General features: G+C 44.4%; 1 protein-coding gene and 1 pseudogene across 1 annotated transcript; both read right to left on the reverse strand.

The window, feature by feature from the left end:
• Nucleotides 1-301: 301 nt before the first annotated feature.
• Nucleotides 302-49419, reverse strand: NOX5 (NADPH oxidase 5). Its single transcript, XM_021940667.2, has 16 exons — nucleotides 47208-49419; nucleotides 36548-36671; nucleotides 34523-34673; nucleotides 31119-31413; nucleotides 29655-29889; nucleotides 27437-27590; nucleotides 27008-27186; nucleotides 25737-25919; nucleotides 23949-24081; nucleotides 20150-20292; nucleotides 16187-16231; nucleotides 15487-15611; nucleotides 15112-15193; nucleotides 13970-14069; nucleotides 5994-6160; nucleotides 302-4938 (listed from the first exon to the last, which is right to left on the reverse strand). The coding sequence occupies exons 1-16, from the start codon at nucleotides 47255-47257 to the stop codon at nucleotides 4807-4809; spliced, it is 2298 nt and encodes a 765-aa protein (XP_021796359.1). The 5' UTR covers nucleotides 47258-49419; the 3' UTR covers nucleotides 302-4806.
• On the reverse strand, nucleotides 36671-41670 carry LOC101024333 (annotated as a pseudogene).
• Nucleotides 49420-106879: the final 57460 nt, after the last annotated feature.

A 106879-nucleotide genomic window follows, 5' to 3' on the forward strand; every position in this document is an offset into this window, starting at 1 on the left:
GGCATCTGAACTCCCAGGCTGGGCTGGTGCTGGGCTTAGGCCCTGTGCACACAATTTCACGTGTATGCCCACGGCCTCCACAGTCCTTCTGGACTAGTTTTGGGCCTGGACAGGGCCTTTTATTTTAATACTTAGGCCATTCAGGGCCAGCAGCATATTGATAATGGGCACGATAGCAGCCTCCCTTTTTGAAGAGCCCAGGGAGTGACCCCTGACATGGAGGGCCAGTCCCTTGGCTTAGGCCCGAAATACTTTCACTTGAAAACAAATCAATATTCAGGATCTTAGACAACACTGCAGATAATCTGTGCATTTTGTTTTACTCTTAAAAGATAGATACAAGCCATACAAAAATACATACATTAAAAAGTAAAATATCACATGAGTAATACAGGAAGTGAAACCTTACTCAGGTAACACACAAATACAGGAAACAGATAACGGGAAAACATTCAAGTCCTTCTTTGCCTCTTCCACAGTTAACCACTGCGAACTGCTTGGCATTTGGGCATCATCGGCCATCAACAAGAAAACGCAGCAGGATGGCTGGCTGACTTTTCTCCTTTCACCAGATGTTAACAATGCTGTAGACACATCTGGGCCCAGACAGATAAGGACTGTCTGGGCCCAAGACAGATTAGGGCTGGCTTCTAACTGTCTTTCCGTGTATTTTTATCTATTTATCCCCACATGACATACATATATCATTTATTTTCTGTGCTATAAATGGGATCATATCAAAGACTTGGTACTTGTTTTATTTTCTTTTACATGACATTCTATTTTGGGTTTCTTTTTAAAATAAAACCATAACAGTAATAAAAACTTAAACTTTACAGAAGGGCAAAAAGGAAAACAAAAACACAAAATCCTTTCCTTCATTGTATCCCTCCATTCCCACTCCCCAGATCACAGATATATTTTCATGTATCCTTCTAGAAATGACCATTGTAAATGCATACACAAGTGCCTAAACACATACATACTTGATCTGTTCACTTTATAATAAGAAAGTGAGAACTCAGAGAGGTCAAATGATACACCCAAGGTCACACAGCAGCCTGGGGCAGAGGCAAGTGTAGAACTCAGTGCTCTGCCTCCCAGAGGGCAAAGGTTTGTCCACTGCATCTCCAACAAGTTGGCCCAGAGCCAGTCTCGGCTAATGTTCCTCATCCCTCCCTACCTTCCACCTTGTCTGCCAGTCTGGTGACTCTTCATGTTGCCCACGCCCCCTCCCCTCCCACGAATGCCCCTGGCTCAGTGTATTAATAGCCTGCACTTGTGCGGCTCATCCGGGAGCGGCCTGCCTGATTGGTCATTTCAGGAATGCCTGCTGTCTCCCTCAGCGCTGTCCTCACAGAACAATGCAGTGGCGCCTGGCAAAGTGGTTCAGTGGCCTTGTGTTTGTGCTTTTGTTCCCCAAATTACAAGTGACAATTAGGTGCAAAAGACCCTTTGTAAGGATAATTCCATTTAAGTAACCCCTTGCCCTGGGAGGAACCGACATCCCGTCTACACTCTGTGCTAGGCTTCGGGTCCACACGTCTGGCCTTGGGGAGTTTGCCGCTTGATGGGTGAGGATGGGCACACGTGCCGATAACTGGCCTTTGCTCCTTCTCTCTTGTCTTTGTGTGTGTCAGCCTTATCTGTCGTGGGCCCAGATGTGTCTGCAGCATTGCCAACATCTGGTGGAAGGAGAAAAGTCAGCCAGCCATCCGGATGCGTTTTCCTGTTGACGGCTGATGATGCACATGGGCACATCTGGGAAACATCCAGATGGCCAGACCACGCGTGCTATCCACTCACATGTGTGGTCCTGCTGCCTTCAGTGACATGTCCACTGGGGCAGACAGAGCCTGCACCTGTGAACTCTCCCCCAGCCAGGCCTGTTCAGCTCAACTGGACCTCACCGATGGACATTTTGTTGCAAGGAGAAAAGAGGAAAGCCCAGAACTGGACACTGGGTATGGGGAGGGTAGAGTTTTGGGGGGAAGGCGGCGGCGGTGAGAAGCTGACAGCTAGAGAAACTCTGACCTTGAGCATGAAGTCTCTTGACTTCACAGAGATGGAGCCTGGAGGTTTTGCCTCTAGTGGGGAGCTTTGGAACAGGGCGCTGTCTTCCCGGCCCCTTTCTTTTTGATTCACGGCCACTCAGGGACCAGTCTCACTTCCTGGGAAACAAACCCTCTTGAGATCCGTGATTCTGCAGCGCCCTCTCGTGGGCAACTGGAATCTGTCTGGAGAGAAAATCTCAGGACACGGGCATACAGTCATCACACATGTGGGCATTCACGGATTTTAAAATCGTATGTCCAAGTCCTTCCACCTGCTGCCACTCACTGTAATATTAAGTCCTAAATGAACAGCTGACTATTTGTATATACGGGTGGGAGCCTGGTGGGAAATCTCTTACAAGACAGCAAAGGACTGAGGACAGGGCTCAAATGTGTTAAGGTGGTGTAGACAGAGACTGGAAAGAATCCAGAATGGTGACATGCGAATGTGTGTGTGCACTGAGTGCATGTGTGAGACAGCCTGTGCTAAACAGATTCTGCCACGTTTCCAAATGATTTGGGCACACCCTCTTTACATCCTCCGGCCTAAGTCAGGACACTCTCTTTAGTTTCCTTCTGTGCTCCAGAGAGTGTATTGTCCAAGCCTTCCCAAGCCTGTGCAGAGGGGAAAGTACAGACACAACAGAGGGAAAGAGGTTCCAAGAGTGTGTGGCCTCAGGCTGGTAAAACTCCAGGTGTGAGTTTCCTCAGTGGGTTGTGTGCCTCCCCAGGCTTGCTGGAAATTAAACACGATCCGGTTGGAAGGCCCCAGCACCAGGTCTCCTGGTCTTGTTGACTCCCGGTCCCGGTAGATGGAGGCTTGGTGCAAGTGTGATCCCCACTTTCCGCCCACCCAAATCGAATTAGCCTCTCCTAGACTGCAGGGCTGGCAGCCAGGCCCCACTCCTCCTCTCACATTCTTCTTCCTGTTCCTCCTCATATCTTAAAGACCACATCCTCACTCCCATCCTGATCTGTCCCAGTCCCCAGGGTATGTTTTGCCTTCCCCTCCCTGGGGCTTGCCTCAGCTTCTTCCTCCACCATCCCTTCCTATTGCCCCTTTCAAAAGACAGCTTTCCCCTACCTTCATTCTTCCATCTGCCCAACTGGCTCATCCCCTGCACGTCACACCCAGCCTCCCCCCTGCCCCCAATCTGCTGCATCCCAGCCCTACCTTAGATAAGGGATGTCATCGTCCAGGTTATGATCTGGCTTCTTCACCTCCCCCTTCCCAACCATGGACTTCCAACCCATGGAAAAGAAAGGTGCCAGCTACTATCCCATTGGAAAGTGCCTGATTCCAACCCCATGATAGCAGCCTTGGGGAAGGGTGCTTTACACTGTCAAGAAGAGAACCTAGCAGGACTGACTGCAAGGTGGAGGATGCCCAGGAAATGTGGGGCTCACAGGACCTCATGGTGTGGCACAGATGGAAATGTCCAGATCAAACGGAGGAGGTGAGGCCCCCCCCCCATCCTCTGCCCAGGGCCGCTCCTCCCCATAGTATGTACTGAGAAAGCCTTTGCTGCCTCTGCTGTTCCCCCCTGTCCAGACAGGGACAGATGTAAACAGAGGCTGGAAAACAGAGATAGAGGGAACCAGGATGAAGAGAAGTGATGTAGACGCACGAAAGCCTGGAGCAGCAAGGAGCTGCACTGAGGTGGGGGAGGAATGTCTTGAGCACTTGGCATCTCATTTCACCTCACAGCAACTGTGACTGAGGGATGGCATCAGCCCATTTCACAGGCGAAAGAAACAGACATGGGGAAGCTTCCAGGGCCACACAGCTGGGGTGTGGCTGAGCTGAGCTTCCGGGCTTAGCCTGCTTCATCCCCAGGCACTTGACCTTTCCACGACACAGAGAGAGGCACAAAAAGAGGCTGTCTCCATCTTGCTTCTCAAGTGACTCAGCACACAGAGAGAAGGAAGAGGCCAGCATACAGAGACTGGAGAGGCTCTGAGGGACGCGCCAGGAGAGAGAGGGAGATGAGGAGACGAAGACACAAGGAGGGGCAGGGAAAGATGCTGCTTATTTCTCCCGATGCAAATGGATTTGGTGGAAAATACGTATTTCAGGTTTCATTCCCAGATCATCAGAATCAGAATTTCTGATAGTGGGACCAAGGAATGTGCATTTCAAGAAGGTTCCTCCAAGTGGCAAGGTGTGCTGAGATATCTGCACCTAACTTGAAAATGCACGCAAAAAGTCAGATAAGTTGACAGATGGAAAGAGGGAAGAGGAACTGATGTCCTATGTGATAAGCAGAGCAAAATATTAACTGAGGAGTCTAGAAAGTAGGTAACACTGTTCACTGTATGATTCTTCTCACTTTCTGTATGTTTGAACAATTTTATAAGATGCCGGAGAAACAAGCTTCCAAATGACTGTGATGATTGGGCAGGTTTGGGACCATGGATGTAGGGGAAGGCTCCGTCAGAAAATGTTTGGGGGAGTGGTTGCCCTCGAACCCCACCCCCAAGCTCCAGTCACCAGCCTCTGGTTTCCTCAGCTTCACAGCAACTCCAGAATCTACAGCAGACTGAACAAGGCACTGTCCCTTCCCCTGGGTTCTAGAGGAAGTTCATTTGTCCCTTGGGGTCTCCTGTTTACCGCGTTGAGCAGGATTGGGGGGTACCTAGGCTTTGTCTTATCTGGAGGGTTGTCTGAGGCTGGTCCCTGTGGGGGCGTTTATACTAATGCGATGAAGCAGACCCATGGTGTGGATTTGGGGCACAGCTTGGAGAGGTGAGGCTAGAAATTTTCTTGGAAAAATCTGAAGCTGAACTTCTCACAATGGCCCTTCAGCACCTTGGCCAGAGCTGGGGAGCCACAGAAGAAGACCTGCACCTTGCCTTTCTTCTCAGCAGCCACTTTCTGGAACACCTGGAGTCAGTGGGGTTGAGGAAGAGAAGAGGGAAGATAGGTGGAGTTGCTGACTCACCAGTGACACAACCGCCCAGAGGTAACAGCATAACAGGTCAGCAGCAACAAGCATCCCCATTTTACACAAGAAGCTGCATGGCACAGCTGCTGGATTTTACAGCAGAGTTCGACACTCAGCCATTCAACTAAGAGCCATTTGTTCAACTGGCAACATGACCCAGAACCCCAGGGAGGGGACCAGGGCCAGAAATAAGTAAGACCCAGGCCCTCCACTCAAGGATCTGCAACCATGGGAGACAGGCACTAAATCAGATATGCAGAGAGATGCATACAGTGCTCTGGGACTCCCGTGGGAGTCTGAACCTGGTGTTAGTCCCCAGGGCTGGCACCTGCTGTGATTTAAATATCTTTCCTGATGTCAGTCTTTCCCCCAGAGAGGACCCTTTTCTACCCCAAATTCTGCTTATGAATTGCCTTTTTCTGAAAGTCCTCTTTGATGCCCAAGCACTCACCACGGACATTCCCCTCCCACTCAGCTGTCGTGACCCAGACATGGGGTCATCTGCAGCACTTTTAAAAGCAGCACCTTCTGGGCCACTTCCTGCAAACTGTATACCCTGACAGGTGAGTGTTCAGGGAAGGAAAATAATAACAAAACCAATCTGAGAAATAAAATAAAAGGATTGCAAACTATTTCATGGCTCTGTGCCTCAGTTTCCCCATTTGTAACAGGAGATGATAAGATCTGGTGTTTTTCCAGGTCCTTGTCCACTCAGGCCTTCTGACACTGGTCCATAGGGAGTCAAGGCTGCAGGGGTCTTTGAGGTCACAGAGACTGATTTCCTCTCTGAACAGATGGGGAAGCTGAGGCTAATGATGGAACAAAGGCTAGTGATAAAGCCAGTGTAGGTGCCCTGTTTACCTTTTGCACCATGAGGTCCCTGCTGGACTCTGAACTCTTAACTTCACACTTTGCCCCTGACCTTGCCCCACCGCTGCCTCGGGCTCTCAGCTTCATCCATGTCTGCAAGCTGCAGGGCTCCAGTTGGCATTACCTTGCTCCAGTCAGGCCGCCCAGGCTGGGTGCGCGTCTGCAGCCCCGTGATGGAGTCTTTCTTCTCCTTGTTGGCCAAGAGGTCAAGGGCCATCTGCAGGCCAATGGCCTTCATGTCATTCTTGCCCAGTGCAGATGTCATGTACATATGCAGCTCCAGGAAGCGGTCTGTTGGGTAGCGGACAAGGACTGCACTCAGGGTCTAGCACCCATGATGGTCGCAGGGCAGTATGCCAACCACTACCTTACCCTGGGACTTGGAGGGAGACCCATAGGTCTTTTGCCCAGGGTCTGTCGTGTGACCAGTGCCATGGAGAGGAGAGGCAGCCCGTTGCTTGATCTGGCCCTACTATGTGCATGGCACACATTAGTTACTTTATATGCATGAAGGTGAGCCTCACAGCCACTCCAAGAGTTAGATCTTTTATATTTATTTATTTAGTATTTTTGTAGAGATAGGGTTTCACTGTGTTGCTCAGGCTGGTCTTGGATTCAAGCAATCCACCCGCCTCAGCCTCCCAAACTGCTGGGATTACAGGTGTGAGCCACTGTGCCTGGCCAAGATCTTTTGTATTTACAGAAGAAATGCATCCCAGGGTAGTGAGCATGGCAGTCCCTGGGCTCCAAAGCTCGTGCCCTTCTGTGCCTTACATGTCTGTCCTCATCCTGGCTGGGGACACAAGCCACACACATGAAAAGGTAATTTGGACTAAAGGGTCAAAGGCCGAGTGAATGGATCATAGCGTGAAGGCTACTGATATGCAGGGAAGGGCTAATGCAGACAGAGCTGCTTCCCAGAAGGGATGGGGACTGGGTTAGGCCTGGGACGAGGGGTGAGAGTAAAAGCAGAGGTGAAAGGAAGGCATGCTAAGTAGGACTAGTGTGAGCACAGAGTGAGAGGCTGGAACAAATGCGATGTTGGCGGGGCAGGGTGTGGTGCCCAGTTGGAGCCGCGTCCTCAGATGGGAGCAAAAGGAGGTGAGACTGGAAACAGATTGAGGCCAGAATGGGAAGGGTCTTGAATGCCCAGCTAGGAGAGAGGGGAAGGTTGAGAGTAACTGAGTAGGGCGTGACATAATGAAACAGTGCTTTAGGAAGCGGCATCGGAGAGCTGAGGAGACGGGGAAGGAGACTGGCACGGAAGAGCCCACAAGGCCAGAGAACCTGCAGTTCTGCGCCACAAAGTTACAGGTCTATTGGGATACCGATCCTTCAGCACTCAGGAGCTCCCAGGTGCGCACTTCCGTGTTCCATACTCAGACGTGACATAAGAATGTTATCATTTTTATGTGTGCCATGATGAGAAAAAGATTGGTGAGTGCTGCCTTAGGCTTGAGTGTCGCTTCAAGCCAGAGTTGGCAGGGCCTGATCTAGGATGTGGCAAGGAGCATTCCCGAGCTGATGATCACCTCATCCTTCTCCTCTTCCTCTCTTCCCCTACACCCACACTGAAGGAGCTTTGCCATTTCAACGTGCTTTTTTATTGTTTCCTAAGTCACCATCAGCCCATTTTTCACTTGGCCTAAGGTCTCAGCTGCTGTTACAATGCAAATGGCCCTAGGAGGGATAGCACATTTCATGTCACATGTCGCTTAACCCCTAGTCGTGCTGGATGGTGTGGGAGGGAGGGAGATGTATTATGAGATGCCCACCTGGGGGACCCCCTGCTTCTTACCCTGCCTCAGAGTCACCATACCCCAGAGAGGGGTAAGAGGAGGGAAGGGGAGACACCATGGTGGGAGGGAGAAGATAAAGGGGCTGTGGAGGATGACCTGGCATGGTTTTCACCCTCTCCATCCAGTCGTGTTTCAGACAACCATCTAATTTCTGGGACACTTTCCTAAGAAAATCACCCAAAGCAAGAAAAAAACTATGTGCACAAATATATTAATTTCTGCATTTTTATGATTATGAAGAATGAGGAATAAACAAAATGTCCAGTATTAGGAGCTTGATTAAATAATTTATGGTATAACCACTAACTATACCATTCATTAAATAGCCATTAAATACTACTACTGCTTTTATTAAACAGTTATTACTACTAGAACTTCTACTACAAATAAATTTATTAAGCAGTTACTATTACCACCACCACCACCACTAAATTTATCAAGCAGTTGATTAAGCTCCAGTCACTGTTCTATGTGTTCTGCAGATGACATCTCATCTAATTCCCATGACAATCCTATGAGGTGGGTACTAGTAGCATCCAGATTTTTCAGATAACTGCTTTCAAGGCAAACTGGTTAAATAATATGCCCAAGGTCCTATAGCTATTAAGGGTAGAGTAAAGATACAAACTTAGAATAATTGACGCTTAAGCTATAGAAATTAAAAATTATAAACCAAAAATTATTTAATGCAAACCTTGACGTATAATTAAAGTTGAAATCAGAAGCCACAAATTTCAGCTGCAGTTAATGAGAAACCCTGAAAGAAATTTGATGTGATAGAGTTGTTGACTCGAGTGGCTTTGAGAATGCAAAGCACTGGGTTAGCTGTTACCCTTTGTTTACACAGATTAGGAAGAAGCAAACAGCAAATATTTATGTGCCAGTAACTAGAAAATTTAAATTAAATTTAAACTTTTCCTTCAGCTTGTCATCATAAAATTGAGTTTCTAATGAATTAATATAAGTAAAAGCATTTAAGAAAAAGAAGTCAATGGTATATAAATATTTGCTGTAATCGTTATTTACAAGGAAGAGCAAGGAGCTTTACTGAACTATTCTAAGCTTGAAGCGTTATCTTCCAAAGACTGTTAACTTGAACTTTAAGGTTCTGAATGTTTGTTATAGTAAACTAGATCTGTTTGGATAGTTTCTTGTAGAAAACTGTGTTTGATTACTTGAACGTATAAACTGTGTTTATCATAGGAATTTGAATTCACTCATGACAACCTTGTGATAATTAAAGAGTCAAATATGATCTGGTTCTAATGAACTCAACAAGTCTAAAACACTACGCCAATTCTCTTAAAAAGTCAGAAACATATCTAAAGATAGTTCTCCTTCTATAAATTATAAGGAAAACAAAACAATGACTTTAACAGATTAACATTTAAATATAGTGTAAACCCTCAGTATTCCACAAAGATGTCCCATTAAGACTATGATATGATCCAGAGAAATATTTCACCATACTTAATAATGATGAGAGTAAATGCTTAGTAAAATATGTAGAATACAGCAAACATTTGGGCAGTGAGGAGGGAGAGGTTGGAGAGGTTGAGGGGAAGACATTCAAGCCTTCTTTTCTTTTTGAGACAGCGTCTTACTCTGTTGCCCAAGCTGGAGTGCAGTAGTGCTATCATTGCTCACTGCAGCCTCAAACTATTGGCCTCAAGTGATCCTCCCACCTCAGCCTCCCAAGTAGCTAGGGCTACAGGTGCATGCCACCATGCCTAGCTAGTTTTTTTAAAAATATTTTTTTTGTAGAGACAGCGTGTGCCTATGTTGCCCAGGCTAGTCTCAAACTTGATCTCAAGCAATCCTCCCTTGGCCTCCCATAGCACTGGGATTACAGGCATGAGCCACCAGGCCAAACATTCATTTTTGATAAAAGTATAAAAGAAGGGACCAAACAGTTAAAGACTTCATATATACTAAGGTATTTAATCTTTAAAAAAAAACTACGAATGGAAGGAAAAAAGGGTGTCTAATCTAATCTTTTTTTTTTTTTTTTGAGACGTAGTCTTGCTCCTCGCCCAGGCTGGAGTGCAGTGGCATGATCTCGGCTCACTGCAACCTCTGCCTCCTGGGTTCATGCTGTTCTCCTGCCTCAGCCTCCTGAGTAGCTGGGACTACAGGTGCTCACCACCACGCCCGGCTAATTTTTTGTATTTTTAGTAGAGACGGGGTTTACTGTGTTAGCCAGGATGGTCTCAATCTCCTGACCTCGTGATCCACCCACCTCAGCCTCCCAAAGTGCTGGGATTACAGGCGTGAGCCACCGTGCCCGGCCAGGGTGTCTAATCTTTATCTTAGATCATTCTCTAAACTTTTTGATTGTCACTAATCAGAAAAAAGGTTGAGCATTCACCCCCAATAAATATATCTGTTTATCCATGTTTGTCTCTACTTACAGCTTGTATACATCAAAAATATAGGTTGCAGGCCAGGTGCAGTGGTGCATGCCTGTAATCCCAGCACTTTGGGAGGCCAAAGCTGGTAGATCACTTGAGCTCAGGAGTTCAAGACCAGCCTGAGTAACCTGGAGATACCCCATTTACTAAAAAAAGGAGATTAGCTGGGCATGGTGGCGCACATTTGCAGTCTCAGCTACTTAGGAGGCTGAGGTGGGAGGATCACTTGAGCCCGGGAGGCAGAGGTTGCAGTAAGCGCCACTGTACTCCAGCCTGGGTGACGGAGCCAGACCCTGTCTCAAAAAAAAAAAAAGAAAAATTTACATTGCAGTAAAGTGAACCACATTTACCCTTCCACCTGAAACGACCAGAAAAATGTACAAAACACACGAAACAATGGTTTCCAGACATTGGTCAGCAGGTGGCACGGGACTGTCATTGCTGAGAGAAGAGAAACAGATGAAGTAAACCCTACAACAGCCCTGCTTATTGCCTGATGCAGTCTCCTGAGGCGAGGAGACAGAAACTGGCATTCACAGAAGCCAAGACAGCCAGAATATTAGGCACAAGACTGGAAAAGGGAACTGCAGAAAGGAAGAGAGGGAAAGAGGAAAGGAGAGAAGGAGAGATGCAGGGGAGGAGGCCACTCACTAGTTCTGGAAATCTGCATAGCTTCTCCTAAGTCCCTGACTGAGCAGTAATTTGAATGTGTGAAAGAAAATGACCAGAAAAACTAGGATGGACGACACCTCGAGCTAAGCAGCTGGGAATAGTTTGCGTTCCCACTAAAAGCGAGGAGGCTTTGCAATATATAGGGCATTAGGTAGAGTCCTACCCCACACTAAAGACTGCTCTAGACTCACCCCAATAAAAGTTAAAAGTGGGCCTCAAGAAGACCCACAGTCTTACATAATTTAACTGTGCACCAGAACGAAGTGCAGTACTATTTAAAGAAATAACACAAAATCCAGGCCAGTGGCTCACGCCTGTAATCCCAGCACTTTGGGAGGCCGAAGTGGGCGGATCACTTGAGGTCAGGAGTTTGAGACCAGCCTGGCCACCATGGTAAAACCCCGTCTCTACTAAAAATACAAAATTAGCCGGGTGTGGAGGCGGGCACTTGTAATCCCAGCTACTTGCGAGACTGAGGCAGAAGAATTGCTTGAATCTGGGAGGCGGAGGTTGCAGTGAGCTGAGATCGCACCTGGGCGACAGAGCGAGATCCAGTCTCAAAAAAATAAAAAATAAAATAAAATAATAAAGAAATAACACAAAGTCCATAATACAACAACATAAAATTCATAATGTCTGGCATCAAATAATAAACTATCGGGCATGCAAAGAAGCCAGAAAATACAATTTAACCTGGAGAAAATTAGTAATTAGATACAGACTCACAAGTGACAGAGATGATAGACATAATAGACAAAAATGTTGAAATAATTAATGAATGTGCTCAAGAACATCAAAGCAAAATAAAACAAAACAAATATGGTGGTTGGGCGTGGTGGCTCGTGCCTGTAATTCCAATACTGTGCGAGTCTGAGGCGGGAGGATTGCTTGAACCCAGGAGTTCAAGACAACCAGCCTGAGCAACATGGTGAAACCCCTTCTCTGCAAAATACAAGGACATGAGCCACGCATGGTCATGCATGCCTGCACTCTCAACTACTTGGAAGGCTGAGATGGGAGGATTGCTTGAGCCCAACCTGCAGTGAGGCACAATCACACCACTGCACTCCAGCCTGGGTGACAAGAGTGAGACTCTGTCTCAAACAAAACAAAACAAAACAAAACAACAAATATGTCTACAAGAGAAATGGAGGTTGTAAAGAGACCCAGATAGAATATCTAGAGAAGAAAAATACAGTAACAAATGAAAAATACATTGGGTAGAATCAATAGCTGTTTTAAGTCCTTTGGCTTTTTATGTACATTTCAGAATCAGCTGGTCAATCTCTATTTTTCAAAAATCCTGCTGGGATTTTTATTAGGATGGGAATAATAGATAATGTGCTACAGAAGAAAAGATCAGTGAACTTGAAGACATAGCAATAGAAACTATCCAAAAATGAAGCAGAGAGAGAGAAAGAGAAGAACAGAGACTCAGTGACCTGTGGGATAATATCAAACTGTGTAACTGAAGTGGCAAGAAGGGGAAGAGGAAGTAAACAAACAAAAAACAGATAAACATGTTTTTTCAAACAGCTGGAAAATTTTCAAATCTCATGAAATCTATAAGCCCATTAAGCCAAGAAGTTCAATGACCTCCAAGTATAAGAAACATAAAACCACACCAAGGCACATCATAATAAAATTACTGAAAACCAGTGACAAAGATAGAAATTTACAAGTGGTGAGATTTTTAAAAGATACATTATGTATGGGAGAACAAAGATAATGGCACCAATCATCTTGTCAGAAACGGTGCAGGCCAGAAGACAATGAGGAGGTATCTTCAAAGCAATGAAAGAAAATATAATCAACTGGTGATAATATCTTTCAAAAATCAAAGTGCGATAAGGTGTTTGCCGTCAAAAGCCAAAAGAGTTTCTCACCAGCAGACCTGCACTATAAAGAACCATTGTTCTTCAAGCAGAAGGAAAACTTTCCCAGATGGAAATCTCGACCCAGGCACAAAAAGTGTAAAGAACCCAGAAATGGTAAATATGTGTATAAAAATAAAAAATTTGTTTTTCTGATTTTTAAATTTCTTTTTAAAAGATAATTGGACAAATGGTGGTACACCCATAAAATGGAATACCACTTAGCAATGCAAAGGAATGAATGACTTACTGATACATGCAACAACACGGATAAATCGTGAGGGTATTATGCTAAGCGAAAGAAGTCAGATGGAACAGACTACATATTATATGATTCCATTTATATAAAATGCTGTAAAAGGCAAAATTGTCATGATAGAAAGCAGACCAGTGGTTGCCATGGGTTACAAGTCAGGGGAGGGTGTTGACTGCAAAACAGGAAGAGGAAATTTTCAGGAGTAATGGAAAGAAATGCTCCATATTTTGATTGCAGTGGTGGTTACACTACTGTATGCATTTGTCAAAATGCCATTGTATTCATTGTATGCTTAAATTGGTAAATTTTATTGTATGTAAATTATACTTCAAAAGCCAAACACAAATTAGTGTGAATAAAAATCGTTTGAGGGGCATGTTAAAATGTACATTCCTGAGCCCGACTCTGAGAGAATCCATTTGATTTGGAAGGTCTGGGGTGAGTCCTAGGAATTTAAATTTTCAACATGTGCCTATTCTGAATTAAAAGATATGTCATGAAAAAGATAAATTATAAAAATAAAGAAATATATTTTTATAAAATGTGAATAAGAAAACAAAAATTGGAAGGGAATCCTTTAAAATGCCTGGCGTCATCTGGATAGCTGGATGAGATTATGAGGGCTTTTTTTTCCCCCTTCTACTTTTTAACTTTACAAAATATTACATTTTAATAGAACCTCCCCCCATCCTGCTTCTCAAGACATGGAATAAACATCTTCTTAAAAAGACTGAATTAGCCTGGGCAATATAAGGAGATTTCCTCTCTACAAAAAAAAAAAAAAAATTAGCGGGAGTGGTGGCCTGCACCTGTGGTTCCAGCTACTCCGGAGGCTGAGGCGGGAGGATTGCTTGAACCTGGGAGGTAGAGGCTGCAGTAAGCCATAATCATGCTACTGCACTTCAACTTAGGCGACAGAGTGAGACCTTGTCTCAAAAAAAAAACAAAAACAAAAAACTCTGAGTTCGCTTAATGGTTAAATGGTTCATTTTAGGTTACGTGGGTTTCATATCAATACATTATTTTTTTAAAGATGCTGAATGCCCCTGTCCCACTCCCACTGCCCTCAGGCCCTGTCCCTCTCTTACCATGTTGAGTCTCCTGGGCCTGGTCCATCTCCAGTTTAGTCAGCAGGCTCACAAACCACTCAAAAGACCGCTGGTCTCTGTTGATCCAGATAAAGTCCACCTAGGGGGAGAGGCCCTTCAGCTCAGCGGCTGGGTCTGCCTCATTTGCAGGAGGCTCACATCTGTAATCCCTGGGACCCATATGACCACCCTGAAGTAAGCAGGGAACATTCACATACCCATTTAAGGGAGGGAAAAATCAGGACTCATAGAGGTGAGCAGCCATGCCCAGATCACAGAGCAGCATGGTACCAGAACCAGGTTTCTGACCCCAAGGCGGGGATTTTCTCTAATATCTTCTACTGTTTACAACAAACAGTGTGTTGAAATACTAGCTTAGGATAGCCAGAAAAACATAAATTACTTTTTAAGAAACTCTTCTAAGTGGTATATACAGGATGATGAATTTTCAAAAGGCAAACATGTTTTCATTATTATTTGATTATATTATTTTCATTATTATTATTATTTCTTTTTTTTTGAGACAGAGTCTCACTCTGTCACTCAGGCTGGAGTGCAGTGGTGTGGTCTCAGCTCACTGCCACCTCTGCCTCTGGGCTCAAGTGATCCTCCCACCACAGTCTCCCAAGTAGCTGGGACCACAGGTGCCCGCCACCACACCCAACTGATTTTTTGTATTTCTGGTAGAGACAGGGTTTCACCATGTTGCCCAGGCTGGTCTTGAGCTCTTGGGCTCAAGTGATCTGCCTGCCTTGGCCTCCCAAAGTGCTAGGATTACAGGCATGAGCCACCTTGCCCAGCCAGTATGTTTCCATTCTTAAAACCACCATAGGGGTCATGGATAGGTAGCATTATGGCTGCAACTGAATCCAGACTGCCTGGCTGTCAAGCTACGCAACCTTTAATGAACTGTTCAGAACATGTCTCAGAGGTGATGGGAACATTGAAGCAGGGGCGGGGCTCAGACATTCAGGAGGCACCAGGGGAACTCATTTAAGAGAATTCAGGGTATCGTGGGGAAAGAAAGATCCCATCAGGGATGACCTGTCTGCTCCCACCTTTGCACAGGAGGATGGGCTCCTATTTTAGGAGGTGTCCAGGGGAGAAGGTCTGGAGGCCTGTCTGCAGGAGGTGGTACTCACCTTTTGGAGCTTCATGTTGTCTTGGACACCGTCGATCCAGGAGTGCTGGCAGTTGGGGCAAGTATGCTTTCTTTTCTGGTGCCTGAGGGGAGGCAGGAGGAAGGCGTTACAAATTTGGGGTGAGAATTTCAAGAACCCAGAGTTTAGTTCAGGGGACACGGAGCAAGGATGGGGTGGCAGAGTCCACTCTATGAGGAAGGGGAGGGATGAGACACAAAAAGGAGATGGGGGCAGAGCAGGAGAGGCAAGAGAGAGAAGAGCAGAGAGAGAGACAGGTGAAAGGAGAGGAAGGAGAAGGAATAAAGGGAGGAGGAGCAGGGAGGGCGCCTTGGGGCTCTGACCCAGGATGCAGGCAGGAGCACACTGTTTGCCCACCTGTGCATGATACTCTGCAGGATGGAAGCAAAGGGGGTGATGCCGATGCCTGCCCCGATGAGCACGGCGTGCTCAGAGGCGAAGATCCTGCGGGTGGGGGTCCCGTAAGGCCCATCGATGTAGCACTGCGCACAAGAGGGAGTCAGAGAAGGGAGATGGGGGGGTGACGCTGGTCTCCCCTGCTACCAGGGGATGTCCCCAGCGCTTCAGGACCCCCTTTATACATAAAAAGACATCTCCTGGGCTGGAACCCAGGTCTAAGTGGCTCCCAATCCAGTGCTCTTTCCACATCCTGTGCTCTCAGCACCAGCCTGGGGAGAGCTCTAGGTGTTAGAATGCAGAGCTAGTGAAAACAAGGACTCGATCCGCATCCCAGGGGTGCATGCCTGCCACTGCCGGGTGTGTGCCGTGGGTGCCCAGGAGACAGGGACAGAGAGCACGTAGCCCTGTACACTGCACACCCATCCCTGCTCCTGGAGAAGAGACAGGCCGAGTGTGAGGTGTGAGGCCGAGCACCCTTGGATATAAAGAGCAGGGGGAGGGATGTGGTTACATGACCCGGATACCTGGATGTCAGCCCATGGGGATTTGAGGAGCTTGAGTACCCACAATCACAACAGCCCCTCCTTAAAGGCAAAGACTTCATTTCCTTTGGTTGGGGCAGGCGTTCTTGCTCATGTCCACCCCTGCAGCCTCTCACCTTGATGTTACAGAATTGGTGGTTCTCCAAAAGTATCCTGGAGCCCTGCAGGGAGTAGAGCAGAGAGTTATGGGTCTTGGTGTGGACAGTATTAGGCATTTCTTAGAAGCTTCTTTGCCTTTGAAGGATAACATCAGGGATGTGCTAGTAAACTGACTTCTGGAGATAACAGTCTTGATTGTTAGCTTCTGCCCATTTCTGTGGTGTAAATCCTGCCCACCATGGCTCCCACCATAACAACTGTGTTCAATAACCAGCTCACGAAATTCCTGAAAATTTAACAGTGGCTCCTATGGTCTAGCACAAGTCAGTTTCAGGGTGTGACTGGAAAGCACTCCCCTCCTAACCTGAAATATTCTTTTCCCTCTGCCTGAAATACCCTTTCCTCTTTCCCAGCTGTCAAATTCCTTCAGTGCACACTATATCTTTCATTGTCCAGCTCATCTGAAGTTGCTATTCCTCTTTGAAGCTCTTCCCACCTTCTCCAAGCAGAGAAGCCAGGGTCTCCCCTGGCTCACAGTTCCCTGGGCCCTAGGGCTTTGCTCTGGGGTTGCAGACAGTGTGCTCCTTGGGGGAAGAGAGCAGTCCTCCTCTGTCTTCCTCAGGACTTAGAGCATGGTAGACAGTCAGCCCTGTCCGAGTCAGTATCTTTCCTTCTGGAAGGTGAAGGAAGCAGACCCCAGAACAGGCCTAAAGGAGCCTGTGCTATTTCCTGCTCTGGTGCAGGAGGCAGAGTTAGGAGTGACCTTCACAATCATCCAGGCTGAGAGCATGGGAAGGACGTGCCCACATTCCCACGGAGCTCTGGTAAATCCTGGGTCTCCTGCTGCCTCTCCAGGATCGTGACATCATGCCATGTTGCTTCTTTGTCCAGAGATGACTGAAGGCTGCTCCCCTGGTGTGGGGCATGAACTCCTGGTGGTGGTTTGAGAGTTAGGCTATGAGACAGTTCCTCTCCTTTCAATTTTCTTTAGTCCTTCTCATGGCAACGCGAAAGCCTTCCATTCTGGCTAATGCATCTCTACCACCTCTCTAACACTTACTAACCTCTTCTCTTTTTTTCCTTCCTTTTTACAAAGTGAGAAAGGAAAGAAAGAAAAGGAAGAAAGTGTGAAAGAAAGAAAGAGAGAGGGAGAGAGGGAGGGGGTGAGAGAGACAGAGGGAAGGAAGGAAGGAAGGAAGGAAGGAAGGAAGGAAGGAAGGAAGGAAGAAGGAGAAGGAGAAAGAAAGAAAGAAAGAGAAGGAAGGAAGGAAGGAAGGAAGGAAGGAAGGAAGGAAGGAAGGAAGGAAGGAAGGAAGGAAGGAAGGAAGGAAAAGGGAAGAGTGTGGAGCACCACCTCTGGCTTGGAGCCTTAGCAGACAGGCCGTCTAGCAAGAATTTAATAACATTGATTCTCATTGTTTTTACTTTCAGAGCTATCCTGTGTTCATGACATGTAATACTAGTTTTCCATTAGAGATAATAATCTTAAGACTCCTTTTGAAATACAATTAAGTTTAAAGTAATGTTGGGACGTAAGAGAAACACTAAGTAGAAAGTATTACTGGGGCAGTTATTATGCAAAAGTTGGGAGGGTAGCAGGCAGATGATTGGCTTCAGAGACACCCAGGTGATGTGTCATCCTTTCTGAACATGGTTTGACCTTAAGGCATGTTCCAAGGACCCACCATCTATGGGAAGATAAGCCAGCTGGCCCTCCTGCCTCTAGTCCCACCTTCCTCAGCCTTACTAGGCCACTGTCTTCAGAATAGGCTTCCCACCATGTGTGAGTCTCCTCTTTTGTCTTCATGTACACCAGGTCTTCGTCCTGCGGCCAGGGATCTCCGTTGGGCCTGTAGGACGTCAGCTCCAGTGACGTCCTTGTCAGATACCACAACTCCCTGTGCTGGGGGCTGTACACTCTGCTTTGTTTCAAAGCAGAAATTTCTTTATTATTTAAATCACAAATCAATAACGTTAGCTTTAAAAATACAGATATAGAAACTATTAAACAATAGTGAAAAATGTATCAGAGCACCTAACTACTCAGCATTTTCTCCATGCACTTACAGATTTTTTTCTAACACAGACATACACAATACTTTCACATAAATGGAGCATACTTTTTAGTAGCCTGCTTTTTCCACTTACTACATCTTGACAGGTTTTCCAAGTAAATACATTTAAATTGACTGAATCATTTTCTTAGGAGGTTTAATATTCTATTGTAAAGGTGATCAGCAATTTATTTAGTTATTTTCCTATTGTTGGGCATTTTGATTAGCTTCATTTTCTCATTATTGTAAATAACCACCCTCTCTGAAATAGCACTTTTCCCATCCCTACCTCTTGACACTGACTTATTTATCTTTACAGCATTTATTATCACCTGACATATTATGCATATATTTTATTTGTTCATTGTCTGTCTCCCCACCAGAAGGTAAGCAGTGACTATGCCTTTGTTACTTACTGATAGATCTCCAGCATCTAGAACAGAACCTGGAAAAAAGCAGATGCTGCGCTCCACAAATATTTGCTAAATTAACAAGGAAATTACTATATTTTGTGTGCACCCGTCCAATTAGCATTTTTTTTTTTTTTAGATGGGGCCTTGCTCTGTTGCCCAGGCTGGAGTACAGTGGCATAATCTTGGCTCACTGCAACCTCTGCCTCCTGGGTTCAAGCGATTCTCCTGCCTCAGCCTCCTGAGTAGCTAGGACTACAGGCACGCACCACCCCGTCTGGCTGATTTTTGTGTTTTTAGTAGAGACGTGGTTTCACCATGTTGGCCAGGATGGTCTCAATCTCCTGACCTCATGATCCGCCAGCCTCGGCCTCCCAAAGTGCTGGGATTACAGACGTGAGCCACCACGCCCGGCCCCCAGTTAGCTTTTAAGAATATGTCCCTAAAATGGAGTTGCTGGGCATGTAGGTATACATATTTAAAATGCTAACACATATGGCCAGGCTGCCTGCCAGAAAAGATTGTGCCAATTTATGGTGGCAGAGGTGACTGAGGTCCCAAGGAAACAGCTTTTAGTGTGTCTAGCCCACTGATCCACAATGTGCCATGACTCGTCTGATTTTGAAAGTCAGCTTCCTCCTTCAGGAAGTTTCCCTGATTAACAGCCCAGAATGTTCTGCTTTTCCTACCTACCCCTGCATATCCCAGAGCTTTGCTCCTGGTGTGGTCCTGGAAAGGTCCTCTGGTCTGGCCAAGCAGGATCTCACCTGGATCTCAACCCTGGACTTTAAATTTCCCAATGGCAAGGCAGGATTGGGCCAGGCCTGCAGACGTCTCCTATGGCAGGGTTTTCATATGTTAACCTGTCTCCCAGCCATGAGGCACAGTCTACTTAGTTTGAATTCAGCCACCCTCAGCCTCAGTGTCTATTCTTATTTCTTTAGCAGTTGCTCTGCCTCTCTCTGTTCCTCCAAAACCTGATGGCACCAGCAGCTCATCAGCTTTATAGGTTTCATCAAGGATCTAAAGAGAATAACATTGCTGATGGTGATGAGGAGGAGGAGGGGGTCCACCTGGACCCTGCTGCCTATTTCACGCAGTACTTTATGTGCATTCATTCAGTTGGTTTTTTAAATAGTCGTAAGAGAAAGGTAAGTAATAGAGGAACTACTTCTATTTTATAGATGAACAAACCAAAGGACATGCCCAAGGCCACACAGTTAGAGAGTATTAGAGCAGAGACCTGGAGGTGGGTCTTTCTGATTTCAATTCCCACTCTCTTTCTGTTGCTCTCTTCCCCCATCTAATGAGGGACATCAGACTGGGAAGGATCTGGAGTGGTAACACTTCGAGAAGGTTCTTGAACCACGGAGTCAGCAGTTGCCTAACCCCCTTGTGCTGCCATTTGTGTACACAGCAGTTGCTCAATAATTGATACTCACTGAGAAGAAGGAGGCAACTTGGTCTCTGTGGGCTTGCCAGCAGGTTGGACCCCTTCTCTCCAGTAGCCACCTACCTTGGACAACCTTTGGCTCTTTCTCATTGTCACACTCCTCGACAGCCTCTTGGAACCACAGCCCAGGGGGTCTGATACCTTGAAGGACTCATATAGCCTGTTTGTCCACTGGCCTTGGGACCGGATGTGCAGCCAGATAGTGTCTGAGCAAGAGAAGAGTGGGAGGGGAAAGGAGGTCCATAGTGACCGGCACCAGGGAGCAGGCCTCACCCCACCGGAGGGATTGGTGCTGGGCCTCAGCCCTCCAAGTCCTTGTTTGAATGTCCTTCCTCAGGACCAAACTAGCAGCCACAGCCACAGGACTCGGAGAGTTGATCTCTTTGGGACAGACCTTGAGATCTTTCTTGATGAAGTCAACCTGAGCTTAATAAGGGTACAGACTCCTGTAACAAAGAAAGGATCAGAGCAGCTCACTGGGAATTTTCTAAAGGCAGGGACTCTGCCAACTCCATCAGGCCAAGGTCTCACCAAAACAGGCCCTCCTGCTAGTCAATGGCTCTGCACACAGTAGGTGCTCAGTCCATGGTGATACCAACTGCTTTCATGGTATCCATGCCTGGAATGTAATTACTAAGGGCCTCTGTTGAATGAATGACTTATGGAAATGTGGTGTGAGGTGATGTGAGTCTTCTGCTGAGTGGTACCAAATAGAATCCACAACATCAGAGTGAGGAGGATGCAAGAGATCTCCTGCTCTGAACCCTTGTCCTTTTCTTTCTTTCTTTTTTTTTTTTAAACCACGGATTCTTTTAGCAGTCCTGCAAAGGCAGTGGATAGTCTCCTTCTCAGAATAAGGGTCTAAATACATGAAACAGGGATGGCCAACCTTTTGGCTTCCCTGGGCCACACTGGAAGAAGAAGAATTGTCTTGGGCCGCACATAAAATACATTAACACTAACAATAGCTGATGAACTAAAAAGAAAAAAAAATCACAAAAAAAAATCTCATCATGTTTTAAGAAAGTTTATGAATTTGTGTTGGGCCACATTCAAAGCTGTCCTGGGCCACATGTGGCCCAAGGGCCATGGGTTGGACAAGCTTGACATAAAGTAATATACAGAGAAATTACATATGAATCCAGTTATAATTAGTTATCAAAATGTTTAAAAAAAAAATTTTGTGACAGGAATCCATGTGCTTCTTTGTTAATACATGAATTAATGAGCTCTAGCCTCTAGCAGGCCCCAGCCAACCCTGGGAATCAGAAGCAGTAGTGAGCATAAATACTCTTGAAGCATTGGCCGCAGCTGTAACATGATAGAAAGACATCCATGGTTTTCACCGTGAAAAAGTCAGAGGTACCATTAATGCTCCTGGGGTTTGTTACTCACATTTATCGTTGAAGAAAATGCTAAATTTCAGTTAGAGGTTAGTGAAAATAAAGATGTCCCATTCAAGTTGATGAAGGAATTCATGACCTGGTGTTACCATGTATTTTACAGAGGCTTAGAGAGGTGCTTCGCAGTTTTATGAGGAGCGGATTGAAAAGTCAGGACTGGAGCTCAAGTTCTAGGATCCTAGCTCCATCCACCTTTCGGAGGTTTCCTCCTTCATTCGGGCATCAGAACCCTTAGGCGCTTGCATGCCTTGGCTACATAAATATACCCTAAAGTGCCTCAAGCAATGACTCAGACCTAGGAAGTCTCCAACAATGGTGGTTGAATTCATTCAGCCACAGTTGCTAAACTGAGTCCCACTCCTGAATCCAGTAAACAAGCTCTATAAACAAAGTTGGTATATTTACCAGCCCCCTACATGAACCCTTTCAGCTCAGGGCAGGAGACTCTCCCAGGGTCCAAGGACAGGCAGATTCCAAACTGAGACCCAGAAGAAATCCTTTCAAGAAATGGTGAAGGTCGGGCTCATGCCTGTAATCCCAGCACTTTGGGAAAGGTGGGTGGATCACCTGAGGTCAGGAGTTCAAGACCCAGCCTGGCCACCATGGTGAAATCCCAACTCTACTAAAAATACAAAAATACAAAAAAATTAGCCGTGCATGGTGGCGCACGCCTGTAATCCCAGCTACTCAGGAGGCTGAGGCAGGAGAACCTGGGAGGCAGAGGCTGCAGTGAACCGAGATCATGCCACTGCACTCCAGCTTGGGTGACAGAGTAAGACTCTAGAAAAAAAAAAGAATTGGTGAAATATAACAAGTTTGGAAAGTTAGGGGAGAAAAAGAATGGGTGAAACACACGACACACCCATATAATATTAATAATAGTCAATAACCATATTAGTATCCATACACTGCAATACCATGCAGGCATAAAAAGGAAAAGCTCTGTCTTTACTGATATACAAAGATCTCCATGACATACTGCTGCTATGAAACACTGCCTCTAGTGTGAGCCCATGTATACAAAATCTCTCCATCTGGTTAGCCATGTAGATAGAGAGAGAGAGAGAGCTGGAAGCCTATTCACCAAATAATTGGCAATGGTTTCCCTTGGATAAAATTATATGAAGGATTCTCATTTTCTTCTGTACGTATTTTGATATTGTCTGAGTTCTCTGAGAGCACAGACGTTCTTCACAGAGTAGAAAAGAAAAGGAAAAAACTAGGGAGAAAATAGCCTCACCCTCTCCAACCTCTACCTTGTTCCATGGTACGTTGAGGGCACAATTCAGGTGATTCCAAGGTAGGGGGTATGCAGCCCCACATGTGGAAACCCTGGCCTTGGGTCTACATTGTGAGCTGAGGGATCTGGGCCGGGGGTCCTTCTGGGCTGGGTCTGGGAGGCATCCTGAGTGACACTAAAGCTTGTAACCAGGATGAGTCAGAGAACCCCCAACACGCAGGGCCGGGTAACCCTCATGAGGCCAAGCAAGGGTCTTACTGTAATAGGTCACTCAAGGCCTTCCCTGTTGGAAATGTCAGTGCAAGCCACCCTTGCCATACTTGGAGGCACCTCTCATGGTGGGAAGAAGGGCAGGGGTCCAGGTGGCAGCTCCAAAAACAGCCTGGGACTGGAAGGAAGGCACGTGCATGGGTGAGAGTCAGAGGACAGCTGAGCAAAAGCATCAGCTGAACTGTTCTGTGCATGCTAGGGACCCAAAAAGCAGTGGGAATAGTTCAGGGCTGGAGGAGAAGGGTGTGAGGGATTCTGCTGCCTTGGGGCTCTATAAGGCCCAAGTCCAGGTGGGAGTAGGGAAACCTGGTCTCCCATCACAGCCCTCTTAAAAACGCCTATATCCTCTCCTAAGCCAGGTACTCCTCTGCTTAAGAACCATTCATGGCTCCCAATTGGCTGCTCCATCCATCTGGATTCCAACTTTGCTTCTGAAATCCTCCTTAGTCCCATCCTAGCTCTAACTGGCTTTGCCAGCAACATCACCTGCCTTTCATGCTCTTTTTCTCTCTCTGTATGTCCCTCCCTTCTTTCCTTGCTACTCCACCTGCCCACCCACCCCCTCCCCATAGCTCTAGCTATAGGAGACTCTTCTGAGTCTCCAGGTTCTCATGATTTTACTTCTGCTTTTCCCTCTGCCTCCTCCCCATCTCCTTCCCTATCTGTTAAACTCCTGCTAGCCATTCAAAGTCCAGCTGAATGCCCCTGTGTCTGCAAAGGCTTCTCCCCATCAAGCCAGGCCCTCCCTATAAGACTTCAGTGCAACTGGTACAGCCCTTGCCATGCCAATCGGTGTCTGCATGCCGGCTCCCACTTCAAAGAGAGCTTTTTGAGGCTGACTTTGTTTCTGGCCTTGTTCAGTGCTGTGTTCCGAGTTCCCAGCCTGTACTTGGCCCACAACAGGAACTCAGTGACTAAGTGGAGAGTGACTGGGGGAGGTCGCCGTTACCTTTCTGCTCAGGAGCACTGCTGATGGTGAAGGGGTGCCACTCATAGCGAGCGATGGTGGGGATGTTCAGATACAAGTAGTCACCAGGTCTATAGTGAAAAAAAGGGGGCCGCTTGATGAGGAGATGAGTGACCTGGGAAAGAGGAAGGAGATCAGTATCATTCCTGCAGGCCCAAAGCCACCAGGGGCTCCAGGATAAGAGGGCAGAGGCTGGGCTGCCCTCCTCCTCCATAAAACAGGCATGCCCCGAGACACGACACTCTTCTGTGCTTCTGAGTGGCGGCCCACCTCAGCAGCCAACCTGCCGATCTGGAAGTGGGCAACAATCCTACAGGGGGCAGCCAGGCTGTGTCTGAAGCGGGGCCCCTGGTTTTACCCTGCTTCTCAGGGTGTAAGCACTGCTTTTTAGTGGACCCTCTGTGACGTGTCCCTGTGATGCCTCCCTGGCTGCTCCAGCCCTTTCTTGGAACTTCGGCCAGTGCTTGGCCAGCATTCCAACCACCCATGAGCATCTCTCCTTGGACAACAACATCCTTCCAGACAATTGCTTTGGAGCACTGTGCTATCTCTAGGCCTCACAGCAATTGTATGAGGCGGGTATTATTTTCTCTCTACTTTAGGGAGGAGAAGAGGAGGCTCAGAGAGGTTAAATAACTTCCCAAGGCCACCGGGTAAGAAACCGTGGGATCTGAATGCAGCTGAGGCTGTTGGATGCCAGAGCCTAGACACACAGCACAGCCTCATTCTTCAGCCTCCCAGGTCCTCCAATGCAGTGTGTCCAGAGCTGAGCCCACCTAGAACTGCCTTCCTTTTCTCCACAGATGATACCACTCAGACACCTGGGAGACGTCCTAGACTCCATTCTCTCTGTTGCCGCAAAACATAACCAGTTGCTTCTTGAGTCTTTCTGTGATGTGCACCTGTCTCCATCCCATGGCCACTGCCTCAGTGTCAAGGCCCTCATGAACTTTCATCTTTGTGTTTGTAAGAACCTCCCCCCAAGCCCCCTCCAAGTCACCTTCCACAGAGCAACTAAAGAAATCTAACTAGAGTATAAATGATCCCAGCTTAATACCACCATCTCCTCCCAGCATGCTCAGGGGTTCCCCATGGCCTGCGGAGTGGGTCTCCCAGCTCAGGAGGCCCTTCATGAGCAGGCCTTACTCACCTCTCTGGCTTCCTCCTGGCAACTTGGCTCCAGCTATGCCTAATTACCTGTGGTCCCCCAAGCACAGTATACCCTTTCACAATTCTTGTCTTTACCATGCGGTTCCTCCTGCCAGCAATACCCTTCTTTGTCTTCTCTATCCAACAAACTCCTATTCATCCCTCAAAACCCTGATATGGCATCTTCTCCCTTATTCTGAAGTTTTCTCTGACCTCCCAAAGACAAAGGGTTTAATACCTCCAGCAACACAGCCGTGCACTGTAATGAAAGGGCTGGCTCCCCTAGAAAGCAGGACAGTGCAAAACCTTCTGTTTCTCTGTAACCTAGCTCAGGGCCTGGCACCCTGTAGGCACCAATAAATGCTTACTGAGCTGGAGGAGAATGTTCTCCCCAAAACTGGATTTTAGAGGTGTATTGCCTGCCCTGACATTCACCTTCCTAAAGTCTCCCTCCTGGAGGGCTGGACTGGGTCTTCCATTTTGCTTGTCTCCTCCATAGCAATGGGGCTGCAGCTACACTATTCCCTATTTCCTTGGGGGTCTGACGGGGTACCCAACTGTTCCACCCCACAAACTGTCTCTTGGGATGAATGGGAAAAGTCTCCCCACGGCCCTTTGTACCTTGGAGGGGAGGAGGTTGACTTCCATGATGCACACGGCTGCCATGCGGGACACTGCCAGTCCGATGGCCTTCTCCAGGAAAAACAAGATTCCAGGAACCAGCAGCCACTTCCAGAAGTTGGGCCCGTGAAAGATGAGCAGAAGCCACACGAGGAGGTAGGACAGGTGAGTCCAATAGAACACCTGTGGGGGTAGAGGGACAGTAAACTTCCAGAACTCAAGGCTTGAGGGATGGAACAGAGCCAGGACTCAGGGTTATCCGCAAAGCCAGGACAGTGCCCAGAGCCTTGACTCTCTCCTGGGGATGGAGCTGGGTAAGAGGTTGCGGTTGGGAAGCTTCTTTTTCTGGGGGCTTGGCCAAAGGAGGCTGTAAGGGAAGCTTCCTGATACCAGAGGCAAACATCTGAAATATCTGCCTGGGGAGGTTCTGGGCAGACTGGAGTGCCCCCACAGGGATCATGAGCATCAGTATCCCTGCCCCCTGACCCATTCTCAGAAGGAAGAAAGGAAAGACAGCAGTGGCTTCCTGGGAGTGAAGAAATAGCAGAAGACAATTTTAGCACCCGCTAAAGCTTTGGGATCTTGGGCAATTTCGTTACTTTTCTGAGTGTCAAATTCCTCATTGGTCAAATGAGGATTCTGATTCCTACTTCAAAGGCTTGTTGCTGGCCCAGAGTAGGTAGGTGCTCAGTATATGCCTATTTCTGATGTGGGCAGGCCAGGAGACAGTCAAGCTCTCCAAACCAAGTCCTCTGTGACTTTCTGCATCTTGAGGACGCTGGAGAGACAGAAGGGAAGATGGAACTAACATTTTCAGAGCACCTATGTGCTAGGTATGTAGTTAGTGGTTTTACATGTATTATCGCCTATAATTCCTAAAATAACATAGAGAATTACACCTCCATTTTACAGATGAGAGAACCGAGGCTTGGAAAGGTTGAGTGACCAGTAAGCAGTGGAGTAGGGATTCAAAACTTGCTGAGCCTATTGTCCATCCCCTCCCTGTGCTGTTTTAAGCCCACTTAATCTAAATAGGCTAAAGGGATAAGCCAGCAAAAAGGCAGACTCTTCCACAGCAAAACATCTACACTTGGCAGACATAAACCACAGTCCAATGGCAGAATCCAGCGGCAGGTCCCAAATCACATGCAAGTAATAGGCAGACCAGCTTGGGACCTTCCTGGGCTCTGGAGTAAATCAGAAGGGACACGGAAAGAAATGAAAGTAGAACCCTGGCCTTGGGGGAAGCAAAAGGGCAGGGACTGCGGCACCTCAAAGTGGCCACTTCTGCGGATGCAGGAACTGGAGCAGATGAACATGAGGAGGAGGAGCAGCAGCAGAGCGACACCCGTTGGGGAGGCCGAACCGTGTACCCAGCCAATGCCAGGCCGCGTGGTGAGCAGCAGCTCCCAGAACTGGAAAGGGCTGGCCTCCGCCTGAGCCTGGAGCACTGAAAACAAGCTCGGAAAGGTTAAGTGACCGCAAGACCAGCTCTTCCCACTCCATCTTCCCTTTGGAATCCCCACCCTGCACCATCAGATACTAGCACAGGCAGAAACTTTTGACCAGAGCATTGGCTTATCCAAGGCACCCCTTCTCTGCCCTTTGGGCAGGTAGTACACATAGGGGCTGGGTCCTGCATCCTGGGCTTGAAGCTGCTCAAGCTTCTCCCTAACCCAACTCTGCCCCAGATCACTCACCAAAGTTCACAATGTGGGCCACAGTGTGCATGAGGGACAGCCCCACCACCACGTAGCCCATAAGCTGGTGGAACTGGATGTTCTGGTCCAGTGGTAGGACTTGAGCCAGCCACGTGGCCCGCAGCCAGGTGAGGCAGCGTCTGAGCATCAGCACCTGGCCAGGCAGAGTGGGAGAGAGTCCTGCCTCACTCTCTGTCTGTCTTGTCCTCTTTTCCCAGCCACCTCCCTGCATCCTCCTGAGCTAGCTGTGCTTTCTGAACAGGACACTCACCAAACTCCCCTGCCCCCATGCCTTGCTGCTTCCCTGGATTCACACCTGGGACCGCTAGAGGAGGGTCTCCAGAATTGCGGTGGGAAGAGAAAGTTACAGAATGTCTATTTGTATTAATTTTTATCTAAACACATGAGAAACATCTATACTTTCACTAATATTTAATACATGGGCCAGGCACAGTGGCTCACTCCACTAATCCCAGCACTTTGGAAGGCTGAGACAGTAGGATCACTGGAGCCTAGGAGTTTGAGACCAGCCTGGGCAACACAGTGAGACCCCTGTCTCTATAGAAAAAAAAATTGTTTAATTAGCTGGGTACAGTGGCACGCACCTGTAATCCTAGCTACTTAGGGGGCTGAGGCAGGAGGATTGCTTGAGCCCAGGCGTTTGAGGTTACAGCAACCTATGACCACTCTACTGCACTCCAGCCTGGGTGAGAGAGGGAGACCTTGTCTCAAATAAATAAAATATATCTGTTGACTTGGTGTCCTCATTCAGTCCATATGTCAGATGGGCACGTGCCGTGTTAGTTCTCAAGGTGCCTTGCAGGAGGACCAGACTTTCCCAAATGTGGAGTGGTTGACCAGGGTTCTCTCATTACTCATTTGCTTTCAGTATATTTATGTTTGCCAAGGATGTGGACTTGTAGGGCACAGTATTTGACTTTACCAAAACTAAGCTAACTACCCCTCACAGGAAGGACAAGTAGCTTTAAAAGTTTCCCAGCAGAGAAACCACAGATTAACAGTTGTGCTAGTAATGCAAGAGCAAATGACCAAGAAAATAAATCACACGTCTCCCACTCCTGGAATGAAGTCTTTGTCAGCTCGTTGAGCTGTTAACACAAAACCCACTCTAGGGATGGGTACCCCATTTTGCAAGATGTGATTATTACACATCGTATGTATCAAAACATCCCACGTATCAAAACATCCCATGTACCCCATAAATATCTACACCTACTATGTGCCCACAAAAATTAAAATCATCAATTAAAAATAATAAAAATAAATTTAAAATAAAACCTATAAAACCCACTTTAACGAAAAGCTGATATCCAGAAGCGTATCTGAGCTAGAGATGGGCATCCCTGCTCATCAGTGATGAATCTTCCCCTGTAGTTACGTTGTGCCATTAGTCTATTAGCTAATGATAATAGGGCATGCATATAAGCATATGTTTTGTTTTAATGGTAGGAGTTGTGTGATCAAAAACTCTTAGAGGTCAGGTGTGGTGGCTCATGCTTGTAATCTCAGCAGTTTGGGAGGCCGAGGAGGGCGGATCACCTGAGGTCAGGAGTTCGAGACCAGCCTGGCCAAAATGGTGAAACCCCATCTCTACTAAAAATATAAAAATAAGCCGGGCGCAGCGGCGGTCACCTGTAATCCCAGCTACTGGGGAGGCTGAGGCAGGAGAATCACTTGAACCTGGGAGGCAGAGGTTGCAGCGAGCTGAGATTGTGCCATTGCAGCTGGGAGACAAAAGCGAAGCTCCATCTCAAAACAAACAAACAAGCAAACAAACAAACAAACAAACAAACAAACAAAAACACCTCTTAGAGACCTCATCCAGGAGCCAGAGAACCACATTCCAACTCCATGGTCTGGTATTCAAGGCTTCTTACAGGATTTCTTCTTGAAGGCAGACCTGCACTGGGGTCTACCATAGGGGAGTTGTGAAGATCAAATGGAGCCTGCTCAGCACCGTGCCTGGTACATACTGCACAAAATTGCCACCTATGTTATTATTTACCAACTGTGTGACTGTGGACAAGGTACTGTCCCTCTCTGGGCGGCATCCTCCACCTCTGGGCGTTTGCCCAGCTGATTTCTAAGGTGTCACCATGCCCTGACATTTCAGGTGTCCTCTGTGGGTCGCTCTGTCTAGGAGGAGCCCACTTCAGCTCCTAACATTTTCAGAGCACTGTATGCTGGCAGAGCCTACCGCGATGAAGCTGCAGTCGAAGTTGAGGCACTGGCCGCAGCCCTTGGCCACCATGACGCTGGCGCCGAGGTGACGGTGCGCGCCGGCCGCCAGCGCGAAGAGCAGCACGTGGAGGCCTGCATAGGCGGCCAGGCAGAACAGCTGACTGCGGTGGTTGTGCCAGTAGGCGCGGGTCAGCTGGCGCGGCTGGTGCGGGCGTGGGCGGGGGGCAGGGGCCATCAGCCAGCTGGCAGCGCTGCGAGAGAGAGGCGGGCTCCGCTCAGAGGGGAGCGGTGGGGTGGGGACCACCCATATCTAAACTTAAAGACCCCCTCCAGCTGTGGCCGACCAAGTCTGGCAAGCAGGCCGGCTTTCTTCACACCAGGAATCAGAGAGGTCAAGTGGCTTGGTCACAGTCGCACAGCTCCGTGGAGTTGACAGGGGACTCCGGTCTGCCTAATGCCACAACCGTGGCTATTTTTATTACTTCTCTTTACTTTCCAATTTTAAAAGAGGCAATCGAAAAGGATGGAAGAATCTGAGATATGTTTTGGTAAGTAAGCCCCAAGAAAGTTAACACGCAGGTGCCCAGTGCGGGGGCTCACGTCTGTAATCCCAACACTTTGGGAACCCAAGGCGGGCGGATCACCTGAGGTCAGGAGTTCGAGACCAGCCTGGCCAACATGGCGAAACCCCGTCTCTACTAAAAACATAAAAACTAGCCAGGCGTGGTGGCTGGCGCCTGTAATCCCAGCTACTCGGGAGGCTGAGGCAGGAGAATCGCTTGAACCCGGGAGGCGGAGGTTGCAGTGAGCTGAGATCATGCCACTGCACTCCAGCCTGGGCAACAGAGTGAGACTCAGTCTCAGGGAAAAAAAAAAAAAAAAAAAAAGAAGTTAATACACAGGAAGAATGAACTACAAAACCGGCTCTATTCAGAGCCTGGATTCGGACAGACGGGTCTTGTTGTTACACTCTTATTTTCTCCACAGCACTTATTAATTTCGTGCTTCTCTAGTTTATGTGTTTGTTTATTGGTGTGAATGACCTGTCTCTCCACCTGGAACGGAGTCCCAGCAGGGTGCAGACCTCATTCACTGCGTTATTCAGAACAGTGCCGGGGGCATAGAAGTTGCTTAAACATTTGTTGCATAAATAACTACCTTTGTTAATTATTTGTGTGATCCTAGGCAACTTACTTCAGGCGAAGTAACTTCCTTTTTAAAATGAGTATTGCTATAAAATGCACTGGTATATGCATAAGTGGTCAGCACACAGTAGGTGCCTCATACCGTGAGTTGATTCTGCAGACACTACAGGAAGTGGAAGCAATGAAGATAGCTGCCCTGCAGGACACTCAAGAGTGGGTTAAACTAGGGAGTGCAGGGGCGGGGCGGGGCGGAACCGCGGTGAGTTCCTGCCACACTTCCGACCAGGAGTCTAACGCTGCTGCGGACAGTGCCAATCCCCGAGACTCGGCCGTACCTGATGGTCAGGTTCTCCATGACTCCGGGGAAGCGCTGCAGCTCGTCCCGGAGCTCCTCGAAGGTGATGGCCCCATTGCCGTCCGTGTCGGCCGATTCGAAGAGCGCCAGCGTCAGCTGGTCCAGCTTCTCGTCGGGCAGCGAGATGGCGCTCTCGCGCAGGCACGACTGCAGCACAGTACGCAGCTCATCCGGGTCAATGGAGCCACTGCCTGTCCCGAGTGGGGATGAAGCCGCGTGGGAGCCTGCCCCAGCACCCGACTCTGTACCTGCAGACGCCCCCTGCCATGCACACACTGCAAGAAGTGGTGGGCCTCTTCTGTTTACCCACCTCCAGCTTTCTGCCCATCAGCTCTCCTTGAGGGTACAGACCATGCAACTGAAGGACCAAATGCCACCTTCAGCTCAGAAACCTTCCATGGTTCCCGACTGCCTAGCTCAAGAGCAATGGACGCCTCCCCACGGGTGGAGAATCTTTGGCTTCAGTGGATGCCTGTCTCCAGAATCTGTAGCTTCCGAAGTACTACTCAACTTCCAAGACCATCTGCCCAGAAAATACACCTGCTTACTTAATCTATAAGGGGTTGTGTGCCCACAGCCTCAATTATCCAAAGGCACACTGTTATGTGGGTTAGTGCTGAGGGAGTGTGCCTTGTTCAGCTTGGAGCAAATGCTCTGTTTATCATGTTGTCTTGAGAGGGGCCACAGCTAGGCATTCTAGTCCAGCGGTGTGGCCTTATGTAAACATGGGCGGTTGAAAGTGATGGGATAAGCAAGCCAAATCTACCAACAGAGATGCCATTTTTATTTTATTCTTCCTGAGCAGCAGAGCCCGTGATTAATGATCTCTTGGCCTGCTTTGGATGTGGACACACCCAGTGTGGCATCCTGCTCCCTGCCCCTCCTTAACTGTGCAATAGTGGACTCTAAGTCCTCTGCGGTAGTGGACCTCACTTTGCTCATCTCTAAAATGAGAGCAATCATTTCTCCCTCTCAGAACTGGTTCAAGCAAACTAGATGATGGTAAAACACCTAATGCAGTATCTGGAAGACGGAAATTGCATATACATGGAAATTCTCATTAGTGTTGTGACTTCGACCCAAGCCAAAGTCCGTAATCACATTACGATGCAAAATCTATTAGAGTATATGATACCACTCTCCAGTCACACCTCCTGTTCTGCCTTCCTAGTGAAGAGCCACGATGGCAGCAGGTTTCTGGACTCATCCAGAGGACCAGTCTCCCCCTGGCCCCTTCATGGCCTCTTCTATCTGCTTGAATCTCTCTGTTGGCCAATTTCAAATCCAGGGTCCTCCTTCACAATAATTCTCAAGTACACATTCTCCTTCCTTCTCCCTCTAACCTTTCATTCTACTGACTCTAAGAATATCCCATCCCTGGGTGAAACAGAAGCCAGCTACCTGTTTCCTGCCCTCCTGCATCAGGGCAGCAAAGTGAACATTGCTGAAGAAAAGCTTTTCAGAAGGCAGGTCCATCCCTGTGAATCCCTTGCTCAGCACTCTTTGATGGCTCCCCGTTGTGCATAAGTTAACTAATTTAACCTTCCTCTCAACCCCATGAGTATGAAATATTATTATCATAATTCCTATTTGATAAATAAATTGAGGCACAGAGAAGTTAAGCCACTTGTCTAAGATCATATAATAAGTGATGGAACTGAGATTTGAACTTAGGTAGCTTGTACTTAGAGTCTTAAATACTACACGATGATGCATTATACATATGGTGGAGTATAATGCAGCCACTAAAAATGACACTATAAGTACAGTGAGTTACCACTTCACACCCATTAGGATGGCTATTATCAAAAAGCAGAATAGAAGGCCAAGCACAGTGGCTCATGCCTGTAATCTCAGCACTTTGGGAGGCCAAGGCGGGTGGATCACTTGAGGCCAGGAGATCGAGACCAGCCTGGCCAACATGGTGAAACCCTATTTCTACAAAAAATACAAAAATTAGTGGGCATGGTGGCAGGCACCTGTAGTCCCAGCTACTCAGGAGACTGAGGCTGGAGAATCACTTGAACCTGGGAGGTGGAAGCTGCAATGAGCTGAAATCATGCCATTGCTCTCCAGCCTGGGCGACAGAGCGAGACTCCATCTCAGAAAAAAAAAAAAAAAAAAAATGCAGAAAATAAGTGTTAGCAAGAATGTGGAGAACTTGGACCACCTGTACATTACTGGTAGGAATGTAAAATAATGCAGCCATTGTGGAAAACAGTAAGGCAGTTCCTTAAAAACTTAAAAATAGAATTACCATGTCATCAAGCAATTCCCCTTGAAGAATTGAAAGCAGGGACTCAAAGAGATATTTGTGCACCAATGTTCATAGCAGCATTAATCACGATAGTTAACAGGTAGAAACAGCCCAAATGTCCACTAATTAGTGAATGGATAAACAAAATATGGCATATACCTACAATGGAATCTTATTCAGCCTTAAAAAGGAATAAAATTATGTCACATGCTATGACATGGATGAAGCTTGAAGATACTATACTAAGTGACATAAGCCAGATACAAAATGACAAATATTGTATAATCCCACTTAGATGAGGTGCCTAGAGAAGTCAGATTCTTGGAGACAGAATGTATGAATAGAATGGTGGTTGCCAGGGACTAGAGGAGGAGGAATGGGGAATCAGTACTCAGTGGGCACAGAGTTTCAATGGAAGGATGAAAAGGTTATGGAGATGGAGGGTGGTGATGGTTGTACAGGAATGTGAATGTATTTAATGCCACTGACCTGTACACTTAAAAATGGTTAAGATGGTAAATTTTACATTATGTATATTTTACCACGATAAAAAATGATACTGTAAAGCAATATATTTTTACATTTCAAAATGTTCATTTTTGTAAGTGAAAAAAAGCAGTATGTATAGTATAATCCCATTTTGTTAAAAAAAAAAAGGTGTGTGGGGTGTGTATGTGCAACCAGTTAGAAGGCAATATAGCAAAATGTTAGGGGTGATTTTTGTGTTCTTTCTTATACCACTCTGTATTGTCTCCAATGTTCATAGTGAGCTTATACTGCGATGAAAAGGAAAAAACAACAGATTTTTTTTTTTTTCAAACATAGAAAAGAACAAAAGAAGGTTCTGGCCTCTGGTAAGTTGAATAGAAGGCATTTGTCTCCTGTGCCAGAGCCCCCCTTTTCTCCCCACTGCCCCAGAAAGGGAGGCAGGGATCAGACAGAGAGACTGGGGACTGGGGGAGAGAAGAGAGGGAATGAAGTGTCAGCCTCACCTGGAGAAACCAGTCCCAGGCTGGGCTCAGGAGGCCGGGATGGCACCTCCAGGCCTGCCAAGGTGAAATGGCCAGTTCTCACTGAGGCCCCCACTGCTCTCCCCACCGCAGCCCACACCCAGGAAGAGCCCTTACCATCGATGTCATACACCTGGAAGAGGAATTTGAGTTTGTCCATGGGGCTGCCGTGGATGAGCAGGGCCAGTGCCTCCTGCAGCTCCTGGAGGGTGATGGTGCCACTTCTATCGGAGTCAAATAGGGCAAAGAATCGCTCTGCAAAGAAGGACTGTGGGCGAGAAGGGTGGAAGACAGCACAACTGTGGCCGCAGGGCCTGGGCTTTGAATTCGTTCACTATCTCCCTGTGTCTGGGGTGGTGGTGGGGGGCTGCACCATGGGGTGGTGGTATTCAGGCAGGACTCAGATGCCTGAACACCCATCGTGATCCGCTCTAGTGGAAGACCTGTTCCGATCCCTGCAGTAAGGATGGGCTTGACTTGGGCTTCAGGCTCCCTTCAGGCACTGGGCTTTGTAATTTGTGTGGACTCTTTGCCCCCTACATACAATCACTCCCACCAGCCTTTAAATCTCAGCCTCTGGGTGGCCCCTTAACCAACATGGGAAAGGGTCAGACAGAGGGTCCTCCTGCGGGCTCCTTCCAGCCCTGTCTCACCTCACTTGGGGTGAGTGCAAGGGATGAATGAATCCGGGAAGGACTGACAGATTTCACTAGAAGATCTGAGTCCCTTCTTTTGCTTGTTCTTAAGGCTGCCTACATTTTATACTAAGGCTTGTTCTTTTTTTTTTTTTTTTTTTTTTTTTTTGAGACAGAGTCTCGCTCTGTCACCCAGGCTGGAGCGCAGTGGCGCGATCTTGGCTCACTGCAAGCTCCGCCTCCTGGGTTCACGCCATTCTCCTGCCTCAGCCTCCCAAGTAGCTGGGACTACAGGCGCCCGCCACCACGCCTGCCTAATTTTTTGTATTTTTTAGTAGAGACGGGGTTTCACCGTGTTAGCCAGGATGGTCTCGATCTCCTGACCTTGTGATCCACCCACCTCGGCCTCCCAAAGTGCTGGGATTACAGGCATGAGCTACCACGCCCAGCCAAAGCTTGTTCTGAATCACCAGTTCCCTTATTCATTCACTGAGTAGTCTTGTGCTGTGTAGCCTCTGCCTGCCAGGCCTGGTGTTAGACCCTGGGAGCACAGAAATTAAGAAGACAGGCTTGGATGGGTGTCCCAAAGATGCTGTGTCCTGGGATGCTCCCCTGAAGGCAGGGGGAGGACGCTGTGGAGCTCTAGTGTCTGACTTAATAAAACCATGAGGGACTCACAAGTATGAGGTATAGGCCGAAGGCTGCTGTGGACTGACAACCTTGCCTTGGCTTTCTTCTTCATCGCAGAATCCCTGGGTAGTACTTTTATCAGTCTCTACCATCCTGAATGCTCTTTGTCTTAAGATGTTTTACACCCTCCCATTTGGATGAGATTATCTCATTAGGCAGAATGGGATTTTTTCCTTTTTCATATTTGCTGTGGGAGGAGGCGTGGCGTTAGAGTTCTGAGTAGTATCCCCAGGACCAGCAGGGGAGGGTCCTTCTGATTCAAGCAGGGCATTCAGATGCTCATCGGCTAGTCCCTGTCAAGGAACAGGCCACTATTCAATGCTAGTCCCGAGGACAGCTGGGAGAGGCTGGCGTTTTAGGCTCAGTCCTCTCTTCTCTGCTGATGTCTCCTGTGTGTCAGGGCATGCAGGCTGTGTGGAGTGGGCAGGGTAGCTGTGGAGCCTGGAGGACTGGGAACAGTGTGCCACGGCAGACAGGGCTTTAATGGGTATAGACCATTGACAAGCTTATCTTGAGAGGAAGCTTAAGTCAGAGCATCCGCTCTGCCCATGAGCCTAGTGGAAATTGTGAGGTTAATCATAATGCTTAAGATTTGACAAGCTACTGACTTCCAACTTCATGTGTTGTTTCGAAGACCCAGGAGGCTATGACTTCTAAGAGGAATGGGAGGGTGCCAGAAACATCCCGCCAGCCCTGCTACAAGGTGGAGACCTCAGGAACCCCAGGGAGCTCCCTTTCCCTCCTTGTAAGGACTATGCCCTGAGAACCAGAGCACATAACAATAAATGCAGGGCTTCCACCTTGGTCCAACACTTGCCTCTTTCACATGCAGAGCTGATTTGAATTCTTGCAAGCTGATCTCCCCATCTTCTCCCGCAATGGTCTTAAACTGCTGAGTCACCCACCGGAGCCACCTGGCATCCTCCTCGGCACTCATGGTGCTGGGAGGCAAAGGAAACAGGTTTACGGGCTTGGGGTGGCCAAAGCTTTATGAGGTCTCATGGTGGTCCTAGGGCCTCCGCCTTGCTCTAACTAGGGCCTTAGGCCTCTCCGAGTTGAATTGGGTCAATCAGTTCTGGCTGTGGACTGGAGCTTCCCACAGCCGTTTCTCCTCCTCTCTAAGCCTCAGTCTCTTCCTCTTATCCTGAGTTGGCTGGCCCAGGCTTGCTTCTCTTTAGGTTCTGAAATGACAGGGCCTGAGTGAGGTGGACCCACACTGTGGGGATCAGGTCAGAGAGTGGCATGCTGCGACTGCATTAATTAACATCATGACAACAATGACTTTCCATCTTGCGTTTACACAGATCTTTATGGCTTTCCAAGTATTTCCCAACACCACTACTTCCTTTGGTCTCTCTGACAGCCTCGTGGGCTCAGACATTTTGCAGAGAAGAAATAGGCCCAGAGCAATTAAGTAACTTAGCTAAATGTATTCAGCAAGTTAGAGACAGAGATAGAATTCAAATCCAAGTCCAGTATTTTCTTCCATTCTGCCCCACCCAAAGCCTCCACCCTCTGCTTAAATGCTTGTAGTACAAGATGGACCAAGCCAGGATTCAGCCCTCAGGTCTTAACTCTTCAGGCCCAGGTTGTCTTCTATGATGTCACCAGGATATTGGCTGTCTAAAACCCTCACAGGTGGGCTGTCTGTACTGTGATCTGAACAGAGGTGAGTGATGAAATTAGGACTCTTCCGTGGCATCAGGACCCAGGAAACCAAAATTGAGGCAGTGAGTGAGGAGTTACAGATTCTTGTTACTGTAAATGTCCGCCTAGGAGAATGGCCTTGTCTATAGCTCAGAAGTGTAACATAACCCTAAATGAGTTAGCTACAGTAATCCTCATTCTTTGTGGATTTTGTATTTGCAAACCTGCCTACTTCCTAAAATTCATATGTAACCCCTGAATCAGTACTCACAGCCCATCTGTAGTCATCCGTGGACATGCACAGAGCAGTGGAAACTGAGTCACCCACTGGTTTACTCCCCACTGAGGCTGAGCAAGGCAACGATGCATGCTTTCTTGTTTCAGCTCTCAGACAGTAAGTGTCCTTTTCATGATCTATCTAGTACTACATTTTTCACACTTTTGTGTTTTTTGTTGGTGTTTTCACTGTTTAAAACAGCCCCCAACCATAATGTTGCGGTGCTGTCTAGTATTTCTAAGCGAGCAAAGACTGTACTGTGCAGTATGGAGGAAGTATGTGTCAGGCACAAGTGACAGTGCTATTGGCCATGAGTTCAATGCCAACGAATCAACAATACCTATTTTAAAGATGTCTTTAAATAGAAACACACATAGAACAAGGCGACTTATTTGACAAAAATATTGTGCCCTGAGGCTCACATGAACCTAACTCTATATTTCCTTCTAAGAACAGTGATTCCAAATTCACCAATTCAGTGTTTGAGGTGACTTTATAGAACATGAATGAGAATTGATTTTATTTTTAAAGATTAAATAAATGTTAAAAATAAATGTACCAGTTTTCACATAAGCAACTAGACAAAGAATAAAATACATATCACACAAATGTAAGTACATACTACTAAATATAAAGTCAGAAATTAATGTATTAGAAAATCAAAAAAAGTCAAAATAATACATTTATTTCAATTATGGAAATGGTTTTACAGATGTATGCATATAATACTTCTCCCTTATCTGTGGGGGATACTTTTTAAGCCCCTTAGTGGATGCCTGAAACTGCAGATAGTAGCAAACCCTATACAGACTATGTGCAGCCTATATAATACATACCTATGATAAAGTTTAATTTGTAAATTAGCTACAGTAAGAAATTAACAATAACTAATAAAATAGAACAATTATAACCATGTACAATATACTGTAATACAAGTTATGTAAATGCGGTCTCTCTCTCTGAAAATATGTGATTTTACTGTACTCATCCTTCTTCTTCTTGAGATCTGTGGATCTGATAACAGAGAGAGCGACTAAGTGACTGAGGGGTGGGCAGCGTGTATAGCGTGGATTCACTGAACCAAGGTGGGACAGAGCAGAAAGGCTCGAGATTTCATCAGGCTACTCAGAATGGCTGCAATTTAAAACCTATGAACTGTTGATTCTAGAATTTTTCATGGGATATTTTTGACCTTGGTTGACCATGGGTAACAAACCATAGAAAGTGAAACTGTGTATAACAGGAGGCTATACTGCCCCTCAATACTCATCAAATTATTCTTTTCCTTTTTCTTTATTTTTTAAAAATCATGGTCTTATTTTTTATGCGAGGACAAATCATAGTAAATTAAAGGGAATTTAAGAATATTTTAAAAGAAATAACAATTTTAGGTAGGCAAATCAGGAAGATAACCATCACACAAGCCAAGGCTATATGATTCTTCCACAAGCCCCAGGGTAAGACATTGATGCCATGGTTTGTCAAATATTCCTTGCCAGTACACATTGGGTAGCCACAGGTATTGTTTACTATTTCACTGAGTCCTGGGCAGAAGTTTTGTTCCAGAAATTCATTAGGCAGCAAAGCTGTAAAACCAGAATGTTGAAGTACTTAAACCATAACAGCCAAGATGCAGTGGTTGCGAGATTTACTAACAGACCTGAAAAAACCATCATAAACACAAAAGAGATGCTCATGAGAAGCATTGCTATGGAAACCACACTGACCTGCTGCTATGGCCAGTGCCAAATAAGTCACCATCATGAGGGTAAACATTATGATGAAGAAGGTGTCCACCTTTGTATTTAATCCTAACAAGATTAGGATTATTATACAGCATTATTTTTATAATGCAGGTATCATTATACAGGTAAATATAGTACTTGATAACATCTTGCTGGGTAGTAAATTAGATAACAGTTTTCCAAAGAAATAAGATGACACTCTGTAGTATCCACTAAGATATTTGTGTATAAAGAGCTTCTCTAGCACAAAGAGAGCTCTATGACCGATATGCTGCTGAAACACTGGCTGGTGGTCAAGGAGAGAACCCTGGCTCTATTCAGGATTTCAGTAGAATCATTTTTTAGCCCAAAGTAAACGGCACCTATAACCAGCCTGAGTATGGTTGTGACAATTACCTGAGCTATGGAGGCCGGGAATTTACCCAGCAAGTTTTTGAATAAATGTATGAAAACACATCTGAGAGAAGGAGGTGGCATAGGTGACCTTGAAAGCTGAGATCTTCTTCTTTTTCTTACCCTCTGAGAGTTGATCTAATTCAGCTTTTGTTTCTCTGTTGAAGGAGGAGTTGACATAAAACTCAGCTAATTTTTCTGTGAGTGGCTTATCTCTCTTAGCAGTCTCCATCGTCTCCGTGGCTTCACGGTCTTCTTCCTCTCTGTTTAATACCACAGCAGTGAATCTCTATTAATGACACCCAGGAAGAAGCCTGCAGGGTTATTATTGAACTCATAGTGGTAACCAGTTGACGCAAAGTACCCCAAGGCCTCCTAAGCAGGCCCATGGAACATTCCTCTTCCTGAGGCCAATAAGGTGAGGCTATCAAACAACTTGAAGATGGAATATCGAGGCTGATGAATGGGGAGAAGATGATTGTTCATCCCTGCTTAGACATCCTTTTCGGCAACAAAAAGGTCAGCATTTGCTGTGCTTGAGTCCAATCCAGTTGTGGGCTCATCCAAGAACAAGATGAGAGGATCAGTAATAGGCTCCATTCCTATACTAGTCCTTTTTCTTTTTCCTTCTGACACACTGCAGATAAATTGAATTCTAACCTTGAAATCTACTGCTTTATCCAGACCTAACTCTTGAATGACCATATTTATCTATTCATTTCTTTCACGATTCATCACAGTTGTTGGAAGCTGAAGAGCTTCCGAGAACTGTAAATGTTCTCTCACCGTTGGGGTGCTCATCATGACATCATCTTGTAACATGTAACCTGAATTACATTTGAATTTGGTAGGTTGAGGTGCTGTGTTCATCAGAATGTCTCCAGATAATACACGTGGGTCTTTCCTTGAAACTAAGACATCTAATAATGCCTCCACTTGTGGGTCCTAGAATGGCACTGAGGCCAGGTTTCACGATCCCATTGGTATTCAATTGTATTTGTTTCTCAACCGGTTTTTGACCATGTAGAAAGCTGCTCTTCACTTTTTCTCGAAAACAGATGTTATGAAAACACAGCTCTTTCAGTAAATGCTTTCAGGTCTTTGGAGGTCATCTTGGGTAAGCCACTGGTGTTTCTTTGTGACACTGGGATAAAAACTTTGACATTACTGGAAGACATCTGGAGAGTTTCTGCCTTTCTTTCCAGACACACACTCTCAGCGCAAATGGCTTTCACTATTTACTCACTCTGCTTAATAGCGCTTGGGTTTATTCGAAGTTTTCAGTCTCAGGATCCATGTGCTCAGAGGCAGAACATTGACCATCATTTATATAAATATTGAGATGAGTCAGCTGGACCTTCCAAACAAACCCTAAAGAAGCAGCTTCCACTTAATAATGCCACCAAGCATGTGCACTGAGCTTTCTAAATCATGAAGAGCTTTCTCGAATTCTCCCAGGCTCCTTTCCAGTCTGCCTCCTTTCATGTCAAAGTATCCATTTTAAATATGCAGATTATGGTACATCAATTATGCCTCAATATAGTGAAAAACAAGTTGGTTCTTTGAAAAAACTAAGAAGAAAAGCATGATTAAGGATAAAAAAGAACAAAACCTCCAAATATACATTAATATTGAGAAAGGCAATAGAACTACAGATAAGGAAAGGGCTACTGAACTATAAGAATACTGTGTGCAAATGTTTGGTGGATTTAGAGAAATGGATTAGCTCCCAAAGAAGGTAACAATCTGAACGGACCAATAATTATTTAAGAATTCAAAATGGCAGTTAGGCCAGGTGCGGTGGCTCACGCCTGTAATCCCAGCACTTTGGGAGGCCGGGGCAGGCAGATCACGAGGTCAAGAGATCGAGACCATCCTGGCCAACATGGTGAAACCCTGTCTCTACTAAAAATACAAACATTAGCTGGGCATGGTGGCACACGCCTGTAGTCCCAGCTACTTGGGAGGCTGAGGCAGGAGAATCACTTGAACCCGGGAGGCAGAGGTTGCAGTGAGTTGAGATCGCAGATGCTGTCTCAAAAAAAAAAAAAAGAGAGAATTCAAAAGGGCAGTTAAATGCCAACCATTGAAAATAACGTCAGGACCAGCTTGTTTTTAGAGCCGAGTTCTATCTAATCTTCAAAGAATGATAAACCCAATGGTAAACCATCTTAGATCATAGAAAGAGATAGTAAGATTCCCAATTCATTTTACAAAGCAAGCATTACCCATTTCCAATGAAAAGAGCATACGAAAAGGAAATTCTGTACAAGTTTAACTTATACAAAGCTTTAAGTAAAATACAACCGAATTAAATCTAGAAGTTTACTTAAAAAAAAAACAGCCTTAGTTTAGTTAGTTAGAACCTAATTCGTTAGTTAGAATTACTTAGTTTAGTAATGTAAGGATGGGTCATTATCAAGACACCTATCAACATAATTTTTGATGTCAACAAATTAAAGAAGAAAAATAGTTTTTATCATGTCAATAAATGCTAAGGAAGCACCTGATAAAGTTCAACATTCATTCTTATTAAAACTATAAGAAAAATGGGAAGAAATTACCTAAACATAGCATGGATGTTTACAAACTAGTAATTTTTTCTCTTGTTCTATGATATTTGCAATGTTTATTTAGTTTCTCTAGTTTAATACATTAAATTCAATCTCCAAATACTAGGTATTAGTGATGGCTAGTTTCTGGGCTCAAGGGAAATAGACCAAAATCATTGATCTATATCTATCTATATTTATATGCATATAAAAATGAATATCTATATCTATATCTATATTCATATTTATTTACATCTTTACTATCTTATTAGCCAAAACAGTTACAAATGGAAATTTTTAAAAATCATATTGATAATTGTTATTAAAAGTTGGATAATTAAATAAATGCTTTTGGCAAAATGTCTACATAGAAGAAAACAATTAGATAACTACTGTATATTATCTTATTTACATTTTCTGATCAAATTATAAATACCTAAATGTAAAAATAAATAAGATAATGAGAATTAGCAGAAATTATAGGAAGTTGTATCATCTTTAAGTAGGGGCACAAGATGGGAATCCCAAAAACATTAAGGAAAATGATCTGTAGATCTGTAGATGTAAAAATTAATTTCTGCATGATAGAAGACAATCAATTCAAAAGACAATAGGCTGAAGGAAAATCTTCGCAATAAGCATGATGGAATGGGCACACCCGTTATAAAATAATAACAGCTGAAAGGGCAACAATAACAGTTAATGCTTTTATTAGGTATTGATAAATTGCAGCTGTGTTAGTGTTCTTTTACCATAGAAGTCCTGTAAGTTTAATAGAAACAAAAACAAACAAACAGAAACCACTGATGGAAAGTAGCAAAAGACATAAAAGGACAATTCATAAGAGAGAACTTATATTGGTTGATAAACATTTGAAAAGATGGTCAATTCACTTCTCATGCCTGGGGAAATGGGATTTATAACAATTATATCTTTTGTAGTTGGGGGAAGAGCTATCAGAATGACAAAAATTCAAAAGATTGGTAATATCCAATACACATAGTGCTGGTGAGAACATGAATTGTACAATCTTTCAGGGAGTTCAATTTTTAGGAATGTATCCTACAAAAATAAAAGTGTTATTACATAATGGCCCGTATCCATCATCCACCCCCTGTGTACTAGATTGCCATTTGAAACAGCTAAGACAGCCCAAGTTGTCTATAATAGTTGTGAATCGATTTGAATAAATACAGTAGCACTGTGTGGAAGGGAATCATCAGGCTGTCAGCACTGGGCCTTAAAGAGGCAAGACTGGAGGGGAGAAAGAGGATTTCAGTTCCGTGTTGCTTTAAGCCTCAGTATGATTGATCTGATGGTATCCATGAGTATATACCATTCTTGTGATAATCTTTGAAAACTCTTATTTTCAGATAATTATGGATTCACAAACAGGTATGAGGAATAATTCCTTTATTCCTTTATTCCATTTCTCTCAATTGTAATATCTCACAAAATTGTAGTACAATATCACAAAGAGGACATTGACATTGACAGAGTCAAGATGCAGAACTTCCCACCACTACAAGACTCTCTCAAGTTGCCGGTTCACAGCCACACCCACATCCCTCCCTGTCCCCTTCCATGGAGAGTGGGCAGTGGGCAAAGTCCTGACTCTCCACTGGGCCTCCTCTGACCGTCCCAGTCAGGAGAAGGAGGGGGTACCGCGTTACTGCCAGGTACGACAATTAAAAAACAAGCAAGGCTGGGGTTGGTGGCCCACACCTGCAATTCTAACACATTGGGAGGCTGAGGCAGGAGGACTGCTTGAATTAAGGAGTTTGAGACCAGCCTTCACAACATAGTGAGACCTCATCTCTACAAAAACTAGCCAGGCATGGTAGCATGCACCTGTGATCCCAGCTACTCTAGAGGCTGGGGTAGGAGGATGGCTTGAGCCTAGAAGGTCGAAGCTATAGTGAACTTTAGTCGCACCACTGCACTCCAACCTGGGCAACAGAAAACCCATCCCTAATAAAATAAAATAAAAAATAAAATAAAATAAAATAAAATATAAAATAAAATAAACTAAAATAAATAAAATAAAATAAAATAAAATAAAATAAAAAGCAAGCAAACAAAAAATCCCTCTCCATCCCCTGACCTTTAATCCTGTTCCACCAGTGAGCTCTGGCCCAGGATGTGGCTTCCCAGGGCAGCTTCTCCAAAAGGTGATACCAAGGGTGTTACTGGCCTCTTATCCCCCAGCAAATTAATACCTCAGTAAAACAAACATTTTACACGGCAGAACCTCACCCCAGAACACACCTGTGAGGCAAGTGGCTCAACAGGTACAGCCCACTGATCAGATGAGAACCCGCCCTCCCAAGCGCGGTTCCCAGCTTCAAGGGTCCAGTAACGCAGAAGAGTCTTGTGGGGGTGGGGGTGGTCTTCACTTGGTGGGAGAGGTGCACTGTCAGCCTCTCCCTAGGTTGTGTTCCAGCATAACTGTAATTCCCTATCAGAGCAGCGTTTTCTAGGTTAAAATAAGGGGTTATGGAGACCAAGGTTTCATCATTCAGGTAAAGCCTCCAGGCAGCAGGCTTCAAAGACAATAGAGTGTAAATGTTTCTTATCAGACTTAAAGAGTCTGTTCTATCAGTAATTCCACAAGGGAAGAGAGTATAATGAGGCATGTCTGGTCCCTCCTTCCCATTACGGCCTGAACTAGTTTTTCAGGCTAACTTTGGAATGCCCTTTGCTAAGACGATGGGTCCGTTCAGATGGCTGAGGGGCTTGGATTTTTATTTTTGGTTTACAAATATATGTTTTAGTGCGTGTATGGATGTGTGTGTATATATATGCATCTATCATATAGGCTTTAGTGTGTGTATGGATGTGTGTATATATACGCATATATCACATATGCTTTAGTGTGTGTGTGTGCATGCATGCTTCAGTTTCCTCGTTTATTAAAAGCGTTAGTGATAGCTCACCTTGCAGAGTTGTGACGGGCATAGGACGTCTGTCTAGCACCTGATGATTAGGTACGTACACCTTTCTCTTCTCTTTTTCATGCCTATTAACTCACTTCACTTTCCAAGTCAGCAAGTCCTATATGGATTCCCATTTCCCAGAGGGAGCACGGAGAGATGTCCTCCCAGGGCCCCTGCATTGACTTAGGGCAGAGCCAGGCTTAGGTCCCAGGCTTTAGACTCCTCAGGTTCTTCTTGCGGATCACCTGTCCAGGTCCTCACTCTCTCCTCGCCTATAAACTTGTGGTCCTAGCTATAAACTTGTGGTCCTAGTGAGTTACTGGAGCCGCAGGCAGCAAGGAGGGTGCTCCAGGCAGCCCCTGCTAGAGGCCAGTCCAAAGCCCCTAGGGCCCAACTCACTGTGGAGGAGGGGGATGAGATGGGGCATTGAGAGAACCTGTAGCTAGAAGTGTTAAGGGCCAGGGCAATGCCCCCGCCCAGCCTCCCACGGAGATAGGCCAGCTCCTGCAAGCTCCCAGGCAGGGGCTCAAGGCCCTCCAGTGTTCCAGGCACTTTATTGAGTATATTGGGCCCCTCTGTCTTTGGTGCAGCCCAGTGAGGTAGGTATTATTCCTGTCCCTGTGTACTAGAAGCAGCCCACAGCTGGAAGGGAGCTTCCCACCAGAACTTCTCATCCCTCGTGGCTTCAACATCAGCCAAAGAGCCTCTTTTAAGAGCTTCCTAGGTTTTTTCACACCCGCCCCAGAGAACCACTGTCCCGGGCCCAGCCCCACACACTTCTTCCCACCCGCCACCCAGCAATGACTCTGCTTCAACCTTCACTGATGGGACGCTCACTGCCTGTGCAGAAACCAAGCTTTGAGTGCCTGCTTCTCATGTTCCTGAGCTGAAGCCGGCTTCCCATCACTGCCGCCCAAGACATTCACGCTTCCCACTGACTTCTAGCCACCTTTTAGTGGTTTCAAGACAGCCCTCTGCAGCCCAAAAGGGCATTCACCTAACAACTAGCGGTTCCCAAACTGCAATATGTTCTTGCCAGAAACATGAGAGCTTGTAAGTATGTGCATTCTGACCCACCAACCTTGGGGTGGGTCCCAGGAATCTGCACATTTCACCTGCACCCCAGATCTTGTGACCCACGCATGGGTGACCCACCCGTGCACCTGGAGAAATGCTGCCCTGGGGGTTAAACACCCTCCACCTTCTTCACCTCTCAGAACCCTCGGGAAGGCATTCCACAAAGCATTCTGGAGAATTCTGGAAAAAGGGCTGCACGCAAGTGCTAACCCAGGGAGGGCAGGGAGGAGGTATCTGCCGTTCACCTCCCTCTTCTCAGAAATAAGATCAGTGTGGTGAGCTTGTGAGAGGGGAGAGGTAACTCTGGGAAGGGACTGAGAAGAGACTGGGACAGCCAGAGTGATGTAGATGGTGAGGGAATAGGGAGGGAAGAAAGGTAACACTGTAGGTAGCAAGAAGGAGCTGGGAATCTTCAGATTTCAGAGCTCAAGGGGAACAATGTGCTCACCAGAGGCCAGAATTTACCCTAGGAGACCAGGATTTTAGGTCCAGCCTTGCTTTGCACCAGCTGAATGACCAGCCCACAAGCATCTCTCCAACAAAGAGCTATGACGACTAAATGAGATGCTGTTTGGAAAAGTGCAACTGGAAAGCATTGTACAAATGCTGTATATTGCTATTACACTGACTTGGCCAGTTCTTTATTTTACAGATGAGAAAACAGGCCCAGAGAGGGCTGGTGACTTATCCAAGATTGCCCAGTTTGCTAGTAGCAAGGCAAGAATAGATCTCAGATCTTCTGACTTCTGCCCAAGGCAGACACAGTCACCTTTTGTAGATCCCACAAAGGCAAATAATCCCACCTTTCCCTTGTCCCTGGCATGGAAAGCTGGACAAATGAGCCACTCACCCTCTACAGCCTTCAGGGCCTATCTGGGCTGGGTCTCCAGACGTGTTCATCTTCTCCTGTCTTCTAGATCACAGGTCCCAGAAAGACTGCTGTCCATAGAGCTGCCGGCACTGTGTAGCCACCCCCCTAACTCCTCCTCTTCCTGACGCCTGAAGACCTGCTCACACCCACAGTCCCTCATAAGACTGGTGGCTGAGTTGGTCTAGAAAAATCCCAACCAGGAAGCATGGAATGCAGTGGGGCAAGAGTTTTATTCGGAAGGATGAGCTGTCTTCCATCTGGCCCAGTATCTTCTCTTTCCTTTCCTCAAAAATACTATGATGAAGCTAGGTTATCTAGGAATATACTGTGAAGACAATCAGCAACTCCAGGCAGGCCCTGCTTATAAGTCAAGCAAGACTTCGCCAATAACAATAATATCAATTATCAACAAAAATGTTTAAGCACTTACTCTGAGCTCTAAGAACTTTGCACGTATTGCTCAGTTTAATTCATAACACAGCCCTGTCTGGTGGGTGTTGGCATGATTCTATTGATTAGGAAAGTGAAACAGAGAGGTGAAGTAATGTGTCCAGTGGGCTCAGCACAAATTTTACAACTACATTGGGCTGACTGTGGAGACTGTGCAGTTAACCACCCATGGAACTAAACTCAGTCTCGACATACTGTGTAAAACTATATTGAAACAATCACATGCACAGGTTCCTAGCCCAAAGAGCCTGGGGAAAAAGTGGGACTTGCAACCTCTTTTGTTTTAAAGTTAAGGGAAATTGTGTAATTACTTAGGTAATACTGCTCTGCGATTAAAATTCAAAGTGTTTATACTTTTTGTTTTGCCTGGAAAGAGATCAGCTCTAGCTGATAACCCTGGTCATCTGGTGCAGATTGGGATGTCCTTGTGGTGATTTTAGATGTCTCTGGTTAATTTCCAAAATCAGGGAAATGATTCGTTATCATCATGATTTTGTTTTAAAGCAGAGTGCTACAGGAAATTTCTCCCCGTATGTGGCTCATGGTGGGGGTACCCTAAAGGGATCCTTTGGTGCTAGTCATGTCAAGTCTTCTGAACCAGCAGGGGCTCACTGGAAGCCCCTTTGCTGTCACTCACATATTTTTCTACCTACAGGCTCAGCCAGTTCTCATTTGTTTGGAGCCAGTCCCAGGACAAGTTCTACAGAATCTCAGTGATCTTTTGGTAATCTCTGGAAATGGAGTGCTCTCATGTCTGGAGAGCAGCAATTTTGGAAGCTACTTTGACTATTTCGATAGTTTTCCTGGCAAAGTAAAGAGAGATACAAACGCATTCCATTAAATCAGTTCAGGAATAATATGTAGGAAATAGAAAATTCTTTTGAGGAAATAAGCCAAGCAGTAAATATGAATTATACTTTAAAGTTATGGCCAGTTAAGGGAAAAAAGCAAGATGTGAGACAGAGCTGCTGGTACCCACTATAATTGTAATTATCTGTATGTGTCTCTTTCTGTCCCACTGGACTGTGAGCTCCTAAAGGCAAGATCTGTGCCTCATTAATTTTGAATCCCAGGAAACTAGCACAGTGCTCACTATATCATGGGCATTCCATGTATGTTTGTGGAATGAATAAACCTGCCTCAATTCAACAAATACTTAGGAGAAACTATATGCCAGGCCCTGATTGTATATAGAGAGACAAGTAAGATAATCCAGCATGGTAAATGAAGATACAGAAGTGTGTAGCGAGACAGCACTGGGAAGGGAGAATCAGGAAGACTTCCCAGTGAAAGGGACTGCTCTGTGGTGGGTTTTGGAGAATGAGTAGGAGTTTGCCAGGTGGAAATGGAAAAGGACATTCTGGGCAGCTGGAAGATGGTATAGAAAGGCATGAAATGAGAATGCATTCTGTGTTCCCGGAACTAAAAGCAGTTCTGGTAATGACCTGGAGATGCACACGTTTGAAAGCAGAACTGGGGGGAAACAGGAGTCAGGTCACGACAAATTTGGCAGGAAGAGAGCTAAAGGCCTAGGATTACCTAGGAGCTGGGAAGCCAGTAAGCAATGCTAAGCAATGGAGCAACACATCAATACTCGCCAAAGTTCTGACAACTATCTAGTTCGTATCCCAGTATCTGGACAAAATGCAAGTTTTTACAAGGGAAGTAATAAACATTATGAAAAAAAAAATTTTTTTTTGAGATGGAGTCTCACTCTGTTGCCCAGGCTGGAGTGCAGTGGCATGATCTTGGCTTACTGCAACCTCTGCCTCCTGGGCTCAAGCAGTTTTCCTGCCTCAGCCTCCCTAGTAGCTGGGATTACAGGCATGCACCACCAGGCCCAGCCAAGTTTTGTATTTTTAGTGGAGGTGGGGTTTCACCATATTGGTCAGACTGGTCTCGAACTCCTGACCTCATGTGATCCACCCGCTTCAACCTCCCAAAGTGCTGGAATTACAGACGTGAGCCACCGTGCCTAGCCAGAAAATGTATTTTTGGAAGAGTCTTTTTTCTAACAAAACTTTTGGAAGGAGAGATTTTTTTTTCTCTCAATGACACTTTTTTTATAATTACACAAATTATAAACATTAATTATCAGGCGAAGGCTTGTGGATTGCTTGAGCTCAGGAGTAAAAGACCAGCCTGGGCAACATGGCAAAAACCCATCTCCACCAAAAATACAAAAACATTAGCTGGGTGTGGTGGTGTGTACCTATAGTCCCAGCTACTCAGTAGGCTGAGATGGGAGGATCGCTTGAGGTAGAGGCTGCAGTGAGCTGAGATCACACCACTGCATTCCAGCCTGGGTGACAGAGTGAGACCCCATCTCGATTTTAAAAAATAATAATTATTATTATTTAAAAATTAGGGGAAAAAAGCTTAAAAGCACAAAAAAAGAGTAAAAATCAGTGCAATCCACTTACCCAGATTAAAATCACTGCTAAAATGGAATGTTTGTGTATTTCTGGTTGCATACAGAAGGTAGCCCAGCGTGGGATTCAGAGGGGGGTTGTGTCTGATGAGCTCACTTGCCCGAGCTAGTTTGCCTTGTTGAGGCAGGTTTGCCACTGAGGAGGAAGCTGGATTTGTGGGCTTCAGGTGGTTCCTGGGGAACAAGGGAGAGTGTGGGTCTCTTCTCCAGCTTTGCCCTGGAACTCTGATCTGAGACCTGAAGAAAGAAGTGGGGCACTCTCCCTAATTTTGCACGGAATTTGATGTGGTTCTGGTATTATTTGGCTACTCAGGGGTCGTGAATTTTGGAGGCCCAGGTGAGAGCTCCTGCACTGGGAGGTGCTTTCCAAAGAGACACAAACTCTGGGGCAATGGAAGAAGAGATCCTCTCCAAAGGCTGTCAGAGTGACCGGATGCGAGTGGCCGGCTTGTGAGTGCCCGTGAGGTGCCTACCCAAGAAATAGCTGGGGAGTATTGGGAGTTGGCTGAGGGAGGCTGAGACCCTGCAGTCAGCCAAAGGGGTGCATCCATGCTAATATCCCTTCCTTCACATCCACGAGCTGGAGCCAGAAAAGTAAGAAGTGGTCTCTTGGGACTTCTGGTTGAGATGCATCAAGTTAACTCTTTGAGTTCACTCTTTGAGACCACTCTTTGAGACCTCCCCATCTGTGCCACACACAAAGCGATGAGAGATAAAGTGTTTTTTTTTTTTTTTATTCAGACGGAGTTTTGCTCTTGTTGCCCAGGCTGGAGTGCAGTGGTGTGGTCTCGGCTCACTGCAATCTCCACTTCTGGGGTTCAAATGACTCTCCTGCCTCATCCTCCCGAGTAGCTGGGATTACAAGCGCCTACCACCACTCCCGGCTAATTTTTTGAATTTTTAGTAGAGATGGGGTTTCGTCATATTGGCCAGGCTGGTCTCTAACTCCTGACCTCAGGTGATCCACCCGCCTTGGCCTCCCAAAGTGCTGGGATTACAGGTGTGAGCCACTGCACCCGGTTTAAAAGACTGCCTGCTCTTGAAAAACAGATAAACATCTCTATTGACCAGAGATAAGGCAGAAATACGCAATGGAAAGTGAAACTGAAGCTACAGTCCTGCACAGCTCCACATCCAGAGGCAAGCAGAGGCTGCTGCAGGTGAAGCGATGTGAACCCCTCATCTGAGGGGGCAGCTTGTGACTGCAGTGAGCGCCAAGAATGAAGTACTCAAACAATTCCAGCTAAGCAGGGCGGGGAGCAGCTCCTCTGAGGGAGTGCGGCTCCAAGATCTGTCCACCGAATATTTATTGAGAAAGCTTGTTTAAACTACAATTCAAACAAAAGGCATCCACCAGGCGGCTCTTTGCAGCTGGGCCATGAGACACATATGACCTTGGAAAAACACATAGACCATAATCTCAGGAGGCTGTTTTCAGTGCTCCTGATTACACATTCCTTTCCTTGTCTTGTTTTCAGGGTCAAGGAGTTTCAGTCTCATGCACAAACAACATGCACAGAGTGCCTCGGTATTTTTCCATGTCTCGACCTCAAATGCCTTGTACGTAAGCTTGAATATACTGCCATACACCCTCCACAGAGAGGACCCTGCCTATGGCAGATCACTGAAAAGAGCTAGGACTGGCCATTGTTGGGACGATTATTTATATCTTTTTTTTTTTTTGAGGCGGAGTCTCGCTCTGTCGCCCGGGCTGGAGTGCAGTGGCCAGATCTCAGCTCACTGCAAGCTCCGCCTCCCAGGTTCACGCCATTCTCCTGCCTCAGCCTCCCGAGTAGCTGAGACTACAGGCGCCCGCCACCTCGCCCAGCTAGTTTTTTGTATTTTTAAAGTAAAGACGGGGTTTCACCGTGTTAGCCAGGATGGTCTCGATCTCCTGAACTCGTGATCCGCCCGTCTCGGCCTATTTATATCTTATATTTAGGAGAGAAGAAGAAATTGACGTAGCCTGATAGTGAAGAAGTAGACTGGGCCAACTGCTCCTTGGTGATTGAACCCACAATAGCCTCAGGATTTCCATGGACAGGAGTCTTGAGACACCAATACAAGGCCAGAATTGAACTAGGGAGCCCAGGAAGTGGGGTGAAAACTACCACAAAACCTTTAGATGAGGACTGAACACTAACATGCACATGCTTACACACACACACGCACATACCCACACATGCGCTGACACAATTACCATTCAGGGTGAACCAGTAAGCTGCCATTCCAAAAGATCTGAAAAAGAATATAAAGAATGCTAAGGAAGATAGCCAGTCAAACCAGTAATAGGGAGAAGAATTCATACTTTAAGAAGTGAAAATCATAGACTTTAAGCATGTTTAGAATCCTCAAAAAAGAAAGGAAAGAAAAACAAGTATTAAAAAAAGAATAGGAACTTATAAGATGGGCAGCACTGAAGTGAAATAGCCAGTCACGAAAAGATATTGTATGATTCCACTTATATGAAGTATGTGGAGGAGTCAAATTTATAGAGACAGAAAGTAGCCAGAGGCTAAAGGGAGAGGGGAAATGGGGAGTTACGGTTAAATCATATAGAGTTTCAGTTTTGCAAGATGAAAAGAGTTCTGAAGATAGATGGTAGTGATGGTTGCACAATGTATTAATACCACTAAACCAGGAAGTATTAACTTTCTGAAGCCTTTTGACATTGCCAAATAGCTTTCCAAGAACTGTGAAACAGCCGAGTACAGTGGCTCATGCCTGTAATCCCAGCACTTTGGGAGGCCGAGGCAGGCAGATCACTTGAGGTCAGAAGTTCGAAACCAGCCTGGCCAACAAGATGAAACCTCATCTCTACTAAAAATATAAAAACTTAGCCAATCGTGGTGATGCATACCTGTAGTCCCAACTACTGGGGAGGCTGAGGCAGGAGAATCGCTTGAACCTGGGAGGTGGAGGTTGCAGTGAGCCAAGATCGTTCCACTGCATGCACTTCAGCCTGGGCAACAGAGTGGGACTCTGTCTCCAAAAAAAAAAAAAAAAAAAAAAAGAATTGTGAAACAATTTTCACTCCCCACCATGTTCAAAGAGAATGCCTGTTTTGCCAAACATCTGGTAATACTAGGAATTGTCTTAAAATAATAGTCCCATTAGGCACAAAATATTTTGCTGCTCTTATTTGCCTTTATCTGATTATTGAGTAAGTAAAATATCATTGGGGAAGGAAAAAAAAACCCATGAAATCCTCTTTTCTTCATTTCTTGGGTAAAGTGGAACATATTTTACCGTAGAGGAGAGAGCCAACTTTTTAAAATCTCTAGCCATGCTCCCAATTTGTTGTGGGCTTTTTTTGAATAAAGTGCTTTTTTTTTCCCTACATTTTTCCCCAAAGGCAAGGCATGTTTTGACTCTAGCCCTCCACTAGATTACTTGTTGATTCTTTTCTTTTCTTTTTTTTTTTTTGAGATGGAGTCTCGCTCGGTCGCCCAGGCTGGAGTGCAATGGCATGATCTCAGCTCAGTGCAAGCTCCGCCTCCCAGGTTCAAGCCATTCTCCTGCCTCAGCCTCTCAAGTAGCTGGGACTACAGGCGCCCACCACCACACCCGGCTAATTTTTGTACTTTTAGTAGAGATGGGGTTTCACCATGTGAATGTAATTTTGGCTAACAAACAAGAGCTAAATTTAAAAGATCACCTATTGAACTAAAATACATACTTCTGGCATTTAACTGGCTATCCATAAACGCTTTTATAGGAGAAATTTAAATCTACGAAGGAAATTTCCATTTGTAAAGGTCTTAGCTCTATTCTTTTGAGATACACATTTTCTACCTTGTTTAACCTGTTGGATTATCTTTGTAAAAGGCAAATTGTTGCACAGATAACAATTGCTTAGGGCAATAAAACAAATAATTAAAAGATTAACAGTCTAAATGGGGAAAAAACTAAAAGCTGACAAGTAAGAATTACTTATAAGAACTATAAGATCTGCTTCTGTTTGTGTCTGTATGACTATATGTCACTATGTGGCATGTATATATGATAATATTTGATAAATAAAGCTAGGTTTTAAATGTTGGTAAAACAGAAATGACTCCAAAATTATCAGTTAAATATAATTCAGACATTTTTGCCTGGGTTTACTAGTCGGACAGGCTTATGCTGTCTTTGTTAAATGTTTCTAGGTCATAGTACTACTGTTTCTGTAATATTTTTGTTATTTGTTTGATTTGACTTTGAGCTTACATTTTGAGTTTTAAGCACCTGGATTCTGAATAGGTGATCATGGTGAGGTCTGTTATATATAAAGTTTTGGTGCCACAAAAGGAATAGCACTCAAATATAAAATTTTTAAAAAAATTCTCAACAAGGCAAGGTACTTCTATATAGAAGGGTGCACCCTTACAGATGGAACAGTGGTGAGTGCACACTCAGACAAGGGAGGGGAAGGGCTTCTTATCCCTGAAGCACGTGACCCCAGCTGCTGTGTTATTCCTCTATTGGCTAGGGTTAGACCACACAGGCTAAGCTAATTCTGATTGACTAATTTAAAGAGAATGATGGAGTGAGTGCTTTGGTGGGAGTCAGGGCAGAGCAGGTAGCAGGTAATCAGAATGAGTTGGGGGGAACAGGTGATTGGAATGAGCTAAGGTGGTGTAGGTGATTGGAATGAGTCAGGGTGGAGTAGGTGATCAAAAAGGATTGCTTTAGAGGAAGTTAAGTTTAAAAGTAGAAGGCAAAGAATTGAATACATTGACATATTAATTCTTTGAAAGAAATTTAGAACTCATACCTAACAGGCCTGGGAACATGTTCTCAGTGCCTACACTGAAGCTATGAAGCAGAATCAAGCCTAATATGGCCCCTTCTTCTCTGACCCAGCTTTACCTCCTGGCTATTCTGGGAGGGGTCTGATCCTTCAGGCACCATCTTCACAGCAGTGTCTTCTGTCCTGAACTCTATACCTGGTATGTAAATTCAGGACTCAGGCCCTCCTCTTTATAGCCATCCTGGGTGCTATGTAGCTACTTGAGACCCAGGATGACTAAAAAAGACAAAGGGAGGGTACTTGTGTTATAGTTTCAAAATTACTTTCAAAAACTTAAAATATTGAAGTTATATTATGTTAGACAATAGATCATTATAAAGTATATGAGTCATTTTAAGAGTAGTAAAATACCAAAATGTTAATTAAACATAAGTTTATATAGTTTGGCATCTTATTTTTATATGGTATTAAAAAGCTAAATGTATTTAAATGTAATAAATGGTAATCTGAAGAAACACCTTTCTAAAAAAATTATAAAACGGTTTTCATCTACAAATACTGACACAAGACAGTTCAAAATTACTTCCTAGAATTTCACGAGAAATTAAGGTCACTAAGAGTTAAAATGATAGATAATATACATAATCAGAACCACCAGATATAAGAAAAACAATTTTTTATACAGAGTGTATAAACAACAGAAATACATGGTTTTGATAAAAAGTTATAAAGGTATAAAATATATTTGTTAAAACAATAATTTTTTCTGGTTTAAAAGTTACTTAAAAGTTGTTTCAAATTTAAAAATAGGTAACACTAGCTAAATACAAAGAATTGAGAAGAGAAAATATTTTAAAAATCATAAGAGATTATAAAAGGTTTATAAAAATCTGTTGCGGTCAAAAGCTAACTAAGATTAGATAGATTTATTTATAAGATTTATTAAAATTAACTTTAGTGTTAATAATACATAAATACAACAGTAAAATTCAGTTTTCTCTTTTAAACAAAAATTTCATGTAGTGTTAATAAGTCACAGTAAAATATTTTTGTTCACCTTTTTTGTAAACTGAAAAAAAGAGAGAGAGGGAGAGTGGAGAGAAGAAAAGAAATATTCTGTCTCATGCTGTGTCTTTCTTGGGTATTTTGATTGGAAAACTGAGCCTCCTCTATTAAAGAGTAAAGGTTTTTGCTTTGTAAAATCTTCGAATTATCACTTTGGCTAAATAAATAAATATTATTTAATAGTGACCCATGATCCTATTTTGATTGTTTTAAACCTTTTATATATTTGATAGATTTCCCAAAATCAAATTTAAAATTTAAAATTAAGTCTTCCTTTCTGGCCTCGAACTAACTTTGGGATGCTACAGAGAGCCCCTGCAGCATCCAACGAAGAGATAAACAGGATTAATTCATATATTAAATTCCAAGGGATGCACTGTCAAATAAGAAATGATGTTTAACCTTCTTCAAAATAGATTTGTATAATTATGTTATTAATATATGTTACAGAATTGCATGGGATTTCTAAAAATCTGATCTATCTAGGTATATTCTATCACTTATAATTATGGTTTTATTAAATTATTATAGGTATAAAAAGTAAAAAGTTTCCTCTTCAAAGTTCCCCTTCTTGTTAAAGAATAAATTGTAAGTGTTACAAATAATAGTTTCTTTTAAAGATTAACTTTCTTCAAGCCTCCTTGCTTTGTGCTAATAACTCTTTATTAAGCCCTATCCTATGTAACTGTTGGACATGCTCACAGGCACATCCCAGCTCACAGCCTATGCCCTTTCCTTATATGGAAATGTTATTGCTTCCTTAAACCTTTTGTAAGCAACTTCTTTGTTCTTCTTTGCACTTACCTGTTTAGGAAAGTTTTAGGCTATTAGTAAATCGGGTATCAGTTTAAGACTGTGAGGTCCGACTCCAGCCAGTGGATGCAGGACAAAGCAGTAAGGACGACCCAAATGCATAAGAGATAAATATGTCTGCTTTTCCTCTGTTGAAGTGTGCTCTCACCATTTTTCCATCTGTGATTAAGCAACCTTTCTGCAGAAAGTAAAGATGGCCTTGCTGAGAGATCTTTAGTCTCTGCGCTGACTTTTCTTCGTGGCACCGATTATCTATTTCTAACAATTTTGGTATTTCTAATAGTAGGTCACAAAAATGACCAAATTTCTTTGTCTATTGTGTCTTTCACTATGACCATTTTAAGTCACTTTTATAGTTAATTGCTTAATTCTGATGCAGTTTCTGTAAACTCTTCACAAGCAAAGTAAAATCCTAGATCATTGTGTCTTCAAGGAGGTTCATAAAAAGGATGAGAAGGACGCTGAAAAGCACTCTTAAATACAGGTTTTCCGTCATTTTAGGATCATATCATTTGGACTGGGTAAGAATTCCCAGAACTCCAAGAAAGGAGCTGATTTATAAAACTGCTAATGCAAGCAGGACAAGAATTAATTGAATACCAAGAAAATACTCTTCTAGATTTTCATGCTAAATCAACCAGTATTAAAGTTGTTTAGATGTGCAATTTAAATATTGCACAACTAAACATGGTCCAAACCAAATTATTTATGATAACCCATCTAATAAACAGTGCTATGCACCAAAATTGTAGAAAAAAATTGGTATTTAAGAGCATATAAGTCTAACATTAAGCATGGACTAATGGAGAGCCTGGACAGCCGCCTGGTCCTTCCTGAGTCCTCAAAGCTTCCATTATTAAAAGTTCTGCATTCCATGACTCATCATGGAAGAGACAAAATAATCCAAATGAAACATATATGTATATATATTTACCTGATTGGCCATTTAAACATTTATAGAGGGATTTCATTCATCAGTTTCAATGCATGTTTTCTGGTTATATAAAAGCTTTCCTATGCAAGAGGGATGACGTATAAACAGTAGCTAAAAGGTTATTAGGAAATGTGTTTTCTTTATGGGGTATTCCTGGACAAATCTCCAGTAACAGAGGTACTCGCTTCACTGAACAAGTTGTATAACAGTTAAATAAGGTATTACTGACACAATAGCATTAGGCAAAGCCAACTGAATTGACTGGATTGCCTTGGTCAAAAGTATTGCGGATTGATGCCAATCAGATCCACTTCCAGTGGAATAGTCACTGTAATGCCTATGTACCTAGTAATAGAATTTCATGTATCTTCTGCTACTGAACTCTGATATGACTAAATGCTGCAAGGCTTTACTACACTGTGCCAAAGTGTATTTTCACCAGATAAAAGAAGCTTTTCATGGTCCTCAGAAAACATGGACAATCAAATCCTTCACAATCTCACTCACTCTCTAACTCCTCAGCTCGTCTCTTTATTTAATCTTTATGTTAAAGATTGGATCTTTAACATAGAGAGATTGGATCTTCTGAAAATGACATCAGAGAAAGACTGCCCTACCCACACTGCAAAAAAACTTCAGGACTTTCACCTTTGGGTTCATAGTATCACAGCTCAGAAGGGCCTGTCCAGACCCTTGGAACTATACATCCATTGGAGACATTAAGGTAAAGCTAAGCAGCTTCTCACTAGAAGCAGATGGCATCCTAGATGTGGACAGCCTTTTCCCAAGATCATGGATCAAGGCTTCTCTGCTATCACAAGACTCTTGTCTCTCATTTTTTTTCCTTGCTTATCTCTCTATGAACAGTAGAACTAAAAAGGGGATCTCTTGTGTTCACTCATGGGGTATACTTTTCTTTGCAAGGGATTTCACAGCCAACCTTATACATGGATAGCCTTACGCCCTGGTAGACAGAAGACAAAGGGCCAATGTGGGTAAAAACATTTTAATGATATCCTTGTTGATTCATAGTCAGTCAGAAACAGAACACAGATCCACTCCTCTTAACATACATCATAGGTTAAAGAGAATATTGCCAGCATAGGTTAAAGAGAATATTGTTTGGAGGCCTTCACTCTTCTGGATGGGCAAGATTTGTTAAGTCTCTTTTTCCATGGTTTGGAGTAAATGAGACAATAATTCAAAATGTATCCCTCGTAAATAGGCTCTATAGCACATTCTGCTACAAAGGCTATGGCTACACAGTAGACTTTAAATTCTCTTGCTAACGTTGTGCTAAATAATAGAATCACTCTAGATTACCTCCTTGCTAAACAGAAAAGTATCTGTGCAGTTGCTGACACTTCTTGATACATATGGAGAAATACATCAAGTATTATGGAAATTCAGTTGTAAGGGATTAATGAAAAGGCTGCTTGGTTAAAACAAGTGGACTCTTCATCTAGCTTATTATTTAATCTATTTAATTTTATTTGGCTTCATTCATGGAGACCCTGGTTACAGAACACACTCTAAACTCTTGGTATTATCCTCTTGGTAGTCATAATGGCAACCTCCCTGGTGCGCCGTATTCTCTCAAAAGTTTTAAATGTTTGCATACAGCCATCTGTAAAGATTCAGATTATCTCTCTTCAACTGGACCAACAAAAATTCAAATAAATGTGTTATCATAAGGACACCGTAATCTATAAATAGTGTGCTGAGACCAAAAACCTAAAATGATGGTACCTGAGAGTGGTGTTAAAGACCTAAATGTTAGTTATACTCTTACTTAATTGAGAACTTAGCCAAAGGGAGGCCGTTCTTTCAAACTGATTTTGTGAACTAGGCCCCAACTGACCAGACCAAAACAAAATGGAATCATTCATGCTAAATGCGAAATAATCAAATTGAAACTTTAAGGAAATATGTCCTAAAACAGATCAAATTTTGTTTTTCTCCTGTAAACAGGAGATTCCAGCACAAGGAAGTCTCTACTCTAATCCTTACTCGCCTTATAAAACACACTGTTCTGATTATTTCCCAGTGGGATTTGAGACCAAGTAAATACATTTATGATGGCAACGAAGTGATATCAATGCCTGAAATTTTGGTAAATGTCTGTTTTGTGGGGGGAATTGTTAAGTTTAGCCTAAAGCTGCCTCCTTACCTATTTTAAGTTTGTCCCTAAAGGTTTCTCCATACACAGGAAACTGCAACCTAACTGAATGTGTGAACAAACTATGACCTATTCTTGGCCAATGGCCAACTATAACCCAGTTTCAGCCAATCAAAGGTGGCCAACTGTTCAAACTTTGTTCAAGAAAAGCAAACCCCCAGTTATAACCAATCCAGCTATTTCCATACCTCATTTCTGTTTTCTGAACCTCATGCTCCTCATTCTGTGCATAAGTCTTCAACCGCACAGCAGCACCAGAGTCTCTCTCGTTGTATTCTGGCCCTACGGCTGCCCAATTCACGAACTGTTCTTTGCTCAATTAGACTCTGTTAAATTTAATTCATCTAAGGCTTTCTTTTAACAGATAGTTGCTGGGCTATAGTAGTCACACAATTGCTATTAGATGAATGAAGTAGGCTAGCTGCATCAGCACCCTACAGAGAATGCCCCCACTCCAGTCAACTGCTTACAATGCCCCTGTCCAGTTCTAAGGAGCAATCAGGAGAGGTGCTTCCACTCCCAGGCTGCTAACTCACTGCATGATCTGGGCAAGGTCACCTTCTCTCTACAGGACTCAGTACTTCATCTGCTCAGTGGAGATTTTCTTCCTCTGCTCCCTGCCTCGGGACACCATGTAAGAGCAGACATAGGGATATATAGACATGTTTTTTGTTGTTGTTGTTGTTTGTTTGTTTATTGAGATGGAATCTCACTCTGTCACCCAGACTGGAGTGCAATGACATGATCTTGGCTCACTGCAACCTCCACCTCCCAGGTACAAACAATTCTCCTGCCTCGGTCTCTCAAGTAGCTGGGATTACAGGCATGTACTACCATGCCCATCTAACTTTTGTATTTTTAGTAGGGATGGGGTTTTACCATGTTGGCCAGGCTGCTCTCAAACTCCTCACCTCAAGTGATCCACTAGCCTCAGCCTCCCAAAGTGCTGGGATTATAAACATGTTGTTTGTTTGTTTGTTTGTTTGTTTGTTTTTAGCCCAGTTGTCTTTGTCTGGGAGACTCAACGGGAGCTGTTTACTGGCAATTTGCTGAAGAGAATTTTCCTTGTGGAGGTCTGACAACCAGTGTGGCATCCCTTGGGATCAAAAGAATATGCAGAAGTTCTGTGTTTCTGGAGATGTAACTGGAGTATATCCTAATGAGATGAAATGTGGCCTACCCCTGCCCCCTCAAATGACCTTCTCATGGAAATCAGAGTAGGTAAGATTCTCTAAGATCATTCCAGGCTAGTTCTATTATTATTTTGAACTTATACACAATATTTCAGAGGAAATTAAGTTTTCATCAGTTTTTTCTTATCTTGTTTGTTTAAGCCCTGGAAACCTGGAACATGTCTTCTTTCTCTTGTATCCCCTGAGAGCTTGGCTGGCAGTAGCAGCTCCCTTAGCAGCTACTGCTTTGGTTCCGGTCAGTTTCCTGTGCCCTGGATCACTGTCCCTCATCTTGAGGAAAATATGGAGATGGCAAAAATCCTGTCTGCTTCGGGAGAAGGTTCCACAGGGAGCTCTGGGGTCACGGTGAGCAATCCCCTGAGCAAGAAGACAGCTCTCAGTTTCAAAATGCTTGTGCAAACACATCTCAGGAAATCCAAACCAGACCCCAAGCAGGTAGATATTCTGAGGCTCCGTTTGTCAAACAGAGAAACTGGAGACAGAGTGGGTGAGTCACTGAGTCAGCTGACAGAGCGAGCTGAGGGGCCCAGGACCACAACACTCAGCCCCACTAGCACCTGCTCAGGCTCCCTTCTTCCTACGGCAGAGACACAGCCTCTGTTTGAACTTGCCTTGCTCACTTCCAGAATAGAGCCTTTGCAGCGACTGCCTCTCCTGTGGAATGCCTCTGAGGGCTCTCAGCACTCAAAGTCAGCTAAAAGCCCACCTCCTCCTGGAGGCCCCTCCTGCTACCTCCAGCCCTGAGTTACAATAAATTCCTGCAGCCTTTACTATTTGCATCACAAATGTGACCTTACATCCTGTGCTGTCATCAACATCTTGTGCCCTTGCTCTGTGTGGTAACTTGGTCCTTGAGTCATCATTATACTTTACATTATGTGTACCTCATCTCCCCAACAAGGAGGTCAGCTCTATATAGGCAGGAACCACCTCCACCCATTCACAATTTCATTCATGCATTCATTTAAGAAATATTCTCTGCTATTCCAAGGATAAATCAATAATTAAGGGAGACGTGCTTCCAGCCCTTGCAGCGCTTAGAATTCTTATTCCCGGCAGGACTCAGCATAACCCGCTTGTAGCCAGCAGGCACAAGTTAACAGGGACAGCCTCTGGCCAACAAGTTCCAGTAGTGTCTGTCCCTTTGATCTGGCCAAAGCCCTGCAAGGACTATTTTTAAGTAGAAAAGCAGGAAGGACCACAGAGACAGAGTCTGTGGAACAGCTTTTCAATGTAATGCAATTCCTAGAAAGGAATTCCTCTAGGCCCTGCTCCTGGGATACATCGGGAGCCCCACCCATAAAAGGGTCAAAGAGCCCTTATGCCCAGAATAGACCTCTAAGCTGTAACCAAAAACAAAATTCTGAGGCTCCCCCAACCGTCTGAATGAACTTTCGCCTCTGCCAGGGCACTTTTAAAATTTAACCTGAGAGACTGGTTCAAGCCATGATGTGAAATGGGGGCTCTGACATGCCTCGTTTTACATCTCCGGCATTAACATGAACACAGACCTGATGTCTGATGAGAAGAATTTACAGTCCATTCTCTCTAATGCCTGCTCCCTAGAGGCTTCAGCTGCATGATTAAACTTTAGTCTTGGCGAGGCGCGCTGGCTCACGCCTGTAATCCCTACACTTTGGGACACTGAGGCGGGTGGATCGTCTGAGGTCAGGAGTCCAAGAGCAGCCTGGCCAACATGGTGAAACCCCATCTCTACTAAAAACACAAAAATTAGCTGGGCGTGGTGGCAGGTGCCTGTAATCCCAGCTACTCAGGAGGCTGAGGCAGGAGAATCGCTTGAACCTGGGAGGTGGAAGTTGCAGTGAGCCGAGATTGCACCGTAGAACTCCAGCCTGGGCGATAAGAATGAGATTTCATCTCAGAAACAAACAAACAAACAAAACTTCAGTCTCCACAACCTCCTATAGCAACCCAGACATTTCCTTTCTACTGATCCCAGGTCTTTAGATAAACTCAACCAATTGTCAATCAGAAAAATTTAAATCTGCCTATAACCTGAAAGCACCTCCCCCACCTTGGAGTTGTCCCACCTTTCTAGATGGAACCAATGCATTTTTAAAATATATTTAATTGAAATCTCATGCCTCCCTAAAATGCATAACACCAAGCTGCACCGTGACCACCTTGGGCACATGGGCATATGGACACATGTTCTCGGGATCTCCTGAGGTCTGTGTCATGGGCCATGCTCACTCATATTTGGCTCAGAATAAATCTCTTCAAATATTTTACAGAGTTCGATTCTTTTTGTTGACAAGACCGTCTAGGAGATCGCTTTATGGCACAGATGGGGACATTGAGGCACAGCGGGTTTGTGGTTGATATGGTGCTAAACTCCTAGCACAGTGCTTTCATCCTAGTACCCACTGAGGCATGAATTCCTGCTGAAGGAGAAGAGTTGTTTTCCCATTTAGCAGCTGGGAGTAACCCTGGCACACAGGAGCATACAGGTGGAGAATATAAGAGAGAGCATGAGCAAGAGAGAGAGGTTCTGGCTGTCTACTCTGTGCCAGGCGTTGGACCAGAGACTGGGGCAGATGGTGACTCACATGTGCTCTTGACCTCAAGCAACTCAGTGGGACAATGAGCTGTTTAGCAAGTACGGTTCATGGCCCCATGATGGGTATGGGACCTGTGAGTCAGTGAAATGGACCTCTCTAAGCCTGAGTTCCCCGCAGCTGTGGGGGTCCTGTCTGTTCTGCCCACCTGACCACATGGTTGTGAGGATTAAATGAAATAACATAGGAGGAAGCACCTGGTGCATAACAGACACTCAACTCATTTTCACTCATTCAGAAGGTTGTTTTGTTTCTTCTCAACCACCTCCTTTGTTCCCCGAGTTCCAATAAAAGCATCCTAATTATTAGTCTTCTTGAAGCAGAAATAGCTGAGTGTGCATAACCCCAAATGACCCCCCAGGGGTTACTGCCCTGAGGCTCCAGCTTGCCCGCCACTCACAGAATTGACAGCTTTGGTTCATCCCTTAATGCCTGAGGCCAGTGTGCTTCCTTTCCCTGTTTTTCATTTTTCTTGTCTCTAAAAAGGGCCTGCTAAGCCCTACCCCCATAACATTGTTAGGCTCCACTGAGACATCACATGTATAGCCCCTAGCAGGTTGCACTGGACACGTGGTAGTTCCTGTCCCTTTCCTTCTCCCTCCTGCTGAAGGGGTCCTGCTGCTGACAGCAGGGAATTGTCCTCCAGAGAGTGTGGGGCAGAGCTCTGAGCTGGGCAGGAGCCTTTCTTCCATGGCTGCCCCTGTGCCCTCATATCCTCCTCCAGCATCATCAGCACAAGAGTCTCACTTTCCGTTCCGGGCACCAGAGACACACGTGGTGAGGGCAGCACCACTCAGCTTGGCACAAGTGAGACACAACAGGCAATGGGTGAGGGCAGCTGCTGTGGGAACCCAGATGCAGAAAGAATTCTGCTTCTCTCCTTCTTCCTGCATCCCACCTTTGAGCTTGGAGAAGTCTAGAGACCCCCAGAAAATAGGTCTGGGTACGGACGTGGAGATTCCTTATCCCACTGGCTTCTGAACACTTAAAATTCATTTTCAATCATGTGAGTAAAATTTAACTGACCCTCCAAAACATATGTGTGCAGATATTTTTCTGCAAAAGATCTGGCGGTAGCTTTCATTTCTAGATGGCGAAACGGAGGCGCTTCCCACTGCCCTCCACCAGAGGAGGTAACCGAAAAATGCAAGGCTCAGCTCTACACCTGAAATATAAGGAGGAAAAATGCAGGTGGAGTGGTTTGTGGCTTTGGTAGGGAAAGAATCTTGGGTGATCCAGGAACTCTGTAAACTTATATCTGAATCCAATTTCCTAAGAATCAGTCCTTGGAGTAAGATGAGTAGCTATAAATCCAGACTTTGTATTGGAAGAAGTAAAAATATGATTACTTTATGTTTTTAAAAGGTGCCAAGAACTATCAAGTCTTGGGAATCTCAGAGGCTCAATGTCTGTCTCTGGCCGCCACTGTAAGCCAAGGCCTGTGATCCTTACCAAAGCATAACTGACTTCCCTTTCCCCACCTTTCCCCAACTTGCCTTGCCTTTCTTTGCTTTTTCCTCTGCTTCCTTCCCTTTCCTTCCTCTAATCATATTATTGGCACCCACAGAAATCACTGCATGAATGACAAGGCCTTCCTTTAGAGCAGCAGTCCCAGCCTGTTCCCAGAACACTGGCTCCACAGGAGAAGCATGGGGTATCTGGCGATTCTGTCCACACTGGTGTATTACAGCCTCCATCTTGACCACGCATGTCCAAAAGAGCAGCTGCCAAAAGAGCATCCTCTCGCTAGAGGCTCTGAGTTCACCTGGATCTGCTCTTTAAATCCGACAGATGTAGAGGAATTGGGGCCGCTGTAGCTTGGTATAGTTTGGGCAGTCTCTGGACAGAGTCAGGTCCTTGGATTTAGCACCAAGTTTTTTTTTTTTTTTTTTTTTTTGAGACGGAGTCTCGCTCTGTCACCCGGGCTGGAGTGCAGTGGCCGGATTTCAGCTCACTGCACGCTCCGCCTCCCGGGTTCATGCCATTCTCCTGCCTCTGCCTCAGCCTCCGGAGTAGCTAGGACTACAGGTGCCCACCACCTCGCCCAACTAGTTTTTTGTATTTTTAGTAGAGACGGGGTTTCACCGTGTTAGCCAGGATGGTCTCGATCTCCTGACCTCGTGATCCGCCCGTCTCGGCCTCCCAAAGTGCTGGGATTACAGGCTTGAGCCACCGCGCCCGGCCTAGCACCAAGTTTTGATAGCTCTCCTTCTCATTTCTTCACCTGATGAATTCCTACTCAACCTTCAGGTGCCACCACAAGTGTTCCCTTTTCCAGTCCACTCCTCCCCAAGAGAGCTAATTTAGTTCTCTCCTCTAGTTCTCACTACACTGTACTTTCACTCTTTTTTTTTTTTCTTTTTTTTGAGACACAGTCTCACTCTGTTGCCCAGGCTAGAGTGCAGTGGCACAATCTTGGCTCACTGCAACCTCTGCCTCCCGGGTTTAAGTGATTCTCCTGCCTCAGCCTCCCAAGTAGCTGGGCTTACAAGCATGTGCCACCACACCCAGCAAATTTTTGTATTATTAATAGAGATGGGGTTTCACCATGTTGGACAGGCTGGTTTTGAACTCCTGACCTCAGGTGATTCACCCGCCTCAACCTCCCAAAGTGCTGGGATTACAGGGGTGAGCCACCACGCCCAGACTACTGTACTTTTACTCTATCAGGATATACCCGAATTGAAGAAGAAGAACTCATTGAAAATGTAATGTACAGTAAAAACTCACTGAGAAATTAACTTACCTCACTTATTATTGCTGTTGGCTCACCAAGAAAGAACAAAAGCTATCCAGATCTTCACCTGTTGGAGGGTAGCATGATTTTCTTCCTAGAGGCAACCAGGATTCTCCAGCCCCCTAAGGAGCAATAGACAATTCCTTCTGTTTCTGGGTCTGAGAGAGGAAGTTGAGCAGGCATGGAGGGGCCCTGGTATGAGAATGGGCAGCCCTGAAGACAACCTCTACACAGGACTGTGTTTAGAGACCACTGGAGGCAGTTAAGCCAGATTATCCCAGAGAGAAATGAGAATAAAGACAGTACTGCAAGGTAGAGGGTAAAGATGTTTTTAGGTAAAGAACATTTGTTTTTCATAAGTGTATAGCACAGAGTGCTGAACATTATTTTCTTCCTAAAGTAACACCATAGTGTGACACCAACACACTGGCATTGCGAGAGACATTATCTCAACATTTGGGACCCAGGTTGGTGGTGGGGTGCTGCACACAGAACTGGGAAGCCTAGCTGTGCATCTTGTGATCACCAGAAGCAACGGCTGTCATGGCAACCAGAAGCTGCAAGACCCCCTTTCCAGATGGCTAAGTTCCCTGGGGGGCCTTTAAAAAATCCAGGAGAATTCAAGGATATGATGATACAAGACTTCTGGTCAGTCTTGCTTAAAGAGGGTCCAAACAGGATTCAATCTTCTTTTAATAAAAATAAGTCATGCACATAGTGAAAACTGAAACAGCACAAGAGTAAACAAGGAAAAGAGGGCCTCCCTCCTTCTTCAGGCCCTGGTCTCGTTTTGCAAAGGTAACATCATTAGCAGGGTATTTTTTTTTTTTTAATGTACAGATACATGATGTGTACGATTACAAAGCTGCCTAAACACACACACACACACACACACACACACACACACACACACACACAGAGGAGTACACTGTGTTGCCCTTTGCCTTTCACTGCCTACTCTGAGGATCATTCTATGTAAGCTTACTCAGCACCAACCCATTCTTTTTTAATGGTGGAAAGGATCCCATTTCTCATCCCCATTCAATGGAACTTAGACATCCTAGAAACACTACATCAACTGCACCCCAAGTGTCATGGTATAATATCATTCCTATATGTATACAGGCATTTATATTTATATAGAATATTTCCTATATTACTAAGTTTGTACCTGCATCTATCTCCCTTCTAGGATGCAAGCACCTCAAAGGCAAGAACTGCTGAACTGTTCAGCAGTTGCCAAGGGTTGGGAATGGGGGCAGGGGTGCAATTCTAAAGGGGAAGCCAGGGCGATGAACGGTTCTCTGTCTTGATTGTGGTGGGGGTTCCTCAAGGTCTGTTTGGTTGTACCAATGTAATTTCCTAGATTTGCTACTTTAATATAGCTATATAAGATGTTATTGAAGGAAACTGGGTGAAGAGTACCTCGGATCTTGCTGTACAATATTTGCAACTTCCTGTGAATCTATAAGTATTTCAAGATAAAAAGTTAAAACAGCAATCAGGTTGGAGTCTCCTCCATCCTAGTGTTCTATTCCAAGCTTCTAATGCAAGGCCTGGCACAGAGAAGTGCTCCATAAATGTAAGCTGAAGAAATGAAGAGTCAATCCTTTCTGGGCCTCAGTTTCCCCATCTGTACAATAAGGGCTTTGGGCTACATGACCTCTAGCAGCCTTTCCAGTCCTCACACTCTGTTCTGCTGGGCAGCGCCTGTGTCTGCCTGTAAAGCCAATCAGCTGACTCCTGAGCCTTGACTGCCGCACAGACTCTGCCTCCCCTTCCTCCCACCCCACAGGCCCCAGAGGCTACTACTCCAAACATTTCCAGCAGAATATTACAGTAGTGATAGTGGTGTGACAAAATTAGTAGCCTAATTAAAATGGAAGATGTAGCATTTTTTGAACAATGATCTTTCCACAAACCTCTGACGTGTGCAGCAGAAGTATCAGGTGTGTGTCAGCTGAGATTGGTTTACTGTACAGGGTGAAAGCACACAGCTAAGTGACAGAATTGTGCAATCATTAAGCCTGGGGCTCTGGGCCACCTTTCGGTTGTCTATGTCTACCAGGCCCTGGCCTTTCTGGGATGTCAGAGAGATACTGGATTGTAGTAGATAATGTTGGTGCTCTATCCAGACCCCCTTCATCATCTCTATACCTCAACTGTCAGCACCCTCACCCCTTCTAGGGACAGCTGCTCTAGGCTGCTGGAGTGACCTCACCCTGAAGTGCAGAATGCTGGGGTGGCTGGGAGTTGACATGCTTCTCCTCTCCCAATGGCTGGGCAGGGAATATGAGAGTCTTGCCTCAACTTGGGACAGTTGATATACAGCTCACACTCTGGCCTTCCCCTGTAGCACTGGGTGAAGCCACCTTGATGGGACTTTTGCCTGAGATTTCCCCTTGCTTGGCTTTCCCCTTCCCCATCCTTCCCCCATCCTCTTACAGGTGCCCCCTGGGAGTTTACAAAGTCACATCTCAACACTTGCTTCTGGGGAATCCTTATAGCAATGTTCTCCTCAAACAAGTGCTAGCCACCGAGATTTGTCTAAAACCACTCCTAAAGTTAGGGGTAAGTGTCATCATGGAGGAATCCCCTACCCACATTGGTAAGGTTCCCCTAAGGAGGCAATTGGGGAAGATGATAGATGATAAGAGAACCAACTGAGAACAGGGGTCAGCTAGAGAAGGAAGATGAAATGGTTACTCCATCAAAATCTAACATCAGCTACAAATTAAACCTGCTACTAACAAACCATGACCCAGCAAGAGGTCTGGGACCCCCTCAGGAGCTGGGGAGAGGGGCTGTGGTTTGCCTGTCTACCACTGCCCCCCACTTGCCTGCTTCATCTTCTTCCATGGTCCTCCTTGCCTCCCCAGCTCTAGGCACCAGGACTGTCTCCAGATTATATTATTTAAATAGCTTTATTGAAGTACAATTACATACAATAAACCACAGAACTTAAATAGTTCAAATGTGCTGTTCTGGCACATGTAGATACCCATGAAGCCATCACTAAAATCATCACTACAGAGAGTGAACACCCCCATCACCCCCAAAAGTTTGCTCACTGACTTTAACTCTTGAATCAGTGCCAGAGAGGCACAGTGACACAGGGGTGGCAACAGTCCTGGGCCTGGGGTGCTGGGGTGAATCCTCTGATCCCACTGTTCCTGAAGGTGATGTAGCTGTGTTCCTGGCTATCAGCTTCCCTTGGGTAACTTGAGGTGAGGCAGGAAATTAAAGAAAAATAAAATTAAACAGAGAAAAACAAGCTTTGCATATTAGGCTGACTCATCCCAAAGGCAGTAACAGGCAAAGCCCAGACCCAAGCGAAGTCTTGATAACATTCTCAAAGAAGCCAGGGCTCAAAGAAATGTGCTCTGGAGACTCTCCCAGCACTCCCTCAACATAAGGATAAGAAAAAAGTAAAGTTCCCCCTCGAATCCCACCCCCCTCCATCTGATTGTACCTTGCTCTGCAAGTTTTATGAGTTTATAGATGCCTGTTTTCTCTAACTAGTAACTTCAAGTGTTTTGTTTTATCTAAGCAGCACAGTGAAGGTTATAAGACATGCCTGATCAGGCCTGGGCTGTGGCCGTCTGGGGGCCATAGCGAAGATTATGTGATAAGCACGTGCAAGGCTCTTTTGAGCAAGCCTAGATAACAGCCATCTGGACCGCATAGCAAGAGTTGCATGTAATCCTGGGTTATGAACTTGTCACAGTTTGATTAGCTGCCTTTGTTCTGCCTCTGTATCCTGGCTTTCGCACCACTATGTTTTGCCCCACTGTAAGCTTGTTTCAGGCTAGCCCATCCTCTTTCAAAGGTGTGTATATAAGCCAAGCCCTGTCTTTGTTCAGGGCCCAGTTTTTGAATGTCAATCTGCTGGGTCTGAGTGCACTCAATAAATCCTCCTATCTCATCCTGTGGTCTCTCCAGTCTCCTATTTTCCACATTTTTGGTGAGCCAGCCAGGAGTGGAGATGACAGGTTGGCTGTCTCCTTTGCCTGTGGATGGTCTAGGGCCCTCAGCCATGGGAGACCTGTGACTTCAGGGGCCACCAGGGCAACAAGCACAGAGAAGGGAGCGGCTCTCCCACGACCTGGTGCCCCTTCCCTGACAGCACAACGGAACCTAAGGAGTTACAGGACGATTCCAAGAACAGTGTGCTTCAGGAACCATGATAAGGTTTTGGGGCCCAAGGCAGGACCCATCCCATAAGGACAGAAGGGGAGCCTGATCACCCTCTGAGGTGTAACTAGTAATCCGATCCAGAGGGGTTGGGGGCAGCAAGAGTGACTCACCAATTCAGATGAAACTTACACCCCAACCAACACAGTGGGAGTGGCTCACTAAGTCAGTTAGGAAAGGGTACTGGGAATGGGGAAGTATGTGAGTGTGTGTGAAAGAGACAGTTCTGGGAGGAACCAACACAGGGAGCGATATGTGGGGGCTGCAGGTCTCAGTAAAGACTGTATGCTCCAAGCGAAGTGTGGGACCGACTAGGTCTAATCGGTCCAAAACAAAAGGAAGAGTGAGTGTGATGTGCCATAACTGGGAGTAAATGGAAGGAAAATCGTCGAAACCCACAATGCATGTGAAAGAACTTTAAGAAAGGCTATGCAGAGGATTATGGAGTCAAGTTAGACCCTCAGATGCTGAGAACTCTCTGTAAAATAGAATAACCCTCTTTCGTTGTTGGCTGGCCAGCTGAATGGGAAGATATAGATAGGGAAACAATTGGCTGTGTGTTTAAAGTGGTGACCGGAATCAGAGGACAGTCAGGGCATTCAGACCAATTCCTTATATTGACTCATGGCTGAATGCAGCCCTGCCTAGTAGCTTATTGCAGACCACTTGTGGCCCAAGTAAAATAAAGTAAAAGTAAAGTGAAAGTAAAATCAGTCCCGCTGGCAGCTACAGAGACAAAGGGAAAGCCACAGGAAAAAAACAGTTTTGCAGGAACCACCAGAGGAGATAGAGACCCTTCCTCCCTACACTCCAATCTACCCCCCTTTACTAAGGCCGGCCCCTGAGCAGCCAGGCTCAGATGGTAATATGCCCCAGGCTATACCCCAGAGGGAGAAATCTGAGCCCTCACCTCAGGAGGTCAAGGAGGAAAGTCAGGATGATCCAGCAGGCCGCCTTTGATCCAGCCATGCCAGAGTTATGCAAATGCCTCTCAGGGAAACAAGAGGATCCACCTACTATAATGAGCATGGCCATGTCCAAGGAGTAGAATGAACCTTCATTTACCAGCCTTTATTCAACCACTTATCTCCTACACTGCAAGCATCATACTCCCTCCTACAAGGAGAAGCCCCAGGCCCTTACAGATCTAATGCAGTTCATCTTCCTAATGCACAATCCAACTTGGCCAGACTGCAAACAGCTTCTCCTGACACTGTTTAACACTGAGGAACACCCGAGAGTAACCCAGGCAGCCCTCCATTGGCTAGAAGCCAATGCGCCTGCAGGCACAGTTAATGCTTAGGCATATGCACAGGGCCAATTTCCTGAAGAGGACCCCCACTAGGACCCAGATGATGCAACCCAGCTTCAGCACCTGCAGAGGTGCCAAGAAGCACTTCTGCAAGGGCTAAGGATGGTGGAAAAAAAGCAATCAATATAGGGAAAACCTCAGAGGTGCTCCATGGTGCAGAGGAGAGCACCAGCCAGTTTTATGAAAAACTTTATGAGGCATTCTGATGGTACACTCCATTTAACCCTGAGGCTGCTGAAAATCAGCACATGGTGAATATGGCGTTTGTAGGGCAGGCCCAGGGAGATATCAGGCGGAAATTGCAGAAGTTAGAAGATTTTGCAGGTATGAATGCTACTCAGCTTACTGAAGTGGCTACCGAGGTGTACATTAACCGAGATCAGGAGGCAAAGAAGGAGGCTGATCAGAGGCTTAAGAAAAAGGCTGATTTGCTAGCAGCAGCCCTCACAGGAAGGGAAGCTGGCTTTGCAAGGGGGCATGGGTGCGAGTGCAGACACGGTCGTAGAAGAGGGCAATCTGGACAAGGATTTGAGAGCTGGCCGAGGCTAGAGAGAGATCAATGCACATGGTGCAAAAGGAAAGGGCACTGGAAGGATGAATGTCCAGAGAATAATAATGAAGAGAATGGCCAGGGCCGTGGTATGAGAAAGCCACTGGCCAAGGGCTACTGCACCTGGGAGGAACCCAACATTGTCCTGACTGGGCTGGCAGGGGCTGAAGGATATGAGGACTAGGACAGACTGATATGAGGACTAGGACAGACTGGGCTCCTTCTCTTTGGGCCTCCAGGAGCCCATGGTCACAAGTTGGAGGCCAGCTGATGGACTTTATGGTAGACACCGAGGCTGAACACTTGGTGGTAACCTGACCTATAGGGCCACTATCCGAGTACTATGCAACTATTGTAGGAGCCACCACAGTCTTAGAGAAAAGGCCTTTCTGTCAGTCAAGGAGGTGCGTGATAGGAGGACAAGAAGTTCAGCATGACTTCCTATACCTCCCAAATTGCCCAGTTCCCTTGCTAGGAAGAGATCTCCTGCAAAAACTGCAAGCACAGATTACGTTTGGGCCACAAGGGAATGTAACTTTAAACCTAGCTCACCTGGACGCTATGGTATTAACCCTTACTGTCCCAGAGGCTGAGGAATGGAGGCTATATGCAAAAAAGACTCCAGAACCAGGTGTAAATGAAATGCATGGGTTGCTTACTAAAATTACTGGAGTTTGGGCTAAAAGCAACCCACTTGGACTGGCTGGTAAATCAGGCACCAGCTGTGGTAGAGTTAAAACCGGGAGCAACTCTGGTTCAGGTTCACCAGTACCCACTACTCCCCCGAGGCCATACAGGGTGTCCACAAGCACTTAAGAGCAGCTTCATAAGCATGGAATCATAGTCAAATGTGAGGCACCCCGGAACACCCCTCTCTTACCAGTGCAGAAGCCATCTGGAGAATATAGGCCACTGCAGGACTTGCATGCTGTAAACCAGGCCACAGTGACCATGCCCCTAGTGGTGCCGAACCCGTATACTTTAGTGAGACATATTCCAGCAAGTGCTGCCTAGTTTACAGTCCTAGATTTAAAAGATACATTTTTCTGTCTCCAGCTGACACTGATTAGTCAGACTATTTTTGCTTTTCAATGAGGTGAATCGCAGTACACTTAGACAAGACTCCCATAGGGATTTTAAAACCTCTCCTACAATCTTTGAAGAGGCACTGGCCTCAGATCTTGAAGCCTACACACCACCAAATAGTGACTGTGTCTTGCTTCACTACATAGATGAGCTTCTTCTGGCAGCCCCAACACGAGAGGACTGCTTCCAAGGAACCCAAGACCTCCTGCACCTGCTGTGGAAGGAAGGATATAAAATGTCAGGGAAAAAGGCTCAAATTTGCTTTGAAAGTGTCCAGTATTTAGGCTTCTATGTAAGCCAAGGGGAAAGATGGCTTGGTAGTGAACGAAAGCAGGCTATTTGTACACTCCCCACTCCAACCATCTGGTGACAAATAAGAGAGTTCCTAGGGGCAGCAGGGTTCTGCCATATCTGGATCTCAAATTTCTTGCTCATGGCTAAGTCATTATATGAAGTCATGAAGTGGGGAGAGAAGGAACCCCTCCTCTGGGAGGCCAACCAGGAGAAGGCCTTTAAAGAAATCAAAGAAGCCTTAACTGAGGCCCCAAGCAGGGGGCTATCAGTATATGTTGGTGTTCATTTCCGCCTTTTCAGGATGGGTCCAGTCTTCCCCCATCAGAACACAGAAAGCACAAGAAGTGACTAAGGTGTTGTTAAAAGACATTCTTCCTAGATTTGGACTACTCCTGACTCTGGAGTCAGACAACGGACCAGCATTTGTAGCTGAAATAGTTCAAGACTTTACCCGACTATTAAAAATAAAACAGAAGCTACACACAGCCTACTGGCTGCAGAGCTCAGGAAAAGTGGAGTGCATGAACCAGACACTCAAGCAGCTGCTGAAAAAATTTTGTCTGGAGACTCTTCTGAGATGGGATCAGGTCTTGCCCATGGTCCTCCTCCAAGTCAGGTGTACCCCCACAAAACAAACTGGGTATTCACCCTATGAGGTCTTGTTTGGCCAGCCACCCCCAATTATAAGTCAGGTTACAGGTGATCTCCGTGAGCTAGGAGAATTAACTTTAAGGATGCAAATGCAGGCTTTAGGGATGGCCATGCAGAAAGTGCATGGCTAGGTGTAGGAAAGAATCCTATAAGTCTGACAGACCCAGTACACGTTTTTAAACCTGGGGACTTTGTTTGGGTTAAGAAATGGAATCCAACCACTCTGGGACCCATATGGGATGGGCCCCATACTGTAATCTTGTCCACTCCCACTGCTGTTAAAGTTGCAGGAATCGTGCCTTAGATCCCACCATGATTGACTGAAACTGGCATCCCAGGACCAGTGGACCAGCCAGCAGGACCCAGACCATCTGACCCAGCTGATCCTGCAACAAGACCAAGTTGCCACTGAGAACAACAACAGCCCTGCTCTGGTCACTCTGGAAGCTGACCAGTCTACACATGGTAGAAACCTGAGGAAATAGCAAGCCCTGCTCTAGGAGCTGCTCTACTCCAGAAGCTGACTAGTCTACACACGGCCGAAGCTTGAGAAGTCATCATCAGAAGAATAAATGTGGCTGGAAATCTTAAGCCCAATAATCTTTCTCATATTATTAATTGTACTTTGGTTGTTCTATCACTTTAGCCAACCCCCTCGCCTGGGAAAACATCTCTTCTGCCCATGCTGGGTGTAAGAATGCTACTCTTTGCCTTACTTTTGATGGTCCCCACATCCATGCTAGAAGAAGAAGGGCCCGTAGAAGGATGCCCTCACTGCATGCATACTACATGGACAGGAAACACAGTAGTTAAGACTTTATTGTATTACAGAAATCTTAGTGAACAAAACTACCACCACTCAACTAATGGCTCTAACTAAGTATAAACCTTTGCCAAAGAGAGAAGATCTGCCTTGTCATGAAGAACTAAATAATAGTGATGCTTTCTATTCAATTCCATTTATAGGAAACATCAAAAGGGGGGACATGAGGCAGGAAATTAGACAAAAATAAAATAAGAGAAAAATAAGCTTTCTATATTAGGCTGACATCCCAGAGGCAGTAACAGGCAAAGCCCAGACCCAGGCAAAGTCTCAATAACATTCTCAGAGAAGGCAGGGCTCAAAGGAATGTGCTCTGGAGACTCTCCCAGCACTCCCTCAACAAAAGGATAAGAAAAAGTGATGTTCCCCCTCGAATCCCACCCCACTCTGTGTGATTGTACCTTGCTCCACAAGTTTTATGAGGTTATAGACTCCTGTTTTCTCTAACTAGTAACTTCAAGTATTCTGTTTTATCTAAGCACCGCAGGGAAGGTTAGTCTAATAACCTAACCCATGCCTTAGCAGGCCTGGGCTGCAGCTGTCTGGGTGCCAGAGCAAAGGTTATGAGATAAGCCCGTGCAAGGCTCTTTTGAGCAAGCCTAGATAACAGCCATCTGGACCGCATAGCAAGAGTTGCATGTAATCCTGGGTTATGAACTTGTCACAGTTTGATTAGCTGCCTTTGTTCTGCCTCTGTGTCCTGGCTTTTGCACCACTATGCTTTGCATCACTGTAAGCTTGTTTCAAGCTAGCCCACCCACTTTCAAAGGTGTGTATATAAGCCAAGCTCCATCTTTGTTTGGGGCCCAGTTTTTGGATGTTAAACCCCTGGGTCTGAGTGTACTCAATAAATCCTCCTGTCTCACTCTGTGGTCTCTCCAGCCTCCTGATTCCCACAGCACAGGTTCTGACCTTGGCTGTCCAACTTCTCTATCAATTCCATGAACAGCCTCCCACCCCAAAGTCTTCCAATCAGTGCTGCTTAAGTTACCCAGAGCTGGTTTCTGTTGCTGATAACCTAAAACCTTGACTGAAAGATGGTAGGGAAGTGGTTGGAAATAGGTCACTGGCTAGAGGATTCTTGGCAGGGGCCACCCCAGGGCCCTTCCCATCCATCAACACAGCATGCTCCAGATGGTTGCCTCCCTGCCCAGGGTCCAGCTCCTCTGTGGTTCCTTAGAGCTCTCAAGAGGGGGCTGCTCAGGACCAGAACCAGAGACAAAGCTACCCTCTCCTCTCACACAGGAGCTCACTGGGACCCAGACTGCCCCCATGCTTGCCTGCTGAGGTAGGGATAATCATGATTGAAGCAAAGCAGGGCAGAGGTTGGGAGTTCAGGTTGTCCAGTGGGCATGCCTGAATTCTGAATCCTAGTGCTGTCCCTTTCAGCTGAATGTACTTAGGCCTCTGATTCCTCTTCTGTGAAATATAACAGCACCAACCTGACAGATCGTGCTGAGGATCAATGAGTTGTTGTCTGTACAGTGCATATTTCGGTCTGTGCCTAGCTCTTTGAAGGGTAGGTGGGGTTGGTTCTATTCAAGTATGATATGACACGCAGACACAAAAGTGACCATCAGGAAGGGGAACATTTGTTACATATACAGATCCCTAGAAGCAGGAGGCAGCGCCCACCACCAGAGCCACATAAGGAAGTGCAAGTTGCTCAGGAGCTAGAGAGAAGGGGAAACGTGGGCAAGAGACTCTGTCATGACTTCCACAGGAAGGAATGAGCAAGGCAGGGTTGGCAGATTTATGATTGATTCTTTTGAGTAATTTCAGAGGACTCTGGGACAATATCCTTCATTGTCTGGTACCCAGCTCATGGGTGACTGAGCCAGGGGGATAGGGGCCTGCAGTACAAAGACCTGATAAAGGAGTTTGATGGGGCTAAGAGCAAGGGTTTCGTTAGTTTACATATGAAAGTCATGTTCTAGGACAGGCAAATTGTTTGCTATCTGTAGGAATTAGCTAACCCTGGGAGGGACAGTCCCTCCAGGGTCAGCAAGGATGCAAAGCATCAAAATACAGAAAATAAAAAGATATGGCCGATGGCCAATATACTGAGAAATGCATTTTTCTGCCACGGGCCATGTGCCTGCCATATGACCACAGACTTTGTCTTGTGCCTTCCTGACAACAGCTCTGTGAAGCTGTCAACAGAAAGACTGATTTCTGTAGAAAAGTTAAAAGCTCATCTAAGAATCTCCAAGCAAGGGGGCAAGGATAAGGATCATCCTTTTTCACACATGGAGAAACTGAGGGTTGGGGAGATCAAGCAATTTACCCAGAGTTACAAACCCAGTAAGGGGCAGAGCCAGGATTTGAAGTTGTCTGACCCCCAATCCTGTGTTCCTGCACTCTGTGCTGTATCAGCATAGGCCCTTGCTTGAGTCCTCTGGCCTGCACCAGGACCCGGAGGGCCTTGTTTTTGTCAACACAGAAGGTTGCCTTTGTGTTCAGTTTCCCTGTTTCCCATCAGACCTTACTATTTAAAGTGGCTCTTATATTTTTATCTGAACTGGTTTCCACCCAGCTGACCACACCTCCACCCCAGTTCAGGCCCCTCAGGGGGAGATGTAGCAATTCTTAGTCCCCAAAGGTCAACACCAGCAGATCTGTGAGACCAGAGAGGCTGTTAGAGCTGAAAGCCATTTTCCTCAAGTGTCTAAGCTCTCCTTTGTACATCTGGAAGCCAGGTAGGGGCTGTGGTCTTGGACAGAAGAACAGCAAAGTCAAGCAGCCTTGGGGATGTGCAGGAGAGAAGAGGAGTGGCCAAGTGTATGCACATGCATGCATGTATGTGCGTGTGTGTGTGTATGCACAATGTGTTGAGTGGTGAAGGGTGGGCAGCCAAGGCCTTGTGGAATGAATGCTTTAAAGTGTCTAGAGAAGATCCTGGAGCAAGATGACCAAATAGGAGCAGCTCCAGCCTCCAGCTCCCAGCGCAAGTGACACAGAGGACGGGTGATTTCTGCATTTTCAACTGAGGTACCGGGTTCATCTCACTGGGGAGTGCCAGACGATCAGTGCTGGTCAGCTGGTGCAACGCGACCAGAGAGAGCTGAAGCAGGGCAAGCCATCGCCTCACCTGGGAAGTGCAAGGGGGAAGGGAATCCCTTTTCCTAGCCAAGGGAAACTGAGACACACAACACCTGGAAAATCGGGTAACTCCCACCCTAATACTGTGCTTTACCAAGGGTCTTAGCAAATGGCACACCAGAAGATTATATCCCACACCCGGATGGGAGGGTCCCACGCCCACAGAGCCTCCCTCATTGCTAGCACAGCAGTCTGAGATCTAACTGCAAGACAGCAGCGAGGCTGGGGGAGGGGCGCCCACCATTGCTGAGGCTTAAATAGGTAAACAAAGCCACTGGGAAGCTCGAACTGGGTGGAGCCCACCGCAGCTCAAGGGGGCCTGCCTGTCTCTGTAGACTCCATCTCTGGGGACAGGGCATAGCTAAACAAAAAGCAGCAGAAACCTCAGAAGAGGTAAATGACCCTGTTTGACAGCTTTGAAGAGAGCAGTGCATCTCCCAGCATGGAGGTTGAGATCTGAGAACGGACAGACTGACTGCTCAAGTGGGTCCCTGACCCCTGAGTAGCCTAACTGGGAGACATCCCCCACTAGGTACAGACCGACACCTCACACCTCACACGGCAGAGTACACCCCTGAGACGAAGCTTTCAGAGCAAGAATCAGACAGCAACACTCGCAGTTCAAGAAATATTCTATCTTCTGCAGCCTCTGCTGCTGATACCCAGGCAAACAGGGTCTGGAGTGGACCTCAAGCAATCTCCAACAGACCTACAGCTAGGGTCCTGACTATTAGAAGGAAAACTAACAAACAGAAAGGACACCCACACCAAAACCCCATCAGTTCGTCACCATCATCAAAGACCAAAGGCAGATAAAACCACAGAGATGGGAAAAAAGCAGGGCAGAAAAGCTGGAAATTCAAAAAGTAAGAGCGTATCTCCCCCTCCAAAGGAACGCAGCTCAACGCCAGCAACGGATCAAAGCTGGATGGAGAATGACTTTGATGAGTTGAGAGAAGAAGGCTTCAGTCAATCAAACTTCTCAGAGCTAAAGGAGGAACTATGTAACCAGCGCAAAGAAACTAAAAACCTTGAAAAAAGAATGGAAAAATGGATAACTAGAATAATTAATGCAGAGAAGGCCATAAACGAACTGACAGAGATAAAAACCATGACACAAGAAACACGTGACAAATGCACACGTTTCAGTAACCAACTCAATCAACTGAAAGAAAGAATATCAATGATTGAAGATCAAATGAATGAAACGAAGCGAGAAGAGAAGTTTAGAGAAGAAAGAGGAAAAAGAAATTAACAAAGCCTCCAAGAAATATGGGATTATGTGAAAAGACCAAATCTATGTCTGATTGGTGTGCCTGAAAGTGAGAGGGAAAATGGAACCAAGTTGGAAAACACTCTTCAGGATATCATTCAGGAGAACTTCCCCGACCTAGTAAGGCAAGTCAACATTCAAATTCAGGAAATAGAGAGAACACCACAAAGATACTCCTCAAGAACAGCAACTCCAAGACACATAATTGTCAGATTCAACAAAGTTGAAATGAAGGAAAAAATGTTAAGGGCAGCCAGAGAGGAAGGTTGGGTTACCCACAAAGGGAAGCCCATCAGACTAACAGCAGATCTCTCGGCAGAAACTCTCCAAGCCAGAAGAGAGTGGGGGTCAATATTCAACATTCTTAAAGAAAAGAATTTTCAACCCAGAATTTCATATCCAGCCAAACTAAGTTTCATCAGTGAAGGAGAAATAAAATCCTTTACAGACAAGCAAATGCTTAGAGATTTTGTCACCACCAGGCCTGCCCTACAAGAGACCCTGAAAGAAGCACTAAACATGGAAAGGAACAACAGGTACCAACCATTGCAAAAACATGCCAAAATGTAAAGATCATTGATGCTAGGAAAAAACTGCATCAACTAACGAGCAAAATAACCAGCTAATATCACAATGACAGGATCAAGTTCACACATAACAATATTAACCTTAAATGTAAATGGACTAAATGGTCCAGTGAAAAGACACAGACTGGCAAATTGGATAAAGAGTCAAGACCCATCAGTTTGCTGTATTCAGGAGACCCATCTCACGTGCAGAGAACACACATAGGCTCAAAATAAAGGGATGGAGAAAAATCTACCAAGCAAATGGAGAACAAAAAAAAGCAGGGGTTGCAATCCTAGTCTCTGATAAAACAGACTTTAAACCATCAAAGATCAAAAGAGACAAAGAAGGCCATTACATAATGGTAAAGGGATCAATTCAACAGGAAGAGCTAACTATCCTAAATATATATGCACCCAATACAGGAGCACCCAGATTCATAAAGCAAGTCCTTAGAGACTTACAAAGAGACTTAGATTCCCATACATAATAATGGGAGACTTCAACACTCCACTGTCAACATTAGACAGATCAACAAGACAGAAAGTTAACAAGGATATCCAGGAATTGAACTCAACTCTGCACCAAGTGGACCTAATAGACATCTACAGAACTCTCCACCCCAAATCAACAGAATATACATTCTTCTCAGCACCACATCGCACTTATTCGAAAATTGACCACAGAGTTGGAAGCACTCCTCAGCAAATGTACAAGAACAGAAATTATAACAAACTGTCTCTCAGACCACAGTGCAATCAAACTAGAACTCAGGACTAAGAAACTCAATCAAAACTGCTCAACTACATGGAAACTGAACAACCTGCTCCTGAATGACTACTGGGTACATAATGAAATGAAGGCAGAAATAAAGATGTTCTTTGAAACCAATGAGAACAAAGATACAACATATCAGAATCTCTGGGACACATTTAAAGCAGTGTGGAGAAGGAAATTTATAGCACTAAATACCCACAAAAGAAAGCTGGAAAGATCTAAAATTGACACCCTAACATCACAATTAAAAGAACTAGAGAAGCAAGAGCAAACACATTCAAAAGCTAGCAGAAGGCAAGAAATAACTAAGATCAGAGCAGAACTGAAGGAGATAGAGACACAAAAAACCCTCCAAAAAAATCAATGAATCCAGGAGCTGGTTTTTTGAAAAGACCAACAAAATTGATAGACCACTAGCAAGACTAACAAAGAAGAAAAGAGAGAAGAATCAAATAGACGCAATAAAAAATGATAAAGGGGATATCACCACTGACCCCACAGAAATACAAACTACCATCAGAGAATACTATAAACACCTCTATGCAAATAAACTAGAAAACCTAGAAGAAATGGATAATTTCCTGGACACTTACACTCTCCCAAGACTAAACCAGGAAGAAGTTGAATCCCTGAATAGACCTATAGCAGGCTCTGAAATTGAGGCAATAATTAATAGCCTACCAACCAGAAAAAGTCCAGGACCAGATGGATTCACAGCCAAATTCTACCAGAGGTACAAGGAGGAGTTGGTACCATTCCTTCTGAAACTATTCCAATCAATAGAAAAAGAGGGAATCCTCCCTAACTCATTTTATGGGGCCAACATCATCCTGATATCAAAACCTGGTAGAGACACAACAAAAAAAGGGAATTTTAGACCAATATCCCTGATGAACATCGATGCAAAAATCCTCAATAAAATACTGGCAAACCGAATCCAGCAGCATGTCAAAAAGCTTATCCACCATGATCAAGTGGCCTTCATCCCTGGGATGCAAGGCTGGTTCAACATATGCAAATCAATAAACATAATCCAGCATATAAACAGAACCAAAGACAAAAACCACCTTATTATCTCAATAGATGCAGAAAAGGCCTTTCACAAAATTCAACAGCCCTTCATACTAAAAACTCTCAATAAATTCGGTATTGATGGAACGTATCTCAAATAATAAGAGCTATTTAAGACAAACCCACAGCCAATATCATACTGAATAGGCAAAAACTGGAAGCATTCCCTTTGAAAAGTGGCACAAGACAGGGATGCCCTCTCTCACCACTCCTATTCAACCTAGTGTTGGAAGTTCTGGCTAGGGCAATCAGGCAAGAGAAAGAAATAAAGGGTATTCAGTTAGGAAAAGAAGAAGTCAAATTGTCCCTGTTTGCAGATGACATGATTGTATATTTAGAAAACCCCATCATCTCAGCCCAAAATCTCCTTAAGCTGATAAGCAACTTCAGCAAAGTCTCAGGATACAAAATTAATGTGCAAAAATCACAAGCATTCTTATACACCAGTAACAGACAAACAGAGTGCCAAATCATGAATGAACTTCCATTCACAATTGCTTCAAAGAGAATAAAATACCTAGGAATCCAACTTACAAGGGATGTAAAGGACCTCTTCAAGGAGAACTACAAACCACTGCTCAGTGAAATAAAAGAGGACACAAACAAATGGAAGAACATACCATGATCATGGATAGGAAGAATCAATATCGTGAAAATGGCCATACTACCCAAGATAATTTATAGATTCAATGCCATCCGAATCAAGCTACCAATGAGTTTCTTCACAGAATTGGAAAAAACTGCTTTAAAGTTCATATGGAACCAAAAAAGAGCCCGCATCGCCAAGACAATCCTAAGTCAAAAGAACAAAGCTGGAGGCATCACACTACCTGACTTCAAACTATACTACAAGGCTACAGTAACCAAAACAGCATGGTACTGATACCAAAACAGACATACAGACCAATGGAACAGAACAGAGCCCTCAGAAATAATACCACGCATCTACAGCCACTGATTTTTGACAAACCTGACAAAAACAAGAAATGGGGAAAGGATTCCCTATTTAATAAATGGTCCTGGGAAAATTGGCTAGCCATAAGCAGAAAGCTGAAACTGGATCCTTTCCTTACTCCATAAACGAAAATTAATTCAAGATGGATTAGAGACTTATATGTTACACCTAATACTATAAAAACCCTAGAAGAAAACCTAGGTAATACCATTCAGGACATAGGCATGGGTAAGGACTTCACGTCTAAAACACCAAAAGCAATGGCAACAAAAGCCAAAATTGACAAATGGGATCTAATTAAAAGGGTGGAGGGATGGCATTGGGAGTTATAACTGACATAAATGACAAGTTGATGGGTGCGGACGAGTTTATGGGTGCAGCACACCAACAAGGCACATGTATACATATGTAACAAACCTGCACGTTGTGCACATGTACCCTAGAACTTAAAGTATAATAAAAAAAAAAGAAAAAAAAACTATAAATAAATAAATAAAAAGAGGGAAAAAAAAATAAAGTGTCTAGAACACACTTCTAGGTCCTTCCCCCACTGTGTCCATCTGAAGGTCTGTTTTGTACATTCTACAGGGCCCCATACATGAGCATCATTGTTCAACAGCAAACTTACCTAATAACGGGCTGTACGTAACATTACTTTCTGGAGTTCCTCTTATTTTGATAGGAACTTGCTTCCTTGGCTAAAACAGAAATGGTGGCTTCTCTCTGTTCTCTCTGTGTATGAGTCTTATCTTCTCACAACATCAGGTAGCCCATTATTCACCTGAGATAAGGATGAAGCACTTGGGCTCAGGCAAAACCACTGCTTATACTTTATCTGTTGAGCAACAGATGGGGCCCTTGAAGACAAGCAGGAAGTAGAAGGACTCCCCGCTTTTTTTTTGAGACAGAGTTTCACTCTTGTTGCCCAGGCTGGAGTGCAATGGTGCAACCTCAGCTCACTGCAACCTCTGCCTCCTAGTTCAAGTGATTCTCCTGCCTCAGCCTCCCAAGTAGCTGGGATTACAGGCATGCACCACCACACCCGGCTAATTTTGTATTTTTAGTAGAGATGGGGTTTCTCCATGTTTATCAGGCTGGTCTAGAACTCCCGACCTTAGGTGATCCACCTGCCTCAGCCTCCCAAAGTGCTGGGATTACAGGCGTGAGCCACCACCCCTGTCCAGGACTCCCTTTTTCTTGTTTGTTTGCTTTTTGAGATGGAGTCTCACTCTTGTCCCCCAGGTTGGAGTGCAATGGTGTGATCTCGGCTCACTGCAACCTCTGCCTCCCGGGTTCAGGTGATTCTCCTGCCTCAGCCTCCTGAGTAGCTGGGATTACAGGTGCCTGCCACCATGCCCGGCTAATTTTGGTATTTTTAGTAGAAACAGGGTTTCACCATGTTGGCCAGGCTGGTCTCGAACTCCTGACCTCAAGTGATCTGCCTGCCTCAGCCTCCCAAAGTGCTGAGATTATAGGCATGAGCCACCATGCCCAACCCAGGACTCCCTTTTGTCCTCTTGAGGCTGAGCTATCCTGGACAGAGGGTGACAAACCCACCCCAATTTGCCCATAACCTCCTCGTTTCAGCACTAAAAGTCCAAGTCCTAGGAAACCGCTGGTCCCAGGCAAGCCAAGGGAGTCAGTTCCCCTACTTGGACATCAGTGGTCCCTGTCTCACACTTTCATGGAAAGAGACCAGCAAACAGGCTTTGTGTGAGCAACAAGGCTGTTTATTTCACCTGGGTGCAGGCAGGCTGAGTCCGAAAAGAGAATCAGCAACGGGTGGTGGGATTATCATTTGTTCTTATAGGTTTTGAGATAGGCGGTTAGGAGTTAGGAGCAATGTTTTGTGGACAGGGGATGGATCTCACAAAGTACATTCTCAAGGGTGGGGAGAATTACAAAGAACCTTCTTAAGGGTTGGGGAGATTACAAAGAACCTTCTTAAGGGTGGGGGAGATTAAAAAGTACATTGATCAGTTGGGGAGGGGCAGAAACGAATCACAATGGTGGAATGTCATCAGTTAAGGCTATTTTCACTTCCTTTGTGGCTCTTCAGTTGCTTCAGGCCATCTGGATGTATACATGCAGGTCACAGGAGATATGATGGCTTGTCTTGGGCTCAGAGACCTGACATTCCTGTCTTCTTATATTTAATTAAAAAAGCAAAACAAAATGGTGGTGAAGTGCTGAGGCGGTGAAAATTTGGGGGGATAGTATAGAGAGATAATGGGTGATATTTCTTGGGGCTGCTTCAAGTGGGATTAGGGGTGGCATGGGAACCTAGAGTGGGAGAGATTCAACTGAAGAAAGATTTTGGGGTAAGGGGTGATATTGTGGGGTTGTTAGAAGGAGTACTTGTCGTATAGAATTATTGGTGATGGCCTGGATGCAGTTTTGTATGAATTGAGAAACTAAAAGGAAGACACAAGGTCCAAATAAGAGAAGGAGAAAAACAGGTATTAAAGGACTAAGAATTGGGAGGACCCAGGACATCCAATTAGAGAGTGCCCAAGGGGGTTCAGCATAATTATTTGCTTGGTTGGTGAGTTTTTGGGCTCTATCCTTGAGTTTTTTTATGTTGTCATATACCAGGCCAGACTGATTTAGGTAAAAACAACACTCTTCATTTAAAAATATACAGAGTCCTCCTTTTTCAGCAGTGAGTAAATCCAGACCTCAGCAATTTTGGAGGAAAGAGAAATGCAAAGTCAGCAATTGTTTGTTAAAGAAGGATTAGAAATGGCTAGGAGAGTGAGTGAGATTGACAGTGTGGTGAAGCTAGCTGGGGAGAGGTAGAGGGTCGCATAAGAATGGGAATGAGAATAAGAGTGAGTATAAAAGTAAAGAGGAGGATTTCATCAGGGTGAAAGCATTGGAGTGTGTCCTGTTAGCAAAGATCATCTACCCACTCCAAGAGGGAGTCAAGAGTGGAGGATTGGGGATAGATATTCGTGATGGAAAGGAAATGAGAGGTTTTAAGAGGCAGGCTTGTAACCTACATAGAAGAGGTTATAAACAACAGAATAGAATGGGCCTGTGAGCCTGGAAGGAGATATTTTCCTTGGTCCAAGGACCATTTGCCTTGTGTGGGAAGAGATTAATAGGTGGAAGTTTCAGTGCGGGAGTAGGTGGGAGTGACCAGATGAGAAGGAGAAAAGTTGACCGTGAGGGACAGAAGTTGGAACTCTAAGCTGCTTCTTTAGCTACCTTATCAGCATAAGTGTTGCCCTGAGCAATGGGATCTGATGCCTTTTGGTGGCCCTTGCAGTGTATGACTCCATCTTCCTTTGGAAGTAAAGCAGCCTTGAGAAGAGTTTTTATTAAAGAGGCATTAATGATGCAAGATCCTTGTGTAGTGAGGAAACCTATTTCAGCCCATATAACAGCATGGTGGTGCAGGATACAGAAGGCATATTTAGAGTCAGTATAAATATTGACACATAATTCATTTGCAAGAGTGAGGGCTCCAGTTAAGGCAATGAGTTCACCTTGCTGAGAGGTCGTGGAGAGGGGCAGAGCGGTAGCCTCAATGATAGATGTAGAAGATACTATAGCATAGCCTGCCTTTGCTGGTGTGTGGCAATTAGGCCTGGTGGAACTGCCATCAATTAACCAGGTATAAGCAGGGTAAGGAACAGGAAAGAAGGAAATATGGGGAAATGGAGTAAATGCCAAGTGTATCAGAGAGATGCAGTCGTGGGGGTCAGGTGTGGTATCAGGAATAATGTGGGAGGCCGGATTGAAGTCTGGGCCAGGAACAATGGTAACTGTGGGAGACTCAACAAAGAGTGATACTGCTGAAGGAGCTGGGGGGCAGAAAGTATATGCATCAAGTGTGAGGAGGAAAATAGATTTTGAAAGTTATGAGAACTGTAGAGAGTAAGTGAAGCATAGCTTGTGATTTTGAGGGCCTTTAAAAGTATTAAAGCAGCAGCAGCTGCCACACATAGACATAAGGGCTAGGCTAAAACAGTAAGGTCAAGTTGTTTGGACAGAAAGGTTACAGGGCGCGGTCCTGGCTCTTGTGTAAGAATTCCAACCGCACAGCCCTGCACTTCAGCTGTGTGTAATGAAAAAGGTTGGGATGAGTTAGGGAGAGTTCATGTGGGAGCAGCTTTTAGGGCTGTTTTTTTAAGGAATGGAAAGGGGAGTGGAGAAAGGATTTAGGATTTATGGGGTCAGCTAGGTTTATCTAGAACAGAGTAACAGGTTGTGGAGGGAGGTATTGAGGATAGGAGAGTATATGGGTTTGGCACAACGGGGTGGATAGGCAAGACAATCTGGTTGATAAGGCACAGATTCTGAACTAACCTGTAAGACTTATCTGGTTTTTGGACAGGTAAAATGGGGGAATTGTAAGGAGAGTTTATAGGCTTTAAAAGGCCACACTGTAACAAGCGAGTGGTAACAGGCTTTAATCCTTTTAAAGCGTGCCATGGGATGGGATATTGGCATTAAGCAGGGTAAGGGAGATTAGGTTTTAATGGGATGCTAAGGGGTGCATCATCTGTCGCCAAGGAGGGAGTAGAGGTGTCCTATACTTGTGGATTAAAATGGGGAGATACAAAGAGAGGATGTGAAGGAGGCTTTGAACTGGGGGAAAAGGTGGCAATGAGGTGTGGCTGTATCCCAGGAATAGTCAGGGAAGCAGATAATTTGGTTAAAATATCTCGACCTAATAAGGGAGCTGGGAAGGTGGGGATAACTAAAAAGGAGTGCATAAAAGAATGTTGTCCAAGTTGGCACCAGAGTTGGAGAGTTTTAAGAGGTTTAGAAGCCTGGCCGTCAATACCCACAACAGTTATGGAGGCAAGGGAAACACGCCCTTGAAAAGAAGGTAATGTGGAGTGGGTAGCCTTCATATTGATTAAGAAGGGGGCAGACTTACCCTCCACTGTAAGAGTTACCCAAAGCATCTATGATGGTCCAGGAGGCTTCAGAGGCGATGGGGCAGCGTCAGTCTTCAGCCGCTAAGCTGAGAAGATCTGGGAAGGAGTCAGTCAGAGCCTTGGGCCGGTTGGACAGTCCAATTTCCAGTGGGGTCCTGCACAGATGGGACACAGCTTAGGAGGAATCCCAGGTTGCGAGCATTCCTTGGCCCAGTGGCCAGATTTCTGGCACTTAAAGCAAGATCCTGGGGGAGGAGGTCCTGAAGGAACACCTGACCGCTGTGGCTTAGGTGTTTTGAAGTTTTTGTGTGCTGGAGATATGGCTGGGGTTTCTCTCACAGCAGAGGCAAGTAATTGCAACTCTTCTCTATTATTGCACACCTTGAAGGCGAAGTTAATTAAGTCCTGTTGTGGGGTTTGACGTCCAGAATCTAATTTTTGGAGCTTTTTTTAATGTTGGGAGTGAGTTGGGTAATAAAATGCATATTGAGAATAAGACAGCCTTTTGGCCCCTCTGGGTCCAGAGTGGTAAAGAGTCTAAGGTTTGTTGCCAAACGGGCCATGGACTAGGCTGGGTTTTCATATTTGATGAAAAAGAGCCTAAACACTAACTGATTTGGGAGAGGTCGGATAAAGAAAAAGGAGGATTAACCTTAGCTATGCCTTCAGCTCCAGCCATCTTTCTAAGAGGAAATTCTTGGGCAGGTGGGGGAGAGCTAGTAACAGAACGAAACTGTAAACCAGACCAGGTAGGGGGAGGGGAGGTAATAGAAAGGTTACAGGGTGGGGGAGCAGAGGGACCTGGCTCAGCCTGGCAAGGAGCAGCTCTAGGGAGAAAGGGAGAGGTCAGATGAGTCTGTAGAAAAGAAGGATTTAAAGGACTCAGAGCTTGGGGTGGAGACTGAAGGAATAGACCAGAGAGAAAGAAGACGAGTAGCACTGGGAGCAGAGACTAGGGAGGGACCAATGTGTAAAAGAATGCCTGGACGTCACACATCTCAGACCATTTGCCCATTTTTCGACAAAAATTATCTAGATCTTGTAGGATAGACAAATTGAAAGTGCCATTCTGTGGTCACTTGGAACTACTGTCGAGTTTGTATTGGGGCCAAGCGGTATTGCAGAAGAAAATGAGGCATTTAAGTTTTAGGTCAGGTGTGAGTTGAAGAGGTTTTAAGTTCTTGAGAACACAGGCTAAGGGAGAAGGGGGAATGGAGGGTGGAAGGTTGCCCATAGTGAAGGAGATAAGTTTAAAGAGAAAGGTAGAGACACGGAGAAGGAGGGTGGTGAGCAGCCCTGGGCTGCAATGTGGGTGAGCAGCCAAAGCAGGCATCCCCACAATTGACTTGCCACCAAGGGAATGTGGGTCAATGACCAAGGCCAGCATCCCCGTGGTGATCAGACACCAATGGAGTGTGGGTGAATAATCAGGCAGGCGTCCCCGCAGTGATTAAACACCAAGGGAAGGCTGCCGTGACCGGCGCTGGAGTTTTGGGTCCATGGATAAAATGTGTCTCCTTTGTCCCTACTAGACAGGAAAAAGAACTGGAATTGGAAGGACAGGGAGATTGAAAGTTAGCGAGAGAGGAAGATTGAAGGGTAGCAAGAGAGACTGGAGAAGAGAGTGAAAAGACCGCTTACCCGATTTGAAATTGGTGAGATGTTGCTTGGGCTGGTTGGTCTGAGGACCCAAGTGTTTTGTTTAATTTAATTTAGCAGAGCTAAATAATTAAACAAGAGGCCAAAGTACATAAGAAAGTGGCAGTCTTTCATTGCAAATACGCACACACTCTCGGGCGAGGTTCTCTGGTCCTCAGGTGTGGGGGGCCAGGGAAGTCGCGCCGGTGCTCTCGAGTGATGTTCTCCGGTCCACGAATGCGGGGGCCGAGGAAGTCACCCCGGCTCCTGCCAGCGGCAGACTTTTATGCATTGGTACTGGAAGGGGGAGGGCAGTGGGTGGGATAGGGGCGTGATGGGGGCGTCTCTGTAGGCGTGGCTGGGTAAGTTTCGTTCTCTTCGGATTGATGTCACCTGGCGCATGCTCAGTTCTCCTGCATTTTCCCAGGCACGGGAAAGTTGGTGATGAAGAACCTGGAAGCAATCGGGACTGTGCCATCTTGTTCACCTTCCTCCATTTTGTCCCTTCTCCCTCACCCAAACACCAAGGTCGTAGGTGGATCTCTTCATGGAGTGAGGGCGAGGACAGGAGACTGGTCTCCCAAAAGAGTCCCTCTGACCTGGGTCTTCGGCATCAAATTTCTCACGAGCGTCTGTGTGAAGAGAGTCCACCAAACAGGCTTTGTGTGAGCAACAAGGCTGTTTATTTCACCCGGGTGTAGGCGGGCTGAGTCTGAAAAGAGAGTCAGCAAAGGGTGGTGGGATTATCATTAGTTCTTATAGGTTTGAGGATAAGCGGTGGAGTAGGAGCAATGTTTTGCAGACGGGGTGGATCTCACAAAGTACATTCTCAAGGGTGGGGAGAATTACAAAGAACCTTCTTAAGGGTGGGGAGATTACAAACTACATTGATCATCAGTTAGGGTGGGGCAGAAACAAATCACAATGGTAGAATGTCATTAGTTAAGGCTATTTTCACTTCCTTTGTGGATCTTCAGTTGCTTCAGGCCACCTGGATGCATATGTGCAGGTCACAGGGGATATGATGGCTTAGCTTGGGCTCAGAGGCCTGACAATCCCTGCTCCTCAAACACTTTCCCGGAGCTTGGAAGTGAAGTGGCAGGGAGCAGAGCTCTCCTGTGTGACCTGCCAGGGACCTCACTGAGGTATTGCAAATGTGTGTCACTTGCAGCTTCCTGAGAAGCAGCTCTTAATGCCAGCAGCAGGCTGTGTTTTCCAGTAGTTTGGGTTAGATCCCCCCTAGCTGGAGATATTCAGAGGGTCCCCAAGGGACCAGAAAATCATGCTTATGGAATGACATGAGGTCAGAAAAGAAATCAAATTCATTTGAAGGGTGGGATTTTGTTGGTCGGTGTCAAGACATATGACAGAATGTTCCAGGAGGTGAGTGGCATGCATGTTTTTAACAAAAGAAGACAAGAATAGACTCCCGCCCCGAGAAGGCTGCATGTTCAGGCAGTGATCCCTGCCCAAGACTGCCAAATGAAACTTACCAGAGGATGCAGGGCGCTGCTGGAGGAATCTGGAACACCAGAAATACTGAGGGAGAAAAGTTAAAAGCTCAGCTAAGAGTCTGCAAGCAGGGGGCAAGGATAAGGAACGTGGGTCTGAAAAGATTCAGGAGCAAGTTAAATATGCTCAGCCTGGCTTAAGCTGAATGACAGAGAAGCAGGAGGAGAGAACCTAGAGAAGGTGCGGCCCTGAGTCCTGGGAGAGGAAGCCTCCACAGTGGGAAGAAACCACCTCCTTCCTGAGAACTAAAACACCCATCTGACCCATGTCTTGCACTGAAGCAGAGCTTGATGGTTGACAAAAGCCTCCATGAGCATGCGATCATTTGGTTTGATCTTAAAGCTGCCCCTTGATGTGGAAGGCAATGGTTACCCCATTTTATAGGTGACAGCAAGAGAAGCACTCCCATAGCAAGGTGATAAGACCCTGTGAGAAACAAATGTGGATGACTAAGCTGGGGCGGTCTCTCATCTAAGCACTCTCTGGAAGCTTGGCCACCATCATCTCAGTCCCCTTTACATGATGCTGTGACAGTGGTTTGTCCAAGCCACCCACATTTTCCATTCTTATTTGCAAAACCTTCAAAAATCAACCCACCATGCCCCTTATCCCTAAAGCAGAAACATCATCATTGAATGTACGTATGTGTGTGTTGTATGTATGTACAATATGTATGTATTGCTACTCTTCAGGGAAGAATTTGGGAACAGTGTGAACAAATTTGGCAAGAGGCTCATGTCAGCCTGAAAACCCTCAGGGGTCACGAAGCCTAGCAGAAGATGCACTTTGACATTCACGTCAACAGATTTATGCAGACTGATTGGAGACCAGCTACGAGGCAGACTCCAGAGAGACACAAAAATCAGTAAGACACATGTCATAGGTGTAGGAAGCTTCCTACCCAGTAGGGAGGCAAACACAATAAGGGCCAAGAGTCCTCACAGTAGCCAGTCGACACTTCCTGGCTGTCTACTAGCTCCAGACACTGTGGCAGCATGTGTCACCCATTTAACTCTCACCACAACCTAATGAGATGGGTACTTCAATCAAATGCGGCCATGCCCATGAAGCACTGGGCTTGGGTAGCAGTAAGCAGTTAACACATGCGAACTCTCATTACACATAACTACTATCCTGGTGTTACAGAAATGAGGCCTAAAGAGGTTACATGATAGGTCCAGGAGCCCACGCTCTATACTGTTTGATTCCAAAGTACCTTAACTTTGACCACTGATACCAGTGGTTTTTAAACTTGTGTGCTAGTTAGAAATACAGCTAGCACTGTATTTTTCGGCTCTCTGTTGGAGATTTTTTTTTTAGCAAGTCTAAGGTAAGGAAGTTATTATGACAGGAAGGAGGCACACCTAGTGTTTAAGAGCATGAACTTTGGAGTCAGACACTTGGGTTTGAGATCTAACTTTGCTTGTTACTAGCCTTGTGACCTTGCTTAATCTCACCAGGATGCAGTTCCTTGATCTGTAAATGGGGTAATAATGTTAACCATTATGTTAATACACATTAAAGGCAGTTTAATAAAATATTTGAGAGCATAAACTCCAAAGTCAGATGGCCCAAGTTAAATTATGGCTCCAATACTTACCACTCTTGACACTAAGAGTGCAAGTTGCTTTACCTCTTTGTGCCTCAGTTTCCTCATTTATAAAACTAGAGTGATACTAACTCCTCCCCCAAAGGGCTGTTTGATTTTAAAGTGTTCATGCTTGTAAAGTCTAGAATAGGGCTTGAAGAGTGGGAAGGTCTCAGTCAGGGTTAGCTGCTGCTATTATTAATATTGTCACCACCATCATCATCATGGCAAAAGAAAAAACAGCTTTAACCAGGGCAATGGTGGGAGGACTAGATACAATGGAATACACATGTAAAATCCAACAGATAAGTGCTTAGGAGCAGCATGAATGAGAAAAGGAAAGCGTGATGCTCTTCGTCCAAAGAGTGGGAAGGGTTGTGGGTGGGCTTGGGGCTAGTCCTGGATGTGCCACTAGCTTGCAGGGTGACCATGAGCAAGGTCCTCCCCTCCCTTGGCCTCAGTTTTATGATCTGTAAAATGGGGGCCTGCATTAGTTTAGCTCGTAGATTGCCTCTGACTGTAACATGCTAAGATTCTGACAGATTTCACGCAGATGTTTTCCACTTTTTTCTTATTTGCTGGTGGGTTAGGGCATCCTCTTGTGTTTCTAAGTTGTCACATTTTAGGCTTTTTTGAAGGACATGTTGATTTTCAACACCACACTGTCACAGTTCCTATGGATCCTGGGCAAGGGAGGGTGTTTCTGTAACTGAAAGTGAAGCCCAAAGTCCACTGGTTGGCACCTCCTTCACCTCCTGTCTTGGTGACACTGACCAGAAAGTCCATCTGCCCTCCTCTGACATAGTAATGTCAGCTGTTCATGGAGATGAGCTCTCCATGTCTTCATGTCTCTGACATAGACTCAGCACTCTATTACCGGGAGCTCTCCAAATTTTTCTTTTGAGACAGGATCTTGCTCTGTTACCCAGGCTGGTCTTGAACTCCTGGGCTAAAGTGATCCTCTCACCTCAGCCTCTCAAAGTGCTGGGATTACAGGCGTGAGCCACGGGGCCCAGCCAAGTTCTCCAAATTAAATTCCATGTAACATAGATAAGTAATACAAATGTGATAATTTGGAGTTTACATATGCAATATTAAACTCAACAGAACCAGAGCAATTGCTTAGAACTTGGACCTACAGATTTTGGAGGGGGAAATAGTATTCTATGTCAAGCGCATACAAGGGAAGGCAAAGCCTGATTCAGCGAGTAAAAATCCAGTGAGCTACTTTCAGACAGTTTATTACTCACATAGGCAACTCTGAAATAAAGAGTAGGCAAATATGCCACTCCCCCAAAGATCCTTGTCCTACACTCCAGAAAAGATGACACCAAAACAAAATGGGCCAGATGACTGGACCATGAGTTGTGGTGCTGCGGGACAATCAAAGATGGAGAGACCGAACAGAGTTCAGGAGAGTCCTTTATTAAAAGGTGATCACCTGGCTCAACTGGACTAGCATCCAGGAAAGTCTGAGTCCTGGACAAAGAAAGCAGCCACGTTTTAAGCAGTCAGTGGCCCGGAGCTACATGATGCAGGAAGCATACTTACAGAAGCGAGAACAAAGGCAGTTATTTGTTACTTCATGTCTTACATCCTTGGGAATACATGGCTCTGTAACATATACTTATCAATCTTATGACCTTGCAGCTGTGCTGGGAAGGTAAGCAAGAGCTCGCTGAGCCTCAAGGAATGTGAAACTAGTGAGAACTGATAAGGCTCGCTGAGCACAGAAAGAAAAACAGGCAGTTAGTATTCTTCTCTAACATAGACTACTACAGTGGGTGGGGGGTTACACTACACTAAGCCCTGAGGGGAAAGTTAATTTTCTGGCTTTACATATTGTAAAATTCACGAATTCCTTCTTCAGTGGGATACACTCCACTCTCACCCAGGAGCCAGTTCTAGACTGGTCCTTTTAAAGCTATTTTGTTTGCTTTTAAGCAATGTGTACTGGATTTATCTCTTCAGACCTACTATCTACCTGTCTCCACCCTAGGAAGGAGTGACCCAGGAGGCTGACCTGGATAAACAGCATCAGTGGGCTCCCTTGCTCTCTGGACAGGCAGCATCAATGGGCTTCCTTGCTCTCAGGCAGTTAACCAGCAGGCACAGGAGACCAGAGAGATGGAGAGTGAGGCCAGATGCTTACACCCCTGGCTTCCCTCTGGAAGAATCATAGCTGGCTAACTGCTCTTCTCTATCTAAGGAGGCAGCTCCTACTGGGTGGATCTATTAGTTGGTCCTCTCCACACAGTTCTGTCTCCAGGTTCTGGTAAAGGCTCCTTCTCCTCCCTCCACGTAGTTAAAGGAAGTAATGATATCTCTGCTGTTATTCACCATAAGAAACCACACTGTTCTTTGTGGTATCCCTGTCCATACCTTTGGAAAAAGTATCTTTATTAACTCTCTTTAAATCGCCTAATTTGGGAAAGTCATCTGTTTTCCTAAGTTTTACAGAAAGTGGCCCCAAAGAACAGATCCTCAGAATGTGATTCTAGAATTGGATTGCTCACATATTTGAGAAATGCAAGGATGTACACTCCTTGCCTGGGAGAAATGAGGAAGCAGTTAATCCATGACATATGGTGGCATCATAAGTACTCAGATTATTACTAGTAATGACACAGAGTAGATTAGAAGGTGCTGTTGTTACTCCATGCCATATCTTCTCAGCCACAGCTATGCGGGACAGTCCTAGGCACACTGACTGCTTCCCATCTCAAACACTCACCATTCTTCTGCCTCCGAGCTTTCTCTGGAACCGTGAGAACATACATGCTCAGCCTGTAGGAATGCACAGCCTCATATTGCACAGGAGTTTCCCCTCCACAAATGGGATAATGCTGAGGCACACAATTCATGATTTCTCAGAGTTATTAAACCTCAGTTCACCACAGAGATAACAGCTCAAAAATACTCCTTCACTTCGGGTCTTACTCTCCAAACTCTCTTATCACTGCTTTCTTGGATTACCTACCTCCCTGCATCCACATCTTTGTCATAGACTCTGCCATCTGGGGCAAGCCAAATGATCATAGTTGGTGTCAGGAATGGCCCTAGAAAGGAGTCCTCTTGGGATGGGATTCTGGAACTGAATCTTTCAGTCAGATGGCCACAGCATCTCCTCGATGGTAACAAGCGGAGTGGTCACAACCCATGGTCTGCTGAAGCTTCATGATTATTGACTCTCCTATGGTTTGGATGAGACATAAGAGGCAGAGGAGGTACTGGGATGTGCAATATCTTTATACTTGAATGTAGGACCAGGACTAGGGTGAGACAAACAAGGTGCCAAGGTCACAACATTTGAGGAGGCACTCACTCTCAGGGTTGTTCAAGTGCAGGTTTGGCACCTGTGAGTATTTCCTTAAAACTTGCATGCTAGGTGCTCATTTGCCTCACCCTAGTCCTGGCCCTGCATGGTGATGAATTGAGTCCTTGCTCAAGTCTATCTCACAGTGGTTCTAAAGGGTCCATAACATCCCCTTCTGGTGATTTCCCCAATATTGAGTATATAATTGACATGGATTTTCTTAGCAACTCTTAGTCCTCACATTGTTTTCCTGACCTGGGGCATTAGAGTCATTATATAGGAAGGGCAAGTGAAAGCTCCTAAGTTAGCATCCTCCCTCAACAACCAAGATGGCAAATCAATAGAAATAATGAATCTTTGAGCATTTGCTAAGTCATTCTACAAAATTTAAAGGATGTTGGGGTGATAATTCCCATCACACTTCCAATTCAATTCACTCGTATGGTTCCTGCAAAACATAAACAGATGGTGGAGGATAATGATGTACTACTGAAAACTCAACCAAGTGGTGCTCCAATTACAGCTGCCATGCCAGCTGCTACATGTTTATTACAACAGATCTAATGTTTGGGCAAATGTAATTTTTAAAATCTCCATCAATAAAGAAGGACAAATGAACATAATATATATGGAAAGAACAGAGATACACATTCATCGTCTCACCCCAAGGCTGTGTTATCTCTCTTGTTCTCTGTTACAATATAGTCCACAGGGACTTTGATCATTTTTACATTGCACAGAATACTGTGCTCATCCACCATAATGATAAAACATCCTGTTAATTAGATATGGTGAAAAAGAAGCAGAAAATTTTCAGGAATTGTGCTAGAGGGCAAGAGACAAACCTAACCAAGATGCAGGAGACGATCATATTCATGAATACCCTGGGCACAAAAAAGCTACATAAACAGGTGACCCAACCCTCCAAGACTCCCCCATTCATTGCATCAACACCTTAGCTCAAACCTTGTAAAATAAGATAAAGGAGGAAGAAACCACCTGGGTCTAATTTATGAATGGGTCAGGCTGGCATATTGGCATGAGCCAATAAGGACTATTGCTGCAGTACATCTGTTGTATCTAAAGTACAACATTGGGTGGTGCAGGAGGGGAGAAGAAATCTTTCCAAAACATAGAGCTTTAAGAAGAACACTTAATCATCAATTTTATATGGAGGGAGTAATAACCTTAAGTAAGGATATACATGGACTCCCGTATAGTGACAAATGAACTAAAAGGAGCAAGAGTAGAGACTAGGAGATGTGAGAAAGAGACATGTAGATGACCTGTGAGGGTGGGCACAAGCTTGTGGAACTTTGTCTCTCCATCAATGCCTACCTGAGAGGATCCACTTCAGAGGAGATACTAAAAAACCAGTAAATAAGATGATACATCCAGTGTCTGTCAGCTAGCCTCTGTCTTTGGCTACCTCGATGCTTATAAAATGATTCCAAGAATGGAGTAACCAGAGTGGCAGGGGTGAGACCATGTGTTAGCCCAACAACATAAGCTTTCTCTTACCAAAATTTATCTAATTATTGCCACTACTGACTGAGTGATTGTAGAGCTACATAGATCGGACCCGAGCCATCAACAGGGTGTCATCTCTTGAATAGAGCAGCCAGCTAATCACATGAAACCCCTCCATCATGCAGGAAGCAGTGGATTCATCCATCTCGGGATTGGCATCTTCTTTGGATATGGGTTTTTCTTCTCTATCCATTGTATTTTTTTTCTTCTCTATGCAACGTATCCACTGTATCCACTTTTGTTTTCTATCTAACATTACCATCTGAGGGCTTACACATGCCTGCTTTACAAAAGGGGATCCTATATAACATCACCCTCGACTAAGGTACCCATTTTATGATAAAGGAGGTGTGACAATAGGCACACGACCTTGGGATCCACTGGTCCTAATACACCCCTAGAAGCAGCTGAATTCACCAACTTGGGTACACTCAGTCAAGTTCAGGAATTAATGTGATGGCTTAAGCACTGGAGAGGGGCATAAATAGTTTGCCAGATTCTCTAAATGAAGCCTGAACTCAACAGTGACCAATGCTGTCCTTAGACCTGCTCCTCTCCCAGGCCCTTCCTCATGGAGCAGTGCCACCGTGTTCCAGAGTGGAGTTCCAAAGTTTCTCTGAGAATCCTAAGTATGGACACTCTAAATTGTAATATTTTTCAAGGTAGGAGGACAAAACATTTTGTTTTTTACCCTGATTTACAAATATATGTATGTAACCCTCCATTTGTACCCCTTTCCTGGTCACCACAAAGGTTAGCAGCAAGTTTAATACTGGTCTTTGGGTAATGACAAGATTCCTGGCACATAGAAAGGGCCCAAAGATCCAGAGATAGGAAAAATTCCCCTAGGATGCATAAAAGATCCAAAGATTCACAAGGATCTGTTTTGTGCAATCTGCTTAGCATCCCTTCTTCATCAACTATATGCCCTGGGATAGCCCTAATCCAAAATGACTGGCATCCTTATGAAAAGGGGAAATTTGGACACACACACACGCACACAGGGAGGATGCCATGTGAAGATGAAGGCAGAGATCAGGGTGATGTTTCTATAAGCCAAAGAATGCCAAGCTTGCCAGCAACCCCCAAGAAGCTAGTGCAGAGGAGCTCAGGAAGAGACATGGAACAGATCCTTCCCTCACAGCCCTTAGAAGAGACCAACCCCGCCCACATCTTCATTTTGGACTTCTTGTCTCCAGAACTGTGAAATAATCCACTGCTGTTATCTAAGCCACCCAGTTTGTGGTACGTTATTATGGCAGACTTAGAAGACTACTACAAATCCCCCTCCTAGGTGGCTCTGAAAGGCAGTGGTGAAGAGAAATTCTCTCAGTAGGCAGAACTCTGAGCAGCACACATGGTTATCCACGTTGTAAGGAAGGAAAGATGGTCTGAGGTCTGGCTCTATACCTAATCATGAGCAGTGACAAACAGATAGGAATGGTTTTATTAAAAAAAAAATGTTTTAAGAGAACTCTACCAAAGATAAAAACCCATTTGCTCTTAATTTCACACATAACTCTCACTCTGTTATCTGGGTTTCCTAGCCCAGCCCATTTCTGAAACAAACAGCAGAGAGGTAATTGGAGGTGGAAGCATTACATGATGGGGAGAAAACACAAATAAGAATATTAACAAATGCTCCCCAAAAGTAAAGCATACTGGAACTGCTTAGCATGGTTGTAAAAAGCCTTTACATCTTACTAGCTTCACATATTATTATTAGCTTTTCAGGTACTATTATAATCCCACATAACACATTGTTTAAAATGATGACGAAGTCCTGAGTCAAGGAAAGATCAACTTCCGTTCAGAATACTTTTTTATTAAGGCAGAGAAAGTGTTCAATATACTTTGCTTAAGAGTAAAATGTCCTCAAAATGCCAAAAGTATGTGCTTAAAGGCATAATATTTGGTTACCTGGAAAATTAATTTTTTATGAAATAGTCCAAAAAGTCCAACATTTAGGCATGACTTTTTAGTTTTGCCATGAAATTACAGATAAATTTAGCTATCTAAAATAATAAGCTGAGATACAGATGAATTAACATTTCATACTATTTATATATTGTTCTGAATTATCTTACTGTTCTAACTTTGAAATTGCTATTTTAATCAGGAATTTAAATTGAAAAATCAGAATACTATTAGAGATTCAACAATATTCTTTTAACTCTATTCTGGATAAGTTTTGCTATAGTAACAGCTAATATGTATATGAAACTAATTACAGTTATTCTATCTAAAAGAATTAATCACTATCATTATGTATGAGTGAAAGTTTAAAAGGATGATCATATGTACAAAGGTTAACAGTGAAAATGCAAAAATGAAATGAGTTGTTTTCCCTGCATTTTAAAAAATATTTCTATTCTGCTATATTGTGGCCATTATTAAATATTAAAATATGATTAGGAGGTCTTAAACCTTATTCTTATGGTCAGGGGTGGTAGATTTATACTAGCGGAAAGGTTAAGTATAACCTAATTAGAAAATAACTTGGAAAAGCATATTAAAGATCATGATTTAACCCTTCTCCAGGAGTTTAATCCTAAGAAATTATTTTTAAAAAGAAGAAATCAAACTATTAAAAATGATCCATACAGTTGTATTATTTTTAAAATTAGGAAAACCTAATTTCTAATAATTAAGGATTGGTGAAGTATATAATAACATGTAAACTCAATAGAGTATTATGTAAACATTAAAAATGATTAAGTAGTGACACAATAATTTGTACTTGATGGAAAGGCAGCATTGCAATATGAGCAGTATAATTTGGTTTGCAATAATGTATGCAGATAAGCAAGGACTAAAAGAAACTAAAGAGAAATATTTGTATTGAGGCAAGGGTATGATTGTAAATTTTTCCTTATGTTATGTGTATACTATGAATAAAAATTGGGGAAGGGAAAACCCATTGTAGGAAAATAAGGGAGTTTAAAATTAGATGGCAGAAACAGTAATAGACTGGAAATCAGAAACTGTAGATTATACTGTTATCTCTACCATCACTTAGGATTGGTGTCTTTGGACATGTTATTTTAATTCCTTGAACATCCCCTTGCCTCATATTTTTTCATATTTTTTTCACTTTCAATCTATTTGTGTCTTTGGATCTAAAGTGAACCTCTTTTAGACACCATATAGTTTAGTCCTGTTTATTTGTTTTCATTCATTCTACAAACCTCTGCCTTGTGGCTGGAGAATTTAACTCATTTACATGTAAATTAATTACTGATAAAGAAGGATTTACTTCTGCCATTTTTTTTGTTTTCTCTATACCTCATATACCTTTGTCTCTCATTTCCTCTATTCCTCTATTCCTGTCTCATTTTGTGTTTAGCTGATTTTTTTTTGTAGTGAACAATATTGATTCCTGGCTCATTTCCTTTTCTGCATACTTTCTGGATATTTTCTTAATGGTTATAAGAAGGATAATACTTAACATCTTAAATTTGTAGCAATCTAGTTTGAATTGATACCAACTTAACTTCATACAAAAACTCTGCTCCTATACAGCTCTGTCTCTGCCCCTTTATGATACTGTCGTTGTCACAAATTATATCTTTATACATTGTGTAGCTAACGACTGATTTTAAATGCATTTGTCTTTCATTAAGTAAGAAATAAAAATAGAGTCAGAAACTAAAAATATAATAATGCTGACTTTTATATCTACCTATACAGTTACCCTTACTACAGATCAACATGTTTTACATACAGCTTTGAGTTACTGTCTAGTGTCCTTTAATTTCAGCTGGAAGAAATCCCAGTATTTCTTATAAGTCAGGTCTACTGGTAAACTCCCTCAGGTTTTGTTTGTCAGTGAATGTCTTAATTTCTCCTTTATTTTCAAAGAATGGTTCTGCTGAGTATAGAATTACAGGTGTTGTTTTTGTTTACTTTTGGCATTTAAATATGTCAACCCATTGCCTTCTGGCTCCATGTTTTCTGATGAGAAATACCTGATAACCTTATATACGCTTGTATATAATGAGTCACTTCTCCCTTGCTGCTTTTAAGATTTTTCTCTTTGTCTTTTCCTTTCAACAATTGGATTATAATGTATGTCAGTGCAGATCTCTTTGAGTTCATCTTGCTTAGAGTTATTGAGCTTCTTGGACATGAAGATTCATATCTTTCATCACATTTTGGGAGTCTGCAGACATTATTTTTTCAAATAGTCTATCTACTTCTCTTGTATGCTGGGACTCCAAAAATGCATATGTTGGTACACTTAATGGTGTCCCATGGGTCCCTTAGGCTCTGTTCACCTCTTCTTTTTTTCCTTTCTACTCTACTCAGACTTGGGTAATATCAGTAATCCTATCTTCAAGTTCACTGATTCATTATTCTGCCTAATCAAATCTGCTGTTGAATCCTTCTAGTGAATATATTATTTGTTATTGCACTTTTCAGCTCCAGAATTTCTTTGTTGATATTCCCATTTTCTTCTTACTTAATAGGTTCCTTTAGTTCTTTGTCCATGGTTTCCTTTCATTCTTAGAGCATATTCAAGACAGTTGACATAAATTCTTTGTCTAGTAAGTCCAATGTCTGGACTTACTATTTCTTTGTATGTCTTGTGGTTTTTGTTGAAAACTCAACATTTGACTATTATGATACGGTAACTATGGAAATCAGATATTTCCTTTCCCAGGATTTGTCATTTTTTTTATTGTTGAAAGCTGAAGTCAGTCATTGTTTAGTGACTTTTCCAGATTATTTTTGCAAAGGCTGTATTTCTTGTCATATTTAGTGACTAAAGTCTATGTTTCTTTAGCTTGTGTTTAACTAGTGTTTTGACACAGATTTTCTTAAGTGCCAGGAGCTAAAAACAAACAAAAACATTTAAAAACCACTTCTATTCTTTGCAGATTAGCTCTGTGCAGTGGCACTCCTTCAACACTTAGCCAAGCTAACCATCAACTCTGACTTAGCCTTCACTTCCTGCTTGTGCTGAACCTAGAGATCAGTCAGAGTGAAAGCTTAGGGTCCTCTCAGGTCCTTTCTGAGCATGTGTACCTTTTTCTAGATTCACCAAAATACACAGGCATTTTTGAATGTCCTAATTTTTCAAAGACATTCTTCCTGTCTTTTCCTCCCAGGCTTTAGGTGGCCTATTTTGTCTTTTACCCCAGGTTGTGCTGTATGTTTTTCATTTGTCTTACAATGTTTTTGAGCAGTGCCTACTGCTTTTCCAACTGATGAGTTCTGAGTTAAGCATAACACACAAGGACACCTCATATCAGTCATTCAGTGAGTCCTTACATAAGTTAGAATAAGGTCTTCTGTGTTCCCTCTGGAATCAGGAAACAGGGTCCCTCACTGGCAATGTGAACTGCCATCTTCAAAACCACGGCTGAGCTAAGGAGGGGGTGGAGCAGGGAAAAGTCAAAACACCACAAAACTTCCCCACCATTTAAAAGTTGCCTTTTTCCTGATTCAGCACTTTTACTTATTTGCTATAAAATTTTGTTTTCCAGAATTCTGATACAGTTGGCTCTGACAGTTTCTGCTTGTATTAGTTTCTGCGCAGTGAAGAGAGTTTGCCATTTTGTTGATCAATCATATTATATTTTAATATTAAGAAGATCATGATATTTTTCCTTCTGTTTTGGATTATATGAATTCAAAAATTTTTAAATATTTTGTAAATATTAATGATCAATACTCTTCTAATGCAAATAGATTAAAATAAAAGGCTAAGAAAATATGACAACTAAAAAGGACCTGAGAAACTATCTAACTCAACCAAGAATTAGAAAAAAAGAATTTCAGAGCTCAAAGAACAGGCTTTCAAATTAAAAGAATTTTAAAAATAAATGAAGCCTTTAAGAAATACAGAATTATGTAAAATAACCAAACCTATGACTTATGGGCATTTCTGAAATAAAAGAAGAAAAAGTAAGCAACTTGGAAAACAAATTTGAAGGAATAATTCAGAAAAATTTCCCTATTCTTGATAGAGAGGTAGACAACCAGATACAAGAAATTCAGATAACACCTGCAAGAAACCATAAAAGATGAAAATCACCAAGGCCAAGGTCAACATTAAAGAAAAAACTTTAAAGGCAGCCAGAGAAAAGGGCCAAATATGGTGTCATTACAAGATTAACCTTGAATGTAAACAGCCTAAATTCACCACTTAAAAGATACAGATTGGCAAATTGGATGAAAAAAAATAAGAGCCAACCATCTGCCGCCTCCAGGACACCCACCTAGTATGTAATGACACTCACATTTGGTCCTTTGACCTAGCTGCCTTTAACAGACTGACTGTGGACTTCTCCACAGAAACTGTACAAGCAGAAAAGATTGGGAGTGCCTATTTTTAGCCTTTTAAAAGCAAACAAATGCCAGCCAAAAATTTAATATCCTGTCAAACTAAACTTTATAAACAAAGGAGAAATTATATCCCAGATAATCAAATGCTAAGGAAATTCTTCACCACCAGACCGGATTTACGAGATATGCTCAAGGGAGTTCTAAACATGGAAACAGAAGGAAAATACTGGCTACCATAAAAGCACATCTAAGTACAAAGTTCACAGTACCTATAAAGCAATTACAAAATTAAGACTACAAAGTGATAACACCACCATGACAGGAACAAAATCTCACACATCAATATTAAATTTGAATGTAAACAGCCTATAAATGCTCCACTTAAAAGATACAGATTGGCAAATTGGATGAAAAAACAAGACCTAACCATTTGCTGCCTCCAAGAGATCCACCTAAAGTGTAATGACATCCACAGGCTCAAAGTAAAAGGGTGGATGAAGACATAGCATGGAAATGGAAAACAAAAGCACAGGAATTGCTAGTCTTGTATCAGATAAAATCAGCTGTAAACCAACAGTCAAAAATATGCAAAAGAACATTACATAATGATAAAGGTTCAATTCAACAAGAAAATTTAACTATCCTAAATGTATATATGCCCAACATATATGCAGATTTATAAAACAAATACTACTAGACCTAAGAAAAGAGATAGACAGCCACACAATAATAGTGGGTGACTTCAACATCCCACTGACAGATCATTGAGGCAGAAAACTAACAAAGAAACTCTGGACTTAAATTGGACTCTTGAGGAAATAGACCTAATAGACATTTACAGAACATCCCACTCAACTGCAGAATATACATTTTTCTCATCTGTGCACAGAACATTCTCTAAAATTTGCCATATGTTTCGTCATTGAAAAAAGTCTCAATAATTTTTGAAAAATCAAAATTATATTAAGCACCTTCTCAGACCACAGTGGAATAAAATTAGAAATCAATACCAAGAGGAACTCTGAAAACCACACAGGTACACGAAAACTAAACAACTTGTTCCTGAACAACTTCTGGCTAAACAATGAAATTAAAGCAGAAATAAACTTTTTTTTTTTTTGAAACAAAGGAAAACAGAGACACAACATACCAAAACCTCTGGAAAAAAGCAAAAAAAAAAAAAAAAAGAAAAAGTGTTAAGAGGGAAGTTTATAGTGCCAAATGCCTACATCAAAAAGACAAAAAGACTTCAAATTAACAACTTAATGTTGCACTTCAAGGAACTAGAAAAATAAGAACAAACCAAACCCTAAGCCAGCAGAAGAAATCACAAAGATAAGAGCAGAACTAGATGAAATTGAGACAAAAAAAATATCATACATAGGGTCAATAAAATGAACAGTTGATTCTTTGAAAGAATAAACAAAATCGATATACCACTAGCTACATTAACCAAGAAATCAAGAAAGAAGATCCAAATAAGCACAGTCAGAAATTACAAAGATGACACAACAACTGAAACCACAGAAATACTAAAGATCCTCAGAGACTCCTATGAACATCTGTATGCACACAAACTAGAAAACCTAGAGGACACGGTTAAATTCCTGGAAACATACAGCCCCCAAGATTGAACCCAGAAGAAGTTGAAATCCTGAACAGACCAGTAACGAGTTATGAAATTGAATCAGTAATGAAAACATCTACCAAGCAAAAAAAAGCTCAGGACCAGAGGGAGTCCCAGCCAAATTCTAGTAGACATACAAAGAAGAGCTGGTACCAATCTTATCGAAACAATTCACAAAATCAAAGAGGAGGGATTCCCCTAACTCACTTTATAAAACCAGTATCATTCTGATACCAAAATCTGGCAAAGACACAACAAAAAAAGAAAACTGCAGGCCAACATCTGTAATCAACATAGAGGCAAAATCCTCAACAAAAGACTAACAAAGCAAATCTAAAAGCACACAAAAAGATCATTCATCATAGCCAGACACAGTGGCTCACGCCTGTAATCCCAGCACTTTGGAAGTCCAAGGCGAAAGGATTGCTTAAGCTCAGGAGGTCAAGACCAGCCTGGACAACATAGTGAGACCTCATCTCTACTAAAATTCAAAAAAATTAGCTGGATGTGGTGGCACATGCCTATAGTCCCAGCTAGTTGGGGGGCTAAAGCAAGAGAAGCACTTGAGCCCACGAAGTCAAGACTGTTGTGAGCCCTAATTGAGCCACTGCACTTCAACCTAGGATAGAGAGAGACCCTGTCTCAAAAAAATAAAGGAATAAAATAAAATGAAAAGATTATTCATCACGATAAGTATTCCAGGGATTGCAAGGATGGTTTAACATATGCAAATCAATAAATGTGATTCACAACATAAACAGAATTAAAAACAAAAACCATATGATCATCTCAATAAATGCAGAAAAAGCATTGATAAAATCCAATATCCCTTCATAAGAAAAACTCTCAACACACTGGGCATTGAAGAAACAAACTTCAAAATAATAAGTGCCATCTATGAGAAACCCACAACCAACATCATACTGAACAGGGAAAAGTTGAAAGGATTTCTCCTAAGAGTTGAAACAACGCAAAGATATCCATTCTCACCACTCCTATTCAATATAGAACTGGAAGTCTTAGCCAGAGCAATCAGGCAAGAAAAAGAAATAAAAAGAGGTACCCACATAGAAAAAGAGGAAGTCAATGTATCTTTTTTTGCTGAATGACATAAACTTATACCAAACTAGGAAACCAAAGATTCCTCCAAAAGACTTCTAGACCTGATAAACAACTTCAGTAAAGTTTCAGGATCCAAATTAATGCACAAAAATCAGCTGCATTGCTATACACCAACAATGCTCAAGCTAAGAACCAAATCGAGAACTCAATCCCCTTTACAATGGCCACAAAAAATTACAATATCTAGAAATACATTTAACCAAGGAGGCAAAAGACCTCTACAAGGAGAATCTCAAAATATTGATGAAAGAAATTGTGACACAAACAAATGGAGAAACATCCCATGCTCATAGGTAGAAAGAAGCAATATTGATAAAGTGACTATACTGCCCAAAGCAATCTACAGATTTAATGAAATTTCTGTCAA

The sequence above is a fragment of the Papio anubis genome, chromosome 7 (assembly GCF_008728515.1).
Source record: "Papio anubis isolate 15944 chromosome 7, Panubis1.0, whole genome shotgun sequence".
NCBI classification, from domain to species: domain Eukaryota; kingdom Metazoa; phylum Chordata; class Mammalia; order Primates; family Cercopithecidae; genus Papio; species Papio anubis.

Excerpts from the sequence above, each read along its gene's own strand:
- NOX5 (XM_021940667.2), bottom strand. The coding sequence starts at position 47,257 with ATGAACACGTCTGGAGACCCAGCCCAGATAGGCCCTGAAGGCTGTAGA. Across the intron at positions 15,612-16,186 it reads ACCAATTCTGTAACATCAAG|TGCTACATCGATGGGCCTTA; the intron begins GTGAGAGGCTGC and ends TCTTGTGCGCAG. Across the intron at positions 14,070-15,111 it reads ACAACATGAAGCTCCAAAAG|GTGGACTTTATCTGGATCAA; the intron begins GTGAGTACCACC and ends CTCTCCCCCTAG.